Source organism: Dendropsophus ebraccatus, chromosome 9, assembly GCF_027789765.1.
Source record: "Dendropsophus ebraccatus isolate aDenEbr1 chromosome 9, aDenEbr1.pat, whole genome shotgun sequence".
Classification (NCBI taxonomy): Eukaryota; Metazoa; Chordata; class Amphibia; order Anura; family Hylidae; genus Dendropsophus; species Dendropsophus ebraccatus.
In genome coordinates this window covers 35,474,436-35,602,859 of record NC_091462.1, presented here as the reverse complement: position 1 = coordinate 35,602,859, position 128,424 = coordinate 35,474,436, and the positions used below count along the sequence as shown (strand labels likewise).

The following is a 128,424-nucleotide window of genomic DNA, read 5'->3' as shown; positions in this document are numbered from 1 at the left end:
TGGCTGAAAAAGTGTCATGCAGCCCTAGGGAGTCCAACTTTTACAGGCACCGGTAATCAAATGCTGCACGCAACGATAGGATAGGCCATCTATATTACATTAGCGGGGTCCAACTCCTACCACCCCACCCCCCCTATCAATCCTCTATTTTAAGGGTCCGTGGTGTTCAAATGAGAGCACAGCAGCCTCTTCAAGGGTCCAATTACACAGAGCGATTTTTAACGATAAATGATTGCAAACTAGATTGTTTATCGTTAACCTGAAACCATATTAGGGTCCATTTACACAGAAAGATTATCTGACAGATTATCTGCCAAAGATTTGAAGCCAAAGCCAGGAATGGATTTGAAAAGAGGCGAAATCTCAGGCTTTCCTTTATGACCTGATCTCTGTTTATAGTCTGCTTCTGGCTTTCGCTTCAAATCTTTGAAAGATAATCTGTCAGATAATCTTTCTGTGTAAATGGACCCTAATGCTACGTTTACACGGAGCGATTATCGGGCGAATTTTCGCGATAACGATCGAAAAAAAATCGTTACTTCAAAATCGTTAATGGTGCGATCAGGCGAATTATCGCTCCGTGTAAACTTAGCATTATGGTGCGTTTACACAGGCAGATTTATCTGACAGATTTTGGAAGCCAAAACCAGGAATGGATTTGAAAAGAGGAGAAATCTCAGCCTTTCCTTTATGACCTGTTCCCTATTTATGGTCTGTGCCTGGCTTTGGCTTCAAAAATCAGTCAGATAAATCTGCCTGTGTAAACATACCATTACACAGAACAATGGTCGTTAGTTACAGTCGTTATTATGATTGTTTACTCATTCTGATCCCGATAATCGTCCCATGTAATAGGGCCCTAACAGTGCAGTTCTATTAGTAGTGGTGGGGCCAGGTGCTACACACTTGAATGGGACATATACCTTGCACCACTGCTACTAAACATAAGGCCAATGATTGGCTGAACTGCAGTATATACTGAAATGTGCTATTTAACCACTTCAATATTATACAGCTATAGAGTAAAGAGCGTTGCAGTTGCAGGTACTAGCTTACAGGAGGACATAGTATATTCCACATAGTACATGCAATCTCCTCCACCATGAGATCATGTCAGTGGGACATTGTGGCGATCAGTGACAATCCCAGTGGTTAAACTGGTCTAACATTTATCACCCAGTCACTGGATAAGTCTTACATATTTTTGGCTGGTTGGTAGAACTATAGAAAAGGTTGTTAATGTTCAGCTTCCCAGCCAGACTGTCGATAGCAGAGTAATTGGTCTCCTTAGAAAATAGAAGGATGCGTTTTCTATTCCCCCAAGGATCTCTATGGAGCTATCTTGGGAGATCTATAAGTTTCCCTTTGCTTGTGTGGGCAGAAGGATGCATTGTGATCATTGCAAACAATGCAGAGCAATGACAGTGACAAACTGTTTGCTAATCTCTTATTACCAGATCTTGGGAAAGCAGTTTTGCTCTCAGGTTGAGGTGATTTATAGCTTATTTCTAGCTCTCAGCTATCTGTGTGTAGGATAGGACTGCTAACAACCCCACATATTTAATATGCAGCTATGTATCAGGCTCATAGATATATAGGTTATTGACCAAAGTAGGAAAAGCAGCAAGGTATATCCTTCTACACTGATGTCCCTGCACACATCACATCACATCACAATACCAGGCCACTTCAAGACAAAGCATCAATCCAACATGTCTGTGCACAATGAGAGAGATAGGAGGGTTAATTTACTGGAACTGACCAGAAGAGGGCCCTCTAAGTGTCTGGGTCTAAGAACTTAAAGGGAATGTGTCACCTACATTTTCTTTTACAGTGGTACCTTAGTTTAAGAGAAACTTGGATTGATAGCGTTTTGGAAGAAGAGCTCACAGTTTTTCAAAATTGCAACTTGGTTTAAGAGCATTGCTTTGGTTTAAGAGCTTTAAGGTTTAAGAGGTTTAAGGAATGGTCTGCATAGCGGGGTCTACAGTCCTGTACTCTGACCCAGGAAGTCTCCCTCACCTTCCAAATCATAGTAGATCCACTTCAGGCTGGGGCTTGCATCAGGGGACAAGATTGTAGAGGTAATCTCTCCATAGCTGTAACCCCTCTCTCCCTGGACAGAGAGTGCTGCATGTATGTGCCCACATCTGCCCTGCCCATTCCTTTATGCTTCCTGCAGTCCCTGTCAGCCCTTGTGTTTCCCATCCTCTCCATTCCTGCTATAATGTGCCTGCACTTACACTCAGCTATACACACTGCTGCTATACTGTGCCTGCACTTACACTCAGCTATACACACTGCTGTTATAATGTGTTTGCACCTACACTCAGCTATAGACACTGCTGCTATAACATGCCTGCACTCACACTCAGCCATTCACACTGCTGCATAGAAAAGTTTCTGTCACTGTCCTTTTGCACAGCTCTGTGGTTCTCATTTCCTGATTGGTCCAGGCTGAACACACACCCCTTCCCCATGTGACCACACAGACCTCTGACATCAACCCTACTTCTCTATTCTAGCCTGTTGTACTACGCTATTGCATTATGGGAATCTGCAGTTGCATCCTGTATCTACAAACTGCTGCTGTTTTTCCAGGTTTATGCACTTACTATACATTACACTCCACATGCTGATTGTTATACTGTACAGTAACTTATAATATCACATATTCAGCTGTTTATAAATGTTTGTTTCATTTGTTTTACATGTTATTCAGAATTTAAAAAAAAAAAAAAAACATTATTTTTGGGGTGTGGAACCAATTGTCTGCATTTCAATGATTTATTTTTGTGAATTTGGATTATAAACATGGCCCCGGAACGAATTATTCTCGTAATCCAAAGCACCACTGTACTTGTCAGATACTAAAAGTTGTTATCTTATTCTAATCTGTTTCTATTTTCTGACTGTAACTTTTTTTATATCACTTTTTATACATTGTTATGGGGACTGCCATCTTGCCTGAGTTGTTTTAACAGCATTTAGTGACATCCTTTACAGCAACACTCATGGACATAGATGACAATACACAAAGTCTGTCCCCTTGAGATGAATGTGAAACCTTACTGAACGTGCTCTGTGACCTTTGAAGAGGTCATTCCACATGGAGCTACTATTGTCACCTTTATTTACTGCTGTCACATGTCGCTGCAATGCTGTACAGATCACTATACAGCAACCTCTTCTTATCACCACAGACACAACAGGAAGTCTCAGCTTAGTTTTAGCCCCAGTGGTGAGAATGAAAACTGCATAGTATCAGGACATAAATAGAAAAATGGAAAATTTGAAAAAATGTAACCAAAAATTCTTAAAAGATATGGTTAACAGAAACTAGAATTATTCAAACAATAAGTCATTTTCTGATTAAATATTCCCTTTTAGGGTCTGTCCACACGTACAGACTCGCAGCATGAATCTCGTTGCGAGTCTTTTAGGTCCTGGCAGTTCACTCTCACTACATACTCGCAGCTGTCTAAACGACCGCTGCGTGTATGTAATTCTGCCGGCCCCTTAACCCCTTCGGCTCCCGCTCCGCTGTGTCTGTATATACATTACCTGTCCTCGCTGCATGGGGTCCCGCTGTCCTGCTCTCCCGCCCAGCTGATCAGTGGCTGCAGCTGGGCAACACACTGATTGACCGGCGGAAGAGCAGGAAGCTGGGACCCTGTGCAGGAGACAGGTAATGTATATACAGACACAGCGGGGCGGGAGCCGAAGGGGTTAAGGGGCCGGCAGAATTTCATACTAACGGCGGTCGTTCAGACAGCTGCGAGTATGTAGTGACAGTGAATTGCCAGGACCTGACAGACTCGCGGAGAGTCTGTACGCGTGGACAGACCCTAAAGAGGTATTCAACTCAAAACTAACTTGTTCCCTCTGAAAGTGGTGTAATAAATACACAGTTTAGAAAAAAAAAAAAAAACTTGTTCCCTATGCTGTGGATACCTCCGTAATAATTAATACTGCTTTAAATGAAAACGTTATATACAATGAACTCTTACAGAAGCATATGCAGATACTGCAATTCACATCCAAGGGGTGCAAACCTGAAAAGGCCTCAGTGCTCTCCAGGCCTCACAGAGTAGGACTAGGTAGTAAGGGACAGTGGACACAATCTAAATTCTATCAGTCTGAATTTTTAGGTGCTGGTGTTGTACCAACCTGTAATAGCTACTCACCTCTAGCAACCCCGTACATAGAGAGGCTGAACTAGAGACAGCTCCTTTCTAGATCTGTGGCCCTCTCTGGACACATAGTGACATAGCCAAGCCCCTCCCCCCCTCCTAGCAAGATGCGGCAGTGTTGTATGTGTTAACCATTGCAGTGCTCTCAGCCTCTCAACAGTTAGAACAGTACAAAGAGTAGGAAACATTATAAATTCCTTTACAAACCAATGTAAAATGGTACAAATATTACAGGTATCAAGGAGCCATATGTATGTAAAATATGAAAACAAACCACAGGCCCCACTGGGATCCCAGCAGGACACTGTAGCTACAATCACTCAGTCCAAAGTATAGTGTACATGCTGCAGTCAGTCAGTCTACAGTTTTCTGTACATGCTGCTGTCAGTCTACAGTCTAGTGTACATGGCACAGTCAATCCATCCTCTAGTGTACATGTCGCCCTCAGTCCACAGTTTAGTGTACATGCTGCAGTTGGCATACCTCCCAACTTTTGCAAAGAGCAAAGAAGGACATGTGCGCCGTGGTCCCCTTAGCCACGCCCCCATAGCGACCCTCCATAGCCACGCCCCCATAGCAACCCTCCATAGCCACTCCCCTACAGTCACCACATGCTGCTGACTGAATATTGCCCTATACAGTATCCAATCCCCTCAAAAATTCCCTATATAGTATCCAATCCCCCATTATAGTGCCCCACATAGTATCCAATCCCCCCAATAGTGCCCACATAGTATCCAATCCCCCCATATAGTGTGCTCCACATAGTATCCAATCCCCCCATATAGTGCCCCACATAGTATCCAATCCCCCATATAGTGCCCCACATAGTATCCAATCCCCCCAATAGTGCCACACATAGTATCCAATCCCCCACATAGTGCCCCACATAGTAGCCAATGCCCCCATATAGTGCCCCACATAGTAGCCTATGCCCCCATATAGTACCCCACATAGTGCCCCACATAGTAGCCTATGCCCCCATATAGTGCCCCACATAGTAGCCAATGCCCATATGGTGCCCCACATAGTAGCCAATCCCCCCATATAGTGCCCCACATAGTAGCCAATGCCCCCATATAGTGCCCCACATAGTAGCCAATCCCCATATAGTGCCCCACATAGTAGCCAATCCCCCATATAGTTCCCCACATAGTAGCCAATCCCCCCATATAGTTCCCCACATAGTAGCCAATCCCCCCATATAGTGCCCCACATAGTAGCCAATCCCCATATAGTGCCCCACATAGTAGCCAATCCCCATATAGTGCCCCACATAGTAGCCAATCCCTCCATATAGTGCCCCACATAGTAGCCAATCCCCCATAGAGTGCCCCACATAGTAGCCAATGCCTCATATAGTGCCCCCATAGTAGCCAATGCCCCCATAGTAGCCAATACCTCATATAGTGCCCACATAGTAGCCAATGCCCCCATAGTAGCCAATCCCCCATATAGTGCCCACATAGTAGCCAATGCCCCACATAGTATCCAATCCCCCATATAGTACCCCACATAGTAGCCAATCCCCCCATATAGTGCCCCACATAGTAGCCAATGCCCCCATATAGTGCCCCACATAGTAGCCAATCCCCATATAGTGCCCACGTAGTAGCCAATCCCCCCATATAGTGCCCCACATAGTAGCCAATGCCCCCATATAGTGCCCCACATAGTAGCCAATGCACCCATATAGTGCCCACATAGTAGCCAATGCCCCCATATAGTGCCCCACATAGTAGCCAATGCCCCCATATAGTGCCCCACATAGTAGCCAATCCCCCCATATAGTGCCCCACATAGTAGCCAATGCCCCCCATATATGCCCCACATAGTAGCCAATGCCCCCCATATAGTGCCCCACATAGTAGCCAATCTCCCCATATAGTGCCCCACATAGTAGCCAATGCCCCCATAAAGTGCCCCACATAGTAGCCAATCTCCCCATATAGTGCCCCACATAGTAGCCAATCTCCCCATATAGTGCCCCACATAGTAGCCAATGCCCCCATAAAGTGCCCCACATATTATCCAATCACCCATATAGTGCCCCCATAGTAGCCAATCCCCCATATAGTAGCCAATCCCCCATATAGCGCCCCACATAGTAGCCAATCCTCCCCTTTGTGTGGCCTGACCAGAAAAACAATAAACCAGTAACTGACCTGTCCGCCGGTCCCAGCAGCTCCTCTCCCGGCAGAGCACGCACTCCCGTCATCCTCCGCGGCAGGCAGCGGGGTACAGAGACACTGACTGTACCGGAAGTAATTCATGATAGAGGCTGCAGGTAACTTCCGTCACAGTCAGTGTCTGTATACCCCGCTGCCTGCCCCGGAGGATGACGGGAGTGCGCGCTCTGTCGGGAGAGGAGCTGCTGGGATCGGCGACAGGTGAGTTACTGGTTTATTGTTTTTTTTCAGAGGGGCCACATATAATGCGGGACACTGGGTGCCGTTCCGGGACCACGGGACAGCACCCCGAAAACGGGACTGTCCAGCGGAATCTGGGACAGTTGGGAGGTATGCAGTTGGTCAGTCGACAGTTTTGTGTAAATGCAGTCAGTCTACAGTCTAGTGTAAGTGCTGCAATCAGTCTACAGTCTAGTGTACATGCCACAGTCAATCCACCCTCTAGTGTACATGTTGCACTCAGTCCAAAGTTTAGTGTACATGCTGCAGTCCGTCAGTCTACAGACTTGTGTAAGTGCTGCAGTCAGTCTAGTGTACATGCTGCAGTCCGTCAGTCTACAGACTTGTGTAAGAGCTGCAGTCAGTCTAGTGTACATGCTGCAATCAGTCTACTGTTGAGTGTACATGTGACAGTTAATCCACCATCTAGTGTACATGTTGTAGACAGTCCACAGGCTAGTGTGCTGCTATACACTGTACTTTCTTGATTAATCTTCCCCATTGTTTGTGTTAGTTATTGATCTGTGTATGAAAGAAAATGACCCAAGTGGCATCACTGCCGTGGTCTGTGATTGGCTGCAGTGAGTATATATAGTAAATGGTAAGGTACAACCTTTCTGCTAGAAGGTAAAGAAAGATGGGTTGGCAGCCACCTAAGAGACAGGGGATCTAATAGCCCTATTTCACGGAACGATTATCGTTCATAGACTCGCTCCAACGACCGCTAGTTAACGAGCACTTAACGTTTTTTGTAAGCGAACGATAACACATAATACGTGTGGGAACGTGAACGATATCTGTAGTGTAACGATTTTTTTGCGGTCGTTACATCATTACATGGTCGTTTAAAACGTTCGCCGGGATGTAGGTGGGGAAATGTAGGTAGACATTTCAAGAACAACTGAAAGATTTTTTATTCAACGAAAAGATTAGCGAATTATTGTTGAAAGACCAACGATTTTTTTTTTTGACATTATAAAAAAAATTAGGGAACGACTCAACGACGATTTCGTAGTTGTCGTTCGCTCGTTTACAGCTATTCCACAGAACGAATATCGTTAACGAGCGGTCGTTTGAGCGATTTTATGAACGATAATCGTTCAAAAACGTTCCGTGGAATAGGCCCTTAACAGGTGAGTAGTAAGGTCATAAAAGGGAAAGAATTCAGAATTTGTTTCATGTAGAAAGGTTACCCATAACAATAATGGACATTTTTGGATAGGGAAAAGCTAAGAACAAAACCTCTGTAATAAAATATATAGAAGGATTAGCACTGCGTAATTAAAATTTTCTGATTTAACAGGAGAAAAAGGCTAAGCTCTACAGACTGTAGATACAACATGGCTCTGTCTCACGATTCTTTCTGTATTGACTTTATAAATATCTCAAAAATAGCAATATATATATATATATATATATATATATCTATGCACATACATATAACAGATGTAAAGAACTGAAAATCTCCCAAGCTAATAAATGTAGTCCTGCATACAAGTCTGCCATCTAGTGTCCACAATCGTTAAATGAAAGACCAATGCAGGGAAAAATGCCCTTACCAGCAGGCAAATCATTTCTATGATCAACTGCTTAACAACATTAACATCTCTTGATAGTAATTAACAGACATAACATTACAATACCTAAGGTTGTACACTGTCTCCAGGAGGGGGCGCTGTATATATGGAGGATAATGTGCTTCATTATTTGCACTGAGCTATGTTCCCTTCTGCTTCTGGATTATTATACAAAATCAGAGACAAAGCTCCCACCTAAACACTGCCCACATACACTGTCACTACAAGCTGTCAAATGCGTTGGCCAACATATATTAGGAACTAACAGGTCATATACAACTATATGACCAAAAAGTTTCAGGGCATCCAGCATTTCCCTTTAAACCAAAGCTAACCTAAAATAAATCTAGCTGTTCTTTTAGAACTTTATCTGGTGATAAAGGATGTGAGTACCTAGATAATAGACTACTTAAAAGCTGTCACAGAAATGAACTATTAACGTATCGTCAGCCATTGCAAACGTTACAGATTGCACCAGGTCAGACTCCTGGGACTCTCTGCATTTCTGAGATATACCCGGGTGGAGTAACATCAGACTGATTCTCTCCATAGACCATAGACTATAATGGAGCTAATTGGTCGGATTTGATTGACAGCTGCTGTGTGCTCAGGACTGCCATGGCGAGTCACACATCAGGAGGTGGTGACTCTCAATCCCCTGGATGTGGAACTCTGGTCTATGCAGGGTTGTCTCTAGGGTTTTGCTGGCCCTTGGGCGACAGAACCTCAGGGGGCCCCTCATCAATCCACTATGCACCCATCACCCACACACTATGCACTTGAGACACCACTAACATACACAAACACAGATGACTGACAGTTACTGGCAGACTGACACTGACTGACTGACTCATTGACACACATTGACCGACAATGACACACTAAGACACAAACACAGCTCAGTCTTTTCCCTCTTCCTCTCTGTCCAGTTGCTCTCCACACTAAGGTTGAGGACCTGTGGGTCATGTGATCAGGTCCTTCACCCTTTTCTCTCTCTCTGTGCAGGTCCTGCACCATCTGCTATGTCTTCTGATATTCAACCCCTCACCCTGCACTACAGTGAGCAGGCTTAACATTACAACACCGGGCCCCTCTCTGGGCTCCAGCAGTTGCCCGGGTAAGTCCTGTGCTGACACCCGCCCTGGGTCTATGAAATATAAAGGTTGCCCTTTGCCCCTTTGGTGACCGTACATTGGCTTCTGTATAGGGAGACTTAAATCTCCAGCATACAAAAACTTCCTCACCCAGTAATGTCCTGTGTTCTCTATGGCATGGGTCATCTGTCTGAGAACAAAGGGGTCAGGAGTGGGAATCCATTAGTCGGTGGAGTCTCAGGAGACCCCCATTCAGTTTATACTGGGAGCAAGCTGACATATAAAGTGTCAGGTGTAGGCTGCAATCACACGTTCAGTGATTTTTTTAAGGTCCATGGATGAAGTCCGCTATCTACCTCTGATCCGTGAAAAAACAATTGTGATTGCAACCGTGTTCATGTTTTTCAAGGATCTGTTTAAATCTTTTTAAATTACACTGATTACATCACATCCGTGTTTTTCTCAGTCTGCACGGATGTCAGATCCGTGCAATTTGTGAAAAACATGGATCTCATAGACTTCTATGGGGGAATCTGTGCCGTGATCTCGTCCGAGTTATGAAATGACCTGTTTTTTTCACAGAATGGATTGTGGATCCATGAAAAAAAGGGAGGCTGCCTGGGTGATAACTGGATCGTCCGGCAGCCCATAGAGAATAGCGGCGGTCTGCTGCCACTGCTCCTATTCCACGGAGCAACGGCAACAGATCGCTGCTATCCTGGTCGTCTGTTTTTCAACATGTTTGAAAGACAAACGATGCAACGATCAGCCGACATGAACGATGACGATTGATCGTTGCCTTCTATTCCACGGGGCGATTATCGGCCATAATGACCGATATTAGCCGAATACGGCCGATAATCGTTCCGTAGAATAGGGCTTTTAGGTTATTTTCACACTACGTAAGACACTGGCCTTTCCGTGACCCGGCCTCTCCGGAAAGGCCGGTATTAGAAAAGATCATCCCGGCCGGTACTGTAGATCTTTAGCGCAGCAGAGCTCTGATGCGGGCGCATCCGTGCGCGCCCGCATCAGAACTCCCCACTGCACACTATGGAGCATGCAGCCATAGCCGCTCGCTCCATAGTGTGCACTGACAGGGTTTTCTGCGGCCGTTATTCAATAAATAGTGGCCGGAGAAAACCGACATGTCAGTTTTCTATGGCGCCAATAGAGATCCCGGCTGGAGTGTATACCATGTGTATACACTCCGGCCGGGATTCCCTCAAAAGGCAGCACTACGTTGGTTCCGTGGGAATCACGGTCGTTGTAACAACGGCCATGATTCCTATGGAACTTACGTTGCGTGAACATAGCCTTAGGCCTCATTCACATGTTCAGTAGTTTTTCTGGAACGCAAAACCTCACGCTATTTTTACTCCGTGGTCGGTATTATATCCGTATTTGCATCTGTAATTGCATCCGTTTCCGTAAAATGTAAATGATACTAGTTTGCATAGAATTGATCCGTGTTTTTTGCGGACTTCACGGATGTGACATCTGTGACGTCCGTAAAAAATACGAATCCCATAGACTTCTATTGGCAATCCGTACCTCAATCACAATCCGCACTAGGACAAGTCCTTTTTTTTACTTTTACGGATTACGGATCAAAATTAAAACTGATTGTGTGAATAGCCCAATATAAATCAATGTGCTCAAGTTGAACCGTGATTACGGATGAGCAATAATGGACAATTTTACGGAACGTGTGAATAAGGCCTTTGGTGCGGAAAACAATTAGGTAACGCAATAAAGTTTCCATTTTTGTCTGGAGGTATGCTACAGTATGTCCCTCTATGATCCGCAGCCCGTGCGTCCTAGACCATTGAAAAACTACAACTCCCAGCATGTCCTGGCTATATAGAAAGCCTGCCATATATCAGTGAACACTACGTTACCATGTATATGGGTCTGACTTTCTGTATTACATTAGCTAGCCCATTCATGAGCGCACCCTCCATTGTATTCTGCTTTATGTAATCTCGAACAGAACAAAGTTATATATATTTTTTTAATGTTATGAATAGATGTTTTCATAATCTTTGTGGACCTCTAATACAATCTTTTTGGCACGGATGACTGCTCTTACAGGGATTTTTCCTGGAATGGTTACCTCCCTTCCTTACAGACTGTGCCAGCTTTTCCTATGGCCAGTAAAATGTGTCACTGTCTATATGAGCTGCACAGTATCCTCTTCCAACAATCATTGCTATTAAAATTATTGTATTGCTGCCATGTCGTAAAAGTAAAGAGTTGTATATGTATTGAATGTCATATAGCCGGACTAAATATAGTGGCGTAGTATAGCCGGAAAGCTGCAGGGATTTTTCTGAATGGTTACACATCTTCAGTGGTTTAAGGATATTTGCCCTTAACTTTATTGTATAAAAGGTTTACTTTAAATTTTATTTCCTAATACTGATAAATAAAAAAAATTAGGGGATATAAATCTGTGAGGAAAAGCCTATCGCACTAAATACTCTACACAATACAATATTATATATGGCATATATAAACCGGTAATAAAGTATTGATCGTCTGACTTAAAGGGGTATTCCCGCTAAATGTTTTTTTAATATATATTTTTTCATAAAGTTATATAGCTTTGTAATATAAAAATTATATGTTTTGTGTTTCCATTGACTGGCAGCAGTAATTGGAGACACAGCCCCCTCTGCCGCCCCCAGTGGCTTTGTTGAGAACTTTATGGCTTCAGAAGCCCTGGTCCCAGCACAATTACATATTAGAGCTATGTTCACACTACGTGAAAGTACGGCCGTTGTTGGGGCCGTACTTTGTACGGTGTGGAACACTGCCTTATCTGCTATGGGATCCTGCCCCGGAATCCCATGCGGCGCCACAAAGAACTGACATGTCAGTTTTCTGCGGACGCAATTCAGTGAATTGCGGCCGCAGAAAGACCTGTCAGTTCACAGAATGAAGTGAGCAGCTCCGGATGCTATCGGAAGTTCTGATGCGTGCGCATGCTGATGCGGCCGCATCAGAACACTGTGGCCGGAAAGATCTTTGCAGAGACCGGTTGTTCCGTGCGTCTCTTACGCAGTGTGCACATAGCCTAGTAGCGCACAAGCCTGAAGAACAAGAAAATGGCTGCAACACAAAGCTTTTCAGCTACATTCAGTGTATTAGAAGTTTGCATATCATTTGATCAAACCATATTGCCTCATGTACCACGTGCATGTCTTCTGATGCACATGTTTATGAAGACCTGCAGTTTCAGACACAGCCACTGGGGGAAAGAAGAGGGGCCATGTCACCCCTTACTTCTGCCAGTCAATGGAAAATAATATATATTATATATTAAGGAATTTTTCCACTATAATTATCACTTTATGATATAACTTTATTAAAGAATATATATATATATATATATATATATATATATATATATATATATATATATATATATATATATATATACACACTTACCGGCCACTTTATTAGGTACACCTGTCCAACTGCACGTTACCACTTAATTTCTAATTAGCCAATCACATGGCGGCAACTCAGTGCATTTAGGCATGTAGACATGGTCAAGACAATCTCCTGCAGTTCAAACCGAGCATCAGTATGGGGAAGAAAGGTGATTTGAGTGCCTTTTAAACGTGGCATGGTCGTTGGTGCCAGAAGGGCTGGTCTGAGTATTTCAGAAACTGGTGATCTACTGGGATTTTCACGCACAACCATCTCTAGGGTTTACAGAGAATGGTCCGAAAAAGAAAAAAACATCCAGTGAGCGGCAGTTCTGTGGGCGGAAATGCCTTGTTGATGCCAGAGGTTAGAGGAGAATGGGCAGACTGGTTCGAGCTGATAGAAAGGCAACAGTGACTCAAATAGCCAACCATTACAACCAAGGTAGGCAGAAGAGCATCTCTGAACGCACAGTACGTCCAACTTTGAGGCAGATGGGCTACAGCAGCAGAAGACCACACCGGGTGCCACTCCTTTCAGCTAAGAACAGGAAACTGAGGCTACAATTTGCACAAGCTCATCGAAATTGGACAGTAGAAGATTGGAAAAACGTTGCCTGGTCTGATGAGTCTCGATTTCTGCTTGAACATGACAATGAGTTCACTGTACTCAAATGGCCTCCACAGTCACCAGATCTCAATCCAATAGAGCATCTTTGGGATGTGGTGGAACGGGAGATTCGCATCATGGATGTGCAGCCAACAAATCTGCGGCAACTGTGTGATGCCATCATGTCAATATGGACCAAAATCTCTGAGGAATGCTTCCAGCACCTTGTTGTATCTATGCCACGAAGAATTGAGGCAGTTCTGAAGGCAGAAGGGGGTCCAACCCGTTACTAGCATGGTGTACCTAATAAAGTGGCCGGTGAGTGTATATTCTTTAATAAAGTTATATTATAAAGTGATAATTATAGTGGAAAAATGCAATTTTTTACATACTGCAGTATGGTTGACATTTTAAAGTGGCATTTAATCTACTGCTGCTGTTTTTATAAAAAACAATAAAAAGCCATTCTTACCTCTCTGTGCTCCCCGGTGTCCTCCTGCCATGTCTCCAGGTCCCCTACTGACCACCACTGCCACCACTTCCGCAGACTGACTCAGCCCACTTAGACAGTCTGAGACGGGACATCGCTACGGCCAGTGATCGGCTGGGCGGGTTGCCACTGCATAGACGAGTTAGACTGTGGAAGTGGCAGCTAAGTTCAGTGTGGGACCCAGAGACAATGTAGTAGGACACTGGGGAGCGCAGAGAAGTAAGAATGGCTTCTTTATTATTTATCGTATAACATCAGCAGTATATCAGTACAGTGGTGCCTTGGATTACAAGCATAATTTGTTCTGGGACCGTATTTGTAAAAAAAATCACTTTTAAACCAAAGCAAATATCAAATCATTGATATGCAGGCAATTGGTTTCACACCCCAAAATAATGTTTGTTTTTTTTTTGTAACATATAAGAAATGAAAAACAAAACAAAACATTTAGAAACGTGATATTATAAATTACTGTACAGTACAGCAATCAGCATGTGGAGTATAATGTATAGTAAGTGCATTAACCAGAAAACACCACCACATGGGGGGTGGGTCAGCATGGACCAATCAGGAAGTAAGAATCACAGAGCTGTGCCGGAGGACAGTGACACAATCTTATTTATACAGCAGTGGGAATGGCTAAGTGTGAGTGCAGGCACATTATAGCAGCAGTGTGTATAGCTGAGTGTAAGTGCAGGCACATTATAGTATCAGTGTGTATAGCTGAGTGTAAGTGCAGGCACATTATAGCGGGAATGGAGAGGATGGGAAACACAAGGGTTGACAGAGACTGCAGGGAGCATGAAAGAATGAGCAGAACAGATGTGGGCACATAGAGGGGTTACAGCTATGAAGAAATTATCACCACAGTCCTGTCCCCTGATGCAAACCCCAGCCTGAATTTGATCTTCTAAGGTGAAGGAGACTTCCTGGGTCAAAGTACAGTGCTGTAGACCATGCTATGCAGACCATGCTGCTTCCCCACTCCCCCTCCCACCCAGTACAGGGAGCTCTTAAACCAAAGCAATGTTCTTAAACCAAGTCACAATTTTGAAAAACTCTGAGCTCTTCTTGCAAAACGCTCTCAATCCAAGTTACTCTTAAATCAAGGTACCACTGTGTATTAAAAGTTTTACAATGTACCCCTTTAATTTAATTGTGCTTGTCATTATGATTACTGCAATGCCAATATCATATTTTTTCATTTATGTTTATGTTTTAGGAATTGTACACAATAGATTTTGAAAACCTTTATTTTTCAATCACCATAGCTGTGAGAGGGAATTATTATTATTATTATGATTTTGCAGGATGAGCTTCCGTTTTCTATGTCACTATTTTGAGGTCCATCCACCTTTTTCATCACTCTTGTTGATCAGTAATGGATAAAAATAATAAATCTGGCAGTGCAGAGAAGTGTGAAATGTATTTTATGTAAATGAAATGATTTTTACCTTTTCCCAATTCTCTGATATGTTACACACTATGAATTATCAGGAATCTTTTAATTAAAAACACATTTATTCACTGTAAATGGAAAAGGTTGGACTTTTTAATGTTTTTTAACACATGCGTGCGCCATAGCCTGTATGAGTAATCTGCACATAAGTGTGATATCCCTTAAAACTGAGGAGAAAGCAGAGCTGACGAGTCTCCTGATGAGAAGACTTTGTCTGGGAGTGTACAAAACAGAGTTGTTTCTGCATCATGTAAAATTAGGTCTGGCCTCAACTTAAAGTGTCACTGTCATTATAACTTTCAAAATCTAAATTAACAGTAGATGTGATATAAAGCAAGTTTGCAATATGCATTCATTATTTTTTTTTTAGTTATCATAGAAAACATTGCACTTCCTGTTTCCTGTTCTCAAAAAACAGGAAACAGTCAGAAAACAGGAAGTCCTGTGTATCCCAGGCCATCTGAGCGCTCACAGAGAGAATGCAGTCATGTGATTGATTGGACACATTAAGCCGTGACTCTCTGTACTGGCCAGAATTCCTGTGTTTAGTCTCTTTTTTTTAACGAACGCAAGTCAGAAAATCTGCCTTCAGGAGACTGGACCTGGATTTCTGGTAAGTACAGCTTTGTTTTACAGCATGATAACAGCAAAAAAAAAAGTAATGAATGTATATTGCAAACTTGCTTTATATCACATCTACTGTTGATTTAGATTTTGAAAGTTATAACGACAGTGACAATTTTAAAGGGAAACTATCAGCAGGTCAGAAGCATCTAGCCTGCTGATATGTCTCTGCAGTGCATGGGACTCATTTTCTTACCTTGCTTTTTGGCACCTTTTTTGGAAAATTTGCAATTTATTAGATATGTAAATTAGGTGGTTTGGTGCATTGGAGGCGGAACTACCACCCAGTGCACCGATCCACCCCAGCCAGCCCTTCCCCCTAATGAACAGCCATCCAGCGCTATGCAGGAATGAGCGCCAGAGTAACGTCACTGCAGAGCGCCACCCCCAATATCAACTTAAACTTTAAAGAGAACCTATCACCTAAAAATCACTGTCCCTATTATTAAAGGTCCTCTCTCCCTAAGTCTATTCCTGAAGATACAGACTGGCTTTGCAGTCTGTATCTTATTCTTTACCTAATCCTCTTCTTCGGTGTAGTAATGCCGGGGCGCCGCCATCTTGATGACGTCACGCTGGAACGCACGTGCGTTCCAGCGTGACGTCATCAAGATGGCGGCGCCCCGGCATTACTGCACCGGAACAAAGGAGTAGGTAAAGTATAAGATACAGACTGCAAATGCAGTCTGTATCTTTATGAAGTCTATTTACGAAGATACAGACTGCATTTGCAGGCTGTATCTTATACTTTACCTAATCCACTTGTTCCGGTGGAGCAAGGCCGGTGTCGCCATCTTGATGACGTCACTTTGCGTTCCACCGCTGGAACGCAAGTGACGTATTCAAGATGGCGGCGGCCGGCCTTACTGTACCGAACAAGAGGATGAGGTAAAGTATAAGATACAGACTGCAAAGGCAGTCTGTATCTTCATTTTGTCTATTTATGAAGATACAGACTGCCTTTGCAGTCTGTATCTTATACCTTACCCAATCCTCTTGTCCGCTGCCGGGCGCCGCCATCTTAATTTAGTCACTTGCGTTCCAGCGGTGGAACGCAAAGTAACGTCATCAATATGGCGGCGCCCCCAGCATTGCTGCCACTCTGCATGACGGGAGCTTCCTGTCTCGCGCCGGCTCTTTTGAAAAGAGCCGGCGCGAGACAGGAAAGTAATGTGTGTATATCTCAAAAATACAGTTATAAAAATAATTAAGTGTATTTGCAAATATTAATAAAATTTAAATGTACAGCTAATTAGCAAAAAAAAAATTTTTGAATTTCGGCCATGATTGGTTCTCTTTAACCTCTTAAGGACATAGGACGTACCGGTACGTCCTATGTCCTCACTTGCACTTCAAAGCGGGGCCGCGCGGCGGCCCCGCTTTGAAGTGCCGCGATCCCGGGTGCCGCGAGTAGCCCGGGACCGCTGCTATTAGCTAATTAGCTAATCGGAAGCAGCTGTCAAAGTTGACAGCTGCCTCCGATTACCGGAGGCAACGTTTCCCTGGTGTCTAGTGGGGGAGATCGCTCCTCCGGGACCTTGTCCCGGAGGAGCGATCTCCGTTACTGATGCCGGCCGGGGACGCGTCCAAGATGGCGCCGTCCTCGGCTCGGCACTCGTTCGTTTTCGGCTGCAGCAGCCGAAAGCAAACGAGTGCCGATCTCATGGATCTCTGCAGCATATCTATGCTGCAGAGATCTCAATGAGAGATCACAGTGTATATACTAGAAGTCCCCCAGGGGGGCTTCTAGTATATGTGTAAAAAAAAAAAAAAAAAAGTGTTGTTAATAGTAAAAAGCCCCCTCCCCTAATAAAAGTCTGAATCACCCCCCTTTTCCCAGGTTTTAAATAAAAGTAAACAAATAAATAAATAAATAAACATGTTTGCTATTGCCGCGTGCGTAATCGCCCAAACTATTAATTAATCACATTCCTGATCTCGTACGGTAAACGGCGTCAGCGCAAAAAAATCCCAAAGTGCAAAATTGCGCATTTTTGGTCGCATCAAATCCAGAAAAAATTTAATAAAAAGCGATCAAAAAGACGTATATGGGCAATCAAGGTACCGATAGAAAGATCACATCATGGCGCAAAAAATGACACCTCGCACAGCCCCATAGACCAAAGGATAAAAGCGCTATAAGCCTGGGAATGGAGCGATTTTAAGGAACGTATAGTGGTTAACAACGGTTTGAATTTTTTACAGGCCATCAGATACAATATAAGTTATACATGTTATATATCGTTTTAATCGTAACGACTTGAGGAACATGCATAACAAGTCAGTTTTACCCCAGGGCGAATGGCGTAAAAACACAGTTCCCCCAAATAGAAGAAATGCGTTTTTCTTTTCAATTTCACCACACTTTGAATTTTTTTCTGGTTTCGCAGTGTACTTTATGCAAAAATTCAGCCTGTAATTGCAAAGTACAATTAGTGACGCAAAAAATAAGGGGTCATGTGGGTTTCTAGGTGGAAAAATGCAAGTGCTATGACCTTTTAAACACAAGGAGAAAAAAACGAAAACGTAAAAACGAAAATGGGCCATGTCCTTAAAGGGTTAAGTACATATATTTTTGAGCATTTGTGCCAAATTTTCTATGTGTGTACTGAAATTTCACCATTTTAGGTGAACTGTATTTTGTTTATGCCTCACATGAAGATTTCACGCACACCCTATACATGTGAGTGTGTCAGGAAATTTTTCATTTTGTAGGGTTTTTCATCTATTTTCATTTTGCTATTATCCGCAGTAAATTTCAAGTAAGATCAGCACCTTTTGACATGTCAGATGTCAAAGTTTACTGCAAGTGACAGCAATGCTTTAACTGTAGCAACCAGTATCAGGCACCTGCTGCAAAATAAGATCCTGGAATGCATCAAAAGGGGTATAGATGCGCACAACAAAGAAACCTCTACTGTACAGGTCACTAGTCAGACCACACATGCAATATTGTGTACAGTTTCAGACAGACAGGGGTGTAGCCAAGATTCACGGGGCCCCATAGCAAAAATTTGTAAGGGGTCCCCCTCCCCATGCTAACAACACAAAGCACTGTGCATATATATATATATATATATATACAAAACCGTTCAAAAGTTTGGGGTCACATTGAAATGTCCTTATTTTTGAAGGAAAGGTACTGTACTTTTCAATGAAGATAACTTTAAACTAGTCCTAACTTTAAACAAATACACTCTATACATTGCTAATGTGGTAAATGACTATTCTAGCTGCAAATGTCTGGTTTTTGGTGCAATATCTACGTAGGTGTATAGAGGCCCATTTCCAGCAACTATCACTCCAGTGTTCTAATGGTACAATGTGTTTGCTCATTGGCTCAGAAGGCTAATTGATGATTAGAAAACCCTTGTGCAATCATGTTCACACATCTGAAAACAGTCTAGCTCGTTACAGAAGCTACAAAACTGACCTTCCTTTAAGCAGATTGTGTTTCTGGAGGATCACATTTGTGGGGTCAATTAAATGCTCAAAATGGCCAGAAAAAAAACTCATCTGAAACGCAACAGTCTATTCTTGTTCTTAGAAATGAAGGCTATTCCATGAGAGAAATTGCTAAGAAATTGAAGATTTCCTACAACGGTGTGTACTACTCCCTTCAAAAGACAGCACAAACAGGCTCTAACCAGAGTAGAAAAAAAAGTGGGAGGCTGCGTTGCACAACTAAACAAGAAGATAAGCACATTAGAGTCTCTAGTTTGAGAAACAGACGCCTCACTGGTCCCCAACTGGCATCTTCATTAAATAGTACCCGCAAAACACCAGTGTCATCATCTACAGTAAAGAGGCGGCTGCGGGATTTTGGGCTTTAGGGCAGAGTGGCAAAGAAAAAGCCATATCTGAGACTGGCCAATAAAAGAAAAAGATTAAGATGGGCAAAAGAACACAGACATTGGACAGAGGAAGACTGGAAAAAAGTGTTGTGGACGGATGAATCCAAGTTTGAGGTGTTTGGATCACAAAGAAGAACGTTTGTGAGACGCAGAACAAATGAAAAGATGCTGGAAGAATGCCTGACGCCATCTGTTAAGCATGGTGGAGGTAATGTGATGGTCTGGGGTTGGTGCTGGTAAGGTGGGAGATTTGTACAGGGTAAAAGGGATTCTGAATAAGGAAGGCTATCACTCTGCACCGCCATGCCATACCCAGTGGGCAGCGCTTGATTGGAGCCAATTTCATCCTACAACAGGACAATGACCCTAAACACACCTCCAAATTGTGCAAGAACTATTTACAGCAGCAGCAGCAGCTGGTATTCTATCGGTAATGGAGTGGCCAGCGCAGTCACCAGATCTGAACCCCATTGAGCTGTTGTGGGAGCAGCTTGACCGTATGCTACGCCAGAAGTGCCCATCCAACCAATCCAACTTGTGGGAGCTGCTTCTAAAAGCGTGGGGTGCAATTTCTCCAGCTTACCTCAACAGATTAATAGCTAGAATGCCAAAGGTGTGCAATGCTGGAATTGCTGCAAAAGGTGGATTCTTTGACGAAAGCAAAGTGTGATGTAAAAACAATGTTATTTCAAATACAAATCATTATTTCTAACCTTGTCAATGTCTTGGCTCTATTTTCTTTTCATTTCACAACGTATGGTGGTGAATAAGTGTGACTTTTCATGGAAAACACAAAATTGTTTGGGTGACCCCAAACATTTGAATGGTAGTGTGTGTGTATATATATATATATATATATATATATATATATATATATATATATATATATATATTGATATTGTGAGCTTTACAGCTCTGGGATCGTAGCATAGTCCTTATTATGGCACAGAGACAGGAGCAGTCTTTCTTGCAAATGTGGGGTTTTCCTGTATTATGGGTTTATTACAGCATAAGATGCATACAGCAGTAACACATGCAGAACATAAAGAAAAACCTGCTCGTCTGAGCACTTACTATACAGGTAAGTTCCCTCACTATACCTTGTAGTAAACCAAACAGAACCATGTGTGGCAGATACTGGCTTCCTCCAGCCTTCCTTCTCCCAGGGCCAAAACAGTTAGTCCAGGGTAGCAGCCACACCTAGTCAGCTGACTTGCATATACCCAACAAGTCCCGGCCTGGAACATGGGGAGCAGGCACCCACCCAACACTTTGCCTGCTCCCAGGGCCGGCTCCAGGTTTTGGTGGGCCCTTGGGCGACAGAGCCTCAGCGGGCCCCTTTGTATAGTAAATCATGTGGCATCACTTTTAGAGGGTCTCTATCTCTGCATTCTGTGTAGGTATACAACTGTGTATTATATACTTATTATCCTCCTGTATGTGTGTGTATATATCTCTCCATTCTGTGTAGGTATACAGCTGTGTATTATATACTTATTATCCCCCTGTATGAGTGTGTATATACTGTATATCTCCATTCTGTGTAGGTATACAGCAGTGTATTATATACTTATTATCCTCCTGTATGAGTGTGTATATATGTCTCCATTCTGTGTAGGTATACAGCTGTGTATTATATACTTATTATCCCCCTGTATGAGTGTGTATATACTGTATATCTCCATTCTGTGTAGGTATACAGCAGTGTATTATATACTTATTATCCTCCTGTATGAGTGTGTATATATCTCTCCATTCTGTGTAGGTATACAGCTGTGTATTATATACTTATTATCCCCCTGTATGAGTGTGTATATATATCTCCATTCTGTGTAGGTATACAGCAGTGTATTATATACTTATTATCCCCCTGTATGAGTGTGTATATACTGTATATCTCCATTCTGTGTAGGTATACAGCAGTGTATTATATACTTATTATCCCCCTGTATGAGTGTGTATATATATCTCCATTCTGTGTAGGTATACAGCAGTGTATTATATACACACTCATACAGGAGGAGGATAATAAGTATATAATACACTGCTGTATACCTACACAGAATGGAGATATATACACACTCATACAGGGGGATAATAAGAATATAATACACTGCTGTATACCTACACAGAATTGAGAGATATATACACTCATACAGGAGGATAATAAGTATATAATACACTGCTGTATACCTACACAGAATGGAGATATATATACACACTCATACAGGAGGGGGATAATAAGTATATGTCTGAGTGTGTATATATATATATATATCTCCATTCTGTGTAGGTGGTCAGCAGTGTATTATATACTTATTACCCCCCCCCCCCCCCATTCTGTGTAGGTGATCAGCAGTGTATTATATACCTATTATAATACACTGCTGATCACCTACACTAAATGGAGAGAAAAAAATAGCAATACAACAGTGGATTTATTGCATATTGTGACTCCCCCATGGAAAGTAAAGGGGAAAATCTGCAATAAATCCACTGCAGCAGATATGCCACAGGTGACCCTACCTTCCTACTCCCAGCACACACAGACAGATACTCATACACAACACCTGCATAGACTTACACACACACACAACACCTGCATACAGACTTACACACACACACACACACAACACCTGCATAGACTTACACACACACACAACACCTGCATACAGACTTGCACACATATGCATGTATACTCAGTCACACATACACTCACCTCTGTATCTGGCAGTCCTGTTACACTCACCTCTGTATCTGGCAGTCCTGTTACACTCACCTCTGTATCTGGCAGTCCTGTTACATCTTCTCCCTCTGCCGGGGCCGCTGTGGAGGTCAGGAGACCCAGGAATACAGGAGGGGGCAGGGAAGCACAGCACAGGCAGCACTGTGAGGAGGCTTCTGGGCCCTGACCTGCTGTTTGGCCTCTACAGGCTGCCGTGCAGTGAGCCCCGCCCCCTCTCCTCTGGTCCGACGCTGAGAGACTGAGGCCTGGAGGAGCCACAATATGCTTTCAGTGGCTCACCAGCGCCCCCCTCATCCCTGCGCCCGGCTCATCCCCCCTCCCCCCACAGCCTCAGGTAATGATTGTGTGCGCTCACCACCTGCACACAGTGCGATGTGTGTCAGTGTGTGAGCGCAGTGAGAGGGGAGGGAGAGGGGAAGAAATGGTGTGGGCAAGTGCAGGGGGGCCCCTTGAGGCACTGTGGGCCCCGGCACTTGCCCGAGTATGCCTGGTGCTGACGCCGGCCATGCCTGCTCCCAATAAGAGCCTGCCCGGAACTGACTGAAACAGTCAATCTAACACTACACGTATCAGCTGCCTAACACCGCTGACACCATCTAAAGGCTCTTATTTCACCAAGGCTCCATACCTTGGTAACATGCGCCTGCGTCTCTCCAGGTATATGCCAAGAACCTGGCCGGGATATATATACCATTGCAGACTTTTCCAGCCGCTGCCTTACAATATATATATATATATATATGTATATGTATGCTTTACTGCTGGTGCACTGATAACCCCTGACCTCTGCACGGAGCTCTGCACATTTTTCTTTCCTACTTGCAGCTGGAGAACAGAGGTCAGTGGTTATCAGTGCAACCTTCTGATTGTTAACCCTTTTTTTGTGTTGCAGAATGTAAGTAAACATTGGGTCACTTACACACACGCTCTTACCTTCTCCCCCGGGCCCCCCTCCTGCACGGGCCCCATAGCAACTGCCTACCCTGCCTCTATGGTAAAGACAGATGTACTGGAGCTCAAGCAGGTTCAAAGACCAAAGTAATAAATGGACCAGGAGGACTATAGTACCCAGAAAGATGATGAAAATGAGGGTTATTTAGTACACTAAGGTCTCAGTTAGAGATCACCAATGATTTATTTATAATAAAGACTACTGTATATAATACGCATACTGTATATAATATGTCTACTGTATATAATATGCATGGGGGGGAAAGGTAATTATTATTATTTTATGTTTTTTGTCAAATTCAATGTTTTATTAAAGGGGAACTATCAGCAGGTTAGACAAATCTAACCTGCTGATAGCTCCCTATAGAGCCCAGGACACTGAGGAGGAAGGTATGTTTGTTACCTTACTTCTCGGCGCCGGTCCTACGCTGTTAGTCGGGGTAAACTCAGCTCCGGAGCACCGTTAGGAGCCCTGCCATGTCATCTGGCCCTTCTAATGATAATCAATGGAGCGGGCTGGCAAGATGATGCAGCAGTGCTCCTAACGGTGCTCCGGAGCAGAGATTACCCCAACTAACAGCGCAGGACCGGCACCAAGGAGGAAGGGAAGACACATACCTTCATCAGCATTCCTGGGCGCTATAGGGGGCTATCAGCAGGTTAGATTAGTCTAACCTGCTAGTTCCCCTTTAAGATATTCAGAAATAAAACAATTAACTATATAACAATGCAGAAAACAAACATATTTGAGATTTATCAAACATGGTGTAAAGTGAAACTGGCTCAGTTGCCCCTAGCAACCAATCAGATTCCACCTTTCATTCCTCACAGGCTCTTTAGAAAATGAAAGGTGGAATCTGATTGGTTGCTAGGGGCAACTGAGCCAGTTTCACTTTACACCAGGGCCGTTTCTGCCATGAGGCGGAATGAGTATTCCGCCTCAGGCGGCAGATTCTGCGCCCCTGCAGGGGGCGGCAGACAGCAGCCCTGCGCCTGCAGCCGCTCACCTGTCCTGCCGCAGCCGTCCGGTCCCGCCGCCAACGCTTACCGCTGTCCCGCGTCGTCAGTCAGCAGCTGTTATCGCCCTCCAGCGAGTCGTGAGTGCCCGTGGTCAGCGGGGGCCGCGATGCCCCCGCTGACACCAGGCACTCACGACTCTCTGGAGGGCGATGACAGCTGCTGACTGACGGCACTGGAGCGCGGAAAGGAACAGCGGTGGGACGGGACGGCTGCTGCAGGACAGGTGAGTGCGCGGCGTCCAGGCTCGGGTGATTCGGTTACGGCGGGGGGGGGGGGTGCGGGGGGTGCAGGCGCGGGTGATTCGGTTACAGCGGGGGGGGGGGGGGGGCGGTGCGGGGGGTGCCGGCGCTGGTGATCCGGTTACGGCGGCGGGGGGGGGGGGGGGTTGTCAGGGGGCGGCCGCCTGAGGTTTGCCTCAGGGGGCAGAAACCCCAGAATCGGCCCTGCTTTTCACCATGTTTGATAAATCTCCCCCATTATGTTTAAAAGGAATCTGTCAACTGTAATTCATGTTCCAAAGTGCTGACGCTGTTAGATAGCTGATAGATCAGGGAGACACATGATACCCTTCATATATCTGTCTTTGCTTCCAGAACATAAAAAATGCTTTTATTCTCTGTTAGAAAGAGTCAAAACTCATACCTAAGCTCATGAAAAGGTTCAAGCCGGAAATCCTCCTCTCTCCTTCCGTGCCTGATTATGGTTTACGCCTGCTAGCAGGTAGAAATCATGGCAGAAATCTACAGCTCCAGAGCCAGTGCACAGATGCAGGTCCCGCTGAATTGGTGGACGCAGTTTGGAGAGGGGTGCATGGGGGCTGGACTTGAGTTAAAGGGGTAGTGCGGCGCTAAGAAATTATTCACAAAATAACACACATTACAAAGTTATACAACTTTGTAATGTATGTTATGTATGTGAATGGCCCCCTTCCCGTGTTCCCCAACCCCCCGCCCGTGTACCCGGAAGTGTAGTGCATTATACATACCTGATTCGTGTCGACAGTGATGTAATCTTCGGGAGGCCGGCCAACCCGCTCCTGCCGTCCCCCCTCTGCTGCGTCATAACTGTGCTCAGCCGCGATTGGCTGAGCACAGTTATGCTCAGCCAATCGCGGCTGAGCAGCTGATGATGCGGCAGAGGGGGGCCGGCATGAGGGACGGCAGGAGTGGGTCGGCCGGCCTCCCGAAGATTACAACACTGTCAGAAGACGGGGGTCGACACGAATTTCTTAGCGCCGCACTACCCCTTTAAGATCATGGTATGGGTACACTGGTCTTGACATAGGAAAAGTTTAAAAAAATGAAAAGAAAAGGCTAGCAAAATAATTAGCCACATTTTTTACGCCATGTAAGCTTTGATAAATTCCCTATGGACTCGAAGCCTCTTTGCAGCTAATCCACAGCACTATAGATTATGGGTGTTTTTAAATGCTGCAGATCTACAGCAGATCATTTTGCTATAGTAAAGGATCAGAAAGTAGTATGTCTATCTCCATGGTGTCCATCACCAGAGTCGGGAGTTCTAATGGAGTACAGGAGGTGTCACAGTCAATATACAAGGTGCCTGTAGTCCTAGAATGTTCTAGATATGTCTAATGCTCTCAGACCAAATCTCTTTGGGTATATGTAACCCCCCGCCCCCCCCCCCCCCCCCCCCCCCCCCCCCCCTCCCAAGCTGGCTACATATCTGATTGATCATCTCTGGTGGTCTGCTCACATCTCTGCTTTACAGTTCCACTAATCCCTGAAGAGCCTAATAATAATCTATTTGGGAGAAACATGTCGGAAATGGAACTTGATGCAGGTCACAATATAGAAGTGGAATATGACTCTAGTATTATCTGAGAACCTGTGCATGAACTCTGTTTTACCTAGCACTCTAGGAACAGAGTGATGGTGCGTTTACACAGAGAGATTTATCTGACAGATCTTTGAAGCCAAAGTCAGGAACAGACTATAAACAGAGAACAGGTCATAAAGGAAAGACTGGAATCTATCCTTTATTCAAATCCAGTCCTGGCTTTGGCTTCAAAAATCTGTCAGACAAATCTCTGTGTAAAGGCACCATAAATTGTGCCTGGATAGGGAAGACCCAACCCAGGCGATCCCTAGACGACAGGTAGGGGATTATAGGACTGTAAGGACCTTGTATATTGCCCCACTGTGTCACACCATGTGTACTCCATCAGAAACCACGGCTGTGGTAATGGATATGGTATTTTTGTGTTTGAACAATCACTGAATAAGTTTGGGCATTTATACGTTCTGCAATTACAATCCCAAAATATGGACGATGTTATACAGACTGGAACTTCTGGCATCAAGCTCTGAAACAGATTAAAGTGAGAACTTGTTCAAAGATCAAAATGAACGATTTATCGATCGTTCGCGTTTACACGTACGAATATCGTATGAATTTGACCGTTATCGCGCAAATTCGCACGATAATCGTTCCTTGTAAACGCAGCATTATGGTGTGTTTACACAGACAGATTTATCTGGCAGATTTTGAAAGCCAAAGTCAGGAACGGATTTGAAAAGAGGATAGATCCCAGTCTTTTCTTTATGACCTGATCCCTGTTTATAGTCTGTTCCTGGCTTTGGCTTCTAAGATCTGTCAGATAAATCTGTCTGTGTAAATGCACCATTATAAGGGGGTCCATTTACACAGAAAGATTATCTGACAGATTATCTGCCAAAGATTTGATTTGGCTTTAAATCTTTGGCTTCAAATCTGTCAGATAATCTTTCTGTGTAAATGGACCCTTATGCTGGGTTTACATGGAACGATTATCGTTGGAATTTGCACGATAACGATCGTATTCGAACGATAATCGTACGTGTAAACGCAGCGAACGATCGAACGACAAGCGAGAAATCGTTCATTTTGATCTTGTTCTTAAATCGTCGTTCGCAAAAAATTTGTCGATCGTTCCGTGTAAACAGTCGTAGCGCGAAAGTCCGGCCGCCCGCAGCCCCCTGCTCGCAGCCCGGCCCCTCGCTCATCCGCAGCCCGGGCCCCGGCTCATCCGCAGCCCCCTGCGCCGGCTCGATCACTCGATTTGCTGAAGAGGAGCACTGATTGGCTGAAGAGGAGCCGTTTGAAATTCCCGGCCCAGCCAATCAATGCACTGAAGAGGGCAGCCGGGGATTTCGAAGACCTGCTATGTGGAGCAGGTAACGTATGCTCGTGGCCGGGGCGATCGGAACGTCGGCGGCGGGGAAGGGGGGGGGGGCGATCGGTGGCGGCGGGGGGCGATCGGAGCGGGGGTGGCGATCGGGGCGGCGCAGGGGGCTGCGGTTGACCGTGGGGGTTGGGCTGCAGATGAGCGGGGGGCCGGGCTGCGGGCGCGCGATCGCAAAACGATTTTTCCGTACGATATATCGTACCATCTAAACGCTGATCGTTATGAAAAAAAATCGTTACTCCGACATCGTTAATCGTACGATCGGGCCAATTATCGTTTCGTGTAAACCCAGCATTACATTATGAACCTAACTCATCACATGACAGAAGAGGGAGAGGACTGCACTTAGGGCTCGTTCACACTACGGAATCGATGTAGAGATGGGAGAGCAGAGGTGCGCGGGACCTCCCATTGAAAGACATCGCAGATGGGATTCAGCGTGGTGTCCGCGGGCGAGGGTTCCAAGCGGAATCTCTGTGTTGATTCCGTAGTGTGAACGGGAGCTTAGCGTGGACCTCTCCCTGCTCACTCTCTCAATAGGTACTGGTCTAAACATTCAAACCCAGACTGCTCAAAACTTTTGACATATCGAAAAGCGAAAGTCCAACAGCACAGAGGAACCACAGAGCGATAATTCGCCCAATCGAACAGTTAACGATTTTGATGTAACGATGTGTTTTTTATAACGATCAGCGTTTAGACGGAAAGATATATCGTTAGAAAAAAGCTATCCCAATACTCACCAGAAGATTTCACAGTAGAGAGAAGTCCCACAGTATCTGATAAGCTTCAAAGTTTCAAAGACCCAATGGGTAAAAACATTGCTGTATTTGCTTACTGATGGAGGTTTTGAAACTTTGACGTTTATTAAATGTTGTTGGACTCCTCTGTAGTGTGATGCCTCTTTGACATGTCAAAAACTGTTTCGAGGCTCCCAGCATCATCATGAACAATGTTGTCTGGACTTCTGAAGTCCGTTCCGTAGCTCATCATCTGTATATACGAAGTCAGGCGGTCTACCACGTCTGCAGCAGATCAGTTGCAGAAAATGTGCGGTGTTTCTGCACCAATACAAATGCGTGTATTAGAAACTGATTGCAGATCTGCAGTGTGTGAATGTACCTGTAGTGTTTTACATCAAAAACAATGCTTTTTTTTTTTTGTAGGTGTGAACATACCCTAAGGCTGCGTTCACACCTACAGGATCTGCAGCAGATTTGATGCTGTGTTCAGTTATTTCAATTGAAATCTGCTGCAGAAAATCAGCTGCAGATCCTGTAGGTGTGAACGCACCATAAATGTGTTTGTACATCTTTTGACCTAAAGAAACGCATGACTCGTAATGTGATCAAAAAAAAAATGCCACAAAAAGCACATTCTTGTTTGAGAAACAAAATGCCATGCTGATACTATGTGTGAATGAAGCCTGAATGGACCTTGGTGGGTAGACATGGGGCCCAGAGGCTTTGGTTGGGCCCCTGTTGTAACAGGTACGGTTTCCCATAGCAACCACTCCACTATGAAGGCCGGACTGGTTGCTATGGGTATTGGCGCTGCAGTATGTGGGGTTTGTCTGGTATAGTAACACATGCCCCCAGGAGACCACACATAATACAGAGGCAGCGCTGGGCGATGGATGCGGACATTATAGGTGACAGCGCAGCCGCCGAGGATTTCCTGTTGCCAGGACAACGCAGCCAGCCGCCAGCCTGACCGCCGCCGCCTGTGTCTCAGGAGCTGAATGAAGCTTTGGTCATGTGGGGGGAAGCCTGCAAGATGGCGGCCGGGAGCCTGAGGGATGCGGCGTGACTGCGATCATCCCGGGTCCTCCATACAGAGAGTGAGTCCTCCGGGCCGGCAGCCCCCATTTCCCCCTCCCCCTGTGTATACAGATAGCCCGGGCTGCAGTGTGATGGCCGCTCCTGGGTCACCTGGCACCATGGCTGATGCTGTAACTTTGTCTTGCAGTGATCTCCAGCGCGACCACAAGCCGCAGCCACAGCCTGTAGTGAGGGAGCACCGAGCCGCCGCCATGGCCCTCACCTTGTTCGGTGAGTATCCCGGATGATGTGTGTGATCGTACATCTTATCCATTGTTTCCTCTCCAGGCTCTGCCTATGGGCGTGTGCTCCCCAGCATGTCCTCTACAATGTCTCATCTATTAGTATGGCCGCAGCTGCTGCAGCACCTCTCTCTACCTGTCTCCTAGTGATATGTCCAGTATAGTCATCCACATGTAACGTATAGTCATCCATATGTAACCTATAGTCATCCATATGTAACCTATAGTCATCCACATGTAACCTATAGTCATCCATATGTAACCTATAGCCATCCATATGTAACCTATAGCCATCCATATGTAACCTATAGCCATCCACATGTAACCTATAGCCATCCACATGTAACCTATAGTCATCCATATGTAACCTATAGCCATCCATATGTAACCTATAGCCATCCATATGTAACCTATAGCCATCCATATGTAACCTATAGCCATAAGGGATACTGGGACAGTGATGTGTATGGACCAGTACCTGCACAGTGTATGGTCGTGTTCACACAGCAAGTTACTGTAATGAGATATATGGTCATATAACTGCGCAGTTTATGGTTGTATTCACACAGGCGGTTATTATGATGAGAGATATGTTCCTATAACTGCGCATTGTATGGTCGTGTTCACACAGGCGGTTACTATGATGAGAGATATGGTCCTATAACTGCGCAGTGTATGGTCGTGTTCACACAGGCACTTACTATGATGAGAGATATGTTCCTATAACTGCGCATTGTATGGTCGTGTTCACACAGGCGGTTACTATGATGAGAGATATGGTCCTATAACTGTGCAGTGTATGGTCGTGTTCACACAGCAGGTTACTATGATGAGCTATATGGTTGTATAACTGCACAATGTATGGTTGTGTTCACACAGCAGGTTACTATGATGAGAGATATGGTCCTATAACTGCACAATGTATGGTCGTGTTCACACAGCAGGTTACTATGATGAGCTATATGGCTGTATAACTGCACAATGTATGGTTGTGTTCACACAGCAGGTTACTATGATGAGAGATATGGTCCTATAACTGCACAATGTATGGTTGTGTTCACACAGGTGGTTACTATGATGAGAGATATGGTCCTATAACTGTGCAGTGTATGGTCGTGTTCGCACAGGCAGTTACTATGATGAGAGATATGGTCCTATAACTGTGCAGTGTATGGTCGTGTTCGCACAGGCAGTTACTATGATGAGAGATATGGTCCTATAACTGTGTAGTGTATGGTCGTGTTCACACAGGCGGTGACTATGATGAGATATATGGTCACATAACTGCACACTGGATAGACGTGTTCACACAGGCAGTTACTATGATGAGATATATGGCTGTATAACTGTGCAGTGTATGGTCGTATTAACCCAGGCAGTTACTATGACAAGATATATGGTCGTGTTCACACAGGCGGTGCAAGGATTATGTGTGAGTCGCAACGTAGTGACAGTCATGACTTAATCCTATGCGGTGGCTTCTTTGTGAAGGATTTTGGATACTTATTTATTTCAGTACCTTTCTACAGCACGCCGCATACGTAGGATCACTGTCCCTCAACCTGTGGCTCTCAAGCTGTTGCAAAGACTACAACCCCCATCATGCTGTGCCAGTCTGGCAGTTTTGTAGTGATGAGTACAGCTTAACCATGCTGTAGTCCAGTCATACAGGTGTCTGAAGAAGTTGGATGCAGCCCTAGGGAGTCCAGGATAACATGGATACAGCCTATGGCCTATCTTTCCCAGGACTCCCTAGGGCTGCACCCAACTTCTCCAGGCAGCAGGAGTCAGATGGGGAGTGTTTGGGTTTGGTTGAGCCTGAACTCATCCCTACACATGGACACTCAGCTGAGTGGAGCGTGCAGCATCTGTATGAAGGGATTGAAGCCAAGTTTTCACCAATCTAAAATGTATGGCCAGTTTAAAGGGGTATTTCAATCTGAATAAGTTATCTCCTATTCCCAGGCTAGGAAATAACAAGCTGATCGGTGTGGGTGCGAGCACTGATCCCAGTCAGAGTACATTAGATGTCTTTATGTTAGTGTAGTATGTGTATTATTGGGACGTTACGGGCCGCTATCATAGTGAAGATCCATTATATGACACCTATAGGAGACTATATAAAGCACTGCCCAGTTTATGGAGTAAGTGCAGTTCATAGAACTGTAACTTAAGAAGAGAAGCAATCTGTTGGGACTTGTGCTGTGATGAATGGGACTGCATTTAGGGGTTAGAGATCAATGCAGTGGCAGATGGCAGCTGAGGAGGGGGCTACTGTATAGTGCGGCTCTCTCAGCTGTTTGTTAGGGGGGCTATGATTAGGGTCCTAATAAAGAGGATTTTACCAGAAAAAATATTTTCGGTGTTTTAGGAGAAAGCTTTACAGTTTCCATGATGGTTGTCACCCAGCTGACAGGGACAGGTCCATGCTGGATGGACTAGTTGCCAGGGCAACCAAATGACACCCAGCGTGTTTCTTACATAAATAGGACTGCCCATTGTGGTCTCCTGTGACTGACGATGGGGCATGAATGGAGTTGAGCTGTAATACCACACACAACCTGAGGACAGGGGTGGTGCTTTTTATTAGTTTGTTGTTGTTTTTTTGTTTGTTTGATTTTTTTTTTTTTGAAAAAAGCAACATTTTTTTTTTAATTCTTTCAAATAACCGGTGTCAGAAAATTATACAGATTTGTAAATCTTTAATTTAAACAATTTCAGTACTTATCAGCTACTGTATGTCCTGCAGGAAGTGGTGTATTCTTTCAAGCCTAAAACAGTGCCACCTCTGTCTGTGACAGGAACTGTCCAGAACATAAGAGGTTTTCTATGGGGATTTGCTACTGCTCTGGACAGTTCCTGTCACAGACAGAGGTGGCAGCAGAGAGCACTGTGTCAGACTGGAAAGAATACACCACTTCTTGCAGGACATACAGCAGCTAATAAGTACTGGAAGACTTGAGTTTTTTTCATCTGGAGTACTCCTTTAGTCTTGTGATAACCTCCTTTAGAGAGGGTTTTCAGGCCTACAAATCCTTAGTATAGACCATAAATAAGTATCATCATGTTAGCTGACCAGCAAGGGAAGCTGGGAGCCAGACCACCAGTGGTTTGACATTATAGTCTAGAAACACACCATGATGCCTGTAAGCAACAACTGACTGGTAAAACCTGTCATAATCCAATATTTAACCTTCCACTTGCCAATAGACAATATGGGTGCTCCATCTCTAGTAATAGGCTGTGTTGCCTCATGGTATAAGATGCTGCTGGAAAATAATATTACACGGCCAGAGTAATTGTAGAAGATTTATTTCGGGAGCCAAGATTTGTGTCTTCTCATTAATCTGAAAGTGATTGTTCAGCCAAACATGTCCCTCCTAGTACATAAAATATCCATATGGAGCTCCATCTACCATCTTTACTGCACAGATGTCACCGGCTTGTGGCATATGCGCCATAGCTGGTACTAGTCTAGGCCAGACGCCATAAGGCTTGCCTTACATGTACTGCACTGGTCAGACTTTAGATCATTTCAGTGCACGTAATGGATTCAAGTTGTATGGATTAGGCTGGGTTGACACTGCGTTTTGCTGTCTATTTAACAGCATGAAAAAACGGATGTATTGGTGCGCATCTGTTTTAATCCGTTTTTCTATTGACTTCTAGCATAAAAAGACAAAACAAAATGCATCTTTTTTTAATGTACACAAAAACCTGGTCAGCCATGTTTTTATGTACACTGAAGAACGGGTGTGTTTTGATCCTTTTTTTTAATAATGGAAAAATTTGTTTTTTTTTTCCTATTAGACAGCAAAAAACGCAGTGTGAACCCAGCCTAAAGCCTCTATTACATGGGGCGATGCAGAGGAGCAAATAAGTACTGTCAGTACTCGCTTGCTCCTCGTTCCCTACTCACTGCTGCCGCTATTGAACTTGTCGGCATCAAGCGGGTGAGTGCAGCAGAGGTGCGAGGGGGGTGCCCAAAGTAGATAGCAGTGGTCTTGGTGCGTTTACAAAGGGTGATAATTTGCCCAATCGAACGATTTCGAAGTAACAATGTGTTTTTTATAACGATCAGCATTGAAACGGAACGAAAATTGTAATTGCGATCGTTTTAAAATCGCTTAAGCCTATCTCACACACAGTGTGAATCGGTGAAAGACTGTTTACACGAAGCGATCTGCAAATTTTTAGAGAACGACCAAAGAGGATTAGAGAACATGTTGAAAGATCAAAATGAACAATTACTCGCTCGTCGCTTGATCGTTCAGTGTTTACACAAGCCAATTATCGCTCAAATGCGATCGTTATCGCGAAAATTTAAACGATAATCATTCCGTGTAAACACAGCATTAGACTGGGTTCACACTACGTATATTTCAGTCAGTATTTTGGTCCTCATATTGCAACCAAAACCAGGAGTGGATTGAAAACACAGAAAGGCTCTGTTCACACAATGGTGAAATCGAGTGGATGGCCGCCATTTAATCGCAAATATTTGCTGTTATTTACAGTTTTACAGTTATATGGCAGCCATCCACTCAATTTCACCATTGTGTGAATATAGCCTTTCTGTGTTTTCAATCCATTCCTGGTTGAGGTTGCAAAATACTGACCAAATACTTACTGAAATATTCTGTGTGTGAACCCAGCCATACCCAGGATGGCTATCTATGACTATCTGTTATAGGGCCAGCCATCCTACCAATAAACAAGCCTGATCCCACTTCTAAAGTCTATCATCCGTTTTGTGTTGTCTGTGGTCTGGGCTGTAGATAAATGGCTGTGATTTCTGGCCAGCTGCTGCCGCCGCCATGCCTGGTGGTATCAGCTGTCCTCCTGTATTCTTGGATTGCTGCCATGGCTTCCATCTATAAGGTGACAGCATAGAGATATCCTTGGATATGTAGCTGTACGTCAGGCTTTTAGTACACGTCCTAGAGGGCTCCTCACTTAGCTGCTCCAGACTCGTGCCTGGTTATGCAGGTTGACCAGAGACTGCAAAAGATTACCGATCAGCCTGATAGGCTCATTTGCAGATCCCTAACAAGGTAGTCAGCTGACAAACAAGTGTTTAGCATTTATCTGCTGATCACTGACCAGTAGAGATGAGCGAACCGGGTTCGAGTCCATCCGAACCCGAACGTTCGGGATTTGATTAGCGGTGGCTGCTGAACTTGGATAAAGCCCTAAGGCTATGTGGAAAACATGGATATAGTCATTGGCTGTATCCATGTTTTCCAGACAACCTTAGAGCTTTAGCCAACTTTAGCAGCCCCAGCTAATCAAATACCGAAGTTGGATAAAGCTCTAAGGTTGTCTGGAAAACATGGATACAACCAATGACTATATCCATGTTTTCCACATAGCCTTAGGGCTTAATCCAAATTCAGCAGCCACTGCAACCTGGCTGTGTCCAGTGACTGGCTTACCCCTGTGCCTAGGCGAACCATTGAACATTGGTCATATTTACAACCCGTCCTCCCCGGGCTTCATCCTCATTCAGTACTTTTGGGTTTATTTTCCTCCTGATGCAGCATCCATCTTTAGCCGCGGAGTCTTTCCCCCCGCAGCTTTGTTTGCTGCCGCTTCCTTAGTGTTTCCTTTTCTGCCCTCCGGTCACACAACAAGGGAAGGGTGAGTGAAAGTTTTCAGGTTGTATGGAATGGACAGGAAAGGAAGTGCTGATCCTGGCTGAATGTACCAGAAGGTGGGAGGTTATATAATCTGGCGGTAAATCAGATTGTTTCCTCTAGTTTCCTGGCCTGCCGGCTTCTGGGAGGGTTCTTATTCCTTATTAGATTGGCAGTGATTGGAAAGTGCAGAAACAGCTACTGGGAATATACGAGGGGAGGGGATTTTCCTATTAGAAGTAGGGATAAGCTGGCAGGGTGTAGATTTACAGCAGCTTGTATACTGTCCTGTATACCTCCCATGAAGCTTATCAGGAGGGCTGACGGGGCAGATATGTCTTTTCCTGTCTATGGGTACTATTACACGGGCCGATGGGGGCCCGATAATAAATGTAAATGAGCGCCGATCCGCTAGATCGAAAAAAAGAAGATAGGGGCGCTCCCTTGTGCAATATTGACATGCGCTTTCTACAATGTGTGCAGCACTGTGGGGGATTATCCCACCTGAGGCGGTTGTGCTAAAATATAGGCAAAACACTATAGAGCGCTTGGGTAGAAATGTCAACAGAGCTCCTCCGGGGGACGTCACTGCCGGGGCAGGAGTGTACAAACTTCTATATGATGATCACGGATCAATGGACCAAAGGGAACCCCCAGATTCGCCCCTTCTCCCTGCATCCACCTGCTCGCCCGATGAGCAGGCAGGGGGGCACAGCAAGTAGGGAGGTGGCGTGGCCTCCTCATGAGCCTCATTTATCATGATTTATGCCTGATCATGGTAAATCCTGATCCAAATCTACACCTGCACAAAGGGTTAGAAAGTTCATATCCAACATGCCCAATCCTTTTCTCCCTGGACATCTGCAGCTGGGGAAGAGTCTGGAGACATCCATACATATGAGATAGCAGGTTTGGCAGACATATATTCAGTGTGTATGACCAGTTAAAGGCATATGGCTGCCCTTCCTATCTGCATCATTTGCATGCAGTACTACAGCTCTCCTGTAGTGGCCGCTGCAGTACAGCTGGCTGAGAAGCTGTAAGCCAGAATGGCAACAAAGCCTGCCTGTCAATCATCTGATAGCTTCATAAAGAGGGGTTGTCATGATGAGACAGGAAAGCCTCTTAAATTCTCTGGTTTATTATATGAAGGCACTCATTGCTACAATTTTGATAACAATAGCATATTATGCCACCACAGGTTGGTGTATAGCTGATGGCAATCGGCCACATACAGTGGGCTGTCTGCTGGGGAAGGGGATTGCATTCAGCGTCTAGTAATTACGGCATCTAATAGACGTGTCAGTCTCTTTAAGGGGGGTTGCGCAAGGTCAAAGCTATAGAACAGTCATGACGTCTGTGGGCTTAATCAATGATTCTGGTGGGTTTTGCCTTTTTCATTGGGTCTTTGGGCCCTATTCCTCCGGACGATTATCGTTCAGATTATCGTTAAATCGTTCAAATCTAAATGATAATCGTTAATGCAGTTAACGATTAACGACCGAACGAGAAATCGTTGGTCGCTTTATAAGACCTGGACCTATTTTTATCGCTGCGCGTTCGCAAATCGTTCGCATTGAATAAGACGTCGTTTGGTCGTTCTCAGTAGATACGAACGCAGTCGCGAAGAAACAGCGAAGAAAAAACAATCGCAAATACGATCATAAGTAACGATTATCGTTCCATGGAAATGAGTGAACGTTTTCAGGTCTTTTATAATAGCGGTCGTTTGAGATCGTTAATCGTTAACGATTATGCGAACGATAATCGTCCGGTGGAATAGGGCCCTTTGTGTTTAGTGACCCTGTAACATAGCAGATCTTTGGGGTGTTTCTTGCTTACACACGTAGCTGAAGTCCTGATCGCAGTTAGTTATTTTAATTCCATTTCATGCTCTGATCTTCTGCGCCACAGTTGTGACCGGAGCTTATTAAAGAGTCATCTTATGAGGTCACCGCCATAAAGATCTGGGCTTTGCTTAGTGGCTGGCAGCCAGAAGCTGAATGATGTTGTCTGCTTTTATGTGTTGTCTTGGATAAGATGAGCTAAGGAAAAAAGATGTTCAAAGAAGCCTTCTCTTTTTTTTTCACCTTCCCTGGAGGCATACTTTATAAATGTGTAATGGGAAGGTCAGTTCCTAGACCCGGGTTTTATCTTAGATATACTGTATGTCATTCTGCTTCTACATTCACTCCTTTACTCTTCTGCTCAATTGTACAGTCAATTGTACAGTTAGTTTTGTTAAAGCGTTACTTTTGTGGGGAAAAAAAGTGTTAGCAAATAAACTAGTGTCAGAAAGTTCTATAGATTTGTGATTCACTTTAATGTAAAAATCTTAAGTCTTCCAATACTTATCAGCTGCTGTATGTCCTGCAGGAAGTGGTGTATTCTTTCCAGTCTGACTGCCACCTCTGTCCATGTCAGGAACTGTCCAGAGCTGTAGCCTTTCAAGGATAGAGGTTGCAGCAGGGAGCATCGGTACCTATGAGACCTTGGTGCCTGAGGGGGCCGAAATACATTATGGTTCGGAAACTCCCAAGGTTACATAAACTACTTACGTTTGTACAACTCCCACTGACTTTATTGGAAGTTACATATACTGTGTAAAACAGTTAACTCTGCTGTTTTATCTTCCTGACCACCTGCAGCAGCCACAAGAAGGCCCGAAAGGGGTTGGGGAGTCTTCATTCCCACATGGGAATACGCTCTAAGGGTGCGTTCACACCTACAGGATCTGCAGCAGATCTGCAGCAGATTTGATGCTGTGTTCAGTTATTTAAATGAAATCTGCTGCAGAAAATCAGCTGCAGATTCTGTAGGTGTGAACGCACCATAAAGGAGTATTTGTCACTGAAAAACTTTTCACATGTCCCTAGGATATGACAAAAGTTTTTCTATCAGTGAATACTCTGACCCCAATCAGCTAAAGAGTGGAGAGAGCCAAGCACTGCCACACACTCCTCTCCCCCTCAACCCTGACTGCCACATAGACTTACATGTGACAAGAGTCTGTCCAGGTCACGTGACATGGAATTGGGGAGAGAATGCTCTATATGGGTACTTCTGGTTCGTTCTCCTGATCAGTTGGGATACTCAGACCCTTCTAGTTATGGCCCTGTATATATCTTCTTGAATAAATAAAAGGCCCTATTACACAAAGCAATATCGTCCGATTATCAGCCATTACGACCGATAATCATTTGTGTAATAAAAGGCAACGATCAGCCAACATGCACAATGCCGGCTGATTGTTGTCTTGCAACTTCTTTCAACACACGCTGAAAGACTCATGACTAGGAAAGCACTGATCTGCTGGTGTCGTTCTAAAGATCATCTGGGGTTCCCCTCCCGCAGCTCGTTTGCTTCCGCTCATCGCCCCTTGTAATAGGAGCTTAACACTGATGGAGCCTCAGATGCTATATGATTCCATTGACATTGTAAGATTACAATGTTCTGAGAATTTACTAAATCCCCCATCCTGTCCTTAATGTGACTTGGATGAAAATACAGGATACTTATTTTATTGTTTGTAGGGCCTAGATGGTAATGAAGTCTTTAGATTTTTTTTTAGTTGATGTATATGACATTGGCTCCTGGATTGGTATAACAAGTAGTTTTGCACCCTTAATGGGAGGTTTCTGTTCTTGTTTCCAAACCATTCACATTACATACTGTTGCACCAGAATGTATATATCTGATTACTTATTCAGCTTTTTAGCGCATATAGAGATGTAATTTTCTGACTTAGACATGCTTGTCATTGACCTATGCTTTTCTTTACTTTTTCTTTCAGATAATGATGAGTACAGGCCTCCTGTGTGGAAGTCTTACTGTAAGTATTCTACAATATGGTGAGCTCCATCTATCAGACATACTGCACCAGGAAAGAACACATTGACACACGCGGGAAAGAACATGCTGTCAGTGTCGGCTGATAAATGTGTTGGAGCAGCTGCCATTGTGATCTAATGGGAGGCAGACAGGAAATCTTTCTAGAGACGACAATGATACAGCAAAAACCAGAGAGAGAATGATAAGGCTAGGTTCACACTGCGTTTTCAGCATCCGTTTAACGCATCCGTTTTTTTCAAAAAACGCATGAAAAACGGATTGCAAAAAACGGATTCATTTGTGTGCATCCGTTTTTCCATTGACTTCCATTATAAAAAAAAACGCATCCGTTTTTTTTGGCGGACCAAAACGGACCAAAAAACGTTGCTGACCCTATTTTTCTGGACGTTAAAAAAAACGGATCCGTTAAACGGATGCTGAAAACGCAGTGTGAACCTAGCCTAAGATAGAGATACCATTAATGATGAATTCCTTTTTAAATAAAAGATATAAAATTACTTCTACATTGCTTTATGAATGGCAGCAGGGGTTGTCTGGGATTAGGAAATCACAGCTGCTTTGCTAAAAACATTGGTAGTTGTGTGTGGCTGTGCCTCTACATTAAGCTGCAGTACTGCACAAAGCCTATTGACAAGGGGCACTGATAGTAATTTACTTGATAAGATAACAGATGGGGTGGCGATGGCAACTATTAGCCTATTTATAGAGTTGCCACCTAGGTTGATATAGATCTTGGATGGGATGCTGTAGATTTATACATTATGATTAAGGGATTCCCCCAAAAAGGGGTTATCTGGGTGGGTAAAATATGTGCTGAAGCATCCCCTTTAGTAAGGAGTTCTTACTAACAATTCATTCCATACTTTTATCTTTTCAGTCTCCTTCTGCTAGTTCTAAGCTGCTGCTTTCTGCTGAAGACAAAAATCTGTGTGTGAACTTTTCTGTCTGTCCCCCTCCCCCCTCCCTGATATAAATAAGTCCCTATCTGCAACTTTGCTGATGAACTCACTGTGATTAATCTTCCTGGCATTACAAAGTTGCAGATAGGGACTTGTTTACATCAGCTGTATTCAAAGGGAGGGGGTTGAGAGCAGGGACGGACAGAGAGAGCAAGTGTTCCCTTACTCAATAAACTACTTTTGTGAATAGCGCTTAAGATATTAGGTGACTTATGGTTGTATTGCACAGCACGATATTGAGGGGGAAATAAGTGCCTACCTGTCAACTCAACGATCGCCTACCCCTCGTTCCCCCCTCACTGTCTGTGCTATTACACACAGAGACAACAAGTGGGGAAGAGCAGGAGGAGCTGCCCAGATGATCCTTAGATCATTTTGGCTGCCCATTGACATCAGTGGTGGTCTGCTGCCGGCGCTTCTGTTGACAGCAGACCGTCGTTGACATGATTGTTGTGTTTTGCCATGTTGAAAGACCACGATTAGTCGACTTTGTGCATGTTGGCTGATGGTGGTCTTTTAACATGTCCTATTACACCAAATGATTATCGGGCAGGAACGGACAATAATCGTTTGGTGTAATAAGGCCTTAAATCACGGCCTAAAAACCAATATACAAATAATAGGCATTAAAATTAACGCCAAATCAGCACGATAAAAACAATAGTGTTTGCAAAAATCATTCAACTTTTTACATGCCAAATAATTTCCTAATGTATCTTGAGGGCTGTCAGAGCTCAGTTTTTCTGATGCAGAGCCCCAGATCTCCAGCGAGGACATAGATTTTAAACCTAATGTTGAGCAGCTGCCACTAGAGGGAGTATAGCGTGTTTATTATTGAGCCCACTATGTAAACTTTAGGCTGTAATCTCTTTGTCCTGTTCACATGGGGCTGATCAGTGTCAGTGTCCGTTCTACCAACAAAGTAGAAATTGGCTTGACCGCGTACACAATGCTGAGAAAAAATAATAATAAAAGCCCCTGTCTTATTATTGGGGAAACAGGGTAGTAAGAATAAATCAGTGCCCGGTTCTGGGCCTGAAATCACATGGACTTTCACTTTAAGGCTGGGTTCACACTACGTTTTTCAAGCGTGAAATCTCCAAATGTCTGTGATACTTTGCTTTCCATGGTGGATATGTGCAGAACGTGACATTACCAGGAAGTGTCAGATTTTATTTTTGGAATCTATAATCAGGAAACTTCTGTAAATCGGGAAGGAAACAATTGAATAGATGCTGCTAAGTGGTGTTAGAAACACAGATGAGGTGAAGATCATGATGGAGTTCTGTTGTCATGTGACAAACGCTGCCAAAGACTCCATGAAATAATATAAGGAGACACTAGTGAAATGTGTCAGGACCTCTGCAGTCTCCAGGAGACAACTCCCTTCCTGGCTCCTGACACTTACTGCGGGGGGGGAAGATGGCGTCTGCTTGATGGAAGAGTATCTGGCAAGATCCATCATCCCCCCTGAAAGGAAAACAATGGGGGATGAATAGTGATCTCTCATCGTTTTTTGGGGAAAATGATTGCTAGTTGATCTCTATTTCCTAAGAGCAAAATGTTGATGATAATAATAATATAAATTAAAGCAAAGTTATGATATAGTGAGATACTTTCTGAACCCATTCATTTGCACTGAAATACAACATTGCCTTCTAAAGGGATATTTGGTGGGGCATGCAAATTATTCTGACTTCCCCCTATGAATAATTCTTGCCCAAAACCTATGATGTATAGTATATATAATGCTATGAACACTATGTGCTTCCAGCTGGTTTAGGCTTGTTGGCTGTCATCTGTCAGGGTATAAAGTATATGGGACAGTGAGCGGGTTATGGGGTGTTGGTGTAACAAAGTGTAATCCCAGTATTCTTCTCCCCCTAGTGTATCAGCTGCAGCAGGAGGCTCCTCACCCCAGAAGGATTACCTGCACACGTGAGGTATGTACCCAGCCAGTCCTCTCACTATAAGCTAATGCAGCCAGTGTGCAAAATGCAGTATATATCTGACGACAAAGGGAATTGTATTGGAGGCGTCTACTTTTCAAATAATGAATTATTTTTTGAGGTGCTCATATACCTTAGATAGCTTTGGGCCCCTCAGCATAATTACCAGGATAGCAGACATGGCTATTTTGTTCCCAGCTATATGCACGCTCGGCAGAGCAGGCATATCTTTTTAGTATTAATAAGGGAGTAAATCTCTTCCAGACTTCCCTGACTTAAAGCCACTCTGTACCACAATCTGACCCCCCCCAAACCACTTGTACCTTGGGATAGCTGCTTTTAATCCAAGATCTGTCCGGGGGTCCATTTGGCAGGTAATGCAGTTATTGCCCTAAAAAAACCTCTTAAACTTGCAGCCCCGTGCCCAACGGGAGTATCTGTGCCCTAACTTTACACCACCTCTCCATCCCTCCTCCCCACCCTCTTCATCATTAGGAATGCCACTGGAACGTTTTCTCCATGCTAAACATTGCACAGCTGCTTAACGATCCAGCCCATGTGCCGGGCTGACACAGGTGGGGAATAGGATGCAATCTGCCTGGAGCATTCCTAATGATCTGGAGGGCGGGGAGGAGGGGAGGAGGGACGGAGGGGTGGTGCAAAGTTAGGGCACAGATACTCCCGTTTGGCACAAGCTGCAAGTTTAAAAGTTGTTTTTTAGGACAATAACTGCATCACCTGCCGAACGGACTACAGGACAGATCTTGGATTAAAGCAGTTATCCGAAGGTACAATCGGTTTGGGGGGGTCAGATTGTGGGTACAGAGTTGCTTTAAGCTATGAGGGAAAGGTCAGGACACCCCATACACATTAGCACCTTTGGCTATCTGCAGCCCTGCTTGGGGCATAATGAATGCTTGAGTTTGGCCTGAGTGGCTATTTTATTAACATTAACTGGACGCTATGGGGGAGATTTATCAAACATGGTGTAAAGTGACACTGGCTCAGCTGCCCCTAGCAACCAATCAGATTCCACCTTTCATTCCTCACAGACTCTTTGGAAAATGAAAAGTGGAATCTGATTGGTTGCTAGGGGCAAGTTTCACTTTACACCATGTTTGATAGATCTCCCCCTATGTGCCTATCCTGCAGCATCCTGTTATCACAGACTTCTTTTGACATGGAAGACCTGCATTTATCTGAACATGAAAAATTGGTGGTAGCAACATTGATGCTTAACTAACAAAGCTTGCTGCTGTAAAGCGCCATCTTTAAAAAGGTTATCCAGGGCTAAAAAAAAAACTTTTTTCCCCCTAAAAACAGTGCCATTCTTGTCCTCAGGTTGTATATGGTATTACAATTTGGCTCCATTCAGTTAAATGGAACTGAGCTCCATTGCCACACACATACTGAGGACAAGAGTGATGCTGTTTCTGAAAGAAAGCAGCCGTGTTTTTCTAAGTCTAGATAACTCCTTTAACACACAAGATTTTTGTTCCACACGTATCTCATACAGAGGGATGCGTTTCTTTCGTCATCTTTCTGTGTGCCGCTTCACATGTCACATACAATATATGAAGCTTCCCAAACTGATAGCACACCTTAGCACACAAACAGAGAGATATGATGGTGCCTGTATACATGATGGCCTCTTGGGATAAACAATGCTATGAAAAAATTCTAGCCTTGCGAATGAGGGGGCATGGGAAACGTGCTTCGGACCAGATTTCAAAACTCCTGACATCATTATTCATGACGACAGCCGCGCAAAGATTTAAACAGATTCAGATCATGATGTTGGGCGTCTGTTCCGTAACACATCGTCCATACACGGAACGTATGAATGACCAATTACTGATGATTTCTTTTACCAGCTGTTCACAGTGGCTGTCAGTAGGTGGCAGTATAGACTAAAATATTTCCTTCCACCATCAGATCCACATATAGAGTTGCTATTTTTACATAATGTTTTGTGGAAAAATGGTATGTAATTGCAAACGTAGTGCATCCGCAAAAATGTTGCACAGGTTAAAAAAAATAAATAAAAAAAAAAAAATTAACTAGTTTTCTAACATTTGATCTTTGTATTTCACGGATGTGATACCTGTGATACCTATGAAAAACATGGATCCCATAGACTGTTGGCTAGTCTGTACCTCAGCCATAGTCCGCATAGGACATTTCCAGTTTTTTCATGGAATTTATTGCGGATCCGTAAAAAAGCGGAATGTGTGAATACCACAATAGAAATCAATGGGCAATAAGTTGACAACTTTGCGGGATGTGTGAATAAGGCCTAAGGGAAATTAGGGTTGTTTATATACATTATATATAGGGACAGCCACGTAAACACTTACTTTATCTATTGTAAAACTGTATATAATCTTTAGGATTGTGCGTGGGTTGGGGTCTTATTACACAGGGTGATTATTAGCTGAAGAGGTCCTGCAGTTGCCACTAGGGGGTGCCCACGTCATGTTCATTTTTTCTCTGTTCACTTTTCAGAAATAGTTTGGGATTTGTTTTCCTTATATAGTGCCGCATAGTTTATTATTAAATAATAAAGTACAGACTCTTATGTATATTGTGTATACCTATTTTAGTTGATCGGGTACTGAACTGTTGCTGACAAGCTAAAGGGTGGGGGACATGATTCTGCAAAACTCTGGACATACATCAGTAGGTACACTGGTATTTACACTAGTGAACTGCCCTGAGCTCCATCAGAGATTAGAGGAAAGCTTTGATTTACCTTTAAGGAACAGTGTGGAGCATCTTGAGCGGGCAGACTGTCTCAACTTGCAAGTACACATGCACAAACTGCTCCATAATCTTGCCCCAACCAGGCTGCTGTTGTGGTGTCTTTAGCTCTCTCTCTATGGAGTTAGAATTTAATCCATCCTTATTATTTCCATGTATTTCTTGAAAAGATAAGGTCAATGTACAACCATCTGAATGATTTCCCAATCCAAGTAGGCTTTAAGGATTTTTCAGTTCTGCTTCCAGTATACTCTATGATGAATGTTCCTGTTTTGTTTATGCCCACGCTGCAGCCATCTTTGTTTATCCAGTAGATTGCACTTGTGTATATTTTCTGAGTACATATTTGTTAGTATAGAATTGTTTTCTAAATACAGCTGGCGTCCTGCATTCACCATTGGCATACTGAGCTAGCATGGGGTGTAAACCTAAAACATCAAAAACTTCAAAGGGCTATCTACAAACAGCAGCTGGTATAAGGTATCCCATTGCAGACCATCATTATTGTGATTTGCATTGATGTTAGTTGGGGTACAAGGAAGCGCCATTTTTGTGAATGGTAGAGGGTCCCATTGGTCAGATCCACATTTCATACCTATGACCTACCCTTTTCATAAGTGATAAATCCTTTTAAGCTGGTTGCCAAAAAAACATTTTGTCTGTAGTGTCATATTTGTACATTATTTCATCTACCCAAAAATGGCTTCTTACACCTAATGTCTAGGCCACCACGTGACTCCCTTCACTGTAAACTGCTGTCCTCTGCCTGTTGTTTAGGGAGTTCTGTCTTTAGCAGCAGAAGGACCAAGACAGAACAATGGGGAAAGGTTAAAGAGGTTATCCGGCACTTAAAAACGTATGATATGTTGCTGCTCTTATCCTTACCTTTCCACAATCCTGCAGTGTCCGCCTGTGCTGTCTCTGGGTCCCCCTCTGATCTCAGCCCCCACTGCTTCTGAGACCAACTTGTCTCAGCAGTGGCAGCATGCTCAGCCAATCACTGACCGTGGTGCTGTCCCGTCTCAGTCAGTGATTGACCGAGCGGGCTGTCACTGCTAAGATGAGTTTGTCTTGAAAGCGGTGGCAGCGGTCAGCAGAGAACAGCGAAACGGGAGCGTGGAGAGGTAAATGTAAGATATTTACTATATTTTATATTAGGGTAGCAACATATAAGAGGTGCTGGATAACTGCTTTTATATAACAAAACCATGCAAGTCTTTAAACTTAAAAGTAAAGGAAATTTTTAAAAGTAAAGGAAATTACTCATTAGTGATTTTTAAGTAATTTGAGCGAGTTGATTTATTGTTAGCTCTTGGCAAACTTGTGTGCCACCAAGTTTGCATTCTGCAGTCTGCATTGAATTATAATGGGTGTTACTTGGAAACATTATTGTCAGAATTAAAGGGGTATAACTTTTGATGTGTTGCTGCACATGGTGAGACTAACAATTTATTCTATACTTGTTAGTATCTGTTTAGTCTCCTTTCCCCAGTTCTGAGCTGCTGCTTTCTGCTGAAGACACAATAATCTGTGTGTGAGCTGTTTTCTCTGTCTCCCCCCTCCTACCCCCTCCCTTCTGAGACGGCTGATGTAGACAAGTCCCTGACTGGCTTTATCTGCAACTTTTGTAGCTTCTTTTTAATGCTGGGAGCGTTATTTTGAGGTCAAGTTACTGATGAACTCGCTGTGATTTACCTTCCCGGTATCACAAAGAAGCTACAAAGTTTCAGATAAAGCCGTTCAGAAGGGAGGAGGGGGAGACAGACAGAAAAGCTCACACACACACAGATTTTTGTGTTTTCAGCTGACAGCAGCAGCTCAGAACTGGAAGAAGGAGACTATATATTACTGGTTGGAAACCCACTTTCTGTAGGCCTCCGTCATTTGTGAATGTGTTTATTTTGCAGGTGGAAAACAGACCAAAGTATTATGGAAGAGAGTAAGTATAAGCTTCATCTTCTATTTAAGTGCTATGAACACTTTTGAACATATTATTTCAAATGCATTGTCTGAACTGTGATCATAAACAATGGCAAATATGTTTTTTTTTTTTTTTTTGCAGCTTGCATGTATTAGATTACACTGCAAGTTGCTCAGTGTCACTCCCTCTCCAGCAGCCCTCTCCTCTGCGGACCACTAGACTAGATGACATTTTAGTTCATTTATTTTTAGTTTTTAATTTTATTAAATTTCCACTGCGATTATCCACCTGATGGAATAAGCAGAGTGGCCTTCAGTAGTTTGCATTGTAGGGTAATAGAGGAAAGCGGAAGGAGCCAAAGAGTGAGACATGTAGTGAAAATCTGTTGCAAATCTGCCATAGGACAGTGCAATAAGAACGGCAATAACAGATATAATACATGTCTGGATAACACAGCAAAGTGTTAGTAGCTTTCTTTATGCTTTTATTTCATTAGATTTTTTTTCTGGATGCTTTGTATTCTCGACACGTAAATTTTACATGCCTTTCTATGACCTGCTCCTAAAACTTATCCCGACACCCATCAGGTCTTATACATGCTACGTTCTACTGTGCAATTATTCTCTATATATAGCCATAATCTTCTATGGTGCCGGAGAGCTCTGCAGCCCTGCATGAATAAATGTGCCGTCTGGAAGACTTAATCATTTACAATTAGTAACGCTGTATTAAAATGATCCCGTCAGCCGGATAGACTTATGCAGATGAAGAAGCTTGTCTCATCAGGGACATCATCTTTTAGACTAGACACTCCATGACCAGGGAAAGGGATGGCCAGCTAGCCATTTGTAGTGTTACTTGGCGGCTATTCAGATTAATGATTATCTGTCTATTACACACACAGTTTCAGCTTACCACTTTGGCTTCCCGTTCTGCCTCATAGGATGGGAGACAATAATAATCTATTGCTGCTAGACTATAGTGTACAACTGCATCCTCCAAAGAGAGCCATGAGGAAGAGCTACAAAGTAGTGGTAATACCATAGGTTTCATGACTAGTCTCCCATCATGGTCCCAAAAGGGCTTACGCAACAAGCTTCTCCAAACTTTTGCTTCTTTCTTGAAAATAGGAGATTCAAGGGGTACTCCGATATCAGGAAATATGTTTTTAAATCAAACCCCAAGATATATAACTTACTCATAAAGTGTTGTCACTTATAATACTGGCTTCAGGGTGATTTTGTGTGACGAAAAATGGAAAATAAAAGAACTACAAAATGTAGTAGAGACAGGACATCATCCTCAAAATGTAGTAGAGACAGGACATCATCCTCTTATGTCTTAGCTTGATCTTGTCTTTGATTTGTAGCCCCTACCAGTCTGAGATGATTCTAGCTTTATGACATGGAGCATTATCCTGCTGAAAGTAGCCATCAGATGTTGGGTCCATTGTGGTCATAAAGGGATGGACATGGTCAGCAACAATACTCAGGTAGGCTGTGGCGTTGCAACGATGCTCAATTGGTACCAAGGGGCCCAAAGAGTGCCAAGAAAATATTCCCCACACCATGACACCACCACCACCAGCAGCCTGAACCGTTGATACAAGGCAGGATGGATCCATGCTTTCATGTTGTTGACGCCAAATTCTGACCCTACCATCCGAATGTCGCAGCAGAAATCGAGACTCATCAGACCAGGCAACGTTTTTCCAATCTTCTACTGTCCAATTTCGATGAGCTTGTGCAAATTGTATCCTCAGTTTCCTGTTCTTAGCTGAAAGGAGTGGCACCCGGTGTGGTCTTCTGCTGCTGTAGCCCATCTGCCTCAAAGTTGGACGTACTGTGCGTTCAGAGATGCTCTTCTGCCTACCTTGGTTGTAATGGTTGGCTATTTGAGTGACTCTTGCCTTTCTATCAGCTTGAACCAGTCTGCCCATTCTCTTCTGACCTCTGGCATCAACAAGGCATTTCCGCCCACAGAACTGCCGCTCACTGGATGTTTTTTCTTTTTCGGACTATTCTCTGTAAACCCTAGAGATGGTTGTGCGTGAAAATCCCAGTAGATCAGCAGTTTCTGAAATACTCAGACCAGCCCTTCTGGCACCAACAACCATGCCACGTTCAAAGGCACTCAAATCACCTTTCTTCCCCATACTGATGCTCGGTTTGAACTGCAGGAGATTGTCTTGACCATGTCTACATGCCTAAATGCACTGAGTTGCCGCCATGTGATTGGCTGATTAGAAATTAAGTGGTAACGTGCAGTTGGACAGGTGTACCTAATAAAGTGGCCGGTGAGTGTAATATATATATATATCTCTTGATTGGTACATTTAGGGACAGTGAGGTGTGATTACAGCATGCTGCCTTGTGCTGAATAATGCCACAGAAAGAGAAGACAGGGATTGAATGCAGCAGGTGCTGCAACCTCACTGTGCAATAGTTTGCAGTGAAATGAGATGTTCCCGCAACAGCTTTGAGCCTGGAGCTGTCAGGAATGCTGTGCAAGGGGAGTAAACCGGGTAGGAGGACTATCATGAAAGCAAAGCATTCTGGGAATTGTAGTACTGAACGTGAAATACAACCACAAAATACAGAACTAAGACCCCCAAAACAAATGGATTTTTAGTGGTTTCAACATTGGGGTAGAGAGGTCAGCAATGCTATCTACTTCTAAGATGTGTATATATTTTTTTACCTAATGGCTAAATACCCCTTTAAGGCAGCAAGGGACCCTGGTACAGTGTTGGAGAAGGCCCCTATAAACCCATTTTTGTATGTTGAACTGTTTTTTCAACATCTCAGTACAAGGAAAACCTGAAGCATATCCTTGTAATGATAACAAACAATTGTTTTTGTCTAGTTAAGTAAACTTGTAAAAGAACAAGAAAATGAACTTCTGTCCATATGTTTTGCGGAGTGTTTACAGAGGTTGTCACACTGCGCTATGTTAGGGATGTTACAAATTGGTATAAACTGTATATGTTGTTATGCAGACGGCTGAACTTTGTAGCACATGAAATTTGTGTCGGCTGAATGAGATCTTTTTATGTCTGTAGATTTTTTGGTATGATTTCAAGGGAGGAAACAGACCAACTACTAAGCGTCGCAGAAGGCAGTTACCTAATTCGTGAAAGTCAGCGGCAACCTGGAACATACACCTTAGCATTGAGGTAAGCGTTGCTTTGAGGTAAGCGTTGTACAGAGCTTGTTATTACTCCCATTTATCCCTGGCTCTATTGGGGCTCACTGTCTAAATTTTAAATTTACCAGTATAATTTTTTCAAATGATCAGTCGGTCTGGGAGAAGACTGGAGTAACCAAAGGAAAACTAATGCAAACACTGGGAGAACATACAAACCTTGTAGATGTTATCCTTGGGATATAAACCCAGGACTCCAAGGCAACATTGCTAACTTGCTAAAGTGCAAACTTCAAAAAAGTGTTTGGGTTCAGCTACATGGCCGAACCCAAACACTTGGCATTCAGCTCCTGGTGTCTGGAGAAATTGGATGTCGCCCTAGGGCTGCCAGAAAAACATGGATACAGCCTATGGCCAGGTTCACACTATTTCATAACAACGGCTGTAGTTGGGCAAACAACGGCCGTTGTTTGTACAACTACGGCCCATGCTATGAAATACGGCCATTGTTTTTACATAGTGTGGACCTGGCCTATGGCTGTATTCATGTTTTCCAGAACTCCCTGGAGCGGCATCCAAAGTGTCCAGACACCGGGAGCTGAATTGAGCGTTTAGGTTCAGCCACGTGGCAAACCCAGACACATTTTTGAAGTTTGCACTTGGTTAGCAATGTTGCCCTGAAGTCCTAGGTTTATATCCCAAGGATAACATCTACAAGGTTTGTATGTTCTCCCAGTGTTCGCATTACTCCAGTCTTCTCCCACACCGACTGATAATTTAAAAAAATTATACTGGTAAATTTAGACAGTGAGCCCGAATAGGGCCAGGGATAAACCGGGACACTTATCTGAAGTTGGCTCAATGCTTATTGTTATGACATGCATTTTGTGCCATGTAGAAGAGCCCTTTTACACAGCCCAGTGTAGCATTGTAAATGAGCACCAAACAGTGAGATACACCCCTACAAGGGTGATTTTCATGTAGCACAAAAGGCCTTTATTATATTCAACAATTACCATAACCATTAAAAACATTTAAGGACCACACATTAAAATTATGGCTGCTATTGCGGAAGTATTGGAAATAAATAACAATAGCATAAAAATTTGTGATAACATAATCCACAAGAAGAAAGCAGAGCGTTCCATTTAAAGTGCAAGTGCTTACTATGATCCTTGCAAAGCACTGACTTAAAGGGGTACTCCAGGCAGGGGCCTTTTTAATATATGCCCAAGGTTAGGTCACGATCAGTAATGAGCGAATAGTGAGATATTCGAATATTCGATATTCGTACGAATATCCCACGAATATTCGAATATTCGATCGAATATTTGATCCCATTAAAGTCTATGGGAACAAGTATTCGATTAGTGAAAAACATCTGTTTGACCATTTGGAGTGTGAAACCGGAAGCTGGGGGATTTGAACGCTTATCGAATATTTATCGAATATCCTCGGGATGTTCGCACGAATATCGAATATTCGAATATCTCACTATTCGATCGAATATCTATTCGACCGAACAGTATTCGCTCCTCACTAGTCGCGATCAGATGACGAACAAGAGATTTCTCAATTATCAGAGTAAAAAGCCATTTAATCCTGAAGGTTTTCCTGATATAAGCTGTAATATGTAAACCCGCATTTATCACTTACCTTTATAGTTTGTGAAACATCCCCTGTGTGAACACTGGCTTGCTTTTATCACACAGGCATTTCCCAGCACATCAGAGAACCTCATGATGTGATATTCAGCACCACTGGTTGCTTCCTCCATACTTGGCCCAGTTCTCACCCAATCTCCCCATGTTTTATCAGGCTGGAGACTCAAGTTGTCTGCGGCCACATTAATAAGTAAAACGTATGCAAATTCACACCGATCCTTTTGTCACCACAATTTGTCAGCTCACAGCCGCTCTATTCAGTATGTGAATACATGTGTTGATGTGATAGAGAAGCACTGCGGCCTGGGAATCAGGCCGGCCTGATCAAAATTAATGCAATGTGATTCTTTAGAGCTCCCAGTCACATGGATATATAGACGAACACAAAACACGTTCACGTGCTTCATTTCCAGCACAACTAAAACGTTTCAAAAGGTTCTTGATCCCAATTTTCTGTCTTTGTCAAGACAATTGAATGGACTATATAATATTCTGTAACAAGTACCTGTATCATTCTGCCCCCGCTGCTGTAATGTGAGCCGCTCAGTGTAGAAAGATACTGAAACACGTGAGATGCTAATGATACGGTAAGTATCGATATGAGTAACTTGTCATCAGCAGTGACAGAACATTGAGTGAAGAGCTCCCTATAATGCGGCTGTAACCAGCAAACATGTGCCGGCATTTATCTGCAGTGCCTGATGGTTCAGATCTGTGCAGCTGGAGGTAGTCATGATTTATAGGATTATACAATAATACATATATACATTAATATGTAGGAATGGGTAGCAGCATGTGCACTTTGTTAGTAAGATGCACCCCTAAGCGAAACTGGAGATCTATTCGTCCTTTGCATCTAGATTAGGGAAAACTTGACGTTTAGCTGATTAGGATCACTTGCACCAAGACTGTTCAAAACTTTTAGCGTTTATGACGTGTCAGAAAAGTTTTGACGTTGCACATTAGGCTTCCCATATGCTAACTAATAGAAGTGGACACATATTTTTTTATTAATTTAATTCATTAAATAGTGCTTACATACTGTTATTTGTAGCTTTTTATAACGTTGTACACCCCCCCCCCCAAAAAAAAAAAAAAAAAAAAAAAACACACTGGGCCAACATACAAACTCTATGGGGGACATTTATAAAGTCCGACGTTTTTTACACCGGACTTATAAATGTCCCCGCATCTCCGGCGATACGGAGATTTATGTAGAGGCGGACTGCCTCTACATAAATCCTGTGTGCGTCGGTGCGCACAGACGAAAACCTACGCCACCTGAAAGGTGGAGTAGGTTTTCGGCGTATCTTTTAGTTTAAAAAATGATAAATCGCACGGACTCTTGAGTCCGCGCCCCCCGTTCCGCCCCCTCCACACCCCCTCCCTGCCCCCCCGGCGTACCCGTCAGAAACGGGGGATTTGCGAATATTTTATTCTCAAAACTGCCATTTGCGAATAAAATATTTGCAAATCGCCCCTTTCCGCAAAAAAGTACGCCTTTTTGTGTTGATACATGTCCCCCTATGTAGTTTTTGCCCTGATCAGATTTGAATCCAGGACACGATGATAGATTCCCAGATATAAAAAGATGTGTCACTAGGGACCTAAAGTTTTTTGCACGGTCTCTGGAAATTATTTCCTAATCCTAGCAATCCCCTTTAGAGAGGTGCTGTTTTAGTTAGATGCCTTGTAGGTTAGTGACTATATTTGACAATTAAAGGGATTTTCTCAGCAAAACCGTGAATGGGGTGAGAAGCACTTGGCTCTGTCCATAGTGTGGTGGTAGCAACATGTAACCGCAGCTCTGCTCTTGTTCAGATGAATGGGAGCTGAGCTGCAGTCCCCAGGTCCATCAACTATACCGTCAATGTTGCCAACTGCTCCTAGCCCTGTTCACTGTGTATTGCGGACGATGAACAGCTGATCGTGGGGGGGTGCCAACACCAATCAGTGACTGATGACCTATCCTCTTGCTGTGTTTACACGGCGCGATAGTTCGCCCAATTGAACGATTAACGATTTCAAAGTAACAATATGTTTTTTATAACGATCAGCGTTTAGACGAAACTATATATACTTGGGAAAAATCGTTATTGCGATCGTTTTAAGATCGATTAAGCCTGTCTCACACAGAGGGTGAATCGGTAAAAGACTGTTTACACGAAGCGATCTGTGAATTTGTAGCGAACGACCAACGACGATTTTAGAACATGTTGAGAGATCAAAATGAACGATTTCTCAATCGTTGCTTGATCGTTCGCTGTTTACACGAGCAGCTTATCGCTCAAATGTTATCGTGAAAATTCGAACCATAATCGTTCCATGTAAACGCTCCATCTGAGTAGCTCGTCAGTGAGTTTGACCATGACCCTGGATATCTACTATAATGGGTATCAGTTGCCTCTTATATTTTTAGATTTGGGAGTCAAAGGCACAAACTAATATGTTTTGTTTGTTGTTTAAGCCTGGGGCTGTGCAATCTTACCATTCTTTGACCCAGGCACTAAAGTTATATTATGATCTTCTACTGAGCATGTGGAGCTATAAATGGAAAACTGTCTACAGACTAAGTATATAGAAGTAATGGTTATTAGATGGACAGTGAGCTGCGGAGTTTAAGAGTTCAGAAGGTACAATACATCGCTTGTTGTTACACAATATCCCACTGATGCCCAGTACAGTAAAAAAGTCCTGTTTATTGGAGTTATCTATATATGCAGTTATAGCCAAAGCACTGCGAAATCTGCTGGTGCTATACAATTATTATTATTAGTAGTATAGCCCTGTGATGTCACCATTATATACTATAGAGCAGTGCTTCCCAACCTTTTCCACCTCTGGGCACCCCTTGGAAAAAAAAAATCCTCGGGGCACCCCTACTAAATAATGTTCTACAAAATAAGAAAACCGTCATACAGTGACTCACAGGGGACGTCTTCTTTGATCTGAGGAGTCACTTTCCCTTTTCCTCTCCATCCGCCATGATGATTTCTTCCAGCTACTTTTCATCTCTTCAGAACCTGCGAGACAAACAATTTAGGCTCCGCACTTTTCTAGCAACTTCCTTTCCTTTCTCCCTCCTGTCGGCTCCCAAAGTAACTGCGCTGTTTGGTGTTGTGTAGTAAAGCGACTAGGAATGTGGGATGCCCCCTGTATGTAGGATCCCCTGCTGTGATGAACTAATAATGCCCCTAGAGGTGCCCCCTATGAACTAATAATGCCCCCAGAGGTGCCCCCTATGAACTAATAATGCCCCCAGAGGTGCCCCCTATGAACTAATAATGCCCCCAGAGGTGCCCCCTATGAACTAATAATGCCCCCAGAGGTGCCCCCTATGAACTAATAATGCCCCCAGAGGTGCCCCCTATGAACTAATAATGCCCCCAGAGGTGCCCCCTATGAACTAATAATGCCCCCAGAGATGCCCCCATGAACTAATAATGCCCCCAGAGGTGCCACCATGAGCTAATAATGCCCCCAGAGGTGGCCCACATGAGCTAATATTGCCCCCAGAGGTGGCCCCCATGAGCTAATAATGCCCCCAGAGGTGCCCCCATGAACTAATAATGCCCCCAGAGGTGCCCCATGAACTAATAAAGCCCCCAGAGGTGCCCCTATGAACTAATAATGCCCCCAGAGGTGCCCCCATGAACTAATAATGCCCCCAGAGGTTCCCCCATATACTAATAATACCCCCAGAGGTGCCCCCATATACTAATAATGCCCCCAGAGGTGCCCCATATACTAATAATGCCCCCTGAGGTGCCCCCATGAACTAATAATGCCCCCAGAGGTGCCCCCATATACTAATAATGCCCCCTGAGGTGCCCCCATATACTAATAATGCCCCCTGAGGTGCCTCCATGAACTAATAATGCCCCCAGAGGTGCCCCCATGAACTAATAATGCCCCCAGAGGTGCCCCCATGAACTAATAATGCCCCCAGAGGTGCCCCCATGAACTAATAATGCCCCCAGAGGTGCCCCCATGAACTAATAATGCCCCCAGAGGTGCCCCCATGAACTAATAATGCCCCCAGAGGTGCCCCCATGAACTAATAATGCCCCCTGAGGTGCCCCCATATACTAATAATGCCCCCAGAGGTGCCCCATATACTAATAATGCCCCCAGAGGTGCCCCCATATACTAATAATGCCCCCAGAGGTGCCCCTATATACTAATAATGCCCCCAGAGGTGCCCCCCATGAGCTAATAATGCCCCCTGCTCTGCCCCTAAAAAAAAACTCTTCCTCCTCTTCGGGCTCCATCTTGTGAGCCGCGGGGACGGGACTTCCGGCAGGCGTGATGACGTCACATCATCACGCCTGCCGGAGAGGTCACTTCCCGGCCTCCCATAGGCTGCTGGCATGAAGTGCCAGCGGCCTATGGGAGTGAATATAGGAGCAGGACGCTGACACTTCCTGCTCCTATATTCTGCTTACTTTAATGTTCCGCCCGCTCACAGTGCGGGCGGAACATGAAAGTGATCCGTGCATCCCGAGAAGCTGCGCGGCCGCAGCTTCTCGGGATGCTTAAAGAGACAGCGCACATTTCCCACCGGGATCCCGCGGCACCCCTGGCGGGTTCTCCCGGCACACCAGTTGGGAAACGCTGCTATAGAGTTATATACCAATGTTATATAGTAGCTGCTTGCAGAAAGCACCATGATCAGTTGTGTATCCTGTTCTTTTATGGTATTTGGCACAAGCACCTAAAATCTTCCAGATCCGTAATTTCTAAAGCTTTTTTTTTTCTCTCGTAAAATTCTTTTCAGTAGGTAGGAGGATGAAGAAAACAATTAATGTTCTCAAAAAGTCGGTGTTCGTGTTACAGCTCCTTCTGTTCTTTTCTTTAGTTATTGCTAGAGTCAAGTTACCATGGTTTCTCTTCCCTTATGTGTCGTATTCCGAGGAACTAGGTTTAATATTTCACATTTTCTTCTTTTGTTTTTTTCCATTATCAAGTGCATTAAAGGAAACCTATAGGACTCCTGCCACAATATGCCGTAGTAATCCAAGGAAATGGTCTCACTTTGGTGCAAATGAAGATTACAAGTACAAGAACACCCTCCTCTACATGCAGCCAGATGAACACTATCTTGTTTTTCTTTTGCACTTGCACACATAGACCGATATTGGGAAGAGCCTGATTCCAGGCATGTATTGCTCACATCTTTTCATGCAGCAGGTCTTATAGTATCATAGTTTATCTCAGGGACGCTGATCCCAGTGCACTACTCTGCACAGTGTGGTGCTGGATATTCATGTGCTGCTGCTCCTCCACCCACCTGCAGATAATTGATGGCTTTCTGCCTATACTGTTTATAGGCTGAAAGCTGTCAATCAAGGATGGGTGGGCGCTCAGTGCACTCAGATGGTGTGCAGGAGGTAAATAGGGATTTTCTGAGATCTGCTATATGAACAGAAGGAAGTGATAAATCATTAGAATCCGGGTTCCTATCACTATTTTACACTGTTCTCAGATAGGCTTGTGTAAACCTAGATTTACAGTATGTGTGTGTATATATATATATATATATATATATATTACCTTTTAAAGGTACAGTTAATCCTATGTCTCATACACAGACCTTTATAGTCCCCACTGCCAATTGCTTTCTGCTCTCCTCTCAGCAGTGCTTGGCAAAGCAGCATTTCCCATGTGTCTATAGGAGAGCAGTAGGCACTTGGCAGCTGAGTACATGTTTATTTTTTTTTCTGCTTTATCATCTTGTCCTGATCTTTTTTTTTTAAGTATTACTGTCTTTTGGAGTAACACGTCATCAGACATGTCAAAAGTTGCTTATCACACCAGGTCTCTGCAGTAATATACTGGTAATATACAATAATAAACGTTTAGCACGGCCGAGTGATCCTGTGTTCTCTATGCTGAGGGGAGGGTTAGCTCTGGCTGCAGTTTATTCCTCCTGGGACAGAGGGGTCAAGTGGTGATTTCCCATCACGCCCGGCCCCTATCTCCACCGACATCATCTATTGATGGATAGTTGGTAGAGTTCCATTGACCTTATGCCAACGATAAAGGTATAAGGTCTATGCTAAATGTTATGGATAGAGGAAAAGTTCATTTTCTTGGCATACCCCTTTAACCTATACTTTCAGGGACTTGTCTGGCCTGTCAGACCTTATTCCATTGTCATTTCTACTAACACTCTTGTATGCATTGATTGTTTTCTAGTTTATGGTTAATGAATATATTAACAAGCCTCAGGACTTTGCCTATTTCAGTGCTTGATTCGGCTTCAGTTGCGCTTTTGTTTTATTTATGCTCTTCCTGTATTTATTCACTGTATGATGTATACATGCGTTGCACAGCTGTGTTTAATACACAGTTATATATGTTTACCGTGTTGCCTGGATTGTTATGCATGCTATATAAGTATCTCATAGATCATTTCCCTGATAATAGTACTTAAACCCCAAGCATTTCCTTTTCTTTATGGGCCTTTTGCGGTATAGACTAATTGCTATTTCCTGTTTTCCCTCCTCAAAAATTATTACTTTTAGAAGATTTTCTACCTAAATGTGACTCATTTCTCATAAGTAATGGCGTATCACTACAGTATGCTATTCGCAGGAACCGCCAACAATCTCAAGAATTCCTCTGTACTGCAGCACCCCCTTTACCTTTACAGTTTTATCCAAGCACTATTTCCAACTATCTGCTGTGCAGGGAACTGTAGGACGTTCCATTCTCTTCAGTTCCTTACTAGAGATGGATGCAACTCAAGCACGTTCAGTATTGCTGTCTGAAGAAGTTAGATGCAGGGAGTCTGGGCTGCCTTCATGTTTTCCTGGACTACCTAGGGCTGCAGCCAACTTCTTCAGCCACCGGTATTCAAATGCCATACGGGCAGGCTCAAGTTGCTCTCATCCTTATTCCCTACATAGCAGTTGACCGAAAACACCACAATAAATGGTTCCCTTTTGGTGATTCTTATGGTCCGTTTACATGAAGCGAAAATTCGTCCAATCAATCGTTTAACAATTTTGAAGCAACAATTTGGTTTTTAAAACGATCAGCGTTTAGACGAATAAATCTCTAGAAAAATCGTTTTTAAGATCGCTTAAGCCCATCTCACACACAGGGTGAATCGGTGAAAGACTATTTAGACGAGGCGATCTGCAAATTTCCAGCGAACGACCAACGACGATGTGAGAACATGTTGAAAGATCACAATGAACGATTTATCGCTCATCACTGTATCGTTCGGTGTGTTTACACGAGACGAATATGGCTCAAATGTGATCGTTATCAAAAAAATTTGAACGATAATCGTTCAGTCTAAAAGCACAGTTTGGACTCTCAATCAGTAAATATTCAGGTGTCCCTCTAATGATGTTTTCCAACATGACCCTCAAATTGTGCGTATAGAGACATAACTCCATGCTCTGCTAGCCAAGGTAACTATATGACCACTAACCAGATTAGCGATCCAGTTGTAGCCGGTCATAAAAGTCTGAGAGGGAAGAAGGAACAGATGTTTTTCTGTCTCTTTACCTTTCTACATAATGTTTCTTATTCTGCTTTTGTGTATGCAGGATCTCGTTTTCTCTGTATAGAACACATAATAGCAGCTAGTCTTCTGCTTCCCCCTTCATAGGCAACCTTCCTTATCTTCACTTTTATGGAAAGTTTTTAATAATTGGAGGTACATTTCCAGGGAGCAGCCTTCTCCTCCCCAATGCTCACTTCTTGAGATTCCACATTTTGGAAGTAAGTCTTCCGAGGGGTGGGACTAGGTCACAATATTGTGTGTTTTGCCTGCACACGATGATCACATCTAAGCTATGCCTCCGCCCTACACATCTCGGAAGAGAGTTTCAGCATCGGGGAGCAGAAGCCTTTAGCTGTCTTCTGCTCCTTGGACAATCCCTTTTAAGCCACTTCTAATCCCTAATTAATATAGAATGATACCAAAGTATAGATCCAGCATTTTACCTTCAATCAGCATCCCCTCTACTTTGATGGTGCCTGTGTTTTCTCTCACTTTTTCTCATATTGCCTGTGAGTGTTTTCTCAAGGCATAAGGGGCACTTCTTAAATGCTTTACGATAAACTCCACTCATGGGTGTATTTGGTGTTTAATAGCTCTGCGAGCTGTTTATTCTGATTGAAAACTTGTAGTCCTTTAGAAAAAAAAAATTTTAAGATGCTGGGCTCTCTGTGTCACACCACTTATGTCTTTCAGCCGGGACATGAAAGGTTTCCTAAAACCAGCGTGATTTTTAGCAGGCTTGCCACAGAGCTTCTTTTGTCAAACACCAAAGAGTTAGTGCTTGGCCGCTGTCCAAAACTAAAGAATACTTACCCTTGTGCCGTTCTGTCCCATTTTGCTGAGATTTTGGCAGCAGATGCTTTTCAGTGTAATTGTTGGCACGGGAGCCAAGCTGAATCCTGAATAGGCTATTCCTAGTAAATGACAAGACCGCTGGGCTCTTGGTCTGCAACAGTTCACTGTATTGATAAAGTGCAATAGTAGAGTTTCTTGTAAGAACATGCAACATCTTCAGCCCAGACTGTTCAAAGAAACCACAGTCCTTCTAGTAAAGAAAAAAAAAATCTCATGGTTTTTTCCCCCCCCCTTTCCTTAAATGTAATGAACTGACTTGTACAAATTACTCCACAGTCCTCGACGTCTCTAGTTACCAGGCTATCCAAATCCAATAGTAGAGGGTTACATTCTCAGAAAGAAAAGTTGTAAAAAAAAACATTTCTTGAAATAAAATCATGCATTGCTTTCTTTATTGAGGCAGATTTGGAAACCAGACTAGAAACTTCAGGCTCTATCATGACGGGAAACATTTTGTTGGAGAAAAGAGGTTCGAGTCCATCCATGACCTGGTGACCGATGGCTTGATCACCCTGTACATTGAGACGAAAGCAGCCGAGTACATCGCCAAGATGACCATAAACCCAATTTACGAACATATAGGCTACACAACTCTAAACAGAGAGCCGGCTCATAAGAAACAGATGCCTGCTGTGAAAGAGGAACAGGGAGAGAGGGAGTCTGCAGGGGAAGATGCTGTAGTAGAGAAGAGGGTAAGTTTTATTTTAATTTCCTTTTTTTCACTTGGATAAAGATTGTTATAGTGTACTATGTGAAATCCTGTCTGTCATGTTTTTGTCTTGTTTTAAGAATGTTATCAACATGGCTGCTTCCTGACTGTTTTCCATAGAATAAATTCCGAACTGTCAGCTGCCCTTCCATTACATATATGATCTAATGTCTCTTCTATTTTTGGGGCATTATCATTGCAGTCTGACAGTGCATGTGTAATACATTAAGTCATCCCATAATTGCTGTGGTTGGGGGGAAAGAAAGAGAATCCTAGTAAACATTGCAGCTGGGGTCAACTTTATACGTAGCCCCTCTCCTCCTCCCCAGTCTGTGCAGTATATTGGACACCCATATATTGCTCACAACTATGTCTCAAGCTGTTGGTATGTAGGGGGTCGGCTATTTACACTGTAGTATTTACATGCAGCGATGCTCGGTTCAATAGGCAATGAAGGGAAGGAGGAGACTTACTAGACTGTACGGTGCTTTAAGATCTTTACATCAATAGACTTGCGCCGGTGTGGGGATGCTGGTGCCGTGGTCCCTTTTTTGAACCGCGGCTCGACTCCTGCACACAACGCCGGTCTATTCCCATTGCCCAGCCTAGAGGTAAGTTTCTCTCCTTTGCTGATATTCATTAGGAGGGGTGTGCCAGCCGTGGGCGGATGAGTGCACTGGGCTCGGTAGCCCAGCCCCCCCAGTGCACCAAAATGACTTCATAGAAATGGTGCCAAGGATGAAGGTAAAAAACTTACCTTCACCCTCACCACCCTGTGCGCTATAGGGACATATTAGATGCTTCTTTCTAGGAGTTAAAGTTTCCTTTAAAGGGAACCTGTCACCCCCCGTGGCGGGGTGACAGGCTCCCGACCCCCCGCTACAGCCCCCTATACTCACCTGATCCCGCCGGGTCCTGCTTCTAGATCCGGTCGGGTCACAGAGATCTCAGCCGCTGCAGCCCGGCGCGCGCTGAGAGATGAGTCCAACGCTCATAAAGAATGACGAAGCGCTGGACTCTCCTGTCATTCTCTATGAGCGTTGGACTCATCTCTCAGTGTGCGCGCCGGGCTGCAGCGGCTGAGATCTCCGTGACCCGACCGGATCCAGAAGCGGGACCCGGCGGGATCAGGTGAGTATAGGGGGGTCGGGAGCCTGTCACCCCGGCACGGGGGGTGACAGGTTCCCTTTAACATTATCTATTTACAGTGCCAATTTGGATTAGAGATAGATAATCACTGTCGATCACCTTGTTGCCCTTATATAATAAGAAAGCACATTGACAGGTAAAGTAGATTTCATAGTTAAGACCCCCGAGGGCTTGTCCGCCTTCACCTCCTGAAGGATGAACCTTAGACAACCTTAAATGTTTATGCTTTTGGTGGTGTTAGGACTTGAGATGCAGCCAGAGTCTGAACTTTAACCCATTTGTATTCTGAAGCTTTGCTCCAGTCAAGGAAGCACATCAAAGATACCGAACATGCACAAAACATTTTGGGGAAAGGTTGACATCTCTGTTTTTTGCAGCCTCTACTGTCCGGATATTTTTAGCTGTGACTGAAAAGTTTACCAGTCTATAAATTATTCTATTCATTAAGGATATAAAACGTGAAGTGTTTTCACCTGACTAGCTCTCGACTGTCAGAACTTGGCAGCTCAGAAAATAGGAAATTGGGAACTTTTTCTTTTTCTTTTTGATATTGATCAAAACATCTTGATGTAATTGGGTTGTTTGGCTTCAAGGGTTACGTGTTCTGTATCTTACAGTTGCCTACTTAAGGGAACATAACACATCAAATTGTGTAACCATGGGCTGATCAGGCGGACTACTTATCGGGCCAGTGCAAGATAGCGGGAATAGGAGGAGGGATTCCCCTGGATCCTCTTCATGATGTCCTAATGTAACCTATTTGTTGAATGGGGAAAAGATTTAATAATATGGCGTAGAGGTTTTTAATTTCTCCAATTTTGTACTGTTTCTTTACTTTGTAATACAGAATATAAATCTGTAGGAATATAACTTTTTGAGTTGCATTGATAGGACAAGTTTCATGTTGCCTGAACCATGGGTTTACTCTACAATGTTGCAACGCTGTAGAGAATCAGAGGTTAATAATCATCCAGAAACAGGGCTTGCCTGCTGCAAAGATCTCTTACACAAACAGGGAGCGATCTATCAGCCAAGCCTCTTGTGGGGCAAAGAGAAGACGCTGATGGCCAACCACCCCAGTGAGTTGAAGCCTTTTTCCAGAAATGGTAATTAAACTATGATTCAAAGTAAATCAGAGTTCATTGTAATAAGAGAGTCTTTCTTGGTTTCATGCTGCACATGTTTCAGGCAGCATGGACCTTGTTGGGTTGACTGTAAAGATGCCCATACACCCCAAACAGTAGAAAGTTATTGGGCACTCCTGACTCTCCAGAAACAGGTGATGTCGGTGGAGAGTTGTGTCGGATGTGATGGGCTTTCAATTCCTCACCCTATTTTTCTAGGAGAGGTAAGCCACCACCAGAACAGTCTGGATACAGCTTACCTTTCCCCATAGGAAACCCATGAAAGTTTGGCTGTGCCGAATGGTTAAGTGTAAAGGGAAGCTGAGAGAGATAACTGTTCAGATGACAGCTCTTGAAATATATGGGCACCTTAAACCCCTAGGCTCCGTTCACATGGAGTAAAACTGACTGAATTCCGCGGCGGAGAATGCCGCCAGCCTCTGTGTCATAATGAGTCTATGGGCGACTCGTGCGCCTTCTCTCTCTGCGGTGAAGAATGGACATGTCCATGCCCGTAGACTCTCATTACGACACGGAGGCTGGCGGCTCTGCCAGTTTTACTCCTTGTGAACCGAGCCTTACTGCAAACTGACACTGGGATTTTAAGTGCTTTACGACAATCTGACTTGCCAGACACATCAGGAGGATGACACTGGCTCGGGAGAGGTGCCGTTGTCGTCTGTGGTAGGATCTAGCTGAAATACATTGCCAGGCTCCCACCACAAATGTCAGGAGCGGAATAGAATGACTGTTTCTTAGTGCTGTGAAGCCTGGTTGGGCTAGATTTAAGGTAATGGACCCCTTCCTTAAATGTTCCATCATGGAGATACCCCTTCCAGTTGTCAATATAGCACAATAATTCCAGACAGTTCTGGACAGTTGTTTTTCCCATACTGGTAGTGGAGCACTATGAGACCCTGGCACCCACTACCGACTGTCACTGGGATTTCTTAAGACATTAGTATAGTTTATATAAACTGATTATTTCCTAAAATATAATATTCCTACGTATCCCCAGCTTTTAGAAAGCTGCTTTAAAATGGAATGTAAATCCAGTGTCATTGTATGGTTATGTTTATACTGTACACGTCGGTATATAAACCGGCACCAATAGCATGCAGTCACATACTGTATTGTATATAACAGTGCGTGTCCTATTTACTAACATTATCCCATCAAGACTTTACATTCCAAGCCCCGGTTATGTAAGCCACATGAAAAGCTCTCCCTTGTGTTTCTGCTGAATATATAGTTCTGGCTCTGTGTTGTTGTGTCAAGGGCAAAGGCCTGAAAATGGTTCCTTGTTTATAACCGAGTGATAAGACTCGGCCGTACATTTCAGATTCCAGGAAATAAGGACAGTGGAATACAGACCAACTGCTGTCCGCAAATCCCTTATGTAAGACCATGTGAGAAGTGTTAGGTAACAGTATCAGCTGAGATCTCTCTTTAAGAAGACTTTATTTTCAATGATCTTCTATATTATTTATGCTACAGTGATACCATGGATAGAAAGCCAACTTATCATTCAAGAAGAATTGTAATGCAGATAAATTAAGCTTAAAATAGTTGTATTAAGGTCAAATCTGAAAAATAATATATTTTGGTACTACAACATCTTCATAAGGGTTGAATAAGAGGAGATGATAAAACATGGCTGCTTATCAAAATTAAAGTGAACCTGACTGGCCGCTCTTAGTATTTCCTTTAAAATAACAATGCTGCAGAATCTCTTTTCAGTGAGAGATTCCTCTGTTATGCACCCAAGAAATATCCTTGCACAGTCTAGTACTGGCAACACTGAATGGACGATATCGGACTGTGTAGACACTTGCTCCCAACTGGTAACTCCAAGTTGTTGGTTTATTCATACATTTCTAGTAGTAAAGTCCCTATTACATGGAGAGATTAAGAAGAACAAATGAGCGCCGACCTGTCAGGTCAGCTCTCACTTGCTCCTTGTTCCCCGCTTGATGCCTGCGCTATTACACATGTCAGCAGCGAGACGGACGGATGGGGGGGGGGGGACGGGGGTGTGTGTGGTTACAGCGAGCTGCAAGAGGGGCTGACCGGGTCATCACTGGATCATCCAGGTAGCCCATAGGAGATAGCGGCGGTGTGCTGCTGCCGCTCCTATTACACGGAGCGACGGCAGTATAATGCTGCTGTCATTGTTTTAACATATTGAAAGACAATGATCAGCCGACATTGTGCGTGTCAGCTGATTTGTTGTTCTCTATTACACTAAGCAATTATCGTCCTTAACAATAGGTATCGGACAAATATGGCCGATAATCGCTTTGTGGAATAGGGCCTTAAGGAACAGCACAGAGATCTAAGAATAGATTATCCAGAATTGTTACTTTGTCATTAACACTGGTATTTACTAAAATAGATGTGTCTGTAGAGCTGTCCTCTTTATTAGTGTCGCTGTTGTCTATAGGCAGTGTCAGGTCTTCCACTTAGTTTCAATGCATTTGAAAGTAATAAGGTATAAAAAAAATATCAATTTGAAATAAAGGTATCTTCCAGATACCCAAGAGGGTAGTCAGAGTGCATCTACGACACAGGTCTAGTTACCCACCTCCATCAAGAATTTCTTTTAACGTTAGGGGTCATGAAATTTGGCGCCGCACATACATTTTTATTTTTGTTAAACAGTTTTTCTAGTCAAAATACAGTATTTTCCTGTGTATAAGACTCCTTTTTAACCAAAGAAATTCTTCTGAAGTCAGAGGTCGTCTTATATGCCTGTGTGTTCTTATAAGGCGGGTGCTGAAAAACTTCGGAACCAGACTGGAGAATCTGCGGTCGCCGCATACAGTTGGGGGAGCTAAAAAAAAAGTCTGCATCCCTGCCATATGTAGGGCAGAGCATGCTGCAATTGTCCGGGGTAGGGATAAAAGAGTGGTGCTGTGCCAAGAATAACACACCTCTTTCACCTATCTGGCCGCCCTTGTATCCTATCGGTATTACTGTACCTCCTCTGCCTCTTAGATCTCACTGCTGTCTGATCTTTTTTTTATTAATTTTTATTTGGTGTGTTGAAAGAGAGGTAGTGTTATACGGCGAGTATATCCCGAACTCTATATTTTAACTGGAAAAGTTGGGGGTCGTCTTATACGACGGAAAATATGGGTAGTAAAACACAAACAGAAAACTATATAAGTTTGTTATATGTAACATATTTGTTAAGTTAGAGAAATAGAACCCCCCCTTCCCCATGGGAGATTTATTTTACGTGCAATGTAAACAAAAAAAAAAATTGACAGTAATGACCCAGTGGCTCTAACTTACAGTTCATTTCACTAGAAAATACCTTATAATCGTATACAGATAATGTAATCATATTCCTGGAAAAGACACAAAATGTAAAAAAGTATGGAAAGAAACCCTGTTCTGTGATGTCTGCATGTTGGATGTATAATAACTGGAAATGACTTCTGTAAAGCGCTCGTCTGTTTCTGTGATAATATAAATAACACGGGGCCATCGCAGTCTAAACAGGATGCAAGACCGTGAATAAGAATTTAGAAACTAAAGTTCTAACTTCTGTGAAAAAAAATAAGATCCAAGTCAAGCGGCACAAGTGTGGGCTAAGTGACAGCGGGAAATGGAATCACTCATAGTTGATAGCGGCTCAATTATTGTAAATGGGCCAGACACAAGAACCAAACTATGACAAAGCCATAAACCATGTGAACAGAATAACTGTACAGATTTACAGTAAAATAGCATGAAATCACACCCTTTATAAGCACAAAGAGAAATCTAAAAAAATTTGCTCCTAAAATAGTCTCTAATCTACAGTTGTTGCACAGGCTTGGCTTTGGTCCACCGCACAGTCAAGAGAGGTTATAAGAGCGTATATAGACATCATAGATAGGAATCCTCCTTTATGATCCTGGAAGAGCTGGCAAGTATCAGCGTCTTCCGCTCTTGCCGACTTGGCTTGTCCTTGTATTCATTTGTTGATGCTGCTAGCTTACCATATCAACATTTTGCTATGTTTAGGACTCAGAATATCGATACGCTTATCTTCCATCAGTCTGCCCTCAGTACTCCATAATGGGAATGTAAACACAGAATCTTAGAAGTTCTTAGAAATTCATTAAAAAGGGAAAATTAAAATCTTGCATGGACATCAGTTTTCAAACACTTTGCTATGACACTTAAAATGTAGCTCTGGAGCCTCCCATTTCTCTTGATCATCTCCTGAGATGTTACTACACCTTGATTTGGAGTCACTTGGGCATTCAGTTAATTGAACATGATATGGAAAGACCCAGCCCTGTGTACATAAGGTCTCACAACTGACAATGTACAGTGGTGCTTTGGATTACGAGCATAATTCGTTCCTGGACCCTGCTTGTAATCCAAACCTACTCTTAAACCAAGGCAAATTTTCCCATAAGAAATCATAGAAATGCAGACAATTAGTTCCACACTCCAAAAATAATGATTTATTATTCTGAGTAGCATGTAAAACTAATGAAACAAACATTCAGAAACAGCAGAATATGTGATTATTATAAGTTACTTACAGTAATTGAGAGGATGGGAAACACAAGGGCTGACAGAGACTGCAGGGAGCATAAAGGAGTGAGCAGGACAGATGTGGGTACATACATGCAGCGCTCTCTGTCCGGGGAGAGAGGGGTTACAGCTATGGAGAGATTACATCCACAGTCCTGTCCCCTGATGCAAGCCCCAGCCCTAAGTGGATCTTCTATGATTTGGAAGGTGAGGGAGACTTCCTCGGTTAGAGTACAGTGCTGTAGACCCCGCTATGCAGACCGTGCCCCTCCCCCACTCGCGCTCCCACCCAGTACAGGGAGCTCTTAAACCAAAGCAATGCTCTTAGACCAAGTCACAATTTTGAAAAACTGTGAGGTCTTAAACCAAAACACTCTTAAACCAAGTTACTCTTAAACCAAGGTACTACTGTATATCAAAGCAAAACCCAATCCATGAGGAGGAAAGAATGGCCTGTAGAGTTCAGAGACAAGATTGTGTGGGGGCATAGTTCTGGAGAAGGGGAGAAAAAAAAAACTTTGTTTCCAAGAGCACAGTGGTATAATTCATTAACAGAAGTGGTTTGCAATAGCAGGCTACACACCTAAGTAATTGGGGGGAAGGGCACACTGGCTGAGCAAAGGACGGAGATATTCTTAATGAAAACCATATCCAGAGTGGACTGAAGATTTACCCTCCAACAAGACAAGTTATCGTTACTGAGAGCAGATCATGTAAGACTAATCTCATTGATTTCTTTAACTATGTCACAAAAGTGCTTGATGAAGGTGGTGCTGGGGATAACTCCTATCTGGACCTGAAATAGTAGTAGATGCTTGTCACAAACTTCCCGCAAATGCGGTTGATAACTGAATGTAAACCTGCCTGGGATAAACCTATGTCTAACCTAACATGATGATGAAGGAAATGATACAAGGATGGAGCAGAAGAACCAGGTGGTCTTTTTCTGCCAACAATCTATGTTTCAACAAAGACCCTAAGTACTCAACCAAGACAACACAGGAGGGGCTCACAGACAACTATCTCTTATTGGCTTCCCAGCCTGTCGGGGAGTGAGCGGGGAACGAGGAGCAAGCAAATGCTGACCTAACAGGTCAGCACTTGCTTGCTCCTGGAGATCTCCCCGTGCTTCTGTCACTGTCCGATCGGCATCCCTGCAGTGTAATGTGGGGGTCCCGATCAGTCTAACTAGCTGCCGGAGGTCTCTTACCTCTTCCCCGGCAGTCAGATCAGCGATCACTGCTTTGAGTATGCCACGGGCTGGTTAGAGTCTGCCACAGGATCAGATAACACTGATCAAGGCTATGCTAATCAAATTTATGTAAGTTATAGTCCCCTAGGGGGACTTAAAAAGTGTAGAAAAATAAAATAACTTTTTTAAAAATGTGCCGAAGCCCCTCCCCCAATAAAAGTTGAAATCCCCCTTTTTCCATTTTATAAATAAAACACATAAAAATAATAAAAATAAACCTATTATATACCGTAGTGTGCGTAATTGGCCGATTTATTTAAATAAAAGAACGCTGGTACCGCTTGATGAACTGCGTAAACAAAAAAAAAATGGTAAAACCCACCAAGATTGCAAATTTTTTTAATTACATTTTATATTAATTTTTTTTTAATAAAAATCGATCAATACGTTTGCTCTACACAAATATGGTACTAATAAAAACTAGAGATCATGGCGCAAAAAATGACACCCCATACAGCCCCGGAGGTGATAAAGTAAAAACGCCATAAGAATCACAATAGGGCCATTTTAAGTATATCTGTTTGCAAGGAAAAATGTTTTACTGTTAATAAAAATAGTAAAACATTAGAAAAGCTATGTAAAAATGCATATTGCTGTATTCAGACTGACCTATAGAATTAAGATAAAATGTCAGTTTTACCATAAAGTGCAATACGTAAACACAGAAGCCCCCTAAAATTTGTACCCCATAAATATTTTGCGGGTTTCATCATTCATTTCATGGTAGTTTTAAAGGCACCATTACAAAGTACACCTGTTCTTAAAAAAAAAAGAGACCTTACACGCCCTGTAGATAGCAAAATAAAAGAGTTATGGCTCTTAAAAGGCGAGGAGGGAAAAACGAAAATGAAAAGTGAAAATTGTTGCGGTCATTTAGGCCATTTTAGGCTCTGTCCTTAAAGGGGTATTCCCCCCAAAAGCAAAAAAATGTAATGCCCCCAAACCTAGCTATTCTTACTCACCAAGTCTCCCCGAGAATTTTGAGCCGTCTCCCATCTTTCTAGCTGCTGCCATTCCTGAGTTACAAGTTTTTCTAAAAGATGGTCTATAATCAAGTCAGGAAACTACATTTCCCATAATGCAATGCTTCTGTCTGATGATGAAGTAGCAGAGCTGAGATGATGATGGCAGCGTAGCAGAGCTGAGATGGTGATGGCGTAGCAGAACTGAGATGATGATGGCGGCGTAGCAGAACTGAGATGATGATGGCGGCGTAGCAGAGCTGAGATGTTGATGGCGTAGCAGAACTGAGATGGTGCAGCAGAGCTGAGATGGTGATGGCGTAGCAGAGCTAAGATGGTGCAGCAGAGCTGTGATGGCATAGCAGAGCTGAGATGGTGCAGCTGAGATGGTGATGGCATAGCAGAGCTAAGATGGTGATGGCAGAGCTGAGATGGTGCAGCAGAGCTGAGATGGTGATAGCATGGCAGAGCTGAGATGGTGATGGCATAGCAGAGCTGAGATGGTGATGGCATAGCAGAGCTGAGATGGTGCAGCTGAGATGGTGATGGCATAGCAGAGCTGAGATGGTGATGGCATAGCAGAGCTGAGATGGTGATGGCATAGCAGAGCTGAGATGGTGATGGCATAGCAGAGCTGAGATGGTGATGGCATAGCAGAGCTGAGATGGTGATGGCATAGCAGAGCTGAGATGAGATGGTGCAGCAGAATTGAGCTGAACGCCATTGGTGAGCTGCGGGGGGCCGCAGTTGAGAGGGAGGGCGATGAGGGGACAGTGGGCCGCGGGTGACCGGGGGGGAGGGGGGTGTACAGTTAGCCGGGGGTGGGGGGACGTACAGTCAACAGCCGCGGGTGAACGGGGGGGGGGGGAGGAGGTGGACAGTCAGCCGCGGGTGACCAGCGGGGGGGGGGGGGGGGGGGGGGGGATTGTTTGAAGGGGCCGCGGTCACGAAGGTGATGGGGCCGCAGGTGACCGGGGGGCCAGTGAGCCGCGGGTTACGGGGGGAGGAGGCCGCCGCCAATCGTAAGTGACAGCGCGGGTACAGTGAGTCGCCCGTCACTCAGTTGCTGTCAGCCGCTCGGCCGCGGCGCTTACCGGCGGCCCTGCGGCTGACAGCAAGTGAGTGACGGACGGGGGTGGGGGGGTGGGGGGGGGCGGTGTGGCACGGGTAAGAGGCCCCACATCGCCAGTGACGGACGGACGGTGCGGGGTGGGACAGTGAGCCGCGGTAAGCGCAGCGGGTGACGTGTGCCGCGATTGAGGGGGTGCCGGGGGACAGTGAGCCACGAGGGGGGGGGGTGCCACCGGTAAGCGCCGCAGGGTGCTGCGGGCGACAAGGCTTACGGGGGTACCGTCAGGGGTCACAGTCAGGGGGTGAGCTCTGGGGCTTTGGGGGTCGGGCACACGGTACCAGTAACTGGGGTGGCTGCTGTTAGAGAAGGAGACAGTGACAGCTTCACTGATCAGTCTCCCTCTCTAACAGCAGCCACTGCTGTCCTCCTTCACTTCAGATTGGCTGGGTTAGAACTGCTAACCCGGCCCATTGAAGAGAAGGAGGACACGTGATGCCCTCTCGGAGGGTGCGGGCCAGGAGCAGGGAGCGTGTCGGAGTGGACTGAGGTCTGATGATTCTATGCAATCCATGGGGGTGAATGTACCTAGATAACAGCAAAACCGTGCAGAATCCATAATAACTTTATATTGGAAAGATGAAAAGCTACGGGTGGGCAACGTATTAATGCAAAAATAATTTTGGGGGGAATACCCCTTTAAGGTGTTAATGTTATTATAATCTGTTTTGATTCTGGTGACTGTTAATCACCCCTTTCCTCTTGTATTTTACATTTGTTATTTTTGGACCACTATATATATGGTTATTTTAAAGGCAAATATAAGGGGTTAAATAGATATTCAATAATCTCCCTACTGGAGACTCCTCTGTTCAGTAGTTGATATTACTTTATCAGTGACAGGGTACAGTGATAGTATACTTTCTGTACATTCTAGTTAGAGAAAGCTCCATGTTACCGATAAGCACTTACGATACTGTATATAATGTTCTTTTGCTGTCTATTGGATGTACATCCCCACCATGCAGCACAGGCTTTAGCAGTAAATATTTTCCTACTCCTTTCATTGAATAGTTGTTGCCTTGAATAGAGTGGCTGGACTAGCCTAGTCTTCATGTCTATTGCATCGGTGGGAGCTCAGCTGTATTTAAGAGGTAAAATTCGAATTATGCTCAGTTTTTCTTTCTATTAACTGCACTCGAGTTTTCAAACTATATACAAAATTTGCTAGATTGACACTCATTTGCAGTGCCTTTGGAATTTACGATGAATAGAGATGCCAGGCTGCACAAACACTTACTGTATCGTTTGTGCGGCCATTTAAATCTAGTACAAACAATGCGATCAGCTGAAGATCAGGCGGTTTCCTGCTCCATAATATCGTCTGAAGGAGCGTTTCTCGTCTTTTGCTTTCCAAGTATTCCAATTTTCCAGAAAGGTCTGGTTCTCAGGTTCTTAGGTCTCTGTCCTACCGGACATCCTACTCATTAGATTAGGCTTCCATAATTGTGGGTGTCATGATAGAAATAATAATTTGTCATGGAGTTTTCCTTTGCAACGCCACACAACAAACCCAATACATTCAATAACTAAAGCAGGAGAACGGCTATTCTAAATCGGGAAACTTGCTGGGAAATTACTTGTGACTACTTGCTGAACAGGAAGGGCTTCATCCAAAAGATGAATGGCCTCGCTGATGGGAAAGCCTGTGTTTTTCATTACCGTGCTTCAATATATTTAGTGCAGGATATTTTACTCTGTTTATTCTGTTTTATACAGCACATAAAAATGTATTAGTTTTTGTTTGAGTTTCAGGCTATTTGTCATGTCCGGGTCAATGGCCTTAAAAGAGTAGCAGAAATGTAAACCTGAAATACTAATCTTCTGTTACGCTGAGGATAACGAGATGAATGGGCAGAAGGGCGGAGAGGGTAAGACCCGATGTATCGTGTAAAATCCCCAGTGCATAAGATGAACACCATCAGAATTATTACATGTGAACACCTATATGTTTTTATGAATACTTATATTCATATGATCAGTAGGCTTCCATGGAGGTACTAGGGAAAAGGAAGTCATGCTTTGTGGCATATTTGCATCGGAAAGAGGAATGGATCACGCAAACATTTGTTAAGCCATCCACGACATTTTAGAACGCATAGACTTCATTTAGCTTAATAGTTGGGCCATATTTCCCAACAGACCTGAGCCTGTATAGCAGACATTGAAGACATAGCCTATGTGGGTCAACTAAGTAAGCTCCACATGGGTGTCCCATGCCTCCCTTAGTGGACGGTTAGCTGTCTAATGGCAGCTGAGCTGAAGGTATAATGGCCAGGATCGGAGGAAACTTCAATTCTAGCCATTCGACCCTGGTCTAAGGAAAACTCTTGCTGGTGGTCTTGTTGACATGCTGTTTTTAAGGACTGAGGCTACTGTTCACGCTTCTGGAGGTGGTCGGGTCACGGAGATATTGGCGCCCCAAGCCCGGCGCTCGTGCTCCTCAGATGGGTCCAACACTCATAGAGAATGACGGAGCGCTGGACTCTCCTGTCATTCTCTATTAGTGTTGGACTCATCTGAGGAGCGCACGCGCCGGGCTTCGGGCGCCGATATCTCCGTGACCCGACCACCTCCAGAAGCGGGACCTGGCGGGATTAGGGGAGTATAGGGGGCTCCAACGGGGTTCGGGAGCCTGTCACCCCGGCATGGGGGGGTGACAGGTCCTCTTTAAGGGCTGAGGTACTCCTGTGTGGTTAACCCTGTTGACCTAGGCATGTAATGGCTGTACATGTAGTTAGCTTGCTGTTAAGACACAGAATATATCATCATGACCGAGATCGTAATGTACTTTTAACAGGATCAGAACATTTTAATCTTTAAAAATATTTAGCTCATACCTTAACATAAAGTGTGTAAAAACACTTATTAGGTATTCAACTATAATAACCTGACAGAAAAAATGCAGAAAAATTTGCATTTTTTGGTACAATTTCTGCTGCTTAAAAAAAAGTCTGCGTCTGTTCAATGAAAAACAGACTTCAAAAAGCAGAAAGGCAAAAGCAGAAAAATTGCTGTTTATTAGGGCCCAAACAAAAATGATCTTTAAAGGGGACCAACTACTCTGAAATACCCCCAAAGCTATAAATGGTGTAATGAAGCCCCCCTGCAAATGTGTAACTGACACCTATGAGTTTTGCACGTACCCCCCGAAAACAAAGTTTGTAAATGTCCTGTTATGTATGCACATTACCCTCAACTAGTCTTGTGTGTTCCTCAGCGCTGAATTGGTCACTGATGGTGCGCTCAAGTTGGCTGTAATCCCTCCTCTTTGGGAGTGGTCTCTGTGTGTGATTCTCAATACAGGAGCCTGCTGCACATCAGAGGGATTTTCCCTGAGCAATGACGCCCCCAGAGGCGGGATTACCACCAACTCGAACGCGCCATCAGTGACTAGTTTGGCTTTGAGGAATGCCCACCTGACTAGTTGAGAGCAATTTGTATACAACACGGGACATTTACAAACTTAATGCAGAATGTATACAGGACTTCTCGATTAAGAACTGCAAAATGGACTGTAATATTTTTGTAGCCCAGGCAATGAGAGAAATCGATGACAATTTGAGCTGCACATCTGTATCTATGAATTTCATTGGTGTAGATCTAGCTAACTCAAGCATTATCACCCCTATCCTTCCCCGGTCTAGAATGACTTATTTTACTGTATCTTTAACATTTCAGAAAAATAGATGTCAGCAGTAGCGTAAGCGGTTATTGATGGAACCGGCCATGTGAAAACCTATTGTGAAATGTTGTTAAACCCAGTTGACTCCTAGCAATAAATTATGGTGGCTGTGTTTCTTCAAGAGAAAATCCTTTTGTTTTTTTTACGGGTCTGGTAATTGAAGTCAATTACGGCATTGTGCCGATCATCCAGGAACCTGAGGAAGGAATGATAAATTCCAGGAGCGGTGTACATGATGTTCTCCATAACATTTGATTTCTATAGCATTGTTCTGCAGCCAACAGACGTTTTGGATATATTTACACCTAATTTGTCATCAGTTGTTTCTATGCTTTTTTTCTGGTTAGCAATGGATGACAGATGAGTAGGAAAAAAAATCATTCATTGCTTTATATTTTCAATCAATTGTCCCATTGGTTTTAACATTTAATGCATAGTTGATTTTTCAACAGAAATTGAATAAATGTCCTGGCCTTACTGGATTAATGTTTGTGCACCATTCTGCTATTTTGCTACCTGGACATCCCCCCCCCCCCGCTTCCTATTTAGAGCCCCCTCTCTTTACAGTTCTGTGTTCCTCTCTGCCAGCACTGCTCTATGCTGTACTTCTTAACCTCACTTACCATCCCGTATTTAATTATATCCCACACGGGCGTCTGCGTCTCACTTGCATAATTGTGTTCTGGATGAAATGTAGTCTTGTGGATGCATTTTTGTCTTTTTTCAGTATCTTAAAGCGACTCTGTACCCAACAATCTGACCCCCCAAACCACTTGTACCGTGGGATAGCTGCTTTTAATCCAAGATCTGTCCTGGGGTCAGTTCGGCAGGTGATGCAGTTATTGTCCTAAAAAAAAAAAACTTTTAAACTGGCAGCCCCGTGGCCTAGATTGTGTATGCATTAGGCTGGCACAACCTCTGTCCCTCCTCCCCGCCCTCCTCATCATTAGGAATGCTCCAGGCAGATTGCCTTCTATTAGTCAGCCTGGCACATGGGCTGGATCGTTAAGACACCTGTGCATTGTCCAGCATGGAGAAAATGTTCCAGTGGCATTCCTAATGATGAAGAGGGTGGGGAGAAGGGACAGAGGGGTGGTGCAAAGTTAGGGCACAGATATTCTAAGCCACGCCCGTAGAGCACGGGGCTGTAAGTTTAAAAGTTGTTTTTTTAGGACAATAACTGCATCACCTGCCAAGGACAGATCTTGGGTTACAAGCAGCTATCTGAAGGTACAAGTGGTTTTGTGGGGGGGGGGGGGGGGGGCAGATTGTGGGTGCAGAGTTGCTTTAAAGCGTAACTGTCATTTCAGGGCCATTTTTCTGAAAACATTAAATAACAACAGTACAAGCGATTTTAAGAAACTCTGTAATAGGTTTTATGTACTAAAAGAGTTTCCTTCTGTACTGAAAAAGCAATCTCCCAGCCTCCCCCCTCACATCAGATGAAGCAGGATTTCTGTCTCCATTATGTGGCTATGGAGAGGGGAGGGGTGTTAGGAGTGACTGAGCACGGAGCAGTCCTGCACAGCACAACACCCTGCAATCTTCTCTCAGTAAGTTCATAGATAAGCACTGACCTTTCTGACCCCTGAATCCTGCGGTTTAACTACCCAGAGAGTCTACAAACAGCTGACCTTTATGTCACCTCTTCCTGCTCCCTCATCTCCCCCAGCCCCTCCCCCCTTCATAGGCTTACAATGGAGAGAGCAGAGCCCGTCTTCACTGGCTTCTCTGTAATGAAGACGTGTTTGCCTGATAATGCACAGATAAGAAGTCAGGGGGGGGAGGCAGGGAGATTGCTTCTTGAGTACAGAAGGAGGCTTTTTTGGCTGATGAAACCTATTACAGAGTTTCTTATAATCGCTTATACCAGTGTTTCTCAACCTTTTCAGGCCAAGTACCCCCATGCGACGAGATGCTCCAGCCGAGTACCCCCAAGGAAGCCATCCATTAATAACATTGCCCAGGGTAGATTTACGTGCACTGATTGGCTGAGCCTGCAGTCAGTGAACCAGGTGCCAGAGAAGCAGGTGGGATATAACCCACAGAGATGGATATGTCCCCCTGCAGCCAGATACCTACCCCCATGTAGTAAAGAGGCCTTCTTCTATGTAGCCAGATATCTCCCCTATGTAGCCAGATACCTCCTTATATGTAGCAAGATATCTCCCTATAAAGCCAGATACCTCCCCCAATGTAGCCAGATACCTCTCCCCCATGTAGCCAGATACCTCTCCCATGTAGCCAGATACCTCTCCCATGTAGCCAGATACCTCCCCCATGTAGCCAGATACCTCCCCCCATGTAGTCAGATACATCCCCCAATGTAGCCAGATACCTCTACCATGTAGCCAGATACCTCTCCCCCATGTAGTCAGATACTTCCCTCTATGTAGCCAGATACCTCTCCACCATGTAGTCAGATACCTCCCCCCATGTAGCCAGATACCTCCCCCATATAGCCAGATACCTCCTCCATGTAGCCAAAAACCTCCCCCATGTAGCCAGATACCTCCCCATGTAGCCAGATACCTCTCCCCCATGTAGCCAGATACTTCCCTCTATGTAGCCAGATACCTCCCCCCATGTAGTCAGATACCTCCCCCCATGTAGTCAGATACCTCCCCCCATGTAGTCAGATACCTCCCCCCATGTAGTCAGATACCTCTCAACCATGTAGTCAGATACCTCCCCCCATGTAGCCAGATACCTCCCCCATATAGCCAGATACCTCCTCCATGTAGCCAAAAACCTCCCCCCATGTAGCCAGATACCTCTCAACCATGTAGCCAGATACCTCCCCCCATGTAGCCAGATACCTCCCCCATGAAGCCAAAAACCTCCCCCATGTAGCCAGATACCTCCCCATGTAGCCAGATACCTCCCCCTATGTAGTCAGATACTTCCCCCCATGTAGTCAGATACCTCCCCCCATGTGGTCAGATACCTACCCCCATGTAGCCAGATACCTCTTCCCATGTAGCCAGACACCTCCCCATGTAGTCAGATACCTACCCCCATGTAGCCAGATACCTCTCCCCCATGTAACCAGATACCTCCCCCATGTAACCAGATACCTCCCCCATGTAGCCAGATACTTCCCTCTATGTAGCCAGATACCTCCCCCTATGTAGTCAGATACTCCCCTCTATGTAGCCAGATACCTCCCCCCATGTAGTCAGATACTTCCCTCTATGTAGCCAGATACCTCCCCCATGTAGTCAGATACTTCCCTCTATGTAGCCAGATACCTCCCCCTATGTAGTCAGATACCTCCCCCTATGTAGCCAGATACCTACCCCCTTGCAGCCAGACATCTCCCCATGTAGTTAAGATACCTCCTTCTATAGCCAGATACCTCCCCATGTAGCCAGACATCACTTTTCCTATGCTTCTCCATCTGGCCCAGACCACCATGATGATTTCTCGCAGCTACAATTTACCTCTTGCCAGAGAACCTGCCAGACATCTTAGGCGTCACAGTTTTCCTTTAACTTCCCTCCCTTTTTCCAACCTATAGGCTCCCATACAGTAATAATTCTGCTGTTTGGTGTCATGCGCTGTAAAGTGAGTAGGTGTGTGGGTTGTCCTCGTATTTAAGATCCCTCATTTAAAAATAATATCCCCTTCTATGACCCCTCATATAGTAATAATGCCCCCTGCCCTGCCCCCATAGTTATGACCACCATTCTACTCCCCCCCCCCTCCTGCCCCAACAAACAAAAAAAAATTCATACTCACGTTATCCGCGCATGGAGGGGGTCTTGTTCTCTTCTCCAGCCTCTGAGCCACGAGGGAAGAAGGGAAGAAGGGAAGGAAGGAAGGGTGGTGGGGAGAGGAGGTGAAGGAGGAGAGGAAGAGAGAGGAGGTGATGGGGGAGAGGAGGTGAAGGGGGAGAGGAAGAGAGAGGAGGTGATGGGGGAGAGGAGGTGAAGGGGGAGAGGAAGAGAGAGGAGGTGATGGGGGGGAGGAAGAGAGAGGAGGTGATGGGGGGGAGGAAGAGAGAGGAGGTGAAGGGGGGAGAGGAAGAGAGAGGAGGAGAGGGGTGAGAGGAGGTGATGGTCATGGGGGTAGAGAGGAGGTGGAGAGGGTACAGAGGAGATGATGGGGGTACGGAGGAGATGATGGGAGTACGGAGGAGATGATGGGAGTACGGAGGAGATGATGGGGGTAGGGAGGAGATGATGGGGGTAGAGAGGAGATGATGGGGGTAGGGAGGAGATGATGGGGTAGAGAGGAGATGATGGAGGTAGAGAGGAGATGATGGGGGTAGGGAGGAGATGATGGGGTAGAGAGGAGATGATGGGGGTAGAGAGGAGATGATGAGGTAGAGAGGAGATGATGGGGGTAGGGAGGAAATGATGGGGGTAGAGAGGAGATGATGGGGGTAGGGAGGAGATGATGGGGGTAGGGAGGAGATGATGGGGGTAGGGAGGAGATGATGGGGTAGAGAGGAGATGATGGAGGTAGAGAGGAGGTGGAGGGGGTACAGAGGTGATCATGGGGGTAGAGAGGTGATGATGGGGGTACAGACGAGGTGGAGGGGGTACAGAGGTGATGATGGGGGTACAGAGGTGATTATGGGGGTAGAGAGGAGGTGGAACAGAGGTGATGATGGGGGTACAGAGGTAATGATGGGGGTAGGGAGGAGAGGATGTAGTGGTGCGCTGGGTTACCCCGCCGGGGGCTTCTGCTGCAGTGGATTGTGGACCGGGAGATCGGGCACCCCACTTCCACAGGCAGCAGCGTCAGTCGTAGGACGTGGGGGGGGGGCCATCTCCCGGTCCACAAACCACTGCTTGACCGGGGAGAAGCGCGGCAGGTGGACATGGGGGTGCCCCATCTCCTGGTCCACATTCCAATGCAGGAGCTCCGGGCGGGGTAGCCTTGCGCACCACTACCCCCTCGCAACTGACTGACTCTGAGGCCCTGCCGGTCCGGCCGCCCGCGGGGACATCAGCCTGCCGCCGTATCTCCTCTCCTCTCCGCCGGGTCACCTCAGGCAGCCTGTTCGGGATTCGTCCCCAGGCTGCCGCATATACTCCTGCAGCCCCCGGCTGGACGCTGCAACCCGATCCGGCAGCCTCACGCAGATCGGGTTGCAGCGTCCAGCCGGGGGCTGCAGGAGTATATGCGGCAGCCTGGGGACGAATCCCGAACAGGCTGCCTGAGGTGACCCGGCGGAGAGGAGATGCGGCAGCGGCAGGCTGATGTCCCCGCAGGCGGCCGGACCAGCAGGGCCCCAGAGAGACAGTCAGTTGCGAGGCTGCTGGTCAGTGATCTCCGACTTCATCCTTCCCACAGCTTCACCATGTTCTGTACCCCACAGAGCACTGGTGAGGCTGCTGGGGGAAGGATGTGAGAGCAGCGGCGGGGATAGGTGCCGGGACATTGCTGGGTGATAGCAGTGTCCCGGCACCCAAAACTATTTTTTCCCCCCACCTCCCGGCGTACCCCCTCAGCCTGCGGTGCGTACCCCCTGGGGTACGCGTACCGCAGGTTGAGAAACACTGGCTTATACTACTGATTTCTGCAATAAAAAAAAAAACATGACAGTTACGCTTTAAAAACACCTTTTAAACTTGCAGCCCTGTGTCAAATTGGTGTGGCTTAGAATGTCTGTCCCCTAGGCTTGCACTGCCTCTCCGGCCCTCCTCCCTGCCCTCTTTACTATTAGGAATGCCCTAGGCATTATTTCTCCTAATCAGCTTTTGGCTGAGCAGTACGCTTGTGCAGTGTTCAGACAAGTGAATAGAAGAAATCCTGTAGGGGGAATTCCTAATTGTGAAGAGGGCAGGGAGGAGGGATGGAGAGGTGGTGAAGGCCTAGGACACAGACACTTTAGGCCACACCAATTTGACACAGGGCTACAAGTTTAAAAGTAGTTTTTTAGGACAATAACTGCATCACCGGCCGAACGAACCACAGGACAGATCTTGGATTAAAAGAAGTTATGTGACTGTACAAGCGGTTGTAAAGGGGGGGGGGGCAGATTGTGGGTACAGAGTCGCTTTAATCCAGAAGGCAAAAAAGAATTTTATATCCAGAAGACACAGCCAATTTTACTAAGTGGACATCTGTTAAGGGAATCTAGCAGAAACATCACCCATGCTGAACCCTTAGTACGCGCAAATCGACACTGAATTACTATGATGACCTAATTTTAAAATGCGTAGAGCCATTCCTGGATATTTAGCGCTCAATAATTGTATGCAAATTGAAATGCTTGGTGCACTGGAGGTGGTTTCTGAGCCCCCGGTACACCGCTTTCCTCTCCCGCCTGTGGTGCTGGTTCATCACATGATGATTAAGCTGCTATTTCACTCCCAGCCTGAATCATTATGAATATTGATGAATCTGAGTCTTCGGTGGGAGGGGAAAGCGGGGTACTGGGAATTCAGTCACAAAGCATTGAGCAATGGCACTGGATGTAATGGCTAACAGCATGTCCTGTCTGTCCATCTTTGTGTCTCTGTTACTAGAGACGTCTCAAGCTGACAACAGTCAGTAGGTAGCATATTCATCGGTACAGAGAGTTTCAACAACAATAAATTACAGATTCCCAGATCACCATAAGTTGTATGAAAAGTTGCATCCCTATTACATGGAGCGATTATCTGCTGAATTGGGCAGATATCGCCCTTCGAGTAATAAAGACAACGATCAGCAGAGGAGCGAGCAATCGTTCTCTTGTCAACTGACCATTGTCTTTTAAAATATTCGGCCGCCATCTGCGCGTCACTTCGCGTAGTAGGTGATGCGTAGCTGTGCTATGCTTACCTCTCCATGCTCCCCTGGTCTCCTCCTGCCATGTCTCTGGGTCCCCTGCTGACCGCACCTGCCAACACTTCCGCAGACAAACCTGTCACTGACCAAGATGGGACAGTTCCACGGCTATTGATTGACTGAGTGGGCTTCACCCACGGATACAGGTTCGTCTGCGGAAGTGTCAGTGGGGGACCAAGAGACATGGCAGGAGGACACTAGGGGGGGAGCCTGAAGAGGTAAACATAGCATCTTTATTTTCTTTATACCCACACCAGAGTATCCCTTTAAAGCAAGGGCTGCACTGACATTCCAGATGATGTCTGTGCAGCCCCATCCTCATGATTATGGAGCCGTGTAATTCCCCATAGGTCGGGACATCTAATATGTCCATTTAAAAAAAAAAAAATTGCAAACTCCTCATCCAATACCTGCTGAACATTGTAATCCTTGGTGAATCACACAGCGCTCAACTAACGTCACATGTTTGTCAGCAAGGTGGCGCTACACTGTTTCCAAGGGCAACCAGCAGGATTTTAATAACCTTTTATATGTACAAATGGAAATGGAAGCACATGCAAAGTATTATGTCAAACCTCACTTTATCTTTTCCAGGTGAAGTATTATAGCTATAATTTCCAGAGCTCAAAGTGCTTTATTTCTGACAACCCCTCCCTGAAATCCTTCTGCCTGCTATCATTCCACTATAGATTTTCTATTTTTGATTAAAATACACTTTTTTATAATTATCTAGTAAAAGTAAAGACCTTTAGTTTTAAAGGGGTTATTAAGCGAAAAGATTTTTTTATTTCAAATGAACTGTTTTCAGAAAGTTATAAAGATTTTTAATTTACTTCTATTTAAAAATCTCCAGTCTTCCCATACTTATCAGCTGCTGAATGCCCTGCAGGAAATGTTGTTTGCCTTCCAGTCTGAGACAGTGCTCTCTGCTGACATCTCTGGCCGAGACAGGAACTGTCCAGAGCAGGAGAGGCTTTCTTATAGGGATTTACTACTGCTCTGGACAGTTCCTGGCATAGGTGGCAGCAGAGGACAGAGGTGGCAGCAGAGAGCACTGGGTCAGACTGAAAGGAAAACACCACTTCCTGCAGGACATACAGCCACTCATGTACAAAAATTCTCAGCGATCATTAGGTCACTTGACCCCCCCCCTTCTGTTGTCACTCAAGATCACTAGTCATATACAACTCCAGGATGCTTTGACATCCATAGGCCGTCATACGATGTTGACATGGTCGTGTCTGCCTGCTTTGCTATAGCAGTGCAGGTGTCTTTATTACTAACGTCACGTTCATGGGCCTCCTGAAGTGCTACTTCTTACAATACATGTCTGGTATATACACAGTGCATGTAGACTTCATTTACTGGTTGGGTGCAGGTCATTGCCATCTGGGATATTTAGTACAATGATTTTGGAGTGCCCCGAAATTGGAAAAACCAAGACACAACTAGTGGTGCATGCCTGAAAAATCGGGTGCTGCTAAACAATACAGAACTGCCCTAAAGATGGCAGATTTTCTTTATATCAACTTAAAATGTTTAGAGTAGACAATCATTTTTGGAATGTTCAACTCCTGAAAAACTCCTTTAAAATACAAAAGTAAACAGGAAATGTTCTGTTCAAATAAAGGGCAATTGTTAGTCATAGCATAGTGCGGGCAAATGGGGGTCCCCAAGTACTATTTAGCTATTGAATATATATATATATATATATATATATATATATATATATATATATATATATATATATATATATATATATATACACACACACATACATACATATACACACACATACATACATATACACACACACTTTTTTAGGGGGTCACTTTTTTTTTTGTAAGAAACAGAAAGCTGTACAGAAAAGTAATATTATAACTAAAGATGCATGTCAACCATGTCTGAATTTGGGCTTAATCACTAACTAGAAAGTGATTGACAACATCAGGATGGACACGGAGTGCACAAAAGGGAATGTTTCACAGTACGGTGCAGATCTGTCAACTATTGTTCATCATTATCAGTCATTTTGGTGAAAGGTGGCTAAAAATGGCATCACAATCAGAGGGTCTTGGAAAGTCCTCCCTCCCTTCCCCAAGGTCATAGCCTATCTTAAATGCCTTCCTTCCTATCTGATAAGATAATGAAATATTTAGATTGTGTAATTTTCGGAATGTTTTCTGCAAGATTGATTGTAGAGGCAAAATAACATTTTGTTTTAGCCCAATACATTCTTTACTTTTGACCTCCTTTTTGTCTAAAAGGTTTTTATTATAAGAGATCTAAGATTTTTTTTTTATGTACTTACTGATGTCAAAATTTATAGTATGGCTGGGTTCACACTACGTTTTTGCAATCTTTTTTTTTTTTTTTTTTTTTTTCCTGCAAAAAAAAAATGCGTGTGTGTGCATCCGTTTTGATCTGTTTTTCCATTGAATTCCATTATAAAAAATGGATCAAAATGGATCTGTTTTTTTTTTTTTTTAACATACACAAATACGTAGTCAACCTTATTTTTGTGTCCGTTAAAAAAATGGATCCGTTTTGATCCGTTTTTTTTATAATGGAATTCAATGGAAAAACGGATGCACACACATGAATCCGTTTTTTCCATCCGTTTTTTTTTAAAAAGCGGATGAAAAAACACAAATTGCAAATTGGGGGGAACCCAGCCTATCCTTCTACATAAGAAAAATCAGTGGATAACCATTAAATGGGAACACTAAGTATTCATAATTTTTCATGTATTGCTGGGACTGTATAGAAAATAATAACTAGCCTATTCTCTTACCTATCACGCTCCCCCCAGGCGTCTTTGGATCTGGTCGCTACCTCTGAGGTAGACTTGTCTCTGGAGTGTCAGCCTGCTAGGCCAATCAGTGGCCACGGCGCTGTCCTGTTTTCAGCTTACTGACCAAGCAGGTCCTGTTTTCAGCTTACCACTGCAAGCAGGCTGGAGATCTCAATTTAGATGGGCCTTATAGGTGTAAAATATTTATGATATATCCTTTACATATGACATAAATATCCAGGTAGGACACCCCTTTAAAGGAGAAGTCCGGCCAAAATAAAAAAAAAACATTGCAGGCCGCGGGTTGCAGAAACATAAAAAGCTCTCCTTACCCTTCTTGCCTTTTACAGGCTGTGTCACAGGCTCACTGACCCTGCAACATCACAACCCGATTCAGGAATGCCCACTCAGCTGAACAGTGACTGGGGCAGGACACCACTGCATTCACTGACTGGCTAAGTGGGAACCCCCCCCCCCCCCCCCCCCCCCCCATCGATGACACTGGAACACGCAAGAGAGTGAACCTGGGACAAGACACAGATTTTTAATTTTGGCTGGAGTTTTCCTTTAAAGGAGAAGTCTGAGCAAATCGATTTTTAAACAAGTGGTTGGGTGGGGGAGGGCAAAAGAAATTTAAAAAAATCGATTCTCCCGGACTTCTCCTTTTAAACTTAATTTTTTATAGTTATTTGTTCTCTGTTAAGCAGTAAATGAAAATCAGCCCATACCGTGGGTCGTTTGAACATTATAGGAGCCCCTGGATGCCCATTTAGGATATCCCTCATAGAGTTTCCTGCGCAGGAAGCTTTCTGTTATTTAGGACCTGCCCTCTCTAATATAACAATTGTACATCATCTTTTCTTAGAACGCTTTTCATTTTAAATAGATTGACATGCTGGTGTTTGTAGTTGAGGGCAACATAATAAAGGCCTTATTAGATAACTTAAAGGGGTATTGCACTCAAACATAACTTTTCCAGATGGCTATAGATAATAAGTATGGAAGGAACTGTTAGTCTCACTATGGGCAGCAACATATGAAAATTTATGTTTTAGTGGCTTACCCATTTAACACTTGGAGTGGGCGAGTGCTGATCTGCTAGAGCAGCGTTCCCTTACAGAGCCTATTACACGGCCCAATAATTGTGCCGCCAGGACTGCATGAACATTGCTAGCAATGTCCATGCATCCCTTACTTAAATCAGCCTTTGGCTGCACGTTACCTATTACACAGAGAGATGTGAAGCTGGTGGCCGAAGATTTTTTTTGACATGTTGAAAGGCCATAATCCCCATTGACACAAGGAGATACGGACCTGATTCGGCAGATAATTGCTCCATGCAGGGCCGCCATCAGGAATTTCGGGGCCCCATACAGCCAAATTGTCTGCCCCCCCCCACTAACAAAAAGTGTGGAACGTATCTTTGACTCAGGGCCGGCCTTTGGGGGTGCGACCTGTGCGGTTGCACAGGGCGCATCACTCCCGGCTAGCTGGGGCGTAGGTGCTCGGGCAGACAAACAGCACACTTAACACACTTAACCTACTGTGCAACTACAACCCCTAGCATGCCTGGTCAGCCTTTGCTAATATATATAGTATACAGATACCAAACAGCCCCTCATACACTGTAATAATCCCCCCTATGTCCTCATATACCATAGCAGAGCCCCCTCAGCCCCTCATACACTGTAATAATCCCTCCTATGTCCTCATATACTATAGCAGAGCCCCCTCAGCCCCCATACACTGTAATAATCCCTCCTATGTCCTCATATACCATAGCAGAGCCCCCTCATACACTGTAATAATCCCTCCTATATCCTCATATACCATAGCAGAGCCCCCTCAGCCCCTCATACACTGTAATAATCCCTCCTATATCCACATATACCATAGCAGAGCCCCCTCAGCCCCTCATACACTGTAATAATCCCCCCTATGTCCTCATATACCATAGCAGAGCCCCCTCAGCCCCTCATACACTGTAATAATCCCTCCTATGTCATATACTATAGCAGAGCCCCCTCAGCCCCCATACACTGTAATAATCCCCTCTATGTCCTCATATACCATAGCAGAGCCCCCTCATACACTGTAATAATCCCTTTTATGTCCTCATATACCATAGCAGAGCCCCCTCATACACTGTAATAATCCCTCCTATATCCTCATATACCATAGCAGAGCCCCCTCATACACTGTAATAATCCCTCCTATATCCTCATATACCATAGAAGAGCCCCCTCAGCCCCTCATACACTGTAATAATCCCTCCTATATCCTCATATACCATAGCAGAGCCCCCTCAGCCCCTCATACACTGTAATAATCCCCTCTATGTCCTCATATACCATAGCAGAGCCCCCTCAGCCCCTCATACACTGTAATAATACCTCCTATATCCTCATATACCATAGCAGAGCCCCCTCATACACTGTAATAATCCCTCCTATATCCTCATATACCATAGCAGAGCCCCCTCAGCCCCTCATACACTGTAATAATCCCTCCTATATCCTCATATACCATAGCAGAGCCCCCTCCGCCCCCCATACACTGTAATAATCCCTCCTATATCCTCATATACCATAGCAGAGCCCCCTCAGCCCCCCATACACTGTAATAATCCCCCTTATGTCCTCATATACTATAGCAGAGCCCCCTCAGCCCCCCATACACTGTAATAATCCCCCTTATGTCCTCATATACTATACTATATAGGTGACCTGGACAATGAGCTGTGTTACATTGGGCAGGGACTGGTTCAGCAGAAGCAGATTTATATACTAGTCCAGGATGGGCGGGCACACACACACACACACACACACTCACACACACTCACTCTCTCTCTCTCTCTCTCTCTCTCTCTCTCTCTCACTCACACTCACATTCTCTCTCACACACTTACTTTATACAGGGAAGCTCCAGGCCCGTCTTCTGCTCCTCACACAGTGGCTCCTCCCCCTCCCTCTCATGTTCCGACCTTGCAGCATGTGAGAGAGAGTGAGGGGGAGGGGGCCCTGTGTCTTTACCTCTTCCTTCCTGTGTGGTACAGCTGTAAGGAGCCTGTATGATGGGAGGCTGGATGGCTGGGCCCCCCTGGATCCTAGTTTGGGGCCTGGCCCCTTACAGCTGTACCGCCAATACTGCCCTGATGGCGGCCCTGGCTCCATGTAATAGCGCCTTCACAATCTCCAATTAGTGCTGACCGTTTCAGACTCTGTAGGGACACACCCCTTTTGAAAAGAAGAAAAAGGGTAACACCCATTTGTCAATTTGTTAATGAATATTCAAAAGGAATAACAAAGGAATGGCATAATGTAGAGCTCTAGAAACAGGTGCTCCAGGTTATTTAATGAAAATGATGTGTTTACTAACACAGGATTCAGGTCCTCTATAAACCTGAAGACAGAGATTCCAATAGTCTGATAGCCTGGCCATTTGCGATTGACTAGTAATTGATTCACCAATAAATTAAGCTCTATGGTGTAGAGTGAAAATGGAAAAAGCCATTTAGGAAACCCTCGAATGTCCAGTAAATGTTACAGTAGATATAAACTTCCTCTTCGGGGCTTAAAAGCTCAAGCTCTCATTGTTCTATATGTGAACAGTCTAGAAGAATGTTTGGTAATATGTTTTTTGATGACTTGTACCAGACATTAAGACGATGAGATCTTAAAGGAACTCTGATAGGAAAAAGGAGCCTTGTTATTCTGGACAGTCTGCGTTCTCTCAGTTGTTTCCCAAAGATTATAAGCCTGGATATAGAGCAGGTTAGGAAGTATGACTAACCGTGTCCACGGAATCAAAACAGTCCCTGTTTCTGTAAGGAGCATGCCAAGAGATCTTATCCCTTTAACCGCTGCTTGTCTGTAAGCGTGCAATCTGGCCGGCTATACAAGGGACGTCTGGACCCGTTGCCAGGAGAGCCGCGTTAGGCGCAGTGCCATGTCCTGTCAATGAAGTGATGCAAGTGACAGGAGTTTAGTAATTGCATTGTATTATCGATTGTGGTATTTAACTGAATAGAAATGCAGGTCAGTTATTTACCAGGATGCCTTATAAATACAGAAGAAGAGTAAAACTTTAGTTTTACTGTATGTGTGCATAGTAGATTTTAAATGCATATCTGAAATCTAAGAGTAAAATTTGTCAAGCCCTGAATGATTGTGGGGATTATTGTTAATAAATAAAGCTATTTCCATATAAATTTTTGCCCCTTGAAAGGGTTTTTCTGCAGGGTCAAAAAAAAAAAAAAAAATAAGACAACAAAAGTAGTGCTCACCAATCCCCTACTATGCCATACTTCATCTACTTCCTATTTCTGTTTTGACACTAAGAAATGCCTGTTCAGCCAAATAATAACTGAAGTGGCTTAAAGGAGAAGTCCGGCGAATATTTTTATTAAAGTATTGTATTGCCCCTCAAAAGTTATACAAATCACCAATATACACTTATTACAGGAAATGCTTACATAGTGCTTTTTTTCCCTGCACTTACTACTACATCACGACTTCTCTTCCTGGATAACATGGTGATGTCACGACCCGACTCCCAGAGCTGTGCGGGCTGTGGCTGCTGGAGAGGGTGATGGCAGGGGGACACTGGGCACTGGAGGGTCACTGAGCATCCCTCTGCCATCATCCTCTGCAGCAGCCACAGCCTGCACAGCTCTGGGAGTCGGGTCGTGACATCACCATGTTATCCAGGAAGTAATATCACCATGTTATCCAGGAAGTGACATCACCATGTTATCCATGAAGTGAAGCCATGATGCAGTAGTAAGTGCAGGGAAAAAGCACTTTACAGGCATTTCCCGTAATAAGTGTATATTGTGGATTTGTATAACTTTTTTTTTTTTTTGGGGGGGGGGGGGGGGGGGGGGGGACGACATTACTTTACTAAATATTTTTACCGGACTTCTTCTTTAAGGTGAGTGATTGGCTGAGCAGGCATTTCCTGTGGGTTTTAACAGGAAGTAAGGGGATGGCAAGGGATTAGTGAGGTGAGTTTTTTCCCTTCCCTTTTAAAGGGGTTCTCTGGTATACAAAATGAAATTAAGAAAAAAAAATTATACCTATCTAATATAGTCTCTCACAGTTCCTTCTAGTCCCATGCTGTTGGTATTTTCTTATTGCAAAATGATATGAATGGATTGGCTGAGGGGCCAGGTCTCATCTTGGAAATTTTCTTATGCCAGAATACCCCTTTAACTGAGTTGCTGCCGCCTTCTTATTTTAATCAGATTTAAAAGTATGGATTAGTATTAACTCCCCTTACATTCATAGTGTACAGCATATGGCTGTAATGTTCTATGGAGCAAAAGTAAGCTATGCCATGCTCTATTGGATGTCGTATTACAGAGCTATTCTCCTGTATAATCAGTGCTTCCAGTGTAGGGCCGGGTTCACACACAGTATGACCCCGGCCATTCTGGACACGGCTGTGTCTCAGAATGGACTGTGTCCGTAAAGTTCATCCTGGACGGTACTGCAATAACGGCCGGATGAATTTAATTTCTTTAGAATTGACTTGCGGGCACATTTAGGTGTCAGTCTGTCAGTCTTTTGCGGCTGCTATTCAATGAATAGCGGCCACACAAAACTGATATGTCAGTTTTTTTTAGCAGCGGCAAGGAATCCCGGCCGGAGTGTATACAGAGTGTATATACTCCGGCCGGGATTCCATTACAATCAATGTAATTGGCAATTTCATTAAATAACGGCCATGGTTGCAAAACAGCATCTATGGCCGTTGCTTAAGGAAATTAAACGTGTGAATTTAGCCTAATCCTGTGACACTGGATTGCAGGGAGTTGGTGTGCCTCTGTGCAGCCTCTGAGACCTAATACTGCAGCTCTGTGCACCTCATCAAGATAGAGCAAAGATGTTACTCTCTGCCACACCATATGCAAACCCTACACCAGAACATACATGGAGCTCTGTATATAAATAACATACTGGATTCACATGTAGGTGTAGTTGTATAGCCTTGTATAGATGTGGTGCCTACTGGTGTTCATGTTTCCGCTCCCAACTCCAAATGGGAGTTGTTATTGTTTGACGTAGTCTAATGGGGGCGGTGTTGTGTGTGTGTGTGTGTGTGCGCGCGTGTGCGGGTTTATTTTTTTTGGGGGGGGGTGGGGGGGGGGTGTATTCTTGAAAAATATCTGAAATATATCTTTTTCATATGGTCAGGATCTCCTTATGTTTTTTTGTACATTAGTCATTGTTATTGGTTTTGTTCATATCCCGGTCTGTAATGAAGTCAAGTGTGTGTGTGTATGTATGTATGTATGTATGTATATATATATATATATATATATATATATATATATATATATATATATATATATATATAAAAAAAAATTTATGTGCATGGAGAGTATAATTTTGTCCATATTTCTGTTGTGTCAGCCGTGACCACAGGAAACTTGTCGGCTTTAAATAGTAACACATTACATATATTTGCAGGGGCATAGGTTATCTCCTATGTGTTTTTATTTCCAGAATGAAGTCCCTTTTTTGGGAATTTCCATGATGCCATGGTTGCGAATAAAATTGCTTTAGATCAAACCCAGCATACAATGCAACCAAGTATTAGTCATCCATGCTCACTATCTTCCCAGTGACTTGTTCTGTATGTCTCCTGTGTTAACCCCTTCATGGCAGACACTTCCTGTGGTCCTTATTTTTGTTCCATTTGCCAGAACCCTTCAGCTTCGTTCTGGTTAAGTAATCAAAAGAGTCTTGCGTAGGGGGAAACGGGGGTGGGATCCTGAGCAGATGAATACATAAGGGCTGCTGTTCAGTCTCATTGGTTAGAGATCCTCTTATTGTGGTCTGTGTAAAGCAGCGTGACTACTAAGCCCATTCTGCCTCCTCCTTCCCCTCATTCACTAAGCCGATATCTCCAGACTTCCAGAGCATCCTCTTGAGCTACACCTCTAATTCACCGACTGGGCAGCGGAGACCATATGGACATTGTCTTTTTACATGTATTTTTGTATCTTGTTCGTAAATGGAAGCAGGGCAACTCTGGCATCTCTTAAATGCTCAGTTCCTATACCCTTGTTTTCCTAATAAGCTCCTGTCCTTGAATCACAAAAGAAAACCCCAGGAGCGCAACCATTTGCCTTGACTGTCTGATAAATCCCACTTGCAGGATGTGCACTTAGAAATCGGAGTGTTATTTTTCGATTATTTATTTTTGGCATTACTCTGGTATATGGTATTTTTGTCACTTTTCTATTTATTTTGCTAATAAGAAAGAAGTTTTGCCTATATATATATATATATTCTTTTTATCGCATTATTTCAAAATGCCATCTAAAGAGTCACAATCCAACCTAAAACACGTGAATTCTGGTTGGAACCCCAGAAAGCATGAGAGCCAGCAGCAGGATCTGTTGGCAGCTGCGCTGAGCATGAAGCTGAACTCCAGAAAGACTTCTGCTACCTTGTGGCAACCTCTGAAACTCTTTGCTTATTCACAGTTAACGTCCCTGGTTAGAAGAGCGACGCTAAAGGAAAACGAACAGGTTCCCAAGTATGAGAAAGTCCACAATTTTAAGGTAAGACCTCACAATGCATGCATCTATCTGTATATTGGGTATAAACTTGCACTCTTTTGTTGTATTTTTTTTTTTTACTTTTATGATGTTTTTTTTTTAATGTATCTTTATCCAGCAATAATGAAGATTTACCAACTGTTTTATCTTATATATCAATGCTTGTTCACCATATTTAAAGTTTGTTCATTTCATATCCATTGCTATCTTAACTTTATTCTGGAAGACCAATAAAACATACAGTGATTGTATCGGTTGTCCAGATGACCACCCTTTTATCCAGACCTGATTTTTTGGGATAGGTTTTCAGTTCACCATGCATTATGCGTAGTGAGAAGACCACTCTTAAGACCAGTTAAATTTTAGAAGGTCTTCTCAAAGAGGTTTCACACTATAACCCAGCAAATAGAGATGTGCGAACTTGCTGACTGTTCTCGTTCCCAAAATATCAACTATCGTCGATTGAATCTTGCTGCCTAGAGAAGGTAGATGCAGCCTGAGGACTGCCTAGAAAACATGATTACAGCATGGCTGTATCCATGTTTTCCAGACAGTTCTTGGGCTGCATCCACCATCTCCAGGCAGCAGGATTCAAATACCAGTCGTTCGGTGTGTGCGATCCCGAACTTTTGGCACATTCACTCATCTTTACCAGCAACAGGTAAACCATCTATCCTGGGTTCATCACACTACAATCTCCAAAGTCATTTAGTACGTATAACAATATTGCAGAACTTTATCTGGTCTCCATCACTGCTACGAATAATTATAGTACAAGAGGATCGTATCCATGGGTCTATGTGTTAACAATGTATGAAGAGTTTGTAGGCATATTCAAAGCCATACTTAACATACAACCTATTGCATTGTCATAACTTAAGAGTTTAGATAATGCAGGACACAAAGTTAGATAAATTCAGGTCTGCATGAGTATAGGTAGACATTATATATATATATAATAAATAAACAATAGTGATACTACCTAAAAAGCCATTCTCTTGTGGCCAGAAGAACTTCCATATACATCAGTCAAAAACAACCCAAAAAGGTTCATCTCTGTAGATTTGTTACTTGACCACCTGATCCTAGATAGATAATATTCAGACCATAATATGAATGGACCCATACAAGCAATTTAAAAAGGGGCCATGTTATCCCCAGGATGCATTGCCCACCCAGGCCTAGTGATGGGAGAACATAAGACTGGTGTATGCAGAGCTGAGGGCTTCCAATCCATTGGATTTACAATTTAGCTGATAAACGTATTGATCTATAGATGAAATGTTATAGGGTTTCATCAATAATCATTTTTGCTGTAATGAACAATTATCCTTGAACATCATTTTTCTTTCCCCACTGATTGGAGTTAATGGTCTGTTTGAGCCATTTTTCACATATAAGCCTGGATCAGTCATTGGAATAAACATATGCTTCTCCTCGCAGATCAGCCAGATGGTCTGGAGCTCTTGTCTGGCTTTTCTCAGGGATTAATGAAGTGTCCTCGCTAGCCTACAAGTGTCTATTGAATGAATAGACGCTGGCACATACTGCCTTCAGTGTATTGTAAATGACATTTTCCCCCAATCGACAATGATCTTCCATTCTAATGCGCCTTGACATAATCTGAGACTGTACTGCATATTAACAGATATGCAAATCTCTCCCTGTTTACATGCCAAATGACAGATTGGGATCTTCTCTGTCCCTCGTACAGTAAATGGGATACAACAGCACCTCAGAATAAAAGACGTGAGGACACAGCTGCCGTTGTATGGAGCATTGGATTCCCGCTGGAGCCTGATACTTAATGGTTCACTGATCAGAAGCCATTTTTATGTCTCCCTGTACAATGATGAACGGTTGAAGTCTTCTCCTTCTGGTGCTGCTTGGTTTTATTCACTCTGTGCAGATGGAGAATATATTTATGGGAAAGTCAATGTCAGTTTTATTTCCCAGTTGCTCATAAAAGTACTTGGGATCTCCTCTTCTGTCAAGTTGGGATGAGTATGCCATATTGTATTCAGCCATTCCTTAAGCATCATGAACATGGTTGTATTGTCGCCCTGTACCAGTATGGACCAGTATAACAGCACTTATAGATCCCTAGGAGCCCATAATGCCCCTCTATATCTCTATCTCACTAATTTATCGCTTCATAACTTCCAATTTTCCAACCAGTTAGAGTAGAACAATGTAATCTCTCACAATAACAGTGGGAGATGCAGCTAGGAAATTAGATGAGGCAGCCGTACGTCATTGGAAACCTCTCCGGCAAAGTTCCTGTTTATGCTAGTAAGAACTTAGCAGAAGCGTTTTCTGGCATTGAACAGTTGCTAAGAGGACAACTTTCACCATCACATGTAAATCTCTGGTTGGTATTTAATACACCAACATGTCTGGTATTAAATACATTGGGGCACATATACAATTGGAACAAAGGTCTGTCCCTTTTGGTGCATACAAATAATTTTTGAGCTAAAAAGGCACATCTAACAATGGATTCACACCACTTTTGGACATATATATATATATTAAATATCTGTAAGGGTGTGTTTATACTTAAAAGATCTGCAGCAGATTTGATGGCGCAGATTTGAAATTGCAGATTCAAAGCAAATCAAATCTGGGCCATGAAATCTGCTGCGGATCTGCTGCAGATTCAATCTGCGCCATCAAATCTGCTGCAGATCCTGTACGTGTGAACGCACCCTAAAAGGGTATGCTATGGTGGGCCTATTCACTTTGGTGGATCAAACGTAGTCTGCAGGTGAGGCTCAAAAAACAGAAGCAAATGCGATGAATCTGCTTCAGGGTACAAACCCACTTGACGTATTTTGCTGCGTGAATCAGTCTTAAAAATAAGCAGGCAAAACGCAGGTTGGCTTTATACAATTGTTCTGCGTTAAAATACGCAATTGCGTATTTTTGAAGCGTGAAGCTACATGCGTTTTTCGCACAGGTTGTTAACAACTGATGCTTTGCTAACAACAAGCTTCACGCTTCAAAAATACGCAATTGCGTATTTTAACGCAGAACAATTGTATAAAGCCAACCTGCGTTTTGCCTGCTTATTTTTAAGACTGATTCACGCAGCAAATACGTCAAGTGGGTTTGTACCCTTAGGGTGCGTTCACACCTACAGGATCTGCAGCAGATCTGCAGCAGATTTGATGCTGTGTTCAGTTATTTAAATGAGAAGAGGGGAGACAGGGGGCGCTTCCTTGTGTAGAAAAGAGTGACCAGGTGGATGGAAGGAAGATCTGACAGGGATCCACTCACCTGGGTAGGTTGTGCAAATATTAGGCACAACTCTAAATGCAGCATGAAGGGGTGTACTCCGCAGCTGTACTGGGGGACATCACCACCGACGGTGGGAGAAGCAAATGCAGAAGTGTAGTCAAACGACTACAGGACCGAAGACCAAGTCCACACCAGAAACGATGAGCGCAGGAGTATATACAGTTTACACACGGCGGTGCAACCAAAAGTTATCCAAAAGTAGATGACGTAGTAAATCAATGTTCATTTATTGCAACGCGTTTCGGCCCTATATTATCTAACATGGGCCTTTATCAAGCATACAAAGCAGACACTGCATGAGGTATATATAGGCACAACTTGATGACATCATATGGGCGTTCCGGGTCAATGACCTCAGGAAGTCCAAAAACAAGGTAAACAAACATGAGCACATGGTAGACGAACATAAACAAATAGGTCCATGTGGCCAGGGTGGGCAGATATAAATACATGCTAAAAAACAATCAGGTAAAAAAATGTGTATAAATAAATATAAACTCATAATAAATAAATAAATATCAGTCCATGGGTCCATGAGATTCCCAAAGCATATCACTATGAGCTCATAGTAAAAGTACGTGAATGAGCAGGCATATGTTTTTTCACTTACATCACGGGATTGACCAGCACATAAAAAACATTAATCCAACTAGCTGTAGACGGTATAAAGTTACTGGGATACATGATTGGTTAGGAGAAAACATGATAGTATGAAATGAAATCCATAGTTTTACCGTGTTGGTGGCTATAACCCCCATCATAGCCAGACAGCCGGAGTCCCGATGATGTGGATGAGCGGAGTAATCTTCTCAGGCGTGTGACGTCATCCCGTCAACGCACGCTAAGTCCGTATGCTAATTCAGAGAGATGGAGTGGTCCGTCGGACGTGTGACATCATCACGTCATCGTACTCTACGTAAGTGTAGCGGTACGATATTCTTGAAAAATAGAGTAGTGTATATCAGGCACAAACTCTAGTGTTTAAGAATACTGCATTCTCAAATTAACGTAGCGTGTGCCTGATATACACTACTCTATTTTTCAAGAATATCGTACCGCTACACTTACGTAGAGTACGATGACGTGATGATGTCACACGTCCGACGGACCACTCCATCTCTCTGAATTAGCATACGGACTTAGCGTGCGTTGACGGGATGACGTCACACGCCTGAGAAGATTACTCCGCTCATCCACATCATCGGGACTCCGGCTGTCTGGCTATGATGGGGGTTATAGCCACCAACACGGTAAAACTATGGATTTCATTTCATACTATCATGTTTTCTCCTAACCAATCATGTATCCCAGTAACTTTATACCGTCTACAGCTAGTTGGATTAATGTTTTTTATGTGCTGGTCAATCCCGTGATGTAAGTGAAAAAACATATGCCTGCTCATTCACGTACTTTTACTATGAGCTCATAGTGATATGCTTTGGGAATCTCATGGACCCATGGACTGATATTTATTTATTTATTATGAGTTTATATTTATTTATACACATTTTTTTACCTGATTGTTTTTTAGCATGTATTTATATCTGCCCACCCTGGCCACATGGACCTATTTGTTTATGTTCGTCTACCATGTGCTCATGTTTGTTTACCTTGTTTTTGGACTTCCTGAGGTCATTGACCCGGAACGCCCATATGATGTCATCAAGTTGTGCCTATATATACCTCATGCAGTGTCTGCTTTGTATGCTTGATAAAGGCCCATGTTAGATAATATAGGGCCGAAACGCGTTGCAATAAATGAACATTGATTTACTACGTCATCTACTTTTGGATAACTTTTGGTTGCACCGCCGTGTGTAAACTGTATATACTCCTGCGCTCATCGTTTCTGGTGTGGACTTGGTCTTCGGTCCTGTAGTCGTTTGACTACACTTCTGCAGTTATTTAAATGAAATCTGCTGCAGAAAATCAGCTGCAGATCCTGTAGGTGTGAACGCACCATCAATGTGTTTCCTATACTAGCCGCACATGGCCTGTGAGTCTAGCCAATACCTTGGAACACATGGAGTTATTCACACAATCAGTAACTAGTTGATCGCTTCCATGATTTACAGAATACAGATATGTCTCCATCCCTAAAAGAAAGAAGAAGGGTCAGTCCAGTTTCATTTCCAGCACGACTGAGGCCGACACTGACAGGCTTTTTTAGCACTATGTAAAGTAAATGGTTTATTCTTCACTATGCTTAACTACTGGAAACTTTTCCTAATGCAGCTTTGTGTCCTTTCTGAGGTGTCCTTATAATGGTGTAATCTTGATATTTTCCCCTTGTCAGCACCATAAACCTGAGTGACACTTTCTATTTATCTCCAGCCTCTCCTATGCTGCTGAATGGAGTTCGGTGCTTGAATGTCACTTTTGCAGTTCTGACAGCCAGAGGCTTTAGTAAGGCAATGAATATAAATGCACTCGCTCTCCCTTTGGCAAGAAGGAGATTGGAAATATGCTGATTGTTGATGCATGAGGCTGACAGCAATGAAAATCGACTCTATAATCACATTTTCTGCTGCGCTATGTTAGCCGAAGTAATGGTTTGATTTCCATTGTGCCATTGTACATATAAAAAGTCACTGTAAATGTAAGTCGTTAGCTGTTCAGGCTTCACCCTCAGCATATGTCTATACTCTAGGGAGGGAAATGTGTTCCAGCCTCTTAAGTGGACAATGAAAGTGGCGTTTCTTGCTGCCAGAGCTATGTTGACATGAGTTTCACTTATCCCTAAACTGTGATTCTACAACTCCTAGCATATCTATATATAGCTGGGCATGCTGGGAGTTGTAGTTTCATGACAGACATAGAGAAACCAGTTGGTGAATTCTATTTCTTACTCTCCAACCCACTGTTATATAGGAAGGTTATGTAGGATGCAACATTTAGACTTTTTCTGTATAGTAATCGTATTCTGCTTTTTCCAGGTACACACATTCAGGGGTCCGCATTGGTGTGAATACTGTGCCAACTTCATGTGGGGGCTGATTGCTCAGGGAGTAAAATGCGCAGGTATGTATTGTAGTGTCTCCCGGAAACACAATGTGATCAAATACAAGCTTCACTTTTTGCCATATTGCTTCTAAGAAAGTTTTGGTGCAAGAATAGTTTGTGTCCAGTGTACCCATGACTTTGCAGACGTATTAAGGCCTTATTCACACGTCCCGTAAAGTTGTCCGTAATTGCAGATCCGTAATCACGGAGCACATTCATTTATATTGAGCTATTTATATAGTCCGTTTTAGTTTTGATCTGTAATCCGTTTCGTAAAAAAAAAGAAAAAGGACATGTCCTAGTGTGGAATGTCATTGCAGTACGGATTACCAATAGAAGTCTATGGGATCCGTATTTTTTACGGACGTTACAGATGTCAGGTCCCTTACAGCTGTAAAAAAACACGGATCAAATCTAAGCAAACTAGTACTGTTCACATTTTACGGAAATGGATGCCATTATGGATGCAAATACGGATTATTTTCCGCAGATCATGGAGAAAAAATAGCCGGAAGTTTTGCGTCCCAGAGGCCTAAGATATCCCTTTTAAATTTCAAGTTTAAAAGCATTGGTTTGTAGGCTACATTTAGCTGTGTCTTGGTACACCTATAGTGGAATCCTTTAAGCGGCCACATGGGATTAATCCAAACTCCACCATATTGTCTCCAGATTTAGTACTTTGACCATAGACTTTACAGGCCGTGTCATGTGTCAGTGGTGGACACATATAGCCTTGAAGTTTATTGAACTATATTGTTCATAGGATAATTTCATGGATCTTCCTGGACAATTGAAGTGTAAAATAACTAGCAGATTGGCTATTGTAACCATTGACCTTTTAAAATAGCAGCATGGCATATACCACTAATAGGGAAGATGGATTGTAGAAGTGAGCAGTGTGCGGCCTTTCATCCATCACACAGGACTGTAGGGAACTGGGGCAAAGACAATGCAGAGCACAGTGTAAATGGACATCTAGGTCTAAAACTGCTATTTCATTGCTCTAATGCCAATTGCTAAAAAGCACAATACAGCAGGATTAATAACCAGACATAAACATTATATACTTATAGGTTCAGATGTACTAGGAGTGCAGTTCATAGTGATATTAGGCTATACCATGCTTTTTACTTTATTATCATAGTCTAAAAATATTGTTAGTGTGAAAGACCAGATTTAAGCTCTACTATATATACTTGATGCAAGGTGTAAGGATGAGATGTCCTGAATATTCAAATGGACAAAAATAATCATCCCTGGATTTACTGTAAAAAGAAATGAACATATCCATGTGTGGTTTCGACATGTGTTGCAAATCAAGGGATGATGGCGGTGACAATTCCATTCCCGTACACCATCTGTGTTTATCTTCCACTCATTCAGTACATCTACTTTTATCCTGGATCCAGTTCAGAGTCTGTGAATGAACAGATTGATGACAAAGTTATGGGCCGGGTATATATATATATATATATATATATATATATATATATGGATGGGGGTGGAGAATGTTCAGTGGATAGGGAAGAGCACAGCTAATGTATTGGGGAATCCTGCCTAAGGGTAGAGAGATATGCAGTATGCGGGTGCCATGGCTGGTACCATGCAGAAAGCTAGAAGTGGCATTTGTAAGTGCTTTAGGCTTCTATGTAGAAATCTAAGCCAACTTCCCAACAATAATAAATTTCCACCAGGACCTGACAAATTCATGAACAAAAACTTGTGCAGAGAGGAGGAGGATGCTGAACTGTGGTTGAACTTAAAGGGATTATATAGGGTAGTAAAAATTATTTATTTTCCCAAGTAACAACCACCTTGTTCATGGGATATGCCCAGTTACTGCCTCTCACTCCTTTCAAGTGAATGGTACTGAGCTGCAATACTAGATGTAACCCATGGACAAGAGTGGCGCTGTTTTAGGACGAAACTGTATTTTTGACCATGGTCTGCCGGATACAGATGCAGGTATTTGAGCAGTTTGGACATTGGTCTGCATTTTGTCTGTGCTAAATAAAGTTGTATGTATTGTAATTTAGGGCAGACTAGGCAGAGTAAGGGCCCTATTCCACGGGACGATTATCGTTCGCATAATCGTTAACGATAAACGATCCAAACGACCGCTATTACGAAAGACCTGAAATCGTTCACCCATTTACATGGAAAGATAATCGTTACTTATGATCGTTCTTGCGGTCATCTTGTCGTCGCTATTGCGTTCGTCACTACTGCGAACGACCGAACGACTTCTTATTCAATGCGAACGATTTGCGAACGAGCAACGATAAAAATAGGTTCAGGTCTTATTAAACGATCAACGATTTCTCGTTCGGTCGTTAGTCGTTAACTGCTATTCAACCGAACGATTATCGTTTAGATTCGAACGATTTAATGATAATCTGAACGATAATCGGCCGGTGGAATAGGGCCCTAAAAGCTCTGAGAGAGAGAGGCAGACCCCTAAAGGTCAGTGACTGTAAATAGAAGGACATCATGATGGCTAACCTGTGTCTAGTAAAGCGTGGTATCATAGCTGGCTCCTTCCCAATACTCCAGGCCTTTGGGGTGGTTAGTTCCCTGTTCATGCAAAAAGGAAAGAAGTCAGTTCTATTCATAGTCCTATATGTTGTAGAGCCATCTGCAGCCTACGGTTCAGCTACAATGTCAGCTCATGTGGAAGCATTTTAATTCCTCAGTCTACTCGTGTGTAAAATATAAATGTGCTTGTGTATTTCATTTAATTCATGGCGTTTGTAGGTCATCTACTGCCGTAAATTCACTGCAGTTCACTTAATATCCATGAAGCAATCCATAAGCAGATAAACAGGGCTATTGAAGGCCGTGCACTAAGTGTATGTGCAATGGAGTCAAATGGGTTTAATGGATTTTTACATGACTGTGGTCAACTGAGTTTACCTGTAGTCAGATGCACTGTATTGCATTCTCTCCACTTTAGGGGTAAGAACAGAACAGAACAGAGCTGAGCTGGTAGTAGGTATACAAGGACTTTCTTTCCCTTACTTCTCTGGACAATAAAGCACATATTTCTCTGAGCAATACCATGACACAGTGCTATAGAAACTGCACTGGACTGAACAGGCTGAACTGTGCTGGGTGCTGATTTACACAGTACATTACTATAGATGGCATGTGGAAGAAGAAGTATCACTGGGTTCGCAAGGTGGTATGTAAGCAGAAAGGAAGGAAGTAAGAAACGGGTTACGGTAAACACTGAGCTGCTGCTGCTGAGAAGCTAAAGTGAGGGGGATTACACTGCAGCATTGGAGGGCAGTGCGGTGTAAACAAGTGTAAGATGCCTATAATTTTATGTGTGGTCAGAGATGAAAAGAAGCCTTGATTTACCTTTTGAGAAACAGTGTGGCTGATCTTCATCTGCCAGACAGGATGAGCGTGCAGGTACACAGCCCAGCATCTGACCTAGATACATGGTAAACCTCGCCCCTACTTCCTGTAATTTCTCCTGATCTAGCTGTTACTAGAGGCAGATTTTCCCTAACATCGGGAAGTGGACAGCAGATTTCAGAGAAGGGAGCCACCTAGTGGTCAAGACTTGTGATCTGTATTGTAGATATGTTAGAAACTTATGTAGGTTATTACATGGAGGGAAGTTTAAACAAAAGTGACTATTTAGTTTCTACTATAAGGAAACCTGAATAGTGTAAAACACATCTTTTCTTACTGTCTTGCCCTTTTGTATTCCAGCCGGAAAGCCTCAAGGCTTAGATCAAAGTCACAAACACACTATATAATAATACCTTTAGGTGATCTGAAGTCTCCTTACATCATAGGTCATGGAAAATGTTGCGTGTTTGTAAGCACCCTATCTTGTTTATACCTTGCACAAAATGTTAAGTGTTCATAATTATCAGCTGTCATCCTTCAATTTCCAGCGGTGTGACTGACGCTTTATGACAGTTCACTTTGACCTGCCAGTCCTGTGGATGGTACCACATTCCTATACTGTATGGCAGAATATATACTCATACAAAAAACATTGAGTGTAAAGCAGGCAAAAAATTTGAACATTTTTATTTAAACAATTAATTTACATAAAAAAAAATTATAAAAAAAAAGTCCCGGAGGTAGAGTAACACTGTAGTTTATGCCCACAAAACTCAGAAAGAAAGTGCAGGTGCTCCTATCTAAAAGAAAATTTCTCAACAACATACAGTGTATTCTAATCTGTATGGCTATGTATCTACATTCCATTCTCCATATCTTTGCATTTGTTTTCCAGATTGTGGTCTGAACGTTCACAAGCAATGTTCTAAGATGGTTCCCAATGACTGCAAGCCGGACTTGAAACACGTCAAGAAAGTTTACAGCTGTGACCTCACGACTTTAGTGAAAGCACACAACACAAAGAGGCCAATGGTGGTGGACATGTGTATACGAGAGATCGAGTCTAGAGGTGAGGCCCTTGTCTCTTTTCAGTAGCCGCACTACGTGATCTATTAGTCGTATTTTGTAAAGGAGTTCTCTAGTCACTGTATCTCACGTTACCACACATTTATTTCAACAGGGTTGAACTCAGAAGGATTGTACAGAATATCAGGTTTTACTGATCTCATTGAAGACGCCAAAATGGCCTTTGACAGAGGTACGGAATTTAATGATTTTTACAACTACTATGCCTAGTTAAATAGGCCTTAATGATCAGTCATAGTTTTTGATATCGGCAGCCATGTTTGAAAATTCAGTAGAATAAGACTTTATCAACTTTGAGGCTATGTTCCCTCTACGGGATCATAGCGGGGAAAGGCAGTCCTCTTGTTATATTGACGTCCATGAATAATGATCATGTTTATTATTTGCAGCTGTCAGTATTACAAGACGGCCACCGTTCCCCACTATGATCCTGTAGGGGGAACATAGTAGAGGCACAATCTAATTCTTCTAGGTTATGGTCAGGTTTAGCGACTACAAGAAGCTTCACGTCTGTTCTTATGGTAAAGGCCATGTTCATACTTGCTGCACCATCTCATAGCTGAACCCATTGCATTATGGATATTGTAAGTAGTTTGCAGACCTCAGTGGAGTATGTCAGGTTGTAGGGAAGGATAGCACTGCAAGCAGCGGGATTCTTTCTGTTAAATATGACAGAATCTGCGACTAAGGCTCCAGACAGAACATAGCCTTAGGATTCCATCAATAATTCAAGCACTATATCATGTCGATCCCTGTCTTTCCTTGTAGATGGTGAGAAGGCTGATATATCTGTAAATGTCTATGAAGACATTAACATTATAACCGGTGCACTGAAACTGTACTTCAGGGAATTGCCAATCCCACTGATAACCTATGACGCTTACCCCAAGTTCCTGGAGTCTGCAAGTAAGTATGGAAAATGCTTATGATAATAATTGTGTGGTCTCTAAATCTCAATGGTTTTTAACCCCATAAATAGTCAACAGATAGATATTAACACGTTAATCTTGTTGTTCTACCCCCCCCCCCCTTTTTTCATCTGTACATTTGACATACATTTTGTCGTCTTTCCATCCTCTTAAAAGGGGGTTGCCCGAGAAGCAGAAAACATCTCACTATTCATTAGGATTAGGTTTCTTATATCTTACTGGTATAGTCACTCATCTCTAGTCTTCAGACTTCTTAATAGTTTTTTTTTAATATTTTTAAACATATATCCATTTATTTTATTGCTTGTCGTCCTCTACTTTGTCTATGTTTTTTGTCTATTGGTATCCCGTCCTATGACTGATGGGCACCCTATGCTAAATGGGGGGAGCTGTAACTACTCTTAGTGGAAATGTTAGTAAACAATAGGTAAAATCATTGGTACTATTGACAATGGTCATTGTCCTTTTTCTAAACCTCCACAACGCTTCTGACATGCAATGCGATCAGTAGAAGTCCTGCTGCTGAAACCCTGAACAATTGATAGAAGAAACGGACAGAATCGTATTTTATCTGCCGAGACCCCCATTTCTATAATGTGTCTATGACATGTCATACATAAGTAGTTCAAAAGTTTAGATACACTTGAGGAATATACACAGGGTTGTGTATGTTGTACACTTTCCTGTTCATATAGGGTTGAATCCCCTTGTAGCGATCAGATACCTTTCTTCAGTGTTTGGTTTATTTTGTAGATTAACCCCTTCTTCTTCTTCTCTTTCAGAGGCTGTGGACCCAGACGCACAGTTAGAAGCTCTTCATGAAGCTTTGAAGCTGCTACCTCCTGCACACTGTGAAACACTGCGGTATCTCATGGCCCATCTGAAAAGGTAAATACATCTAAGCACACATCAAATGCTGCAATCCTTTTGGAAGTACGCAGTATATTTCAGAATTAAAGCTCTTCTTAGTCCTACCCCGGGAGGAGGAAATGATTCCATGCCCACTGGCTGTGAAAGCGTTTTTCAGTGTGCCAGGTTCCCAGGGCTCTCACCACATTATCTGCTAATTGGTCACGCTGAGCGACATGATACATTTCCTGTAATCCCTTTTCTTTATCATGGCATGCAGTCCCATTATAGAGCTGTGCTGCTGACTAGATAACAGAATTAGCCTGTGTTAAAATGGAGCCAAAACAAACACCGAATAGGGACAATGTACTGTAATAATGCAGAAATACATTGCACATGGATAGCACTCACCTTCTTGTTTAAAAAAAAAAAAAAAAAAAATTAACATAGCAAATGTGTTGTGTGGCATAAAAAGGGAAAGCTGTTCCAATAAATCAGATTGGTGTTTAGGGAAGGTCTTTGCTTTCTTCTTCTTTAACACAGGAATTTTAATTAGACTGTATTCTCCTATCTGGATAATGCAGACGTCACTATGATTGTGAAGGCCTTATTCAACGGCATGATATTCGGCCGATAATCGTCCCGTGGAATAAAAGGCGACGATCAGCTGACATCGTTCATGTCGGCTGATAGTTACAGTCGTTTGTCTTTCAAGGATGTTGAAAAACAAAAGACTGTGATAGCAGCGATCTGCTGCCGTCGCTCCATGGAATAGGCAGCAGACCGTCGCTATCCTCTATGGGCTGCCCGAAAGATCTAGTGAGGGCCCGCGGCCCCTTCCGCAATCACCCACTCCCTGCCGCGTGTAATGCCCCTCTATGATGTGGCTCCATTGATGGTACATACTCATTAAATGTATTTTTTTTATACCCTTTAGTTTCAGTGAAAGGATTTTCCATCTATTAGGACAGGATATGTGTATGGTCTCCAGGGTCTGAGTGCTGTTACCTCTCACAATCTCAGGAATAGGGGTCCCAAGTCTTCTCTTGGACTGTAGCAGCAGTCACACATGCACAGATCTGCTCTGTTCATTGATTATCGGGACTACCGGAGATGGCACTGTACTCAGCTGTCTCCCATAGTCCCATAGACTGTAAATGAATTAGCTGTGAAAACATGTGATCACTGATCTATTTAGAAAAGTTGCTTGAGTGCTCCCATTCTTGACATCACAGGGATCCAGCCACTGGAACACTTAACCCCTATTATGTATCAAGTGTTGATGGTGAGACAAACCCTTTAAAGAGGTTATCCAAGTTTAGAAAAATATACCTGCTTTTTTTGCAAAAACAGCACCATCCCTGTCCTCAGGTCGTGGGTGGTACTACAATTCAGTACAATTCACCTTAATAGAACTGAGGTGCAAAACCCAAACTGAGGATAGAGGTGGCGCTGTTTCTGGAAGAAATCAGCCATGTTTTTCTGAGCCTGGATAACCCCTTTAAGGTATCTTTTTTTACATGGATTAACACTTTCAGAGGCATATTTACTGCTTTGGATTTCCTCCACCATAGAACTCCCCCCATATGCATTACGTAGTCAACCTTTCCTTTAAATAACCAGCATGTGACACTTCTTTACATGTATGGCTGGATGGAGCTTATCTCAAGGGGATAGAGAATCCGAACCTAGAGGGTTGAGCTTCTATTTATAAAACCCCTTTAAGGCTGTCTATTGGCCAGTAAACAGGCTTGGCTCACATGATCTGAGGGGCTCCCCGCAGCAGCACTGTCCCCCGCTGTCAGCTTATTGATGGTTGAAGTGCCATCTTATAAGGACACCGTAACTCTCCATCATCTCAGTTATCTGTGTTTCCACTATTACTTTCCTTTGTAAGTGCGATAATAAAACGATAACACTTATGATCAGCATTGACCTTGTCCTACCCATGACGCTCTAATCTGTGAACATTCGTGACAACCTCTATACAGATTGCTGGATCACACGTTCAATCACACAGTCCTACAACGGACAGTAATGCAGATATGCCCAGTTTGGCTTTTCGGATTCTATTAAAGTAAATGCATGTATAATTAGAGTAATTCTGGCTTTCTTACACTTCAGCATGACAGTCCTTATTTCCACTAAATCATTAGACAGGATTGCCTCGGCCTTTATTGCCGTCAGCCAATATATATGGCGTGCCGGAGTCCTCTGGGCATCAGTGTGACAGCAATGAGACTGTGTCCTAGCAACCCATAATAGGTCTTTCCCATTGAGTAATGTCACAGCCTGTGATAAACTAAAACAGAAAAGTCCTTTCTGCTTTTGGGGCACGAGTGGATTTATTTGCATGTTCTGGTTTGCCTGCAATGCCCTACAGATAACCCCTCATTTACATTCACGACAGGAATAATGAGATGTAATTTTGTGTCCCCCGCAGGGTAACGCTTCACGAGAAGGACAACTTAATGAACGCCGAGAACCTTGGCATAGTGTTTGGACCAACTCTCATGCGAGCGCCGGAGCTGGATGCCATGGCGGCACTAAATGACATCCGTTACCAGAGACTAGTGGTGGAAATGCTCATCAAGAACGAGGACATTTTATTCTGAAGGCGAAAGCAGTATTTCCCGGAAGATGAAGGATTGTAAAAACCCTACTGCATAAAGTGTACTTGTCACCTGTGTATAGTGGGGCAACCATTGTTAGTAGTCCGGAAACCATCACTAGGCATGAAGCACTTTGCGGAGGCAGCCATCTTGTAGACAGTATTTAGTAGGTCTCCTCCTCTCAGTTTGCAAAAAAAAAAAATTCACTCGAGCACGAGGAACTTTCTGGAGTTCAGTGCGTTACGGGGTGAACCAGAATTCCTAAGCATGCGGCCTATGGGATCATTACGAGCTAGTCACATCACTGAGGCATGAGGCACTTTTTGCCTCCACTTTATCAAGGCTAAGGGTACACTTTACTAGTGCTTTTTATGTACACAGGGCAGAAATAAAGCAGTTTTTTTTTATATTGTTTTAGCTGTGGCAATCAATGCTATTGTGAAAGCGGTAATGTCTGCTCTCCACCATTACCGCTCGGTGTTTACAGTGTAACAGGAATTGTAAATGGCTGCATGTATGTCTCCGTTTTTGTCGGAGCTCTCCTTCTAGCTAAACGGGTCGTGACTAAATCAGCATGTTTGTCCCCTGATGTGACATTATTGTGGTTCTCTCTTTTATGTTCAGCATAATCCTATTAGGATAATACGTTTGTAAATCGGTTACCTTAATAACATTTGCATCGCACAGTTTTCTCTTCCTTTGATCTTTTTTTTTTCTTTCTATTGTTTTTTTCTTTTTTTTTGCCATAATATGGCAGGTTCATTATTTTTTTTTTCTTTTTACACGAATCAAGAGCTTGAGTTTTTACGATGTTTACTGATCTGTTTGGTGATGGCAGTACATGCTGCAATGGTTTTTTTTTTTTTTTTAAATGTATTTTTGTATTTTTCATCTGGCATGCATCTATTAATTTATTAAACCTAGGTTTTAGAAAAATCATGTCTGTGTGTTAACAGTCTGTATGGAAACATGGATTCACTGAAGAGGATGAATACAATATCCTAAGGGTTAAGAATGGGTCTTATAATGCTCCGACAAATACATTGTTTGTAGTCCGGCGATACAAATAATATTTTTTTAAAAAGCAGATTGACTTAAAAAATATAAAAAGAATCGTTGTATTGTTGATGTCACCAAGCCCAAAAGAATCGTTGTATTGTTGATGTCACCAAGCCCAAGTGTATGATGATTAACCCCTTAAAGGGAACCTGTCACCCCCCGTGCCGGGGTGACAGGCTCCCGACCCCCCGTTAGAGACCCCTATACTTACCTCATCCCGCCGGGTCCCGCTTCTGGATTCGGTCGGGTCCCGGAGATCTCAGCCGCTGCAGCCCGGCGCGCGTGCTGACAGATGAGTCCAACACCCATAGAGAATGACGGAGCGCTGGACTCTCCTGTCATTCTCTATGGGTGTTGGACTCATCTCTCAGCGCGCGCGCCGGGCTGCAGCGGCTGAGATCTCCGGGACCCGACCGAATCCAGAAGCGGGACCCGGCGGGATGAGGTAAGTATAGGGGTCTCTAACGGGGGGTCGGGAGCCTGTCACCCCGGCACGGGAGGTGACAGGTTCCCTTTAAGGTCAAAGCCAATTTTCGTTTTTGCACTTTTGCTTTTTCCACTTTGTTTAAAAGGCCATAGCGCTTGCTTTTTTTTTACCTAGAGATCCACATGAACCCTTATTTTTTGCGAAACCAATTGTACTTTGCAATGACAGGCATTATTTTTCCATAACATATGCTGCGAAACTGGAAAAAAATCATTTGCGCTGTCAAATGGGAAAAAAAGGAATTTGTTTTGATTTCGGGGCATTTTGCATTTACGCCGTTCGCCCTATGGTAAAACTGACTTGTTATGCATGTTCCTCAAGTTGTTACGATTACAACGATATGTAACTTGTATAACTTTTCTTGTATCTGATGGCTTGTAAAAAATTCAAACCATTGTTAACAAATATATGTTCCTTAAAATTCCCAGGCTTATAGCGCTTTTATCCTTTGGTCTATGGGGCTGTGTCAGGTGTCATTTTTTGCACCGTGACATGTACTTTCTATCGGTACCTTGATTGCGCATATGCGACTTTTTGATCACTTTTTATAAAAAATTTTCTGGATTTGATGCGACCAAAAATGCGCAATTTAGCACTTTGGAATTTTTTGGCGCTTACGCCGTTTACCGTGCGAGATCAGGAATGTGATTAATAGTTTGGGCGATTACTTTTACTATTTATTTGTTTATTTATTTATATTTATAAAATGGGAAAAGGGGGGTGATTTGGACTTTTAATAGGGGAGGGGATTTTTTATTAATAAAAAAAAAACATTTTTACGTTTATCTTTACTTTAAGTAGAAGTCCCCCTGGGGGACTTGTATATAAACAGCAATGATCTCTCATAGAGATCAATGCTGTGTATATACACAGCAAAGATCGATCAGATCGGTCATAGATTGCTATGGCCTGCTGCAGGCGATAGCAATCTATTGCCGAGCTGGGATCAGCGTCATTCCGACGCTGAGGCCCTGCATGGGCAGAAGAACGGATCTCCCCCCCCGCGATCGTATCGCGGGGGGGATATCCGTCCCACTAGACACCAGGGACATGTGGATCAAAGCCTCTTAAGTGCAGCTGTCAGGTTTGACAGCTGCATTTAGAGGCTTATTTAGCCGGCGCGGTAACGGGACCCGCGCCGGCTAATAGAGGCGCTCCCCGGGTGCACATGTCAGCCGGGATCAGCGCCGCTCTGAACACCCCCCGTGGCACCATGACGTATCAGATACGTCATGGGTCGCTAAGGGGTTAAAGGTGTGCCACTGCTTTATTATGATTCTATTGGCAGACACACTTCACCGACACAACACCATGTGATAGGGATACAGTCTTAAGCCCCTATTACACGGTGTGATGCAGAGGAGCAAACGAGCACCGACCTCTCAGGTCAGCGATCGCTTCCTCCTCAATCCCCGCTCGCTGCCGGCGCTATTACATGCGTCAGCAGCGAACGGGTAAGAGCTGGGGGTGGGGGGGGGCACAGGGAGCTGCAGAGGTGGCTGCTCAGGTGATCGCTAGATCGTCCGTGCAGCCCATAGAAGGTAGCAGTGGTCTACTGCTGCCGCTTTTGTTCCACGGGCGACGGCAGCAGATCGTTGCAATAGTGATTGTTTACATTTCAACAAGTTGAAAGACGACAATCGGCCGACATCGTGCATGTTGGCTGATCGTTGTCTTCTATTACACAAAGTGATTATCGGCCAGAACAGTCGGTATAGGCCGCATACGGCCAATAATCGTGTAATAAGGCCTTTTTACTTCGTTTACACACACATATTTTTTTTTTAACAGATTGTTTAAGCCCAAAGCCAGGAATTGATCTAAAAAGAGGAGAAATCTCTGTGTTTCCTTTAGGACCTGTTCTCTGTTTTATAGTCTGTTCCTGGCTTTGGCTTTAAAAATCTTTCAGATAAATCTGTGTGTAAATGTATCCTTAGATAGTAGTGTTTATCCATATATGCTTAGTTTATTGTCCTAGATCAATGATGGCGAATCTATGACACGCATGTCAGCACTGACACCCGTAGCCATATTCGCTGACATGTGGCCGCTTACAGAGAAGTATCCGTGGCTGAGAAGGACTCCGGCACAGCCACAATGACAGCAGCTGCAACCTCTGGCAGTCCTCCCTGGCCTGGCAAGCTCCTCGTACCACAGGACGTGTGCTCCACCTCAACCTGCACTCTTTGCTGACTGGAAGTGTGCACTACAGCCTGCCACAGCTGCGCCAAGCGCCTACACAAGCAAAGCATTCCCTCCTAAAGAAGGAACCAGACCGTTCAGTATGTGGGGGTGAGGTTTCTGGGCAAAGGAATGGGGAGGGGCAAGGGGACTGGGGTGTGTGTGTGTGCTGGTGAAGGGATGGGGACAGGGGGACTCGGTGTATGCTGGATGGGGGCAGGGGGTGTGCTGGTGAAGGGATGGGGACTGGGGGGATATATTTTTGTTATTTAAACTATAAATATTGTGAATTATGTTTTTGTTTTTTTTTTTTTTTTTTTTTTTTTTTGTCAAAGTGACACACCAACCAAGTTATGATCATTTTTTTGCCAAATTTTGACACACCAAGCTGAAAAGGTTGCCCATCACTGTCCTAGATAGTGCTCAGCTTCAAAGATAAGAGTCCAGAGGCACTCAACATATACAGCCGATCATTATTACAAGCTTGTGAGATGTGAGGATGCACCAACCCAAGTCACGAGAAAACGGCGTAAAACGGTCATAGGCAGAGAGTCCTCACGTCTCACAAGCTTGCAATAAACTATTCATTTACATAGGTACTTACTCTATTGGATCTTAATCACATCTGCATGCTGCAAGCAGTGTAAACACTGTGTCCCTGTGCGGATGTTATATAAAATAGGCATTAATATCTATGTTCTGATAACAAAGCCATTCTCCACATTTCATGTTACATGTATGGCACATATAGATAGTGACTTGGGGCCTCTACCTGGTGGCCATGCATGTGTGTGACTCTTCAAGACTACGGGAGTAACTTACTGGGTATAAAATATAGGTGGCATAGGGGATACTCACCTATCCTGATCTCCCCAGTTGTTGCACCAAAGCTCCAGGTTCTTTTGATTTGCTTTTTTAGCCAATCATTGATGTGGGTGGGACAAGGCTGCAGCTAGTAATAGAATGAGCAGGCAGTTCCTGTGGGATGATGCTTCACAGGATCCAGGAAGTAGTAGTAAGGAACATGGATCTGGGTAGGTGAGTATAACTTGTCATATTTACACCAGCCCCAGGTGTATATTATCCCTGGACAACCACTTGCCCTAATTTAAAAACATGGTTGCTTTCTGCTAAAAACAGCACCACACTTGTCCACTGGCTTTTTTATACTATCACATTAATACTCCACTGCAATTGCAGACCCTACCACTACACAGATATGGAGCTGTTTGTGGAATAAAGAACCATGTTCCTACAGTTATGGACATTTTCCTTAAACCTTTTAGGGCCTGTGTGGAGTCAGACTTTGAGGGGATTGCCATAGGAAGAAAGAGACAAAGGCTCCTATTACACAGGCCAATCAATATTATAAATGAGAGCCGATCTGCTAGATCGGCACTCGTTTAATGGGCCTATTACCTTGTAATTGTATAGCAAGGGCTGCATGAACATTGTTAGCGATGTCCGTGCAACCCTTGCCCAAACAGTTAATACATTACATTACTATTAACTGTTTGTTCGATCATCAGCCATAGGCCGCGCATCGCTATTACATGTAGCGATGCAAGGTTGGCGGCCAATGATTTTTAGGTCTGGACCCAAAGAGACAATCAGCCAATGATCATTTTATCAGCTGATCGTTGTTTCTTACATGGAGCAATAGGCTGAATTGGGCGGATGATGACTCCACGTAAGGGTCCATTTACAAAGGTTGTTTGACAGATTATCTGCCAAAGATAGAAACAGAGTATAAACAGAGATCAGGTCATAAAGGAAAGCCTGAGATTTCTCCTCTTTTCAAATCCATTCCTGGCTTTGGCTTCAGATCTTTGGCAGATAATCTTTCTTTGTAAATGGACCCTAATAGGGCCTATTAGGGCCCTTTTACACAGAAAGATTATCTGCCAAAGATTTGAAGCCAAAACCAGGAACACAGATCAGGTTATAAAGGAAAGCCTGAGATTTCTCCTCTTTTCAAATCCAGTCTTGGCTTTGGCTTCAAATCTTTGGCAGATAATCTGTCAGATAATCTTTCTGTGTAAAAGGGCCCTAAGATCCTACTACTGGATATTCTGGAATAAAAAAAATATGGTATTTATTCTGACAGGATTCAATATATGCTCTATACCATGTGAACAAGCAGTGTAACCCATTCTGAAATTCAGTTTTTCAAGGATAGTGTCTGTACGATTATCAGGATTTTGCAATCTTTCCACAGAGACTGAAAACAATAGAAGTGCGGTTCTATACACCTTCATCCATTCAGGGATCACTGTTGTCTCACTAGGACACTTAGGGTCCATTTAGGGCGGGTTCACACTACGGAATTCTCACGGACAATGTCCGCGGAATTCCGTCAGCTGTCCGCCCGCACATCTGTGCGCCTTTCCGCCGGCCCCATAGACACCATTCTATGGGCCGGCGTATTCCGCTATACGCTGAAAGAAGTGTCATGTCACTTCTTTTAGAGGATCGCGGAATAAGCCGGCCCATAGAATGGTGTCTATGGAGCTGGCGGAAAAGCGCGTGCCCGTGCGGGCGGACAGCTGATGGAATTCCGCGGACATTGTCCGGGAGAATTCCGTAGTGTGAACCCGCCCTTACACAGAAAGATTATCTGCCAAAGATTTGAAGCCAAAGCTAGAAACAGACTATAAACAGAGATCAGATCATAAAGGAAAGCCTGAGATTTTGCTTCTTTTCAAATCCATTCCTGGCTTTGGCTTCAAATCTTTGGCAGATAATTTTTCTGTGTAAATGGACCCTAACTCTTAAATGATCATTGGCACATTGGTGTCCCGACAGCCATCTTCCTATGTAATTAACAACTGCTTTTAATTAAATGCATCCCACACATTGGCCGCCCTTCCCCCAACATGTTTTGCCATTTAAATGGCTTCATCAGGGGACTGAAATGCAGCGAGAATGGCCATTCTTAGTATTTTAGCTCCCTGAAGAAGAAGCTAACAACTAATGGGTATGAGCATGAATACCTGACCCCAGAGGAAACAGAATACAATAAGATCCTAGGGGGAGATTTATAATTCTGGTGTAAAGTAGAATTGTCTTAGTTGCCCCTGGCAACCAATCAGATTCCACCTTTCATTTTTCAAAGAATCTGTGAGGAATGAAAGGAGGAATCTGATTGGTTGCTAGGGGCAATTAAGACAATTCTACTTTACACCAGTTTGATAAATCTCCCCCCAGTACCTATGCCTAAGAAAAATGACCATAATAAAAATAACACAGTACATGCGCAACATTTGTAAAATGTGGAAATGAAAACAGGATAAAGTAACCCTAAGGCCTCATTCACACGATCTGCTTTACAATGACTGGAGGAGGATCATGGCACGGATCTCCTATAGAATACAGCCCCTCGCCGCTCGGCAGCCGAGATGACAGGAGTGCAGAAGACAACTACTTGCTTATTCCCCCGTGCTGGTCGTGCTGTGATCCGCACTAGGACATGTCCTATTTGTTTGTGGTGAGAGACCACGGATAATATCACAGGACGTGGGAATGCAGCGTAAGGCTGGGTTCACACTGTGTTGTTTTTTTTTTTTGTCTGTTTAATGGATTCGGTTTATGGAAAAAACGGATGCGATTGTGTGCATTCGTTTCGATCTGTTTTTCCTTTGACTTCTATTATAAGAAAAATTGATCTGTTTTTTTTTTTTTGTTTGACCGTGTTTTTCTGTACCTTACAAGTAACCTTTTAAAGACAAATCTGTAAAACAAACTGCAGTGTAAACCCAGCCTAGGCATGTAAAAGGTCTTTATATAGGAAAGTATAATAAATTATCTAATCAACACAACAATGGAATATATCCCATAATATATGTCATTAAATTTATGTGGCATCAGTTACAATCAGTTGCCATAAGTTTATTAAATCAGTTGTGATCAGTTTTTTTCCTCTACATACAGGGGCCATCTATTATAGGGGACAGCAGCACAGGAGTAGATGGCCCCCTGTGAGGTGTACCCCTAAAGTAGATGATCTACTTTAGGGGTACACCTCACAGGGGGCCATCTACTATAGGGTCAGCTGCTATAGAAGGCAGCATCAGAGCAGATGAACTACTAAAGGTGAGCGGGGGGAGACGCAGGGCCGTATTTACCACTAGGCACCCGTGGTCCGGTGCCTAGGGCAGCACCTTGCAGGGGGACAGCACCAGGGAGCAGGGGGACAGAAAAAACTAATTTTTTTGTTTTTATTTTTTTAGTTTCCCTCCTCCCGTTCAGACTTGCCAGTAAATCTGGTGTCTTTTCCAGGGGGGTGGGGGTTATGGTGGTATTGGTCAGGTCTGGTATCGTCAATAGGTGCGTGAAGATGGGGCGTCTTCAGGTTTAGTGCCTAGGGCAGCAGCAGCTGTTAATACAGCCCTGGGGAGACGGGACAACTGACATCAGAGCCCTCTACTGTGGACAGCAGGACACGGGGACATCTCCTGCCAGGGGTCACTGTGCTGCACAGCTGGGGTCACAAGGGTTATTTAGGGGCTGGGGGCCCCTCTCCTTGGAGTGCCAGAGGCAAAAGCAGGACGGTGCATAAATGCATGCGTCGGTACCATCAAGGCCTCCGGTGCTCCATAGACTTCAATGCATGTGGCCTGCCGCATCACCTGACCGGCGGTGCATCAGGACGCTGCAAGATAAGTTCTGCTGCACAAGCCGCCCGGCGATTCGGCGGCACTATATGCGTTTCCCTCCAGGGCTTTTTGCCTGCACTGGAGGAAAACGCTGCCGCACCGCTGGATGAATGTAAACCCAGCCTTAGCTGCATGGCTTCTTCTGTAACTCCCATAGAATATAACAAAGAGGACTGTAATAGAGATGAGCGAACCCCGAGCATGCTCGAGTCCATCCAAACCCGAGTGTTCGGCATTTGATTAGCGATGGCTGCTGAAGTTGGATAAAGCCCTAAGGCTATGTGGAAAACATGGATATAGTCATTGGCTGTATCCATGTTTTCCAGACAACCTTAGAGCTTTATCCAACTTCAGCAGCCCCCGCTAATCAAATGCCGAACGATCGGGTTCGGATGGACTCGAGCATGCTCGAGGTTCGATCATCTCTAGACTGTAATATTGAGGGATGTAGTCATCTTCCTGTAACCACCATAGGAGTTCTCTATTACAATAGACTTGTTCAGAGAGACTTTTCTGAGCCTGCTTGTTTCTATGTGGCTGATCTAATCCAACTATTACATTTACAATGTTCATTCACAGTATTTACTGTTTAAGACAGAATTGTGTAATGAAATGAATCTATGTAGAAGGAAGAGGTTTCCCAAAGGACAGCGCCGGCAGATGGCAACTTAATGCTTAAATGAGAGGATTTATTCAGGTATCGCAAGGTCCAGATGTGTGGATTTGGGCTCAGTGTTGTGTATGATATATAGGACTATATTGTGAACAGAATTTAAAGGGTTTGCTAAATGTAGGCTAGAAGCACATTACTACCCAGACACAACACAGATGCGTATATTCTTTTTGTGGATTCGGGGCTTCATCTGCCATCACTGCTACCTAGAAAATATCTTATGGTCAAGTATGGATTTTTATTGCCATAAGGAGGGAGGGAAAAGGTCCTGCAGATACAGCTAGTTCTCCTTATCAGCTGGAATGTACATCACCCAATATGGTGAAACCTTGTTTACCTCAGTAGCAGACAGTGTATGTAGTGTTAGTGGGTATCATATAAAAAAAAAAAAAAATGCCAGCACTCCATCAACACTTGTTCACACTACCGTACAGACAAAAACAAAGAAATGCTGCTGCAAGTGTCAGGACTCACCGCATATACAGTACTCCCTCCAGATTACACAGGATAAAAACCTGTTCTAAAGATTTTTTAAAAATTAGGTTCTTCGCAAACCATTTGGTCAAATAGAGTGTCCCATCTCCCTGCGTTAATCTGAAGCGATGGTCCCTATACTAGCAATGGCCTCTCTTGGACTACAAGTCAACAAGTGTTACGGTCTATTTACAAAACAACTTTTGGCGTACTGTATCAAAAGTATGATATGTCAAAGTCTAGGTGCTCAGATCTTCATTAATTGCAGACAATGTTTATAGACCCAATTGGGCAGATATTGCCCTATGTAATACAGCCAGCCTTCATCCAATGCACTATGGCTGATCGCAGCTCACACCCGCTCTCGGCTGCGCACATCTCCACTGCTCCCATAGACTTCATTCTATGGTATGACAGATTCCGCTGTCCGCCCGAAGAATGAACCCGCTCATTCTTTGGGCGGACATCGGAACCTGGCAAATCATAGACTGAAGCCTATGGGACCAGCGGAGATGCGCACGTCCGCGAGCGGGTGATACACCGGGATTCCGTAGTGTGCACATACCCTAAGGGTAGCATAATCTAGTGACAAAATCTGAACAGCTGAGAAGCTGAACAGAATGATGTATCACTTACATTGTTCTGTGCAGCTGATCCTCCTGAATAACATGGACAATAAGTAGTCCTCTCCATTATGTGCATGAGCTCAGTAGTCCTGGATATTCATGAGAAGCAGAAAACTCCACCCACCAACTGGTGATTGGCCGTTATCTATCCATGCTGTGTATAGGCGGCAACTGAGAATCAGCAACTGGAGGGGGGGGGGGGGGGCGGGATTCAGCAAGAATCCTATTCTTCATATTAGAAAAACGGCTGAACAGAATGATGTAAGTAATACACTAATCTGTTCAGCATTTCTGTCACTAGTTTATGCTGCCCTCATTTAAGGTGGCATAAACCTAGGGACATATTCCCTTTCAGCTGTTCAAAATATAATCTGCTGTTGGCCACACATCTCCCTGTGTAATAGGGGAGATGTTGGTCGCAGTCTCCACATGCAGCATACTGCTGATTTATGGAAAGTGCTGCATGAATAACCTAATGATGCAAGTGTAGCCCTAGCCACATGATTATGAAACCATGTAATAAACTTTGCAAAGTGCATCGCAACCCCTGTGTTTCCGCCTCTACAGAGCTGCATCTTCATCCCTGTGTTTCCGCCCCTGGAGGAAAGTAAAACTAGAGTAAAGTATGGCGGCAGGTGCTTGTGTCACCATGTTAAAGGGGTATTCCCCCCCCCCCAAGAGCTAAAAAAAAATAAAATGCTTCTAAACTTAGCTGGTCTCCTAAGTCCCTCTGAGTATTTTGAGCCGCCTCCCGTCTTTCTAGCTGCCACCCTTCCTGAGTTACAAGTTTTTCTAAAGGTGCTGTCAGGGAAACTTAATTTCCCATCATGCATTTCTTCTCCCTGATGAGCTGATTATGTTGTAGCGGAGCTGACTATGTGACCATGTTGTAGCAGAGCTGACTATGTTGTAGCAGAGCTGACTATGTGACTGTGTTGTAGCAGAGCTGACTATGTTGCAGCAGAGTTGACTATGTTGAAGCAAAGCTGACTATGTTGTAGGGGGAGGAATGGTGGTGGCAAACGTGGTGTCACTGTGCCGGGACGTTACTCAGGAGCTGGAGCGGCGTCGGAGGGGGCTGATGCACTCAGAGGGGGCTTGTGGGATGTCGGGTCCCCAGCTAATGAATGTGCTGTGTCTAATGCACTGAAGATGGTGGCAGGATACCAGCTGGCCAGCAGGTGGTTTGCGGAGGGAGCGGGGCTGCCGCGGGCGGGCAGGCGGGTGATTTGCGGGGTGGGGGGCGTGTGCCTCGTGTGGCCACCAGGTGATTTGCGGTGGGTGCTTTGCGGGCGGCCAGCAGGTAATCTGCGGGCGGGCAGCATGTGTGCCGCGGGCAGCCAGGAGGTGATCCGTGGGCGGGCAGCCTGTGATTTGCCGGCGTCCAGGAGGGGCTTCACGGGCGGCCAGCAGGTAATTTGCGGGGGGGGGGGGGGGTTGTGTGTGCCGCAGCCAGCCAGCAAGCTGGTTATTATTCGTCGGGGGTGGGGGGTCTGGCGGGGGGGTCGGGTGCCGCAGCCAGCAGGTGATGTGCAGGGGGGATGTTGTGCCACAGGTGATGTGCGGAGGAGCGGGGGGAAGGTTGTGCTGCAGCCGGCTAGCAGGTGATGTGCGGGGGTTGGTGCCACGAGCGGCCGACCGGTGATTTTCCGGGTAAGGGGGTGCCGCGGGTGGCCAGCAGGTGATATGCGGGGGGGGGGGGGGCCAGAGCCCACAGTGGGGGGGAATGGGGTTGCACGGTGTGAGGGGCGGGCTGCTTTCAGAGAGGGAGACAGTGAGTAACAGCAGCTGTCAGAGTCTCACTGTCCTTCCTCACTTCCGTGGAGTGGGTTAGAAGCGCTAACCCAGCCCATTGAAGAGATGGAGGACATGTTATGCCGTCTCGGAGGGTGCAGGCCAGGAGCAGGGAGCGTGTCGGGTTGGATTGAGAGCTAATTCCATGCATTCGGTGGGGGTGAATGCACTAGATAAAAGCAAAACTGTGCAGAATCCATAATAATTTTATATTGGAAAGATGTAAAGCTACGGGTGGGCAATGTATTAATGCAAAAATAATTTTTGGGGGAATACCCCTTTAAGGTGTCCTCAGAGACAAAAAAAAAAAAAAAAAAAAGAGGGTAAGTTGGCAGCGCTCTTATGCCTCTGTTCACACTGTAGGTTGCACGCTGCATGTGGCTAAAGTACAGACAAAAAAAACCCCATAAAGTGCAACAGCAAAATACAGATGCAAGTGCTTACCGTATACACTCCCTCCGGCATACGCATGATAAAAACCTGCTCTGTTGATATTATAAATGAGGATCTTAGCAAACTATTTGATCAGACGGAGTGCACCATGTCACCATGATTATCCTGACGAGGGCAACCGCTACTGTTGCTGAAACGCGTTGATTACTTTTTTGGTCTCACCAAGCACCCGTACAAACAGTGACGTCACTCAACCGGCACTACTCAAGCGTAGCCCACTGCGGAGTAGTGCCACCGGCCGGGCGGTTATATTAACCATCTTGTTGGCAACTAACGTTACCAAGCATCTGCAAAAGATCTACAACTGATATATACACTGAAAACTACGGAAAGCATTTCGCAGGAAGATAACCAGGTAATCAAAATCATCTATTTCATATAGCAATGTACTACTACTAACAGCATTACACATAGGATTGCCTATATATTGCGCTTAATGTCAATAAAAATTTTTATATAGAATTTACATCTCATTGTACATAGCAGACAGCAAATAACTGGTTTTCATTTTTATTTCTTTCAGTATCATCGGATATTGGTGCCAGCAGAAGTTCTGTCCAGCCAAACACCCACTCAAAGAAGTCATTGTAGAAAAATAAATAATAATACCTATTTTTTTTTTGTCATGTGTAATTTATATCGATATAACATTTGCAAAGACGTGACTTTTTCATCACTTTTAACTTCAGTTTCTTATGTGCCCAAAAATCTGCTATTTTGGACTTTGATGTTTTATCATCTATCATGAGTTTGACACGTGATCTAGGCCATTAAATGTGCAGCATCAGGAATATGTTAATTTAATAGTTTGAACTATTCCACATGTAGTGATACAACATTTTTTTGGGGAGATAAATAAATTTTCTACTTGGAAATATTGAACTGCTAACAGCACAGGAAAGGCGCCGAGGAGGAGGGTAAGAGACATACTGTCCTCCTCCACGCCCCGTGCATAATGGGGGGCTCTCAGATTAGTTAGATTCGTCTAACCTGCTGATAGTTCCCCTTTAACACCGGTTAGTCACACTACAACAGGGAACATTCTTTCTTTGCGAGAATTCAATAAGAACACAAGGAAACTTTAGGTTTTCACATGTAATACATAATAGTGCAGGGCAATGCAATACGTAATTGTCAGATGAAAAGATCAACTCATACAATCAGTTATAATGCAATTGAACAGTTATTAAATAAACAAAAAGGGATTTATTGAATCTGAAGCTCTTTGCCGTGCCATAGATGACATTCGTACTCCGTGATAGTTTCACAGAATGCAGATAAGAAACATAGTGGCATTTCTAACCACCGATTGTGCTCCCTTGTTCTTTTGTTCAGTTTAGCTTTCTGAACCTTATTTGACCCCTAGATGACCCATGACGTACAGTTACATCATGGATGTCTGTCACCAGATGACCCTTGACGTAACTGTACGTCATGGGTCACTAAGGTGCTGCGGAACACGCTTCATAGCAGATAGGGGCCGGCTGCATTCAGTAGCCGGGCCCTCACCATTAATGACAGGCTACAGCGATCACTATGCAGCCTGCCATCAACCCCTGCAATAGGCAGGCTCAATGAGCAGAGCACCTATTACACTGATCAATGCTATGCCTATGGGAAGAGGGTGGGATCACTGGGTTGGTAACATTGGGCAGGGGGGAGGAAGAAGGGTTAGAGTGAGGCTCCTGCAGTCCAGACTGTTGGCTATTGATGAGACTGGATTGTGTGGATGACTGGGTGGTGGACAGATGAAACAAAAATCAGGAAGGAGGAGGGGTTCTCTGAGCTGTCAAAAAGGGTAGCGGAAACTGTGATAGAAACAAGACCAGCATTCTTGAGCGGGGGTTGCAGGTAGCTTGTCTCTGGGTGTGACCCGTTCCCACGCCTCCACAACATTCACCCATTGTGCCGTCAGGCAGATGTAGCATCCCTGGCACAGCCGTTTTTAGGCCGACAGCTAGGGGGCGCCTAGCCCCCCTGACTTATCCAGAGCCATCTTTTCCTTTGGGCAGCTCTGTTAATTGGAGGCTAAGGGCCACTGCCGGTCCGAGACACTGCCCATGCCGGATGTGACTTACAGCCTCTGTCATTCATCTGCAGGACACCCCCCCCCCCCCCCCCCCCGGCGTAGGCAGCGTCTCTGTACCTTGCTGCCTGTGCTGAATAATAACAGGAGAATGAGCACCATAGAGGAGCTGCTGGGGAGCCAGCACAAGTGAATTTCTTTTTTTCCGGTGGGGGTACTATGGGGAAGTGAGGGGTTGGCTACTATATAGGTATATGGTGTACTGTGGAGAGACTGGCTACTATAAGAGGCACTATGGGGGAACTGGTTAATATTTGAGGTACTATTGGGGGTGACTAGCTACAATATGGGGCACTTTTGAGCAGGGATTGGCTACTATATGGGTCACTATGGGGGGGGGGGGACTGGCAATTATATGAAGCAATATGGGGGATAGGCTTCTATATAAGGCACTATATGAGGGGGGGGACTGGCTACTATATGGGGCAGTATGGAGAAACTGGCTACTATATAAGGCACTATGGGTGGTGATTGGCTACCATGTGGGGAAGATCAGGGGAAGGAGTAGGGTGGCTTCGAACGTGGCTGGAAAGATAGGAGGGGTAACAAGGTTGGGGGGTTGGTCAGTGCGGGGGGGGGGGGGGGGCACAACAGTTCACAGCTCTGCCAATGGGCCCATGCTGCTGTTATGTTGGCCCTGCACTCACTGTTATCGCACTCCCTTACCCTTTTTCTCTGGACTCCACTGAGCTCTGGGCTGAATGCACCAGCACCAGCCAGCAATGCAGGGGAACATCATTACAAAGGGGGCAAAGCACAGGGGGACATTATTACAATGGGGGCACAGCACAGGGGGACATTATTACTATGGGGGCACAGCACAGGGGACATTATTACTATTGGAGTACAACACAGGGGGCATTAATACTATGGGGGCACAGGGAGTGTTATTACTAGGGGGTACAGCAGGAGGCATTATTCCTATATAGGGACACAGCAGGGGATCCTACATACAGAGGGCAACCCACATACCTACTGACACATGCCTACTGCACCAAACAGCAGAATCACTACAGTTTGGGACCCTCTGGGTAGGAAAAGGAAGGAAGGGGAAGGAAGTTGCTGGAAAAGAGCGGAGCCAAAGATGCTTGCCTGGCAGGTTCTGAAGAGATGAATTGTAGCTGCAAGAAATTGTCGTGGTGGTCTGGGCTGGATGGAGAGAAAAAGGAAATTCACGCCTCAGATCAGAAGAAGACATCACCTGTGAGTCACTGAATGATGTTTTTGTATTCAGTAGAACATTATTTGGTAGAGGTGCTCTATGATAAAACATACACATTGCTTCTTCCTAGCAACCTGAATCTTGATAAAAGCTCCCCTTCTTTCCCCAGGTCTGAACCGAGTCAGGTCCAGGGGGAGGCGCTTTTATAAAGATTCGCCCTGTTGCCAAAATGATAGAGAAACTGCCCTGATCCTTAGCCACAAGCACTTGTCCACGTGTCGGTGGTAAAGTAGACCTTTACGGTAATAGGGTAACTCAGGGTGTGCCTGATGTAACGGGACACATGCTGGTGCAAGGCAGGGATGGCAAAGTGGGAAAAATAGTGACGGCTAGGAGCCGAATACAGAGAAAATGGACCAAGTGTTATTAAATTTAGGATAATACTCTTGATATGCAGTGAACCAACAAACAATGAATAAGCAATACATTGCCCTGACCCAAAATGGTGCCAAGGGATGTTTAATCTTGGCACTATTTTGACATAGATGATACCACTTGTGATACTTTGTCACATTACTATTTACTTATTAGGTGCATATTTATTTTGGCTTAGTGCTGTGTATATCTGCATTGTAACTAACCCATTCTCTATGGCTTGTGTCCCTCCACCCTTGTTGATTTTGAACCTCTCTTTTGTGTGAATGTGTACCTTACAGGGTTTATTCATTTCCTTATATAAGTTATTGAACTGTTTTAAATAGTCATATAAGTGCTATAGTATATAATGGCTTTAAAGAGGTCAGTCCAAAAATGGAGACTTATATCATTTATATTATCTTGATATCATTTTATAGCCATATGTGCCCTGATTCCAGCTGTGTTTTTACCTTCCTGCTACTCCTGAGACCACCCATGGGCGTTTGTTGTTATGTTGACTATTTGTACTTTTCACTGAATTGTCAGATGGGAGGGAACTTTATTTCAAAATGGGGTGTGAATATTAGGCTCAGGGGGTGTGATTATGAGGCTGAGGGCATGAATTACATTCAGAGGTGTGTGATTATGAAGCTCCTACTCATACCCCCTTACATTAGAATTCACACTTTTTTTTTTTAAATAAGATCCCACCCATCCGACTATTCAGTGAAATTTACTGTGTAATCAAAGCAGCCAAAGCTACAAAGTGATATAAAATAGGTCCCTTTTAAAGGGATCATCCATAAAAGATAACTCAACTACTTTCTTGCATAAACAGCACCGCAGTGACCATCTCTGTCCTCAGGTTGTAGGTGGTATTGCAACTTATCTCCATTCATTTCAATGGACCTCAGCTGCAAAAACACCCCAAAATGAGCACAGGAGTGGTGCCATTTTTTTTCTAAGCCCTGATAACCCCTTTAGATAACCCCTTTAAATAGGCCTTGCATTATGTGAAGATATTACTAGAGAAGTAACCCCTAACAATTTTTTCTCTGGTTTCGAAAGCCTTAAGGCCCTATTACACAAAGGTATTATCGGCCGTACTTTGCCAAATACTGTTCATTCTGGACGATAATCGTTTGGTGTAATAGGACATGTTAAAAGACCATGGTCAGCCAACATGCATAATGTTGGCCTATCATGATCTTTCAACATGTTGAAACAGTGCAATCAAGTCAGCAATGGTCCACTGTTTGTCACACCACGTAAGAGGAGTGGTGGCAGTGTGATGGTGTCATGTTATTACTGGTGGTTGTGTCAGCTCAGCCAAAGGTGTTAGTGTTGTGACGCCAGTGCTTGTCTAGCACACAGGTGTGATGTTGGTACCTGCTTGTTTATGTGGCTGGCTGTGTTCCCCAATGGTCGTAACCTGTCGGGTTGTAGTGGGTCCCTTGGGCTTTTGTCACGGTCGTCGTGAGTGGCAACTGACCCACCCGGACTATTGGTACCGCCACCCACAGAAAGGGGGAAAAAAACCGAAGGTGGACGGTTGGTGTGTATGGGTGCTGTTGCATACAAAGTATGACAGAGTCCTGGTGATATAAAAATAGAACAGCTTTTTCTATAGTATTCTTCAGTAGTAGTTTGGTGCTGGAACTTATTTGTGCCTGAGGAGGTGCTTAGAGAAATAGAGTAGAAGAGAGGTAGTTGTAGCGGTGCTTGAAGAGTTGAGTAGAGGTGAAGAGTTTGTCAAAGGAGCCCCAACCCAGTGTAGCAATGTACACTGGGTAGAGATCGGCACTGCTAACAGCTCTGTTTTATGCTGGGAATTGTGTGTGGTCACATACAAGGGTACATTCAGTCTTTGACACGGGGGTGCTCACTCAAATAGAGACAGTACCGTCTGGTAATGATCAAAACCACTTCATAGAAGAGACAAAAAAGGGCACTCACCCATTTCTTTACTTCTTTATTATTTTACAACTTTCATGCAGCCAAAGAATTATGGCTGCATAAAAGTTATAAAAGAATAAAGAAGTCAAGAAACGGGTATGTGCCCTCTTTTGTCTCTTTTATGAAGTGGTTTTGAATACTTTAGTGTGAAATACTTGTGCTTGTACCTGTGTTTAGACCATGTATGACCACCTTCTGCCCTACAGTGTCATGCTACCCGTCCTAATTGGGTGATACAAGCCCCAGTCATGGTTATCTGGGTATAGCTAAGCTTCCGGGCCTTCCCAGTTACCTGCATTGCGAGATAGAATTTGTAGATTTGTAGCTCTGTCCTATCCAGGCTAGTTCCTCTTGTGTTTCAGGATACTGCCCTGCACTTTTTAGACCTGTTCTCGGTGTGGGTTAGGGTGTTCCTGGACTGGATTCCTGCATAGTAGATGTAGTATAAGTACTGAACGAACCAGTTGCCTCTAGCTGCATCTGTACACTTTGGTGTCTTAGACTAGACCTGACTCTTTGTCCCTGTCAGGGGTCCTGGCAGCAGTCAGGCCCTGGCTTAACTACAACAGGAACAGTAGGTTTTCCTTCCTCTCTGAGGCTACACTTTCTCCACCAAGTAACTCCTCCTACAGGGGCCTAAAGAGAACTTCCCTGTGAGTGGTGGGGATGAGTGTGTGCTAGAGATGAGCAAACCTCGAGCATGCTCGAGTCCATCCGAACCCGATCGTTCGGCATTTGATTAGCGGTGGCTGCTGAAGTTGGATAAACCCCTAAGGCTATGTGAAAAACATGGATAGTCATTGGCTGTATCTATGTTTTCCAGACTACCTTAGAGCTTTATCCAACTTCAGCAGCCACCGCTAATCGAATGCTGAACGATCGGGTTCGGATGGACTCGAGCATGCTCGAGGTTCGCTCATCTCTATTGTGTGCAAAAGAAAGAAGAAAGAAAATAGGTTAGAAGTAGAAAGCACCTCCTATTGGTCAATAGTAACACATGGTACACATAAAACATTAACCCATGACCTTCTTCAGCTGTGCAATACATAGGAAAACATAGACATATAAAAGATACTGACATCTAGTTGGAAAACTTCAAAGTACTTCATCACTACCTGAAGGAAGGAGCTTTTCAAGAGGTGCACAGGAGAGATACAAAACACCTGTGGTGGGATACCACAGCAGCAGACCACCGCTGACTTTTATGGTCAGCCCAGACAATCTAAGGATCATCCAGACAGTCCCTCATGCTGCTCCTGGCAGTCCCTCCCACTGCTCCCCATTTGATGTCTGTGCTTGGGAGCACGGAGCGAAGGGGAAGTGAGCATTACATTAACATGTAGTGTAATACGGCCTTTACATTCTTTGCAGCTTATTTATAAAAAAAAAAATCTGGGTCTGATTATCAGAATAAAAAAGTTTTAGTCAGGACATAAAAGACCCCACATGTAGCAAAAGAAAGGACCCCAGGACATACCTCCAACTAAATAACCTATATAACCATATACAATCACTATGCAGTATTCCAGACAAACAGGACCTGTAAACAGAAATAAAGTGCAAACATGCAAAAAATGGTAACAGTCCAGCTAATGCAATAAAGATACAAGTGAGAGGGAAAGAGGAGCACAGACAATGCAACAGAGCCAGCTACAATATCATGGAAATCCTACCACCCAGCCTGGCCACAGACCTGCCAGTGAGCAATAGTAATAAGTGGAGAATCCCAGGTCCAGGACCCGACGGACGTTTTCATAACAATTTACATATAGATAACTGGAAACAGTCCATATATTTTACATATCTGTTACTGATCTTGTTATGACCCTGACATGTCCATGTTTCCAGTTGTTCAGTAAGGCTATGTTCACACTACATATAAGACCGGGCGTTCCGTGACCCCGGCCGGGTCACGGAATGGCCTGTCTCTGGCCGGATCATCTCGGCCGGTACTTAAGTACGGCATCAGTGCGCGCCCGCATCAGAGCTTACCACAGCACACAGTGAAGCAAGCGGCCGGAACCGCTCTCTTCACTGTGTGAACTGACAGGGCTTTCTGCGGCCGGAATTCACTGAATTCCGGCCGCAGAAAACTGACCTGTCAGTTTTTTCCGGCGGCGTATGGGATCCCGGCCGGAGCGTATACGATGTGTGTACGCTCCGGCCGGGATCCCATTGCAAATAAGGCATTGTTCCACACCGCAAAACTACGGCCGTAGTTCTGCGGCGAGAACTACGGCCGTAGTTTTACGTTGTGTGAACATAGCCTAATAGTGTATGCAATACTATGATGGGAAGTGAAATTGTGCTGCCAGAAATTCTTGTTAAACGGACAATCTGGGCAAAACATACGTATTGCAGTGTGCCTAGTGCCAAACCTGGGGGTGCACGACCTAAGGACTATTTCTTAAAGTGTCACTGTAGTTATAACTTTCAAACCTAAATCAGCAGTAGATGTCATATAAAGCAAGTTGGCAATTTATATCCATAAGTTATCATGGAAAAGACAACTCTTCCTGTTTTCTAACTCGTGAGTCTCCATGTGTTAAGTCTCTGTTTTTTAACCAGCACAAGACTAAAAAGCTTCAGGAGACTGGACCTGGATTTCTGGTAAGTACAGCTTTGTTTTACAGCATGATAACAAAAAAAAAAAAAAGGAATGTTAATTTCAAACTTGCTTTATTTATCTACTGTTGATTTATAGTTTGAAAATTATAATGACAGTGACACTTTAATATCATCGCTTCCTCACATCCTGCAGTAGATATAACACAGTGTATTGGTTTTGACCAGGGCATTAAAAGGGCATACCGACAAATACAAACATCCTCTTCCCCCCATGTGTAGGGCCATTTTATCATTTATGATTTTCCCTCTTTGAAGGGTCTTTTTTTAGAGCAATAAAACCCCTTTGTAGAGCATTTCTACCCAGCCTGTATAATAATTGGTATTATTTTCTTAAAATGCCAATAGCTCTTGCGACACTCTATGAGGTTTCTCTCCATTCAAGTGATCATAAAAGGTTTCCTTCCCCCTTCTTTTCTTCCTCCTACTAATGATAAAATCCAGCTTCTACAATACCTAAGGACTGATATGCCCTGACATATGTAGACTAATACCACTAGTATGGGTGTAATGTAGCAGCCTGAGAAGCTGATCTTTTCTATGGTAACAGGCAAATCTTTAGCATTCTGTTTTTAGTAATGGATTGTGAGCTGTGGGGGTGGATGTGAGGATTACTTCAGCGTGGTATACTTCATGGGGCTAAATTAATAAAGTTTATTATACTCTTAATAGGTGTTAAATGTCAGTTAAAGAGACTCTTTCAGTAGGTTTTTGCTGTCCTATCTAAGGGTAGCATGAAGTAGTGACTGAGAGACTGAACAGAATGATGTATCACTTACATTGTTCTGTGCGGCTGCTTCAGAGATATCCTCCTAAATTAACATGGACTATTAGTAGTCCTCTTCATTATGTGCATGAGCCCAGTAGTCCTGGATATTCATGAGAAGCAGAAATCTCCGCCCACCAGCTGCTGATTGGTCCTCTTATACGCCGGGTATGGACCTCGCATACGGTGGGGGAGCTCAAAAATGGC

At 43.9% G+C, this 128,424-nt stretch overlaps 1 protein-coding gene across 1 annotated transcript; it reads left to right on the top strand.

Moving 5' to 3' along the window:
- Positions 1 to 29,211: 29,211 nt before the first annotated feature.
- CHN1 (chimerin 1) lies at positions 29,212 to 107,722 on the top strand. The gene is made up of 14 exons (XM_069985159.1): positions 29,212 to 29,487; positions 29,616 to 29,698; positions 39,139 to 39,177; positions 42,044 to 42,099; positions 46,773 to 46,804; positions 49,848 to 49,961; positions 60,372 to 60,660; positions 91,590 to 91,667; positions 97,901 to 97,985; positions 102,223 to 102,396; positions 102,508 to 102,585; positions 103,182 to 103,319; positions 104,125 to 104,230; positions 106,635 to 107,722. The coding sequence occupies exons 2-14, from the start codon at positions 29,680 to 29,682 to the stop codon at positions 106,804 to 106,806; spliced, it is 1,380 nt and encodes a 459-aa protein (XP_069841260.1). The 5' UTR covers positions 29,212 to 29,487; positions 29,616 to 29,679; the 3' UTR covers positions 106,807 to 107,722.
- The last annotated feature ends 20,702 nt before the right edge of the window (positions 107,723 to 128,424 follow it).

What these genes read in the sequence shown, in the direction of transcription:
- CHN1 (XM_069985159.1), top strand. An exon ending in GGATTACCTGCACACGTGAG is followed by an intron (nt 42,100 to 46,772) that starts GTATGTACCCAG and finishes TTTATTTTGCAG; the next exon opens with GTGGAAAACAGACCAAAGTA. An exon ending in CAAGTTCCTGGAGTCTGCAA is followed by an intron (nt 103,320 to 104,124) that starts GTAAGTATGGAA and finishes CTTCTCTTTCAG; the next exon opens with AGGCTGTGGACCCAGACGCA.